General features: G+C 38.3%; 3 protein-coding genes, 1 long non-coding RNA gene and 1 pseudogene across 12 annotated transcripts; 2 read left to right on the forward strand and 3 right to left on the reverse strand.

Annotated features, from left to right (window-relative positions):
* The first annotated feature begins 527 nt into the window (after positions 1 to 527).
* HPS3 (HPS3 biogenesis of lysosomal organelles complex 2 subunit 1) lies at positions 528 to 38,949 on the forward strand. 3 transcript variants are annotated; one of them, XM_045539440.1, is made up of 17 exons: positions 531 to 880; positions 9,412 to 9,903; positions 10,432 to 10,603; positions 10,702 to 10,787; positions 12,793 to 12,979; positions 17,222 to 17,303; positions 19,666 to 19,820; positions 21,201 to 21,309; positions 23,404 to 23,585; positions 24,446 to 24,626; positions 25,734 to 25,967; positions 27,532 to 27,717; positions 28,047 to 28,235; positions 29,209 to 29,316; positions 32,841 to 33,047; positions 33,698 to 33,788; positions 38,256 to 38,949. In XM_045539440.1, the coding sequence occupies exons 1-17, from the start codon at positions 664 to 666 to the stop codon at positions 38,381 to 38,383; spliced, it is 3,006 nt and encodes a 1,001-aa protein (XP_045395396.1). In that variant the 5' UTR covers positions 531 to 663; the 3' UTR covers positions 38,384 to 38,949. The 3 variants fall into 3 exon arrangements, with proteins under 3 accessions (XP_045395397.1, XP_045395398.1, XP_045395396.1); XM_045539441.1 differs by lacking the exon at positions 38,256 to 38,949 and having other exon boundaries at positions 528 to 880; positions 33,694 to 33,788; XM_045539442.1 differs by lacking the exons at positions 33,698 to 33,788; positions 38,256 to 38,949 and having other exon boundaries at positions 528 to 880; positions 32,872 to 33,041.
* Positions 27,806 to 83,273, reverse strand: LOC123630156 (ceruloplasmin). Of its 5 annotated transcripts, none has more exons than XM_045539434.1 (20): positions 82,862 to 83,034; positions 74,571 to 74,818; positions 72,570 to 72,782; positions 71,629 to 71,802; positions 69,768 to 70,022; positions 68,590 to 68,761; positions 65,442 to 65,581; positions 64,014 to 64,166; positions 62,673 to 62,887; positions 54,413 to 54,563; positions 52,889 to 53,101; positions 51,576 to 51,783; positions 50,095 to 50,234; positions 48,833 to 48,961; positions 45,895 to 46,001; positions 44,676 to 44,892; positions 44,118 to 44,257; positions 42,505 to 42,667; positions 31,779 to 31,883; positions 27,806 to 28,232 (listed from the first exon to the last, which is right to left on the reverse strand). In XM_045539434.1, exons 1-19 carry the CDS (start codon positions 83,005 to 83,007, stop codon positions 31,780 to 31,782), a joined length of 3,288 nt encoding a protein of 1,095 aa, XP_045395390.1. In that variant the 5' UTR covers positions 83,008 to 83,034; the 3' UTR covers positions 27,806 to 28,232; position 31,779. The 5 variants fall into 5 exon arrangements, with proteins under 5 accessions (XP_045395390.1, XP_045395391.1, XP_045395392.1 ...); XM_045539435.1 differs by lacking the exon at positions 27,806 to 28,232 and adding an exon at positions 30,721 to 31,321 and having other exon boundaries at positions 82,862 to 83,273; XM_045539436.1 differs by lacking the exon at positions 27,806 to 28,232 and adding an exon at positions 30,721 to 31,273.
* Positions 83,274 to 89,584: 6,311 nt separating this feature from the next.
* LOC123630158 (ceruloplasmin-like) lies at positions 89,585 to 126,547 on the reverse strand. The gene is made up of 19 exons (XM_045539443.1): positions 126,393 to 126,547; positions 125,313 to 125,563; positions 123,351 to 123,563; positions 119,036 to 119,206; positions 117,770 to 118,012; positions 115,373 to 115,535; positions 110,313 to 110,443; positions 109,809 to 109,949; positions 109,332 to 109,543; positions 107,632 to 107,782; positions 106,678 to 106,890; positions 104,251 to 104,458; positions 103,320 to 103,459; positions 101,380 to 101,508; positions 99,720 to 99,826; positions 98,551 to 98,752; positions 95,849 to 95,988; positions 91,633 to 91,795; positions 89,585 to 89,706 (listed from the first exon to the last, which is right to left on the reverse strand). Exons 1-19 carry the CDS (start codon positions 126,545 to 126,547, stop codon positions 89,702 to 89,704), a joined length of 3,138 nt encoding a protein of 1,045 aa, XP_045395399.1. The 3' UTR covers positions 89,585 to 89,701.
* On the forward strand, positions 92,865 to 118,040 carry LOC123630159. 2 transcript variants are annotated; one of them, XR_006732606.1, is made up of 3 exons: positions 92,865 to 93,258; positions 109,285 to 109,461; positions 117,784 to 118,040. It is a non-coding gene; the product is annotated as an uncharacterized LOC123630159 (long non-coding RNA). The 2 variants fall into 2 exon arrangements; XR_006732605.1 differs by lacking the exon at positions 109,285 to 109,461.
* A 2,926-nt stretch (positions 126,548 to 129,473) lies between the features above and the next one.
* LOC123630160 lies at positions 129,474 to 130,876 on the reverse strand (annotated as a pseudogene). The gene has a single exon (XR_006732607.1). The product of XR_006732607.1 is annotated as an elongation factor 1-alpha 1-like (transcript).
* Positions 130,877 to 144,179: the final 13,303 nt, after the last annotated feature.

Below are 144,179 nucleotides of genomic sequence, written 5' to 3' on the forward strand. Positions count from 1 at the left end.
AAATGCCTACTAGATGATGTCCACTGATTCTTTCATTCAACAAGTATCTTTTTGTCAAGCACGTTCAAGATGTTGCTCTTTACAACTAAACCATTCTAGAATTGCCAGTACTTCTGAGCAACTCTTCGGCGTGTTTAGCCCGGAGTTGAGCCGTGTGCACCCCATTTCGGTTTCTGCAGCCCCATCCTCCAGAAGCTCACAGGCTACTGGGAAGACATGAGTAATGCCCCTGAAGCAAGTACGAAATGGTGCAGTACAGCAGATGAACAAATGTTAAAACGTGCTCAGGACCAAAACATCCTGCCGGGCCCGAAGCAGTAAGTAACGTGGAACGACAAATGGAAAGACGCAGGGCTCGGTGCACCCGCCGCCGCGCGCTGAGCGGGGAGCCCGGGGAGCTCGGAGGGGCGGGGCCGAGGCGCGGGGACCCGGGGCGGGCGAGGCGCGGGCGGGGCGGGGCGGACACTCCCCCAGCGCCCACCACGCCCCGCGGCGGCCTCTTTAAGAAGTGGAGCCGCCAGCGGGGCCGGCTGGCGTTCACGTGACCGGGCGCCGCCGCACGCTCGCTCGCGGAAGTCCTCCGCGAAAGGCGCTGGGACCCCCGGATGCCCTGCGGCACGGGCAGGCAGGCTCGGCCGAGCCGGACCGCAGCCGGCCGCCGGGATGGTGCAGCTGTACAACCTGCACCCGTTTGGGTCGCAGCAGGTGGTGCCCTGCAAGCTGGAGCCCGAGCGGTTCTGCGGCGGGGGGCGCGACGCGCTGTTCGTGGCGGCGGGCTGCAAGGTGGAGGCGTTCGCCGTGGCGGGCCAGGAGCTGTGCCAGCCGAGGTGCGCCTTCTCCACGCTGGGCCGGGTGCTGCGCCTGGCCTACAGCGAGGCGGGTGAGTCTGCGGGCGGGCCAAGGGGCACTGGGCCCCGGCTGGGGCCTCCTCCCTAGCCGACCGAGTGTGCTGGCGGCCGCTCTAGGTGGGGAAGGGACTTTGTGCCTCCCGGAACTTGCCGAATGGTCTCGGACGGTCTAGCTGGGTCTGGCCGCTGGTTGCTTGAAGGTGCGCTGAGCTGCGCGGTTGTCCGGGGCAACCAAAGGTGTGAGCCCGCTTCTGGTGGGGCGGGGTGCCGACAGCTCCTTCTCCTCTTGGTCCTTGCCGGAAAGGCCTGTGCCTGGGTTCCACTTTTCCACTCATCCCACACACTTAAACAAAAACCCAAACATAACTCTTTTAGTGTAGAAACTATCAAACACATGTAAAAGTAGCAGTAGGGAGAATAGTACTGTATCCTGAGCCCCAAGCTACTCGCAGCTTTAACAACTCAGTGGCATTTTTTTTTTTTTTTTGTAAGTCAAGATCTTCCTAGAATGCAGTGGCGTTATCGTAGCTCACTGCAACCTCAAATTCTTGTGCTCAAGCGATCAGCCTGCCTCAGCCTCCCAGCGAATGGCTGGGACTCTAGGCTCCTGCGACTACGCTGGCTTGGTTTTTCTCTTTGTGGTAGAGACGGAGTCTCACTGTGTTGCTCAGACTGATCTCGAACTCCTGGCCTCAAAGGATCCTTCTGCCTTTGCCTCCCAAAGTGTTAGGATTACAGGTGTGAACCACCACATCCAGCATAACCAGTCCTTTTACATCTATACCTCCATCTACTTTTAGTTAGTTTTTGAAAGCTCAGATTATATGCTGAATTTTAAATCTACATAATTGGAACTCAGGTCTCAGACCTCCCTCCTCTTCCTCCCTAAACAGCTGTAGGAGCAGCCACTACTCTCTTCCACCAGAAATGTGAAGCAGCGCCAACGGGGCACTGTGTGGACGTATGTACCTATATTTTAGAAAAAGCCAACATTTAAAAATAAATGCTTTTTCAGATTATGGGAGAATTCACCATAGGATTCTTTTAACTGCCTAAAACACTTAATTTTGACTCATACTTTATAAGGGGTATTTATGGTGGAAAAGCTGGTGGCTGTGGTACAACAAAGTGGAGAGCTTGAACCTGGAGGATTTGAGATCTGCCTCTAATCCCTACTCTGCAACTGATTCACTGTAAGTTTATAGAAACCTTTGGGTCTCAGTTTCTGTTTAAAAAAAAAAAAAGTAAGTTGAATTATTATAAGAGATCAGGGATTTCCAGACATTGGGATTTTGTGAATCAGTTAAAAACTATGAGGCTACCATCCATAGTATCTGACTGGTCATTTTGTCAGGTAAAGATATATGTTGGCATACCTTGTTCTATTGTGCTTTACTTTATTGCACTTCGCAAGTAAATTGTGTCCTTTTACATATTGAAGATTTGTGGCAACCTTGTGTTGAGTGAGTCTATCAGGGCCATTTTTCTCACATTTGCTCACTTCATGTCTCTGTCACATTTTGGTAATTCTTGCAATATTTCAAACTTTTCATTATTATTATATCTGTTATGGTGATCTGTGATCAATGATCTTTGATGTTAGTATTGTTTTGGGGCACCACGAACCACATCCATGTAAGACCAGGAACTTAATCATTAAAATGTTGTGTATGTTCTGATTGCTCCGCTGATCAGTGGTTTCTCATCTCTCTCTCTCCCCCACCCACCCCCCTCTCTCTCTCTCCTTGGGCCTCCCCATGCCCTGAGACAAAAAAATATTGAAATTAGGCCAGTTAATAACCCTACTACAGTGACCTCTTAATGTTCAAGTGAAAGGAAGAGTTACAGGTCTCTCACTTTAAATCTCAAAAGCTGGAAATGATTAAGCTTAGTGAGGAAGGCATATTGAAAGCTGAAACAGGCTGAATAAAGCTAATTCTCTTACACCAAACACTTAGCCTAGTTTTAAGTGCGAAGGAAAATTTCTTGAAGTTAAAAGTACTACTCCAGTGAAGACATGAATGATAAAGTAAAACAGCCTTATTACAGAGATGGAAAAAGTTTTAGTGGTCCAGATAGAAGATTAAACCAGGCACAACATTCCCCTAAGCCAGAGTCTAATCCAGAGCCAGGCCCTGACTCTGTTCAGTTCTGTGAAGGCTGAGAGAGGGGAGGAAGCTGCAGAAGAAAAGTTTGAAGCTAGGAGAGCTGGTTCATGAGGATTAAGGAAAGAAGTGGTCTCCATAACATTAAAGCACAAGACGAATCAGCAACAAGTAGAAATTGCAACAAGTTATCCAGAAGATCTAGCTAAAATTGATGAAAGTGGCTACACAAAACAATAGATTTTCAATTTAGCCCAAATAGCCTTCTATTGGAAGAAGATGCCATCTAGGACTTCCCTAGCTAGGGAGAAGTCAATGCGTGGCTTCAAAGGACAGACTGACTCTCTTGTTAGGGGCTAATGCAGCTGGTGACTTTAATTTGAAGCCAAAGCTCATTTACCATTGTAAAAATTCTAGGGCTTTTAAAAATTATGCTAAATCTACTTTGCATGTGCTCTCTAAATGGAACAGCAAAGCCTGGATGATAGCACACCTCTTTACAGCATGGTTTACTGAATATTTTAGGCCCATTGTTGAGACTTACTGCCCAGAAAAAAAAGATTCCTTTCAAAAGATTACTGCTCATGACAATGTACCTGGTCACCAAGAGCTCCAATGGAGATGTACAAGGAGATGAATTTTTTTTTTTTTTTGGAGACAGGGTTTCCTCTGTTGCCCTGGATAGAGTGCAGTGGTGCCATAGCTCACAGCAACCTCAAATTCCTGGGCTCAAATGATCCTCCTGCCTCAGCCTCCCCAGTAGCTGGGACTACAGGTGCACACCACCATGCCCGGCTAGTCTATTTTTTTGTAAAGACGGGGTCTTGCTATTGTGCAACCTGGTCTCCAACTCCTGGCCACAAGCAGTCTGCCCTCCTTGGCCTCCCAAAGTGCTAGGATTACAGGAGTGAGCCATCATGCCCAGCCTAAATCGACTTTTGACTACAGAGCTCTTTAAAAAAAAATCCTTTTAAATCTCTTGTTATCAGATTTTAGCCAGGATAAACAGCCAGTATTTCTGGATTTTGAAATTTTTTTTTAACCGATGTTATCCTCCTCAGTGAAACTAATAAACCTTCATCAAGGTTATGACCTAATTAAGGACACAAAGGCATCTCTGAAGGAAGAGGTGCAAAGCAGTCCTCACAAGATCTGGACCCACCCCCAAAGACAGTCCAAAGAAAACAAAGTTTTGCTAGCCACAGATGGGGTACAACACACATTTTTGTCTGGCCATATTTTCTAGGGTCTCAGTTTCTCAGCTGGCCATCTATACACAAAGGCCGGAAAGCCTCATGTGACTCCTACAGATGGAAGAAGACAGGAAATCAAAGCTGTCCATAGAAGGGAAAAGGATAAATATCAAATGGGTACTCCAGAAAGTCAAAAGTCATACAATTATCAAACCAAGAGGGACTGGTTCCTTTTTTTGTTTGTTGTTTGTTTTTTTTTTGTTTTGTTTTTTTTTTGAGACAGAGTCTCACTCTGGTGCCCGGACTAGAGTGCCGTGGCATCAGCCTAGCTCACAGCAACCTCAAACTCCTGGGCTCAAGCAATCCTGCCTCAGCCTCCCGAGTAGCTGGGACTACAGGCATGTGCCACGATGCCCGGCTAATTTTTTCTATATATATTTTTAGCTGTCCATATTATAATTTCTTTCTATTTTTAGTAGAGACGGGGTCTTGCTCTTGCTCAGGCTGGTCTTGAACTCTTGAGCTCAAACAATCCACTCGCCTCAGCCTCCCAGAGTGCTAGGATTACAGGCGTGAGCCACCTCACCCGGCCTTGGGACTGGTTCCTTGACCAGGGATGGGACATAGGCTGCAATAGACTACAAGGTGGGGGCAGCATCATGAATGTTGTTTTTATGCTTGCTAACCCAACATCCATTCTATAGCCCATGGATCAAGGAGTTAATTCTGACTTTCAAGTCTTACTACATAAGAAATACATTTTATAAGGCTATAGCTGCCACAGATAGTGATTCCTCTGATGGATCTGGGCACAATAAATTGCAAACCTTCTGGAAAGGATTCAGCATTCTAGATGCCATTAAGAACATTTGTGATTCATGAGAGGAGGTCAGAATATCAACATGAACAGTTTGGAAGAAGTTGATTCCAACCCTCATGAGTGACTTTGAGGGGTTCCAGATGTCGGTGGAGGAAGTAACTGCAGATGTGGTGGAAATAGCAAGAGAACTAGAATTAGAAGTGGAGCCTGAAGATGTGATTGAATTACTGTAATCTCATGATAAAACTTGAATGGATGTGGACTCACATCTTATGGATGAGCAAAGAAAGTGATTTCTTGAGATTGACTCTATACCTGGTGAAAGATGCTCTGAACATTGTTGAAATACAACAAAGAATTTAGAATATTCCATAAATTTAGTTGATATAAGAAGTGGCAGGGTTGGAGAGGATTGACTTCAATTTTGAAAGAAATTCTATTATGGGTAAAATGCTATCAATAATATTGCATGCTACTGAGAAATCTTTTGTGAAAGGAGTCACTTAATGCAGTGAACTTCATTGTTGTCTTATTTTAAAAAGTTACCACAACCACCCCAACCTTCAGCAACCACCACCCTTATCAGTCAGCATCCTTCAACAAGGCAAGACCCTCCACTGGCAAAAGGACTATGACTCACTGAAGGATCAGATGATTGTTAGCATTTTTTTAGCAATGAAGTATTTTTTAATTAAGCTATGTACATTGTTTTTTTAGACATTATGCTACTACACACTTAATAGACTACAGTGTAATGTAAACATAACTTTTGTATGCTCTGGGAAACCAAAAAATGTGACTCTTTTTTATTGCAATATTTGCTTTATTGCAGTCATCCAGAACCAAACCTGCAATATCTCCAAGGTATGCCTATGTTTAAAAAAAAAAAAAAATCCTACCATTTACTGTCACCATTATTTATAAAAGGAAAAAAAAAAAACACTCAGCACCAAACATTGGATACCTTTAGCTTTCTGAGCAACTTACTGTATTGTCATTGTTTTTCCTTTCTGCCTAATGACATCAGCAGGGGACTGCACTGGTTCACAGACCTGTTTGAAAACTACTCATTAGCTCTGGAAATTCCTTTTCATCAGGAAGATTCTGATTTTGGTATTTCTTATGAAATCCATCTTTAATGGTCATACCTTTTACAATATTGGTAGATTTCCCCGTCCCACCCCCTTTTAGGCATAGGCAATAGACATAGGAACCTTCAAGTTCTGTTGGGTGTCAAATTCACCATTTTCAACTTGTGTGTGTGTGAGTGAGAGAGAGAGAGAGAGAAAGAGAGAGAAATAAAATATGTTTACATGATTTGCCCATTCTTCCAAATGGACATTTATTCTAGAATGTGAAGGGGCAGGCATTGTGTAAAACTCTAGCTTTCTTGCCTGTCAGTGGTGATGATTCCTGGGATCCAGAGATGGCCACTGCCTGTGCATAAGAATGACCTGGGAAGCTTTAAAAAATCCCCATGCTTTGGGCTCACACCTTCAGAGATATAGTATGTTTCCTTGGGTTGAGGACAGCATTGGGAGGAGTTAAATGTTTAGCCAGGATTGAGAACCACTGGTCTGGAGCCACAGTGGCTGCAGGAGACATGGTAACCTCAATGAGGCCTAGCAGGACAAAGAAGTTTTTGTAATCAACTTGGTTGCCTTAAAGAAAGCTCAGGAGTCATGTGGGATGGCATTAGATCATGGATCATATAGCTCAAGGGTAACTTTCCGTTCAAGATTTGAACTTCAGCCCCTGGGTACAGCTCCTTTAATATCCACACGTAATTGAACACAAAACAGGGCTGACTCACACATAATTGAACACAAAATAGAGCTGACTCCTGGCTATGCTGCATATTCAGATAAATTGTTTTCCGCTCCTCAGCTTTTCCCTTTTGGCCCCTTCCTCCCATTCACAGTAACTGGAACATGGGGATTCCTGCTCTCAGTGCCCAGTGTCCTCCTCTGTAGCAAATCTTCCCCTGTCAAAAATGAATCTTAAATCAGCCGTTTATATTAACTATAAACACTTTGCAAACAAAAAACCAGATACCACATGCTCTCACTTGTAAGTGTGAGCTAAGCAATGGGTATGCATGGTCATACAGAGTGATATAATGGACATTGGAGACTGAAAGTGCAGGGTGAAAAATTATCAGGTACAATGTACACTATTCAGGTGATGGGTACACTAAGAGCCTAGACTTCTCCACCATACAATTAATCCACATAACAAAAAACCATTTGTACCCCCTAAATCTATTAAAATTTAAGAAAGTATTTTGTAAAGGAAAAAAAATGTTTTGTAGGTCTTTTACCCAAGCAGAAAATATTTCAGGGTTTTTTGTTGTTGTCATTGTTGTTAAATCTCTCATTAGCTGAAAACTCTTCTTTTATACAATTTGGGGTTGTTAGGAAAAAAGTAGGCAGAAATTTTGAAGGATGGGGGCTCATATCATCATCAGTAAAGGAAAATTTAGGCTTTTTATGTGAAGGGAAGAAGAGGGAGACCTGAGAACTCTCCACTCTTGAGAGAGAAAGTCCTACTGTTTGGGCAGCAGAGTGCTTATAGGAAGCTCTGGTGACGGACACTGTTCATGGGGTGTGTGGGGACGGTGGGGCAAGGAGGACAAGACCGCATGGCTCTTATTGCCTGTCCTTTAGCACAAAGTGTGCTAAACCAGCCTATCTACCCTCCCCTCCAAGCCCTGTCTTCCCTTAACTTTTCTGAAGTCTTAAAACATATTTGATGCTTCATGTGTCTGTCCTCTGATGTCAGTTTTGTCAAAGGGAATGCAATCTCTTCCATAATCTGATATTACTGTTGACCAGGTTTGTGATCCTGCTACATGAAAAGGAAAGTTTACTTACTTTAAAAGTAAGTCTGTGGTAGGGCTCCACAACCATGGATTCAACCCCCTACAGATTTTGTAAGAAGGACAAGATTATATATCTGACTACATAAAAATTGTATGGTAAAAGATGCCATAAGCAAAGTCAAAATCAAACAATGGACTACCAAAACCTGTTTATTATGCAGGGCCAACAGTGTTAATATCCCTTTTACCTACAAAGCTGTGATTCCTTGATTAGAAAAACAAATCAACAACCTAATAAAAAATGGACAACTTGCAGAAGAGAAACTATCATGGCTGTTAAATGTGGAAAAAGATGGCCAGCTTCGTAAGTGGTCTGGGAAATGTAAATTGTAATAGCCATGGGAGTCCATGTTTTCCTGATCAGATAGAGTCAGTGCCAGTAAGGATATGAGGAAACAGTTTTGTTCAAACAGTGCCACTGGCAACACAAATTGCTGTTATCTAATTATGGTAGTAATCTGGCAACACTCATTAAACTTTAAAATGCGCCTGACCTTTGGCCCAACATTCTCTCTTTTGGGAATCTTTGCCATTAAAACAAACACCCCAGTAGGTATAGACCTGTTTATTACAGTGTGAAATGTAGTGGCAAAAAAACTAGAAATACTTGAGTGTATATCAATTGGGGAATTGTTGAATAAATTATGGCACATGTATATATGGGATATTTCACAGATATTGAAAAGGATGTTAGATGTCCATATATCAACTTGGAGGGAAAGATTTATTGTTAATTTTTAAAAAGTAGATTGTTAAATATATTTAGTGTGATTCCATTTTGGTTAAAAAAAAAAAGAGCAAAAAAACTAGAACACCACTCTGTGATCCATGTTGATAGGAGAGAAGGGGGTTGAAGGGTACACACCGGGCAGTGTCAACATTGGGTCCTCAGGGCTAGGACTGCAAGGGGGAGATCATTAATGCTTCCCATTTTGCTTCTCTTTACCACTTTACCATTTTGACTTCTCACAACTAATATATGTTGCTTTTATAAGTTAAGGAAGCTTATACAATAACCCTCCTGCCCCCCCAAAAAAACAAAAAAAAAGTTCATACAATCAACAATTAAGAGAAAATTAACTTGGATTTATATTTTATTTACTATTTCCAGCTTTATCCTGTTTCTCAGAATTGTGACTTTTGTGGGAAGGAGAGGGGTTAGAGTCCAAGTTCAGCTAACCTCAGAGTTCCTTAATTTATACCTAATTTTAAGGTCACACTAATACCACTGAACTCTTTGTCAGTAGAGCTTTGTTGGGGCTGTAGATTTAGAGCTATAGTAATCACTTAGAGTTAATATACGAAATAAAATGTAAACTTTCTACATTACATAGATAATTAAGACACTAAAATGGAGAGATGGGGAGAGATTGTATTTCAGAATCTCAATGCCTAAGGTCAGTTAAAAATACAACTAAGATTTTGTTACTTAGGGTTTTGTTCTATTCAGTCTTTAATTCAACCATTTGTGTTGGGATTCATTAATAGTTCTGTTTCATGGCAGTAAGGTAAGTGGTTGTGTTTCTAATTACAAATTCTAAGCATAATCTTATTTCCATCTCAGGAGACTACTTGGTAGCAATTGAAGAGAAAAACAAAGCTACATTTCTGCGTGCTTATGTGAACTGGAGAAGTAAAAGGACTGAGAACTCTCGAGTGTGTATTCGAATGGTTGGGCACAATGTGGAGACACCCTTCAGCGAAAACCTCAGAGATCAGATGTCTATTATTGAAATGCCACTTTCTGAGGCCCCCTTGTGCATTTCCTGTTGCCCTGTGAAAGGAGATATTCTTGTTGGCTGCACAAATATGTTAGTCTTATTTAGTTTGAAATATCAGATCATCAATGAGGAATTCTCAATATTGGACTTTGAACGTTCTTTAATTATACACGTAGATAATATCACTCCTGTTGAAATTTCTTTTTGTGTTGGATATGTTGGTGTCATGTCAGACTTAGAAGTCTTAATCCTAAAACTGGAGTCAGACCCTAAAAATGGAGAGAGAGTTAACCACCATCCACGTAAGACCAGCAATCCAATGAAACAGACAGAAGGTAAATGATGAATTTAACTTGCTTTCTTGTTTTAGGTATGGAGAAAACCTTTACCTTTGGCAGTTTCTGAAGGGCTCTATTATATATGGTGTTAAGCCACATTATTTATAGATTTAGTTATTCCTATTATATGGGATTTGAGTTTGTGATCTGGCTGTCCGGATCTTATGCTGTACCTTGTAATTGTATTTCTGTGTATATTTGTCAACAGAAGTAATGGAACAGTTACAGATAGATGAGGCATTTCTAGTCCCTTAAGTTAGTAACACCATCTCTGCGTTTCAGTTTCCTCATGTGTAAATGGGGATGATAATACCTATCTTGTGGTACTTTATCAGTTGTAGTGGGGAGTAAATGAGCAAGTGGTGAGGATTTTCAAAACCACAATGCTTTCTAAATCTATGAAATGTGTGTATGTAAATAAATTACTATATATCTAATTGGTGGGAGAATATTGTGAAATCCAATTTTCATTTCAGCAGATAGGAGTACTTAAAGTTGTCAAACTCTTAAATTTTATTTTTTAAGGTGTCAGTAATGAAATTTCACAGCTTGAGTCAGATGATTTTGTTATCTGCCAAAAGCCCATGGAACTTCTTGGTAAAAAAAGTGAACAGTCTGGATTATCTGTTACACTGGAATCTACAGGATTAGCTGATGAAAAACTAAAGTATTTCCACATCCAGCACCTGCTCTATAGGTATTAGAGAGCTTTTTATTTACCAGCACTTAATATATATGTACCTGCTTAAAGTACAGGGAAATTAGGTTTCTTCTTCTGTCTTTTTCAACTCACAGACGTTTTGCTCCTGATATTTCATCCTATGTCTTGCCTGATGACATCAAGTTGCATTCCCTCCAGCTGTTACCCATTTACCAGACAGGTAAGTATGACAGTGCAGGAGTGTCACAAAGCAGCGAGGTACAAAGGCTCTGGATGGGGAGAGGAGACCAACGTGGGTGATAGGTTTGGTTCTTCCACTGAGTCTCCCTGTGGCCCTGGACAAGGTCCTTAGCAAGTCCCTGTGAGCGCTAGAAAGGGAAGTCATGCCTGCCAGGAGAAGTCATGGAGACGGTGTGATAGACAGAATGCATTTCCCTTTTTGAAATGGTCTCTAGGTCCAAAAAGGGGAAATCAGAGCCCTGTGAGAGCTGAAGTATATCTGTGTTCTAGCTTGGTATCTGGCAGAGCTTCTTACAGTGGCCTTGTGAGCAAGGTGGGAAAATGTGGACTGAATGGAAATTCATTTAAAGTAGTGGTTTTCAACCCTGCTGCACATCAGGCTTACCTGGATACTGTTAAAAATACTGATGCTCAGGCTCTACATGCTGGATATTCTGACTTAATTGGTCAATTAGGGGGCCTAGGCATCAGTATTTTTCAAAAGTTCCCTGGGAGTCTAACGGGCACCAAGATTGAGAATCACTAATAGGCTCTGCACTCACTCCTGGCCTGCTTCACATCTTTAGATGTTGTCTGGAAAAAGATATAAATATTATTCCAATTAAATGTCTTTATTACCTTCATTTATTTTTTTCTTTACTGAATATTTATTGAGTATGTACTATGTTGAGTATTATGCCAAATCCTGGGGAGCCAACAGTGAGCAAAGTGCCTATACTTGCGGAGCTAATTGGCGGGGGAAGGCAGACTTTAATCGAATAATCACAAAGTCACAATTTTACCCTGAAATGAGTGCTCTGTGGGAAAGGAACCCCGGTGTGAGAGCCTGTAGCAAAAGACCCTGACCTCAGACCTCATCTTGAGGTCAGGGAAGGCTTCTTGAGGAAGAGGATGTGAAGAGTGAATTGGGCTGACTTGGGAATAGTGGTTGGTACAGGGGAGGGGAAGAGGAGGAAGAGAGCCTTCCAGGCAGAGGAAGCAGCAAAAGTTGCTGCTGAGGGAAAATCATGTTTGAGGAACTGAGAGGAGCCAGACTGGGGCAAGTGGAGCAAGGGAGGGGAGGTGTGAGACAGGGCTGGAGGCCAGACAGGGCCCCTGGCCATGTTAGAGAGTCAGCTCTTCATCCAGTGAGCGTCCCATAGCATTTGGAATAAAAATCCCAAATCCATTCCATGTCCTACGTGACCCTAACTCTGAGCTCATCTCGTCCGACTGTCACCCTGCTTACTGTTCTCCATCCATAGTGACCTTTCTCTCTTGCTCAGGTATGCTGAGTGCACTCTTACGTAAGACATGTTATTTGTTCTTCCTGTGCTGAGAAATGTGTTTCCTCAGATCTTGTGTGACAGGTGCATTCAGGTCATTCAACTCACAGCTGAAATGTAACCTTACCACAGAGGACTTCCCTGACCTCTTAATGTAAAATCTCCTTTATGCACATACTGTGGAGTTTACTTGTTCATTCTTCATTGCAATCCCTATCACTAGAATGAAGGCTCTGTGAAAGCACTTACCTTGTCTTATACACTGTTGTATCCCTAGAACTGAGAATAGCAGCACTTAGTAGGTACCTGATGAATATTTACTAAATAGACAAATGGTGATGTGTGTTTGAGCTGGGCCCTAATGGATGAGTAGAATTTTTAGAAGATAGAGATTTTGGTAAGATAGTACATAAGAGGAACTAACATGTGCAAAGTGTAAAATTAAGTGTGTTTGGAAATTAGTGAGCAATTCTGTTTGGCTAGAGCACAGATGTGGGAAGAAAAGAAGAGGGAGAAAAAAATGAGCATTTGGCTTTGGGCAAAATGTGGAGGGTGCAGAATTGGACTTCTGATATTAATGGGTGTCCTTGAAGAGTGTCAATCAGAAGAGTACTTTAAAAAAATATTGGTTATAAAAAATTTCAAAACAGAATGTAGTATTGATTCTTTCTCTTTATTTATTGGTTTCCTGGTATTTATTTCTTTCATTTTTGCATGCAGGTTCTTCTGATGGAAAAAATTCGTCTCAGGAAAAAGAGTTGCTGAGTCTCTTTTGTTTTTTCTCCTTACCTCATGTGGGATATCTCTACATGGTTGTCAAATCTGTTGAATTAATGTCAGTCTACCACTATCCAGAGAAGTCTCAGCAGGCGGTGCTCACACCACAATTCTTGCACGTCATTACAAGGTACTGTAACAGTGTCACTTGCTGACCTTCAAGGCACTTATTTTTCTGTAAATTTTTAAGGTGCTGCCTAAATCTTTAACTGAGAATTGTGTGAACTCGTATAAAGCACTATAATGAGTTACATTTGTCTTTTCAAAGCTGTTTTTTTGATGTCCTATACCTGCCTTTGCAATGCCAAAGATTTAGACTCTGGTTTTGTCTTTGTTTTGTTTCCTTAGACTAGATGGGGATCCTTGTAAGGAAGTATAAGGTTCTTCATGAAGGAAGATTTTTATAGGGAATTCTAATGAAAAGTCACTGGGGCCAGAGAGGGCATCTCTTCAAATTTCTTTTTATATTTCCTAAATCTTTTTTCACTACTACCATATTTTTTCAGTATGAATCAAATTATTTCATAATAGTTTAGAACTGTGAAGAGACCAGAAAGATGATTTGATTCTACTCCCTAATTAGTATAGACAGGGAAATAGAGAGAGGTTGGAATTGGCCAAAGTCATGTGCTAATTAGTAGCAGATGTCTTCTGAGTCACCTCACCCTGGTATGCTGGCATGGAGACTGGATTCCCGAGCAGGAGTTTGATCTTACTTCCTTTTATCTCAGCAGTAAGTGATGCTTTTGGTTCTGTTTCCTGTTTTATGAGCTTACGTTGTGTTCAAGGCATTGCCTTGTGCCCTCTGACTAAGCAACCGTGAATAAGGTACACCAGGTGCTGCTTTCTAAAGCAATATAAGAAAAGGTTAGGGATATGATACATACAAGGGCCACAAACACTAGGAGATTTATGGAAAATGTCTTAAGACTTCATGAGCGTGCTATAGGCACTGGGAGGAGGGAAATTCTGGCTGAGTCATGTGGAGAAGTTGTAGATTAGGTGGTTGTGTTTGAAGTGAGTCCTGAAAGCTAGCTGGAATTGTGATGGCTGAAGATTGGAAGAGATGGGCGTTATAGATAGAGGAAGACCACAAACAAAGGCTATATCCAGTTTTTTAGGAACATCTAATAATTAACTGCATAAGACAGTGATTTTATTCCCCCCAGCTGAGTGGTAGTGTCAGACTCTCCAGCAGGTGTTAGAGTATGTTTCTAACTGTGGAGAACTCACCTGGAGATTCTGATACCCACCCTTAGTGGTTGTGTTCCCCTTTCCTTCTGATTTCTGGTGTAAGGAAAAATGCTGCTGATGGGAGTGTGTTTCTTAAGTGAACAACGTGGAGGTAGCTAGTCTTCCCAATTTCCAAAGTGTTATGTAGTGATGTTCTTCAAATATGAAGAAGCTGAAAAGTACAGAAGTGGTGAAAATAATGCTTGAGAGAGAACTCAAAGCTTTGAAAATTAAGCTAAAGAGTTTTTTAAGGTTTTGACCAGAGAAAAGTGATGTGATCACAACATTGCTTTAGGAAAATTAGTGGTGGCTCTTGTGAAGGAAGGATTGAACATAGATAAATAAGCTATTGAAATGGTTCAGGCAGTGATATTAAGGAGCTGCACTTGGTAGCAGGAAAGAAGGATGGATAGGAGAATCTTCATCAGGAGAGGTATAAACTTGGTGTCTGATGGAATAACGGGGATGGAAGAGGCATGAAAAACCCCACCAGGGTTTTGAGCCTGCTTTTATGAAAGAATGGAGGCTGGTGTAATGTGGGGTGAAAGAAGTTAGGTTTAGACATTTGAGTTTGAGATGTTTATGGACTGTTGAGAGGGAATGCTAAGTAGGCTTTTGGATACGTAGAGCTGTATATTAGGTTAGAGAAGAAAGCTTAGAAGTTTTGTTATCATCAAAAAAGAGCTGATTATCAAAGTAGTGAGCATGGCCCCAAGAGTGTTTAGACAGGGAAAAGTTGTTGGAGAATTAAACTCTGATGAAGGTCTTGTTTAATAAGCAAGAGGAGAAAGAGAAAGATCTTTAAGGATGCAGAAGAACTAGGAAACAATAGCATTTCAGAAACCAAGGAACAGGAGAGGGAAAAGGAGGAATTAAAAATATTAATTTCTGTCCCAAAATACTGATGCAAAAGACTATCCATCTTTTCTCCTTCTAATTATATACATGTACAGGACACTGAGAATTTCATGAGTGAACCCACTCAATTTATTGCCCATGTCTCTTATGTATAGGTCAAGGACTGATTTGGTATGTAGAGTGCTGAAAACATAGTATTCTGAGGGTTTGAAAGGACTTATAATTTGTGGATTTTTCACTGCCTCCAGGCAGAAAAATTTTGGGAGTTTTCTTAATATTAGCATCAAAGATACTCTGATATCATTAACTTGACCGTGGAACCATTAGACATTAGAATAGCAGTTATATGTAAATTTGGATTCTTAATAAGGTCTCCCACTCCTATATTTAAAATTCTATAGTGTTGAACTCACTTATACATATTTTTTATTTTACCCAATAGATAAATGTTTTGGAAAAATCTTGTCCCAGGTACTATGAACACTATTTGGGTGATGGCCATACGTATAGCTAGGACTCAAGCATTACAAAAACGATCCATGTAACCTAAACATTTGTACCCCTTTAATGTTTTGAAATAAATTTTTTAAAAAGTTAAAGAAAGAAAAATCTTGTCTCAATAAGGTTATTTTGAGAAGTTTCTTGAAGATTGGTATGTTTACATACCTAAAAAAAGCATATTGCAAAAATTTTTTTTTAAGAATCACGGAACAAAATAAAATCATGTAAAATGCCAACCTTATAGAAATATGTAAGTAGGAAAGCCCGGCATGAACTCCTACTCCCTAGAGTCAACCATATATACAATTGGTATATATTCATCCAATTTTTTTCTTTAAAGTACGTATATTACTATGCCTTATTTTTTGTAGATGTGGATGATACTGAGTACAGTGTTCAGTAACTTGCTGTTTTGTTTAGCAGTAGAGTATATCTTGGATGTCTTTCCATGCCGGCACATTTCTGTTTATCTTCTCTCATACCTATGCTTAGTATTCTAACAATAGCCAACAAGCTGGGTTCCTATAGGTGGAGGTGAGTCAGAGGACTGTGCCTTTTTATCTCTAGAACATAAATGTCATTTATCTTTGTGGTCATATGAATTCTCAACTGTCATTCTGGCCCTACTGCAGGTGCTTTTTTTTGCTCCCCACCCTCTCAGTTTACTTCCAAGACTGCTAACTGCTCCAGGTTTGCAAGTGGTGGTGCTACTGTCCCAGTGATTATCAGGACTCCAGAGGTCATTTCCTAGAACTTTGTGGAAATAGACAGAGGTGGCCATGGGCTGAGGCTGAAGTGGAAGCACCAACAGGTGGAGAGTGGCCTGAATATCTCTTCCCTACATTGTGCGAAGTCTCCCGACTGAAAATGTCAGAATGCCTTTCTTGTTGAAGTATTTCTTTTGCTTGAATATAACTGTTAGGTTTGCTTTAGTCCCTTTTTTTTTTTCCTAAAGAGTTCATTTTTACTTCTCTCGCTTTCTAGTTTATTTTTAAAAATCATTCTTATGAATCCACAACAGATAATTGAGTATCTGTTGTGCACTTACTGTGGGGTCCCTAGGTTCTTTTACTGTGCAGAAGCAGCCTGCAGCTGTGGAAAGAGGTAAAGGAGTGTAAGGAGTCAGGAGACCTGGGATATAATTGGCTCTACTCTCCAGAGAGGCCTTGGACCAGTCATGAACCTTCCATGCTCTGATCTTTAAAATAAGCTCCTGGTATAGGTAATTCTGAAGGATCCCTCAGACGGTCTTTCATTTTCAGTTCTACCACTGAATTTGTGGTTTGCATAGTCTAAGTGTGTTGTCCAGTGTAATTCAGGATGAATTTCATCCTGAGATGGGTAAGGTAGAATAGTCAGGAGACAGGTTCTGATCTTGGTTTTGATAGTAAGCCATCGTATCTTGGGCAGATACTGGGGGTATCATTTTATTTGTAAAATGAGGACATTGACCCAGATCCTTGGTTCTTAACTAGGGGTGTACATCAGAGTTACACATGGAGCTTCATCCAAATTTACATGCTAGATTCAGCCCCTGGAGATTCTGATTAAGTAGGGGCCAGGAGAAGGTTAGTTACATGTTCTTTAAAGCACACTCCAGGGATTCTGAGGGCACTCTCTTGTTGAGAAACAGTTTAATTCATCAACATTTGACAAATACTTGAGTCTTCTTCAACCTCCTGCCATTGCTCTGTTTGCCTGGGAACATCCCCCCACCCCACTGTAGGCATGTTGGTTATTGGCCTCCACTTTGCTCAGCGGCCTCTCTCCTCTTCCTCAGCAATAACCTGCAGTGTTTCACAGTGCGGTGCAGTGCAGCAGCAGCTCGTGAGGAGGACCCGTACATGGACACCACCCTGAAGGTTAGGACTGGCTTGTGAAGACAGTGAAACCTTAAGATCAAAAAGGAACACATGAATGCTTACAAATTTGCTCTTAGGCCTAAGCTTGGTGAGGAGTAAAGGTCTTAATGTTGTCTTATATATTGAATTAGAACTTTTGGATGTAAAATAGTAAAAGTATTTTGTGATTCATGGTTTAGTTGACAATTTTTAAGATTCCTTTGAAAACATTTCACTCAGAATTGGTTCAGTGCATAGTTTTTAAAGTTTGGAAAAGCATATGTATAGTGTAAATTTAGAGAGAGCCTTTCACAACTATAATATATTTCTTTAACAGAAATATTGGTGGCAGTTGTACAGAGCTATTAACCAAACAAGAGCACAAAATTGAATAAAATGCATTAAAATGATTTATTTATACTATTATAAAGAGTATAACACACTCAGACATTAGATATGCCTATAATTCTTTTGTCATTTTACAAGCCTCCTGTACTTAATCTGAGTTAATGGATATGCTACATCAATAACCTCATTTTTAGTGAGAAGTAATGTGCTTAGTCTCTGAAAAGCTCTTATCCACAAAATAAACGCAGGCATTTTTATGATGAAACTCTACGTTTTCTGACCTTGAACTTTTTTTCTCAGAAATACACTGATCATTTACATTATATTCATCTATGCTATTTCACCTCTGCAGCTATTTGAATGGCTAATTGTTATGAATATACATACTGCAAGAAACCCCCAAATCATGATGGCCTGCATTTCAAAAGTTGGTTTATGTCTACTTGGAACCTGGAATACCTTTTTCTGTAAAAGTAAGCCTTCAGTAATGATGGCTATATTAACAAGCCGGCCCCTGTGGAGTGCCTGATGTGTCCGAGGCACTCTCCCAGTCCCTGTCGCCCACGTTGCGTTTCTTAAGTTTTCAGTGACTCTTTTTTTGGCCATGGCCTGCCTGTAGTTTTCTGTTGCTGACCAGGCTAACTGCCTGCCTTCAGCCTCTTGGGAAACCAGATTTTCTGCACTTTTGTATGAATACATACATAGCCTTTTCAAGAGATTATTTTTAAAAGGGGTTATTTTCCTAGTAAAAATGGAAAGGTGACTAAGATTACAAAAAGCTTCCATTCTTTTGTTTCTCTCTGTTCCCCCACCTTGCCTTGTTAAACCTCAGAAAGACACAGGCCTACATAGGGGTGATGGTACACTTCAGGGTATGTAATGGATTGAAGCAGGATCAATCTGCATTTGAAAATCATAATTCACATCTTTTCAGAGTCTCAAAATCAGAGCGAAGGCACAAAGAAGAGACCAAGGGGAGGGAGCAGGAGAGATGGGCACCTGGTGGCACATGCTGCCCTTGAGTCCCGAGGAGAAGGAAGAGGGAAGGACAGCGATGGGCACACCTTATTTTCCCCCTTCCCTGCAGCCCACCAGTTCTGAAGTCCTAGATGCCACCTGAACGAGCACACAGTTAGCATGCTTGCTGACTCAGGCATTGAGAACTGTGATGTCTGAAAGAGGTTTCACAACCTCAGAGTCTGGTGGAAAGAGCATGTGGTCTTTATCTCCCTTTCCTTTGAAATTCTGGCCCCTTAGCTCTAGCCAAGGCCACTTGAACTATTTTTAGAAATGAAAATATAGACGAAGGTATTTCCCCTATCACTTTGTACAAGGGGACAGTGAAGATGATCTCAGGATCAAAACAGCGTCAATGAATGAGAGAGCTCCCAGGAAGCTCTTTCAGTATCTTTCTTACCCATTCTTCTAGAATTAATGGTCCCTTACAGGAGCAGGAGCTGGCTCTTCCAGTTTATTTGACATGCCCTGGCCTGTCAGCCATTTCAGGCACGGTTCACACCTAACGGGCTAACAGGGGCATCCAAACAAACACACAAGCATTTCTTACACACACCCATCCGCAAAGAAACCATTTTATGTACCTGTGTGCAGTAGAATGTCCCTTTATAGTGTCTGATTTTGCCTAGAAACTCCATTTGGGCATACTCCCGAGCCAGCCCACTATTGCTGGTGATTTCTGGGGTTGCAACTTACTAGCCCAGGGCTGCTCTCCCCCAGGGGTCTGTGGAGTCACACTGTAGGGCATGTGCTGGAGTTCCTGCAGCTGTGGGACCCTCTTTCTTCTTTTATTCAATCAACAAATGCTGAGTTTATTGACTGAGTAGCTCTGTAAGATAGATGTTGGTTATATAGGTTTAGAGAACCTCTTTACTTGTTAAGAATAGGAATTAGGGGGTTCTTTTGGGGGTTGAGGGGAGAGCAGAAGAGATTTTGTCAAATAAGCAAACTGATTTTGGAAGATTAAAGTTTGCATACTTTTTATTCCTTGGTTAAATTTTGATTTTCTCTTTACTAGGCTTGCCCACCTGTCAGTATGGATGTCTGTGCTTTAAGAATACAGCTTTTCATAGGCTTGAAAGCCATCTGTCACTTTAAAAACCACATTATACTTTTGACTAAGGCAGACGCTGAGGCCATTCCAGAGAGAAGAGAGTCACCCAAGAGGCTTCTGTAAGCATCTCCTCCCCCCCAGGCACTCCTGCTAAAGTTTCTGGAGTGAATTGTAACTGGTATATTTTGTGTGTGTCTTAGTTTATCTTTTTGAAAATTAAAGCTTGGAACAACCAAACGGCTTTTCTATAGTGTTCTTTTTCCAGAGAAAGAAAAGAAAGTTCTAATGATCTCTCTATAGTATCCTTTATAGTTGACCTTGGAGCTTTTAGAAGAAAATGAATTGTAAAATAGTTTCAGTAAAAATGAGTGGTATTTTAGATAAGAAGTTAAAGGGTATGCGTTTCTCTGTAATGAATAGAAAAGACAGGGCCTGTAATGCCAGTCCAAACTATAAGACTTTTTACTGTTTTTGTCTTTTGATCTTTCCATAGTTACATTTTTATTCAAAGATTATTTTCTGGTATTTCAAAAGAAATTAATAATGCATTTTCTTGCCTTAAAGCACGTTCTTGATCTATAGATAATGTGCTGATCTACCTTAAAATAAAATTGCTTTTTGATGATGTTAATTTCTGGTCAAGTCTTAGGGTTTCTGCTTTCACATTGTTTAGAATAGAATGCTAAATTCCAGACTAGTTATGTTTTTATTTGATGTTTTCTCTACTGTGAACCTAGTGGTGGAGAATGCAATCTAATTTGAACATTCCTCTAAGGAAAATTTAATCAATAAATAAATCTGTTTGGGGGAAAGAAGCATATAGTGTGTTCATATTTCAAGTCCAACATGGGTTTTTAATTTTAATATAAGTTTTTATTTTTTCAAATTGCTTGCACTTGTGCTTTGTTCTACTGACAGGAATCAGAGGTTGACTGGTCACATAGAGCATATGCAGAGCGGTCTGAGACCAACTGATCCTAAAAACTTTCTGATGAGACAAAAAGCAATTTGACATTTGACATTCTAAAAGTACCTTATTTTTTAAGTGATTTTAAACATTCTAATTTATTTGAAAATTTATTTGATCAAAATATTTGCAAATATTATATACTAAAGAAAATGTATCACACAGTGAAAGCAAGAGATAAGATAGTGCTTTAAGCAGACTTACAGTTTTTTGTGTCTTCTACCATGGGCACAGGGACTTTTCCTTTCAATGGGCCTTGCCTGTTCTTTGAAGTTATTGCTCATTTAAAAATACTTGTGGAGTGAATTGGAACCAATTGGTTTATCAATGCATAACAGTTATAGAATATTAAATGCTGTAGGCCTAAGTCGTATTGTCAACTAATAGTCTATAAAAGTAAATAGCTAATCACTGAAGAAAATACCTAATAAAAATGGTTTCACAGTTTTGTTTTATAGTATCCAATATTTACTATTTAAAACTGTCATTTGTTAACATGTCTTAAATTTCTTGTTCTTTGTTTTGCTTTTAGTTCTAGAAAAGATACCAATGTTAAGATCAAAATACCTCCTGTAGCTGAGGCTGGGTGGAATTTGTATATTGTGAATACAGTCTCACCAGTGCAACTATACAAAGAGATGGTACTTTTTTTAAACTTCTGATTCTTATAATTTAGAGTGAAATTGATAATCAGAAATTGATTCTAATTATCATACATTCAGGATGGCACAGCAAACCAGCTTCCAGGCTCTGACTGTGTAGATCTTTCTACAGCCTCTTGCTTTCGTAGCTTCTGACATTTGAGGAACGAGTAGGAATTCCCTTCACTAAAGTAAGACTCCCTTATTCATACCCACCCTCCTAAGAGGATCAATTAGCCAGTCTAAACATAAATAGCCTTTGACCTTGTCTTTGAATCCTAGCAAAGAGAACCGTGAAATTGAGCTAAAAGAAATCGAAGCTCATTTATCCCTGTCTCACTCTTCTTCCTTGAAATATTAGCAGATTGTCTTAGGGCTGCAGCAACTGCAGCATTGTCCTGTGGGGAGGGGCCTAGAGTGGGCATCTTTATTCCTATTCTAAGAGTAATAGCTCCCTACTCATCCTTGGCAATTATTTTAATTCTGTAGTTTGAAACATTTCAAACAAAGAAAAACTACAAGAATAACAATAGTATAAAGAAAACTTTTTATTCCTCACACAGATTCACTCACAGTCAATATTTTACTCCCCATTTGTTTCTGTTTTTTTGTTTCTGGCACCTTGGGTTTTCTAAGACACACACACACACAACACACACACACTTTTTTTCTGATCCATTGGAAGGTAAATTGTATGCATCAGAGCCTTTTGCCCCTACGTACTTCAGTGTGTATTTTCTAAGAGTCAGGATAGTCTGTTGCATAACCACAGTACAGTCACATGCTTCAGTAAACTTGATATTGACACAATACTTAATCTAGTCTATGCTTCCTATTCCAGTTTTGTCAGGTGACCCAGTAATGACTTAGTAGCATTTCTACCCCTCCTCCTCTAGTCCAGGATCCAGTCTAGGGTTAGATTGTGTATTTAATTATCATGTCTCTTTAGCCTCCTTGAATTTGGAATATTTCTACAGCTTTTCTTTGTATTTTATGATGTTGACATTTTTAAAAAATATAATTTTCCCCTCCACTTTTTTTTTTTTTTTCTGAGACAAGATGTCACTCTGTTCTCTGTTGCCCTGGCTGGAGTACATTGGCATCATCATAGCTCACGGCAACCTCAAACTCCTGGGCTCACGTGAACCTCCTACCGCAGCCTCCTGTGTAGCTGGGACTACAGGCACTCGCCACCACCCCCAGCTAATTTTTTTCTATTTTTGGTAGAGATGGGATCTCACTCTTGCTCAAGCTTGCTTCTTTTTTATTTTTGACAGTGTTCTTCATTTAGGGCTTTTTTTTTTTAATCATTAGATTCAGGCTATGCATTCTCAGTCAGAATATTATATAGACAATGTGGGGTTTTTTTAGGTTATCACATCTGGAGGCACATGATGTTCACCCACCCCTCGTTGGTGACATAAATTTTGATCATTAGATCAAGGTGTTGCCTGATTTGGACCTGACATTTTGATGCTGATAATTATATCAGCTTTGCCCTATCTTTTTAGTCTTGCTTAATTGAAAGTCTTAGACTTCATTTAGGTGATTTGACTTGAGGAATCTGAATATACTGATTGAGTCAGATTAGTTAGTTATAATTTTTGTGAGGCCACTATGAGTTATGGAAATAGATGTAGTAGAGCCTAAACTCACCAATTGAAATTAAAATAAAGGAGGGATACTCAGTCTGTATTTGGGAAAGAGTTAAATCAAGGAGCTTTTTTTTTAAAAAAAAAAAAAAAAAGTCAACCATTTCAAATACGTTCACTAGTCTGATCCAATTCAGGTCAATATATTGCTAACTTAATGGTGGTATTAGTATTACAGTGTTGTTTGGGCCTTCTCTAATGATTAAAGCTATTTAACAAGGTAGTATTTACAATTACGTGTGTATTAAACTGGCTCATAGATGGTGGGGAAAACACTTCAGCCAAGGCCCTGTCAAAATAGTAAATAATCATTTACTTAGTTTTAGGATTTAATATGTCCAAATATTAACTTTACTAACAAAATGTATAGATGTTCTTAAGAACTGGGAAGCTTTTGGGAGTTTTTCTTCAGCAACCTTAGCATTTGTCTTTTTTGTTTTAGGTAGACTATAGTAATACCTACAAGACTGCCAGAACCCAGAGCTGCATTCATCTTCTCAGTGAGGCTCATCTGTTAGTGAGAGCTGCCCTGATGGATGCCAGTCAGCTGGAACCCGGGGAGAAAGCAGAGCTTTTGGAAGCATTTAAGGAAAGCTGTGGGCACCTTGGGGACTGTTACAGCAGGTTGGTGACATCTCTTGGAACCACATTACAGAAGCCATCTTGAAGTTTCGGTGTACTGATTAGCATTTCCATCTCTGGTAGTTACCTGATAAATGATATAATACATGAGGGAAGGTGGTTTGTTTATTCACTTCTTCCACAAGCATTTATTGAGCACATACTGTGTGCTAGGTACTGTGCCAAGCTTAGAGATACAAAGATGAATGTGACTCATTTGCTGCCTTCAAAGAGTTGCAGTTTATTAGATGAGCAGTAAGTTTCAGGTTCATGAGTCTCCCACAACTTAATTTAAGAATTTAAAGTTTTTTTCAGGCCTTGAGGTGCCTATGACCAGTGAAAATCCCTGAAACAGCTGTATTACTGGTTTATTGTCTGTTAGCTTAAGAGAGAGATGCCAGCTGCACAGTCTGTGATTTTAATCTTAGCAGTCAGTGCTTTTACTGATGTCGGAAAGGAACACTAGGATGAATAGTGCTTTCATTTTTGAGATGATGTTTACAAATTTTTTTGTATATGATTGTTTTAGGGACTTGATTGACCCATATGAATGATTATAAATTAATACAACAGACTTTTCCTACCTATAAACACCATTATTTTAGAGCCACATCGTGAATATTAAAATTCGCCTACTGAATTATTGTTTTTATATTTTTGTTACGAGCAAGCAAAAAGAAGCTGCATTAATTGGAATAACTTTGTAAAATAAAACTTAGGAATTTGTTCCCATTACTAATGGCAGTAGAAAAGTATTTTGAGATCTGTGTCCTCTGAAAAGTGTGATCTGATATTATTGAATGTGTTAGCTATTGAGGCTTTAAAATTACAAATTTGAGTTTTTCTCATTTCCTTCCCTTTAGGCTTGACACCCAGCATTCTCACCTCACCTTGCCGTACTATAAGATGTCTGGTTTGTCTTTGGCCCAAGTTTTGTCCCGCATGGACTGGACAGTAGAGGATGCATCACATAAATATGAGAGGGGATTAATCTTTTATATTAATCATTCACTTTATGAAAACCTGGATGAAGAATTAAGTGAAGTGAATATGGTTTTTTATTTGTTATATTTAATATTTTTAACTTAATTTTAGTAATTTTATTTAATACCATTTAGAAGTTAAGTTCCAAATATTTTTATTCTTTGATATTCTTCTTTTTCTAAAAAAGCAGTGTGGTTTTTTCTTCATTAACGATCATAGAATTATAGCTTGGAAAAGAACTGTGGGTCATTGTCTCATGGTTTCTCATTATGTAGACAGGGAGATGTGATCTTTCGTGGTTGAATGACCTGCCCAGGGCAGCAGCATGTCTTTAGAAGAGTGACTCAGAATGTGGGCCTTGCCTGCCGTCTTCTCATCTGTAGTCCTTCCCACAACCTTAGTTGTCTGTTTCTCCAAGTGTCCAAAACTTCACTTAGAGAACCTTGGCCTAGTGACCTTGAGACATTATTATCTATCCCTCTGTGTATTTTTTGAGGCAAGGTCTTGCCATATCACCCAGGCTAGAGTGCAGTGGCCTCAACACAGTTCATTGTAACCTCAATCTCCTGGCCTCAAGCAATCCTCTTGCCTTGGCCTCCCAAAGTGTTAGGATTATGAGCGTGAGCTACTGCGCCCGGCCTTAAGACATTATTAATGATTATTTTTAGTCTCTCATGTATATGAGTGGAGATATTCCAAGTTGGAAATTGTGGCACCTAAATGTTTTAAGATTTTGAGAGAAATGAAACTTTTTCATATAAATTACTTCATTAGGTATATTTTGAACTAAATTGTTTTTACAATGAACTTTTAAGTGTAACTTAATCAAATATTTATTTTCTTCTTCCTAATGCCTGTTAAAGTTAGAAATGCTCGTCACAACCTGGTACATATTTTCATGGCTTTTTCTTCATTATAACAGCAAAGAGATCATTTGGGGTCATCTCAGATCTTCCGTATATCAGCATCAACTCTGTCTTTTTAAATCAAAACATAATACTATAATTTTATCTTAATTGCAATGTTTGTATCTTGGCTTTGAGAGAGAGAGTGTGTGTGTGTGTGTGTGTGTGTGTGTGTGTGTGTGTGTATGGTTTTTTTTTTGGTGATTTTGTTGCTTTCCTTTTGTTCACTGACCTTTTACTCTTTGTTTCATGTTCAACAAAGGAATTAGCAGCAAGAGTGGTTCAGATGTTTCATGTAGCTGAGCCGAAGCAACTGCCTCATATTCTTTGTAGTCCTTCTATGAAGAATATTAATCCTTCAACTGCCATGAGCTATCTGAGGAAGCTGGATGCTTCTGGGTTGTCATCGATCTTACTGACATTGACTAAGGCAGCAATGGCTCTGAAAATGGGAGATCTTGACATGCACAAAAATGAAATGAAAAGCCATCCAGAGGTATGATGCCCTACCTGGTATTCACAGGAAGCTGATATAGAGCTTTCTTCTATCTTCTTTCAAGCTCATATTTTCTTAGTTGTCATAGAAAACAGACTTAGTATTAGAAGGGAAGTGGGTCAAGTGGGATTTTGGATTTCACAAATGAAAAAGAAATAAGACTAACAAGTGGCAGCAGTGGTATTCAAAGACCTTTCAGCTTAGTGACAGGTATGTTCAGAGCACTGAGTTTGGTGCTGAAGAACAGGTTCTGCCCTGAGTAGACAGATCTAGCATGAGGGATATGGCCTGTGCACTAAAAAAGAACAGCATGATGCGTATTTAAGTACAGCAAGGGGGATATAAACCATGAGCCTTAGGAGTCTGGTAGTTGCAGAAAGCCTCCACTTGGGAAAAATCAGAGATGACTTTATGGAGGATTGGACATTTGAATGGTCTATCAAAGAAAGACCATTCAAGGTCTTTCCCTTGGAAGAGGTCTTTTAGGGACATGAGCCAAAGATGTTAATCATTCAGGGGAAGAAAATAAGACGTAAATGTGAATTGAGCACTTACTATGTCCCAGGCCTATTCTAACCCCCTTGCATATGTTATCTCATTGAATTCCTACAGTAATACTATGTGGTAAGTGCTATTATAGTTGTTAAACACATGAGGAATCTAAGACACGGAGAGGTGAAGCTCACACAGCTGGTGAGTGGTGGAACTCGAATTGAACCAGGTGGCCTGACTTCAGACTCTGTGCTTCTTTACAGTTATTTTTGTTGTTGGATTGTGGTCAAATGACCATAGTGTGACTTTTAGTTTCTTAAAACTAGAAAAGCAGAAGTGCTGTATCACTGTACAAATGACATGTTTTGTTATGATGAGGAGAGCAGGTCAACATTGGGGTATCTTCTGTTTTGAAGGGTAGAATTCTAGAAAAATGAATTTTCTTTCCATAATTTTGAAATGACTTAAGATATATTACAGTTGTCCCTTGGTATCTGTGGGGGATTGGTTCCAGGACCTCCTACAGATACCAAAATCCATGGAAGCTCAAGTCCCTGTTATAAAATGGTATAGTATTTGCGTATAACCTACGCACATCCTCCTGTGTACTCTAAATCATCTCCAGATTACTTATAATACCTAGTACAATATAAATGCTGTGTAAACAGTTGTTACTCTATTGCTTATGGAATAATGGTAAGAAAAAAGTCTGTACATGTTCAGTATAGAAGCAATTTTTTTCTGAATATTTTTGATCTGTGGTTGGTTGAATTCATGGAGGTAGAAGCTGCAGATACAGAAGGCTGACTATTTTCAAATCAAATAGATCTAAATATAAAGGTCTCTACAAAAATAGGACACATTGATGCTTAGTTAAATATTAGTAACTTCTGTAAGACAGTGATGTCCTTAGTAAGAGCTAGTCTTTATACTTAAAGAAAAAATTGTGATTCAAGTAAATTATTAATAGCTTAGCCATGAATCATGAATGCACTAGCATGTACAGTATTTCCAAGATGGACAACCTGAATAAAACACATATTTTGTTCCTAAATTTCTTTTTTATCTGAAGATGAAGTTGGTATGTGGCTTCATTCTGGAACCTCGACTATTGATTCAACAGAGGAAGGGACAGATTGTTCCAACAGAACTTGCAATTCACTTGAAGGAGACTCAGCCTGCATTACTTGTGGCTTCAGTCCTGGGCTTGCAGAAGAACAACAAAATTGGAATTGAAGAAGCAGATTCCTTTTTTAAGGTTTGTCACTTTGAAAATGTGATTTTTCTAGATGGTCTGATAAAATCAGTAGAGAGTAGGGAGCAGAATAAGAGAAGTAAGTTTTCCATTTGTTTATTGGAAAAACAGACATACATAATTTATAAAAGTACATATCAAAAGAATATATCTGGAGAATATTCATGCAACCTGGAGTCTGTTTCCTGTTAAATATGTCTAAATTTGCCACGAATGCTAATGGTAAATTATTAATTGCATGGTCCACATGATGGTGTGATGTTCAGCCCAGCTATATCTTGCTCAATGCTATATTTATCTGGGATCTAAGGGCTTGTTTTATTGTTTTCAAGGTGCTTTGTGGCAAGGATGAAGATACGATTCCTCAGCTCTTGGTAGACTTTTGGGAAGCTCAGCTAGTGGCATGTCTCCCAGATGTGGTACTTCAGGAACTCTTTTTTAAGCTCACATCACAGTATATCTGGAGGTTGTCTAAGAGGCAGCCTCCTGACACCACACCGTTGCGAACATCAGAAGAGCTGGTAAGAAAATGGAATAATACCTTAAACTCAACTCATACTTTGCACTTTACAGTAATGTACCTTCTTATTTTTAATGACTTAAAATCGAGCTAGTTTTCTATTACCAGATATCCTATTTAAGCAGGAGTTAAAAATATACTTGAAATTTGTCTGTGACTGAAGTTGCCCACATTTTAAATAATTTTATATTCTAAAGAATGTCCCCTGCTTATTATTGTCCCTCCCTCACTTGCCGTGGCACCTCAGTAGCCAAAGCACAGGGGAAGGGGCTTTCCCCAGAATATCATCACGTCTGTCCTTCCTCAGCCGAGGACTGTTAATTAGAACATGAGGGAAGAGACATCTGCAGGCCATCCTGGTGGGAGAGGAACTGCAGAAACCTTGTGGGAGGGAGACTTCCTTACTCGGCTCCCCATTTCCTATCAGCTGTACACACAGAGCTGTTCTGTAGCACTTGAAGCAGCCATAACAACTCTCTCTACTGTTTCAGCTCCCTTCTTTCCTACCCATTTGCCACTCCTGTATGTCATGGCTAATGTGGGTTAACTAGAAAAGTCACCAGCTTCTTGAATAATGGTGGCTGCTTCAGAATTATCTTGAGAACTTATGAAAGATGTTTCGCCTCCCAAAGAAAGTAGTTATAAATAAAAATTATTTCCAGTATTAATTCTTTTTAAGTATAATTAGCTTAAAAATAGTATTGCTCTTTTTGCTAGAAAGTTCCTCTTTGTAATATTTAAATTTTAAAATATAAGGAAATATTTAGTGCAGATTACATACTGCAGAAACAGCAAGGCTGGAACATTTTCCAGGGCAATACATTCTAAAAACTTCCCTTCCTGTTCCCAGAAAACTGTATACCTAATTCTGTGACATAGCAGGGTATTAATGATTACTTGGTCTTTGTGGAATGGATAAAGAAAGTTTTTTATGTTGTTATATTTTGTCTACAATAAATTTTTTTATGTTTTAGATAAATGCCTGTGGTCATTATGGCTTAATCTATCCATGGGTTCACATTTTAATATCATCTGACTTCTTAGCTCATGAAAATTACACAGAAGATCTTTTAAAATTGCAGGTAAATAAAAATGCCTCTTCTTATGAATATGTGTATTATAATACAGTGTAAGATTTAAATTTGGTAAGACCTCAGGTGTCCTGTTAATCTAGAATGTATAATTTATGGGGACGAAATCCATAGTGAGGCATACTCAGGAGCTTTAGAGAGAATTCCTGCCCCTGCCTGAAACTGCTGGTGTGTGAGACATCTGTGCCAAGAGGCTGCTTTCATGCAGACAGATGGGCGAGCTTCCGCAGGCCTCCTGACTGCCTTCCTCATTTTCAGAATGTGCTTGAAAACACTTCGTGAAATGAATGTGCAGCAAATGGTTAGTGGTATTTTTATGGATGTAATTAATTTTTTTTAGTATTGGCTTACACCTATAACCCAAGCCAACCACTACTATCTATCTTATAAGAAACTGGTCAAAATGGTGTATACAGCTCCTGAAAAGGATTTTTAAAAAACAAGAGGGGCATGATTAGAGAATGTAGGTCATCCTGTAAGAATTCTGACTATGAAAGTGTTTTAACTGACAATGAGAAATACAGTCGGCATTTGACTTGGTGTGGATCAAGCTGGGCTAGATGTGTATGTGGTTTTATTTAACGTATAGTTCAGTGGCCCAAGGACTGAGTAGAATCCCCACATCTGTTTTGTTTGGTCTTTCCAGTGTAGCTGCCAGCATATAAAAATTAAGATATATTAAGAATTCTGAGTTTCAAGTTACTCTTGAAAAACATCAGAAGAACTGGGAACCCCTGCGACCTGAGGGTTGGGGCTGACCCGTGGCTCCCCGCCGTGGGCAGAGCTCACGCTGGCATCTCGGCACAGTTACCATATTCACGACGTCCTGATCCAGATGCCAAGTGTCTCGTGTCCATTTTCCTTATCCCAGCTGCCTTCATGCATCTTCATTATCTGTTTGACCCCTTTAGATTTTTGAGTTTGCAATCTCTGATATACATTGTGGGAACTGGTATAATTTATTCTTGGTATTTATTTATTGCTTAAAAAACCAAAACATCAAATGGGAATGGGGGTTAGGGAGGGAGGCTCAAGAGGCTATATTGCTTAGACTCAGCCTCCAGACAGGACTGTGTTGTCCCCAGATATGGAGCTATTTATGTGCTTCTTAAAAAGTCACCAAAGAAGGTTCTTGTTGCCTCTGGTCTCCAGTTCCCTTGTGATACAGAGGCTTCTGAGGGACTAGCCTCAGGTTTGTTCATTTCAGGAATGTTGCTTGAGCCTGTGCTGCAGATGTGGACAGCATCAGACAAGACAGGCAGGGCCTTGCCCTCCCAGAACACACACTAAGTACATATTTAAAATTGTAATTGTAACAAGTCCTATTAAATTTCCCCTGGTAAAGCTTGAAAGCATATTTATAATCACTGCTTGAAAAAGTATAATTTACTGATCTTTTAAAATTTATTTTAAAATATTTTAAAACAGTACATTCTTTGCTATTAAAGGAGAGAAACATAGTGTCCCTAAATTTTTCTAAGTCTTTTTCCTAATTATAGCTCTTTCTAAATTATCTATAGGTCAATTAATCTAAGTTATTAAGAAACAAAAAAACCATTGAGAAATGAAAAGATCTTACTGGTTCTCACCTAGAGGAATGGGGAGGCTCAGAGTCACCTAGAGAGCTTTTTGAAAATGGTACGACTCTCCCTGTACCCACCCACAACATAGATGATTCTTTCTCTGTTGTCCTCAATCACTGTAATAGTATATTTGTGCAATAACTAAAATGAAAACAATCCATAAATCATCCACATGTCCAAAAGCTACTGTTTGGAATGACACAATGAATAGTAAAAATCTTGCCCTTTGCCACAATTGTCATGGTTCCCCTTCTCTCACGTTGCCGACACCTTTCCTTAGAGCCACAGTCATGATTGTCTAGGGGAGGAAGATGAGAAGCCAGTGGATTCCGGTCCTGTAGTGTCAGGGCTGAGGGTGTTGGATTCTTGATCAAAGGGAACAAGTAGTGCACGTGTTGAGGGTGGAGACGAGTCTATTTCCAATATTGGAAAAAAAAAAAAAAAGGAGAACGGAGCTCTCTGTTAAGCAGCAGACAACATTAACAGTGTTTTAAAGGGTAAGAATAACTTTTGGACCATGTTTTAAATACAGTAACATATATGCTCTTTAGTGTTTCTTAACTAATTTAGTTATTTTTAAACTTCTTGATAATATGGATAAAACTAAGTAAAAGTTCTTGGGTAATCTATTTTGTACCAAGTTTTGACTAGTTTCATTTTAACCATAGTTTGGCACCTGTGCCGTACTCATTCCTGCCTCACCCATTATCCTGATTAATCAAGAGTTAAATATGGAAATAATCTGTTTCTTCCATGTTGGGAGATCTGACGAATGAGAGATTATCAACTTATTTCATCTTTGCCCAGTTATTGTCAGGAAATTATTGAAATGAGTAATTTATTAAACTTGAAGAAAGAAAAGGGACCGACCTTATTCCCGTAGCCATTCCTTGGTAGATATTTGGAATAAAATAATGATGCTGACTGTGAATGGATAGATCACATTCCATATCCTCCTGTGAGTCTGAGAAGATGCTGTAGCAAAAAGGACACAGGGACAAGAAAATCAGGACATGACCATCTCATCTTTATCCTGGAGAAAGGGAAAGCAGAGATTATTTTGGTGGTAGAATCAAGAGTAGTATATATAGTTTAAGTGCTTAAAAAGTAAAATATTGGTAAAGTTCTAAATACTGAAATAATACCTGCCCCCTGTCATTCAGCTTGTGGCAAGTGTTATTGGCATAAATGATTAGGTTCTAAGGTTCTAAACAATCACTTTAGTTTTCTTAAACATTAAATTTTATTTTGGGTTATATATGTAGTACATGCTTATTATAGAAAATTTGGAAAATGCAGGGAAGTATGGAAAGAAAACAAAAAGTGGGCTTTGTCCTCTCATCCAAAATTGCGATAGTCTCCCAAAGGTATTTCTATATGTGCATGTAGATTTTACAAAATTAATCATGCTCTGAATGTAAATTTGCATTGAGATTTTTACTCAGCATTTTATCATAAGCATGTTCTCATTAACTAGCCTTTGACAACATAGTTTTGATGGCTGCATAGTATTCCATCATATGAATATACCATAATTCATTTACTCATCCCTTATCATTGAACATTTAGATTACTTCTAATTTTTCCATAGTATCAATACTCTTGCAGTGAACAACATTGGACATAAATCTTTGAGCACAATGTTGATTATTTCCTTAGGATAGAATCCTAAGGAATTCCCATTAATTTCAATTTGTAGTCCATGTAAAGCAAAATCATATTATTCTTTAAACTAGAGGTGGTTTCAAGATTAATACTTCATTCCACTTAGATTTATTAAATAAAGACCATATACATATGCTGTAAATTGTAGTCATCTTTTTCTTTTTTTGGCAAGTGAGGTTTAGTCTTTCTTAAAAAGTTGAATTCTATATTTTGTGTTTTAGTATTTTGGGTGCCTCATTCCATAATATTTCACTTTTCTGTTCATAGTCTCTTATGTGTGGTCCTTCATTTGACATAGCTTCCATTATTCCGTTCTTGGAGCCACTCTCAGAAGACACTATTGCTGGCCTCAGCGTGCATGTTCTGTGTCGTACGCGCTTGAAACAGTATGAACAGTGCATAGACACACTCTTAGAGAGATGCCCGGAGGCTGTCATCCCGTATGCTAATCACGAACTGAAAGAAGAGAACCGGGTATGCTTTTCAGATTATGTCTTTAGGTTTGATCAGCGATAGTTGTATTTGATAACCTTGTTGGTTTTCCTGAAAAATGGGAACAGCATATGCTAGTCCAACGTCATAGGATTGTGTGAGCCCAATGAGCATGTATGTTTAATATGTGTTTTGAGTACTATTAAATGCTGCTAAAATATATAGTGATGGTATGTTACCACCACTAAAAATCTCTTGTTTGGAAATGAAGTAGGTGATTACCTGAAGATTTGGGAAACATAATACCTTATGGGAAAATATTTTCTATGCTATTTGGTCTTTTGTTTAGAAATTAGAAGAGTTTTAGACTTTAGTACTTTTTTTTTCTTCCTTCTTTTCTGTCTTCTTGCTCCCTAAGAGATAACAGGACATGCTGTTTCTTCTTGAAAATAATCAGGGACATATGTACAATGTATGTATTGCTGGATTTTCAAATCACAAACCTGACTTTTATGTTACAGTTTAAGCAGAAGACTGGCTGCTGATACAACCTCTGTTACAGCACAGTTTGGTACCTTAACCAAAATAATGTATTTTTGCCCTGTGCTTTCCTGCACAGTGTTCTTCTTCTCATTGAAACTCTGAGTATAAAATACAGCAAACTAAAATTTGTGCATTTTTTCCTAAGATAGACTCTGTGGTGGAAAAAACTGCTGCCTGAACTTTGTCAGAGAATAAAATGTGGTGGAGACAAATATCAATTTTACCTGTCATCATTAAAAGGTAAAATGATCTTTTTTGCTTGATTATAACCTTAAGAGTCTCCGTTTTAAATTTGCTGAAGCCTTGCTTTATCCAGTTTTTTCATGTGATTACCAAGTGAGGTGAAGAGGGCCTTGCAGAACCGTCTGGAGAGCTTACTTTTACCATCCCCCATCACACTTCATATTCATTTATCTCTTCTAGTCACAGAGCTGATGTTCTTTTAAGTTAATCTTTTCAAACACTAACAAATTATCAAAGTCATAGAAATTGACAACTTCAATATTTTAAAACTTTGAGTAATGATTAGGGCAATCACATCTTTTATTCTTGATCTAAGTGGTTAAATTACTTCCTATAGGAAGTTAAGATCATTATGATTAAGCATAATTGTAAGCAAGTATTGACAAACGGCATATTCTCAAGGATTTAAAAGTAGACTGTCTAAATTGTACAGTATTTTACAGTGTAGGTAGTTATTGTTTGAATTCTCAAGACTCATAAATAGTCATTTATAAATCTTTTTTTTCTGGGGGGCAGATGGGGAGGCAGGATCTCTCTGTGTCACCCAGGCTGGAGTGGTACAGTGGCATTATCATAGCTCACTGCAACCTCACACTCCTGGGATCAAGTGATCCTCCTGCCTCAGCCTCCCAAGTAGCTGGGACTACAGGCATGCACCACCACACCCAGCTAATTTTTCTATTATTTTGTAGAGATGGGGTCTCACTCTTGCTCAGACTAGTCTTGAACTGCTGACCTCAAGCGATCCTCCACCTCAGCCTCCCAAAGTGTTAGGATTATAAGTGTGAGCCACTGTGCCCAGCCCATTAGTTTCTTTACTGTTGTGTGTTAATGTCACTAGGTATTTGTTGGCCTGATGACAAAAAAGTATAGTTATGTCAATTGCAATGCACATAAAATATTAGAAACGGACAGTGTTGGAATCATATTTTCCAGTCAAGATAATTGATTTTTTAAATGTTAGGCAAAGCCAGTGGCCATTACAGGTTGTTTTTCTGAAGATTCTCATTTAATTAAAGCTGTATATTTCTGATTGGGAGGGGGGATTTTATACGCTGTTTTACCCATCTCCTGAGTGCTTTTGGTATTTAGAAGGTAGAAATGTCAGGTGTGTGTTTGCTTTGCCCCACTTACATCAAATTGTTTACATAATTTATCACTATTTGTGTTGGTACATCACTCTCCAGCACAAATGTGCCGCATCTTCAGACCTCATCAACGTCCTTATCTTAGTCAAAAGACTCTTTCTTTATCCTTTTCTGATCAACATCCACACGCTCTCTATCCCTAACTTACGCATAATCATTTCTCCAAATGTTACATTGTTCTATATCTTCAAAATATATTTGTGTGCACACAAGTGTGCATATGTGTGTATGTATGTGGCTAATGGGACTAAGTGCTGTGTGTGATTTACCTTTATTATACTGTAATGCATTAAGAGCAGGCATAGTATTTTACTCATTTTTCATGTTGTACCCCTCTCACTAGCAATGTGCCTGTCCCAGGGGAAGCATTCTGTAACTGTTTATTGATTGGAAGGGAAGACACCTGAAGAACTTCAGGTCCATTTCATGGGAGATCTTTTTCTTGGCAGCTGTCGTACTCTGGGAAGAGCCCAGGATTGGGGTCTGCAGAATTGGAACTGAGTTCTAGGTCTGCCACTTACTCAGTAACGTGGAACAAGCCAAATCTTTTAATATCCTGGGACTAATGAGAAGTTTAGGATTGACTCTGGAGTTCAATGTTATGCAATATGGCAAGAGAGTAAGATTGGAATTGGAATTCAGCCTTGACACTATTGACAATTTGGACTGGATAACTGTCCGTGTGCATGGGGGTTTCCCCTGTGCATTTCAGTATGTTAAACAGCATCCCTAGCATCTACTCACTAGATGCCACCCTAGTTATGATGGACAAAAATGTCTCCAGACTTTGCCAAATGATCCCTGTGCACAAAATTGTCCTGGTTGAGAACCACCGCACTAATATAGAACCATTGAAACTGGGGTTAATAGATGGCTTGTTTTTTGTTTTTTGTTTTTGTTTTTGTTTTTGTTTTTATTTGAGACAGAGTCTTGCTCTGTTGCCTGGGCTAGAGTGCCATGGCGTCAGCCTAGCTCATAGCAACCTCAAACTCCCGGGCTCAAGTATCCTCCTGCCTCAGCCTCCCAAGTAGCTGGGACTACAGGTATGCGCCACCATGCCCGGCTAATTTTTTTTTCTATTTTTAGTTGCCTGGCTAATTTCTTTCTATTTTTGATAGAGATAGGGTCTCGCTCTTGCTGAGGCTGGTCTTGAACTGCTGAACTCAAGCAATCCTCCCGCCTCGCCCTCCCAGAGGGCTAGGATTACAGGTGTGAGGCACTGCGCCTGGCCCTGGCTTGTTTGTTTTAAGGAAATATTTATTACTGTTTTTGGAATAATGAACTGTGCTTATTTTTAAAAATTGTGGTACTGTAGTAATTACAAAAGTAAAGTTTAAAAAGTCATTTAAAATCCAACCAGCCAGAAACAACTATTTTCAGCATTTGACAAATGTTTTCTAGACATGCAGGAGGATTTTCAGTGTGCAGGTTTACATTTAGGTAGGTCATTTCTGTAGAACTTGTAGATTTGGGTGGCTGGTGAGTGCAGTAGAGCAAGGTATTTTAATCTTTTCTTAGTTTCAATTTTCCCAACTCTAAATCAGGCCTAATACCCACTAGCATATCCTGTTTGGAATGGGGCTTGGATTAAATAAATAAAAACTTCAAAGGATTCTAGAAGGAATTAAATGAGAAGCTGTATTATATAGAAAGAACTGTGTCAACTTTTAAAGTACCCTATCGATTTAAGGTTTCAACCTTGCTCTTAGAGTTACAACCTGTATTAGCCTCTCCCTGGTTGGGAGAAAATTAGAATTGGGCAGTGGCAAGATTTTTGTTGGCTCTAACAACTCTGCACTAGCCCTTCAACTCGATTTTTTGTATCTAAGATAGTACCAGAGGCTCCACGTTTGGTTAAATATACTGGGTTGATAGGAAAACATCAATAATTGATGTTTTTCACATGGGTTTTATAAACTAGTTAGTAGTTGCTATTTATTAAGGCCGTAGTTTATGTTAGACATGTATCACTGAATTTTAATTTAATTCTCACAGGAACTCTGGAAGCTAGCAGATGGTACCACTGTATTATACATGAGGAACCTTGGACTTGGGAGTTTAAATGACTTTCTTAATGTCACTCAGCGAGTAGGCAGAAGAGTCTGGATCCCTTGTTAAGTCTTATTTATTTCAGGCTGAGCATGGTGGCTCATGTCTGTAATCCCAGCACCTTGGGAGGCTGCGGTGGGAGGGTCTCTCTCTCGGGACTAGGAGCTTGCTACCAGCCGGGGCAACATAGCAAGGCCTCATTTCTACAAAAAAAAATGTTTTAAAACATTAAACTACTGTAGTCCTAGCTACTCAGAAGTCTGAGGTGGGAGGATTGCTTGAGCCCAGGAGTTTGAAGTTGCAATGAGCTATGATTGTGCCACTGCATTCTAGCCTGGACAACAGGGTGAGACTTGGTCTCTCAAAAAATTAAGTCTGTCTGATTTCAGAGCTAGGAATCTTTTCCATAAGCCACTGCTATTCCATTCCTTAACTCTTAAGCAATAAGAGCAGTTGTTCCTTTGTGTAAAGGATGATTTAGGTTGCTGAATACTGGACAGATGACTTTAGATGGATTTTATATTTCATTTACTCTGTAAATAGAGTAAATGGTGGGCATGAGAGAATCACAAAGGGAATGGTGCTGAAGTGTGGATAGAGTTATAAGACCAAATGTACGTATATTGGGAACATTGTTCTTAAGTGTCATCCTTCTCTTCCTAGGAGAGGGCAGCATGTGTCTATTAAGAAGCCAATAGAATCATAGTGTTGCATAAGTTACCTTTACAAAATGTATGATGAATTTTTTAATATTGAAAATGTTCATTATAGCACCTTTGCAGTTTTGGAAAAAAGGGTAAATTGTCATGAAAATAGATCTGTGCTTATTAATAACATGACAGTTTTATAATAGGAACTGATTTAGGAAAATATTGTCCTTGTCCAACAATTAATGATATTTCCTGTCCTAGCACACAGTTTTTATAAATTAGCTTCAGTATAGTCCTAGCATTAAAAACAATATTCAAATGATTGTATTTTCTTTAGAAGATTGTAGAAATCCATTGAAAAATAAGGTAGTAATTCAGCAATGAAATAATCCAAATTGCATGGGGCTAATATAAAATAAACTTCAGAGGATTCAAGAGGGATAAATAAGTTGTTAAAACCATAAAGTAGTCTATAGAGTTAAGAGACTGATGTTTTTTTCTTTGTAGTTAAAACATCTTGTTTCTTGAATGGCTTCTGATTGGTTGGTTAAGTAAGAGGAGAACTGGATGAAAGACAGACTTTCAGTTCTAACTCAGATGTTCTTTCCTGCAAACAGAAACATTGTCAATTGTTGCTGTGGAACTGGAACTAAAGGATTTCTTGAATGTTCTCCCAGAAGATGGCACTGCAGCATTTTTCTTGCCTTATCTTCTTTACTGCAGTCGAAAGAAATCATTGACTTGAAGGTACCATTTGAAAAACACCATAATGGCATTTGAGACTGAATTTCTGAAAGTTGAATGCCAGGTAAAAATACAAGTAAAGGATTTTTTGTATATATATAAAATATATAAATAAATGCTTTAAGGCTGCTTACTTTACCATGTAGTGGTAACTATGACCTGAATCCATTTAATTGTTCAGAATGTAAATGAATCTTCAAGGCAAGAATTCCTTAAAGAAGCCAAGTATTTTAAACTGACTTTTATTCCAAGGAATAACATCAATTCACTGTTGTTGGAGACACAACTTTGAAAATGATGTTAATGTTTTGCTACAGTACAAAACTTTAAGCCTTATTTTTTTGTTGTTGTTGTTACTTTTGTTACTTTAAGAAAACTCATGCTCTGTTTTTTCCTTAATTCAAATGAAGTAGAAGTTTACAAAGCTAACTTTCTTCTTGTCTGGCTATTAACATGATTTGTTTTGAATCCATGTTAGTTTCAACCAAAGCCTTGTTTCCATTTTTTGTTGATATGTACTCTTGTTTTAGCTAGAGTGTATGTGAAAATAAATATATTATTGTATTCTGTGTCTTCTTTTTTAATCTCTTGTTAAAAAAAATTTTGAGTCCAATCAGCTCATTGATAGTGTCCTTTGAATTTAGGCAAATTTCCACTTAGTGGAAAATTTCCACAAGTGTATTTTGAAGCTTTTCTCCTGATGGCCGTGCTTATCCTTACCAGGATTTAATCTGTAGAATTTTCTCAGCTCTGCCCTTTTCTAGTTTCAGATAACGTCCTTTGACTGTCTATTCAAGGGTTCACAGAACTGTAGTCTGGCATCATTTTATTTTATTTATTTTTATTTCCTTCCTCCAAACCTTGCCACCCCCATGCCCACTGGATGTTAGGAATTATGTCAGCAGCATGTTAGATGCATCAGTGGGAAGGCAATGATCAGAAACATTTCAATGAACCTTAATAATAATCCTTTTAAGACCACCCAGGAGAACATCTGGTCATAGATATTTCTTTTAAAACACGGTTTTGTAAAGCCCTAATAGCGGTGGTATGAGTGGCCTGTATGAATCAGTTCTGTTACCTAGTGTACAAGTGTCAGTCATGTTTCATACAGTGTGTTGATCCTCCCATCTGCAGCTAGGCAACACAGTTTCCCTCACAAATGCACAAAGTTGTCAGTTTCCAGGGTTTTTTTTAAATTATTTAATGTTTATAGTCATGCCAAAGTAAACATTCAACACTTTCACATACATTGTTATGAATCATTGGTTTTTCTTTTTTTTTTCTCCACTTATCACCAATTTATTTCTTTCAGCCAAACTTGATCTCTATAGAAAAAGAAATTTTAAGACCATTATTAAAAATAGTATATATTATATGGTTAAAGAATTATTAGATGGTGCTTTAAATGTATTCTAATTTTAAAATGTTAGTTACTTTGTTTAATCATTCTTGATTTATTTGTTTTTCTACTTTTCATATGTTTAAAAATCTCTCATTCCTGTACTGCTTTCTTTTAAAAAATTTTTCTTTCTTCCTTACAAGATCCTTATTAATTACAAGAAAAATAATAACTTTATAATGGAAAAACCTGGCAGACAACACCTTAACCAAATGCTCAGAGTTAACATAACCTAATGGAACAAATCAGTATCTTGTACCTCCTGACTCAGTGTACTAAAAAAAAACATGACATCATTCTGTAATAGCCTTGCCCAAAATGCATAACCTGAATCTAATCATGAGGAAACATTAGACAAACCTAAACTAAAGGACATTCTACAAAGTGACTGCCCTGTATTCTTCAAAAGTGTTAAAGTTATGAAAGACAAAGACTAAAGGAGACTTAAAAGACTTGCCAACAATGCAGTGCATGATTCAGGCTTTTCTTTTCCTGTGAAGAACATGATTGGGATAACTGACGAAATTTGAAAAAGATCCATAGTTTTTAATCATTTCTGATTTTGGTAATTTTTATTATGGTCATATAAAAGAATATTCTTGTTTTTAAGAAATATGGGTATATGTATTTACACGTGTCTGTGTGTGTATATGTGGAGAGAGAGGGAGGGGAGATAGGAGAGAGAATGAGAAAGCTACTGTGGCTGTGCAAAGTGTTAGCATTTGGGGAATCTAGATGTGTATATGGGAATCTCACATTATTTCCAAAAAAAGTTTTCAAAATTCCTCTTCATTGCATTGATATGTTATTAGATATTCACCAAGCACAGTATTATATTGGATTTGGCTACTTAGCCAGAAATACAGAATATACAGTCTCTGGCTATAAGAAACTTAAAACTAAGCAAGATTTTTTACTACAAACTATCCAAAAGCTTATCTGACTGTCATAGAAATGTCACAGTTTAAAAATAGTATTATACCTTTTACAGTTACACAGGAGGTCTTTGTATGCCTCATATGGTAGGGGAAATGAAGCATTATACTAAAAGTATGATAGGTTATCCGCCATTCTGTTCTAATGATTTTTTTTTCTTTGTTGAGACAGTTGTCTCCTGGTACATAATATTGAAAAATTCCATCTAAACTCATGTGCTCTCTTTTCTGTCTCATGGTAGACAGAAATTTTTCTAAGACTTACAATGTAAACTTGCCCAAAGCTTTGTCAAACTTTTAATTAAAGATAACTCAAACTGATGAAACCATGGCTCCCCATTTTTCCGTGTATAGTTCAAACTATCCTTTTTATTCATTACTGCCTCTTTCAGTCCCATACATTACCTTTTCTCTTTGTAAAAGCCAAATTTCTCTTGAGTCTTTTTTCCAGTGTGTTTTCCCTTCTCATTTGCTATCTATTCTACAATTTTCCCTACAGCTTTACAAACACTATCCCCTTCTTAACCAAGCAGTTAGCTCCCTCTTCTGCTTCCAGGGTGGTTGTGCAGGAGGAATCCTCTCTGTCCGTGTGTGCAGGACTAGCCTGTAGGCATCCTCTGCACACCAGGCATTTGCACATATGAATTCCCCAAATGCCTCCATGTTCCCTCACTCTCCCTTATTTTTCTGAGCAGGACCATCCTTTTGTGTGGTTTACTTACAAGCTAGTGTTCTTTAAAGACTAAAGTTTTCTTTCTCATCATGTTTGGCTCTTTTCACCTTGTTCAGGTTAATAGCTGTTGTCAGTAACCACTCCATAATAAAAAGGGCTTTCATGGAAGAAGTTTTTCCTGATGTAAGATGTTTGTGTAAAACCCGGGAGCAGAAATTAAAACTTTTCATTTGCACTAAGGGTAGATCTTTCAGTGATTTTTAATCTCAAAATATATTTCCTTTTATATTTTCTTCAATTTATATGTTCCCTTGTATCCCAGTTTTGAGGAAGAAACACAGAGGGTTGTTCTCTTTATGTAGTTTCCCCTTGTTGGGCTTGCCATTTCCAATTCCAACAATTCTCAACTCAAAAGACCTAGGAGAAACCAAAGCCTGCAACCACAATGCAGGAATTTCTCTCTTTATATGTTTCACTGGTGTGTAGCCACAAGAAGGCTGTTTGTTTTTCTGCATGTCTGTGGGGGGGGTGTGTGTGCACACATGGTTATATGTGGTAAGGGGAGCTGTTGCAGGAGTTGGGGAGCAGGGCATTTGAATTTTATTTCTTTCCTAGATCTTTCATTGTCTCCACTTCCCCTGGAAACACAGAAAGACACTGCTCTGTCTGATTGTTTGAAATTATATTGATTATTTGGGGTTGTCTTGGATTTCTCTTATATACAAGGTACTACTTGGAAAAGAAAGTTAATGTTTTCTGTTAGGAAAGAAATTAAATTCTAAATGTGTTTTTTTTGTAAGTCATGATTTGTTTCTTGGTAAATAGCTAACATGACTATGCCCTATATTAGCTTTACATATAATTACACTGTATCAAATTTGAGTCAATTTGTATTAGCTTAGAAACTACTATTGCAGTTATAAGTACTGGCTCTCAGGCATATGGGCAGTATCCTGTACCATTTAGTAGTAAAAGTCCTGTTAAGAGGTAGAGAAGGAAGAAATCAGGGCAGCAGATTCACAAATGCTTCATATTGGGGGAAGTATTTAGGCAAAGTAGTACATCTTATGTTTGTTATATGTGGCTTCTAGAATTACAAAGTGGATATTCACCTTCATTTGGTAGAACGGTGTAAGTAGTTTCCATTCCAGCGTGAATGTGGTCGGTCACATGGCAGTGAAGTAACCAGATTCCAGGTGTTTTTGGAAACATTTCTAGGGTTTGGTATGTCCCAGGGAAAATGTCAAAGACATCGGAACTATAAATGCCCCTGTGCTTAATTAGAAAAATGACAAATATTATGTAACATATGGGAGCATTCATTCAAATAGTTTTTCTTTGGCCAGTTCAGGAATATTAGCAAAATGGATAAATCTGTTTTTAAAAGGTGCGTCCCTGCCTGTTCCTGTGTTTAGTGCATACAGTAAGATATGTGGTCCTTATATTCCTACAAAGTCCTGCACTGTGGGCCATCAAGGGGTGTAAAGAAAAGATGTGATGAATGAACTCTTCAGTAAGGATCACCTGTGGTCTCCCGCACCACGACCCTGGTTTGCCTGCTTGTCAGAGCACAGAGTTGCACAAAGGAACTTAGCTGTGGCCCCATTTCAGCCCCAACCTTGCTTTTGCCTGCACCTGTCCTAAACTAGATTATCTGTGAAACTTTTGGGCAAGGAAAGTCATGGAGCAAAAAAGGAAGCCAACGGAGAAGCCAAAAACCAGGGACAGTTCAGACAGAGTCTCGGCTGGAAACAGTAGTTGGGCATATTTCTGCAGGGATAGAATTGAAACTCCACTAAGAATATATCTACGTAAAACAAAATGCAGATAATAAAACAGACTTTCTGCAATGTGATTTTTGGTAACTTCTGCATTTTATGCATTAACTCAAAGGTAAGAAAAAAGCATTTCCAGAAAGGCCATTGGCTTCTGCTGAAATCGGGTACTAGGTAAGGAATAGAAGTGCCATTGAGATCGAGGGACCAGGCAGTTGCTTGCCACCTAACCAGTGATCTTGCTTACCTCAGGCCATTTAAGACAGAACTTAGAACAGGCAGGGCAAGGGTTATCATAAAGTCTTGCACAGGTCTCTACCACCCTCTGATCTGTCATTTACATGACCACTCCTACCCCTCTCTGCTAGCAGTTCCACTCAAATGCCTTGGGAACGTGGGAGCAGAACTCCCTGGAAATCCAGCAAAAAGTACAAATCCAAGGAGGAGCCCAAGGTGTAACAAAGGGTGGTATGTTAATTGAAATTGCTGTGTCCTATACAGTCATCTCTTGATATCCATGAGGGATTGGTTCCAGAACCACCTCCCTACCCCAGAATACCAAAATCCACAGATGCTCAAGTCTCAATATAAAATGGTATAGTATTTCCATATAACCTACTCACATTCTCCCATACACTTTAAATCATGTCTAGATTACTTATAATACCTAATACGGTGCCTATACATCACTTTATTTGAGTGGATTCAATGTAGTACTTGGCGTGGCAAATTCAAGTTTTGCTTTTTGGAACTTTGGAATTTTTTTTTTTCCAAATATTTTCAGTCCATGACTGGTTGAATCCATGAATAAGGAAGCTATGGATGTGGAGGGCTGACTGTAGTATTCACAATTTTCAATTTTCCGTAAATCTCTGTGAGGAAATATTTTCTTCATTTGTATGAAAACGTTCTCAAATAGAGCAAGAAGATCTGCCATGAATGGCTCTTACCTTGTATTGGAAGCTGTGGCCGTGAAAATGCACAGTGTGCAGGTCGATTTCATTGCCCATTCCCATCAGATACCAGTTGACTTCATCGCCCACTTGCATTGTGAGACCTTGTAGGTTTCCAAACATTCTTCCATTAATAGCTGGTGAAAGCACATGATTTTATATTACTTCTCAGGATATTTTAAACTTCACAGAAAATATGATTATTAGGTTAATCTAAAGACTTTTTTTGTAATAGGATTTATTTCACTACAAATGAGGAAAATGAATACTTTAAGGTCAATAATATCACATGGTGCTTTTCTAGTCAGTTGTACAAAAGCCTTAATCCTAATTGTGGATATATTTAAAAGGAAATGAGATTTTTAAATTGGGAGAGAAATTAGCAAATGATTTTGAACGTAGTTCCCTTTTTGTTTTGAACAGAATTCTACCTCACATACAAAGTGAAGCAGAAGTGGTTTATTTTAAACTGAAATGAATAGTCTCCAAAGTAATTTTATTTGAAAGAAGAAAAGGGTAAAAAGGGAAAAAATGGTTTTGAATAATGTATCATACCATGCATTTTATTGCTTTCTATGAATTCTTCACTGTCTTTGTTTACTTTCTCAGGATGATCAGAGTATGTCTTGATGTTGTCATCTAAGTACCAAGATTCATTCTCATCAAAAACTAGAAACAAAAGGGAAAATTCCAGTTTCTTTTGGGGATTGAATATTCTCATGTAGTGTGTTCGACAGACAATCAGCGGGCCAATCAATCCACTGTAGAGATCCTGGAAACAAGCAAAAACTCCAGTCACGCTCATGACATAGGTTCCAGAGAACAGGGACCTTATCACCCATGGCCTCAGGAATTTTGGAAGCAATGATTTAAGTAGCAGACTTTGCCCAACATGGCGCTGCCAGTTCAGTAACCTTTCACTTGCAGTAGTTAAGCTGGAACAGTGGTTAGTCATAGCTAGGACATGAGGGCAATGTTGAGGTAGCAGAGTTGCATGGAGGCAAGAACTGGCTCAGCTAATGGGCAGCAGTTTAAAAGACCCCCAAATGAACCATGTTGGCTTGTTTACTCCATATGCTCATCACCTCTTGAGTATGAGCCATGCACTATGGCAGTCACTAAAAATCCAGGGATGAGTGAAATGTAATAAAGAGCACCACAAATACCAGGTCTACTCATTTATTCGAACCAGAACTCTGAAATATCAAATACCTGCTTCCCTCTGGCTCATCCAGGCAATTCACCTACCTACCTGTAATCACTCCAGTTCTTCTCTCCCTCCCCTCGTTGATTCAGGTCCTTGAAATTTGCCTCAAACTACTACAATGTACCCTTGTCTCTTCCCCCTCCAAACCTTCCTTCACTCCACCAGGATAATGGTCTGAAATGTAAACATGCTGCCATTTGCTGTCCGGTTTTTCAGTGGCTGCCTATGACACACAAGACAAAGTCTAAAATTACCTAATATCCTAAAGGGCCTTTGTGCTGTATCATGTTAGGGAATTTTAGACTTGTCTTGCGTTATGACACACAAGACAAAGTCTAAAATTACCTAATATCCTAAAGGGCCTTTGTGCTGTATCATGTTAGGGAATTTTAGACTTGTCTTGCGTATCATAGGTACCAGCATATTTGCTAAAGTAAATCTCAGAGAAGTTTACTTTCCTGGGATTTTAAAATAGAATTGGACCACGGGAAAATGCTAACGTCATCTTCCTTCAATTGTGTGTCTATTTTGGGAATTGTCACAGAACATAAATAATTTAAATTTTACCTTAACTTGATCCACGGTTGAATAGTAAGCCCATGGAATACAAGCGGAATCCTCCATTCCAGCTCCAGATCTTTCCGGGATTTCCCACATGTAAGTGCGAGTTTCACCTAAATTAGTTAAGTGTTAAAATATCTGGTTATATTTAGTTTATATTTGTATATGTATACACACTAAGCCTTGATACCTTGATAACCAGTGACCCAGGAACTGCAAATGTCAGGATAATTGGTTTTAAAAAATAGTGGTACTTGAAATTTTCTTTTCAGGAATTTAGTTTTAAGAAAACTATAAGACAGGCCAGGCATCTTGGCTCACGCCTGTAATCCTAGCACTCTGGGAGGCTGAGGAGGGATGATCACTTGAGCTCAGGAGTTCAAGACCAGCCTGAGCAAAAGTGACACCCTGTCTCTACCAAAAATAGAAAAAATTAGTCAGGTGTGTTGGTGTGCACCTGTAGTTTCAGCTGCTCGGGAAACTGAGGCAGGAGGATCGCTTGAGCCCAGGAGCTTGAGGTTGCCGTGAGCTGTGATGACACCACTGCACTCCACCAGAGGTGACAGAGTGAGACTCTGTCTCAATAAAAAAAAAAAAAAACAACAACAACAACAACAAAAAACTGTAAGGCATACTTTCATGTCATTTTGGGGGTCAATTATGAATTACCTCGCTGTGACGCACGTGCCATACCACAAAGCCAGGAGGTGGCAATTCCAATAACACAATTTGAAGGAACTTTGCAACTCACCTTTTCTTAGCTTGACATATGTTTTCCTGATATGCTTTTTTCTCTTCAAATACCAGGTGATTTTCCTCCTGTGGCTAGCACCTTCCCCATAATCTCTGTGCCTGTGTATCTGGACTATCCTGTGTAATTCCCTCAGCTGCACCACGGCCTGCCCTTCCTCCTCCTTTCTCACCATCATCCTCAGTGAGCTCACGATTCCTGGCAAAGAGTCATTAGACCTCTTAATCTCAGGTCAATGACTTGTTCCGTTTACCTCCTCTCTGGTCTGTCCCGTTCTGTCACACCATGTACTGTTCTGTCACGGATAGGACATAACTATGCCCTGGGCCTTGGAATTTTGCAGACAGCCAGTTGCTCCACCCTTCTACCTTGCCATGTCCCCTGCCCTCCTCCCACGTGCTCCTGGCTCTTGTCAGTCTGATCTACATTTCCAGTCACCTCAGAGCTTCCTGTACCATTGCTCACAATAGCGTGACGTTTGGCCTTGCCCACTCACCAAGCGGGACCACACTCACTGGCCACTCCCTGTCAACCTCGCCATCACACATTCATGTCGTCAGACTTTAACTGGCCAGAGTCCGACAAACCTTTGCCAGGGAATCAAGCACGACGTGAGGGATGGGCTCAGGGAACGTGGTAGACTTTTCCCTTGTCCTCACACCCTCAATCTGAGCTGTTCTTATGTCCTCACTTTTTTATAAGCAGAAAATGTCACTGAAAATATAAAGTGTTGATTTACCACCTGAACACGTTACTGTCTTGTCACCTCTACATTTCCTTATTTTCGTAAGCTGCAGGATAACATTTCCCTCTCTTTTCCACACCCCTTCCCAACTTGCTCTTCTGCCCGTGGTTGATGCCCAAAACCCTGGAGTCTCCCTGGACTCCTCACTCCCTAACTCTCCCTAATGCCCAATTTTCAGCAGGTCCTTTTAGTGTCACCTTAGAAATGGAACCTGAATATGATGATGTCTAACCACTTCAGCTGCTTCTATGCTGTTCCAAATCTTGATCTTTTCTTTACTGAGATGATTGTGATGGCCCCCAACTGACTTGCCTGCTACAGTCGCTTGGCCACACATCAGCCAGAACAGCCCCTTATCAGCCCCTTTTTAAAAAGTGTTCATTAGAGCATCACTCATCAGCTCAAACCCTCATGTGGGTTTTTAGAGTAAAACCTCAAGTGCCGATCATGGCCTCCGAGGTCCTCCCTACTCCACCTGGCCCTGCTCTCCCTGGATGTCATCTGCTCTAGCTCTGGTGACCTTGCTGCTCCGCAGACACACCAAGCACACTCCCATCTTGGGGGCCTAGAATCTCTTCCCACATACTTAGCTGAGCTTGGTTACCTCTCAGCATTTAGGTGTACTCACCAATGTCACCTCCTCAAAGAAGCCCTCCTGATGCCCCTACCTAAAGTAGCACCCTTGCTACTTCCTGCTCAATCGTTTTCATAGCATTCTTTACTACTTGACATTAGGTACAGATGTGTTTATCTCCCTCAGGAGAAAGGGAAGGCCTTCAGGGTAGGGATTTTTATTTCTATTTCCCTAAATCGACAAGAGCAACTCTATAGAGCAATTTAATTTTTCTCACTTGATATATTTGGGAATTACTAAGTTATTGAGACATAGTCTTTTCCTAGAAGCCAATTTTATAACTAATAGAAGAAAAACACAGTTTCTTATTAAAGAAAACACACACCTATGTATATACTGTATTTAAGCTTTTATTCTGTGTTAAAGAAACATTTGATGAGCTCCTAGTACATGCCAGATACTGGACTAGATATGGGGAATTGAAAATTCCAAGTGGCAGCCTCTGGTCTTTAGGGCCTCTTCTGCCAAAGACAGGTCCGTAAGCCTTTAGGCACACGCAGCGTGGGAGATGCCATCTGAGGTGTGTTACAGCTGGGTGTGGAGAGAGGCATCTCTCTGACTGTCCCTAGTATATTGGTAGATGCCTAGTGCCTTCAGATGTCTTCCTTACACCTCTCCTCTGTATTTTTTTTTTTGGTACCAGCATGTACATGTACATGCAGATGCACAGACACCTGCCTCCATCCCCTCTTAACAACCATCTCCCTCTTCACTTCCTCAAGCCACACTCATTCCAAAGGAATACTTTTATAATAATAATCATCCGCGGAAAGGCTGTAGAGTCTGTTAAAATGCATCCCCCCACCATGAGTACCTGGCAATGTTGGAGTGACTGTAGGACTCTCCGTTTTCACCCCATGGGCATGTATTGAGTAGGACCTTGTGGCCATGTTTCTAAAGATAATTTTGACTTTTTCTCCAACATCCGCGTGAAGTTGTGGACCTGGTAAGAGTGAAATGGAAGGGTGGCTTATATACCTATCAAACTGAAAGTTCCAACTTAGTAGTAAAAAGCAAAGATCAGATAGCCTGTTGTTTTCCCCTGCAGCTTCATGCTATAATACTCTTGGCTTTATACCGGGTCCTAGGGGATTCCGGATCAAACTGCTAAAGATGGAGACCACGGTGTATCTCTTGAGTTCCAGGGAGGTTTGGCCTGAAAGTCTCTTGCACGGTACTGGTCTAATCATGGTGCGTTGGACGTCTGGCCAGGAGACATTTTGCAGCCCTTGCTCTCATTTCTCAGCATTTGGACTTGCAGACCTTCCTGAGAATGAATTTAGGGCGGTACTATGTTTGAAAGGGCAGGATACCCCTCCCATTGCTATCCTCTATGCAATCTTAGCTTTTCTGCTGTCTGGTAGAATTCCTGTGATGCAGCAACAATGCTGTTTTCCCTTGTTGTCTTAGTCTAGGGGCTGAGGATAACAAAGTCCCAGGGGGATCTCTGACAGTCTGGAAACAGTGAGATTGGAGGGGCAATTCCCTGCACTTGCTGGTTTTCAAAAAAATTCTCAATAATTGAGAACCAGTGTTGCTCAAGTTCTTAGAAATTCTATCTTAAAATGATTCCTGAAATATTGAAGGCAACTTTTCTCCTGTCTTGTGCATAGTACCACTTTTTCTTTTCTTCTCGTAATTAATTTCCTCTTGTACATTTCTTCTTGTAATTAATCATTTACATGTTAATTTTAAAAGTAAATAACTATAATTTGGGGGGCTAGGGGGGATAATCGGTAGAATTTGCTTAAGAATTTCATTAGCAAGTAGTTTCTTGGAACTTCATTAAAACTATAGGCATCAATTTGATAAACATTAAATATATACAGTTTCATCAGTATGTGGGATAATTCATTGTTTCAGACAGAAATAAGTAATATTTTACTATGCCATATTTACTATGCCTTTAGTAAACATAGGCTTCTTATTTTTATTGAATAACTGATTTTTTAATTTTATTTGAGCAACTTTGATATATGAACCGAGAAGATGAGACCCGTGGACAGGAACTGACTGTTACTGCACATAGCATCACAACATTAGCCCACACCTGATGCACTGGCGTTATTAACATACCTAGAATTCCCAAATGTTCTTCTTCAGCTTTTCTCTCCACTGGAACTCTGAATGTGCTATCCGTATATTGCCGATACACAACTTTCTTGTACTTTGAGCCTATAAAAAACTCTTCCTTATCTAAAAATGCATTTGAAATACTAAAAAAAAAAAAAAAAGACAAACTAAAATTAGTATTTGTCTTAATGAAAGTAGAAGTCAGGTTTTAAATTTTAAATTTTAGATAAAAATACAGTTTTTATTGAAGGCGTTATGGTAGTTTTTAATCATCATTCTCCCATCCCAGTAAGGAAGAATGAAACTTTTAAAATAAGTATGGCAGAAAGCACACCGAGCTTTGGATGGATGGAGCCATCTGGTCCTGGCCTGACTCTGCCAGTAGCTAACACGACCTCCAGCTAGTCACTGCCTGTTGGAGCCTCAGTTTCTTCACCCCTAAAATGAGGTATTTGATCAGATCATCTCTACGGTTTCTTTATAGCGCTAAAATTTTATGAGTCCAATATTTCTAATCTATAGGAACTGAAATGGCCACTTTTTTTCAATCATTCTCCTTTTCTGAAGTTTTCATTGACTCCTAACGGCTCCTGTAGCCTTTTAACCATTTTAACCCCATTTACGAAATAAACTGCTACTCCTTTACACCACAAGCCATACTCAAACATTGCAATCAAACTAACCAGTTAACCACTGCCTGGCTCCAGGTCACCAGTTGTGCTGTGCACTCCGGATCTGAACACCTGCCCATCCCAGTCCCTCAGATCATTTCCATGCAGGGTCCCTGCAGGATGTGAGTGAGACAGTGCAGGGGAAGGCGTGTGGAAAGCATAAAGGGCTAGCTAGAAGTGTCAGGTGACGCTGCGCCACAGTAACGCTTCTGAAGCTCCAATAACCATCCCTTACTTACATTTATTCATACAGAATTTATTTTTTACTTTTGCACAATGCACATGTTATTGGTGGTTTTGAGCCATATTTTCCTGTAAGTTCTTGGGGGGCAGAGATCTTCTATATTGCTCTCAAGCATTTAAAATATTCCATACATGACAATTTTAAGAAAGTGAAATCACTGGTTTTTAGACTAATAATGAAATCTTTGGAGGAAAAATAAGACAAGCAGCAAATGGTTGGTAAAGAAAATAATATTTCAGCTTTGAATTGGCGCATTAATTTTGTTAAGTGTGAAAATAAATGACAAGATGAGGGCACATGAATGTGAGAGGACAACAGTCCATTAGAAAAGAAAGCAAGACGAGTGACTCCAAAAAATCAAAGGTGATAAATGAAAATTTTTCTGTGAGGAAATTGAGAGAATTAGAAATGAATGAATAAATTCCTAAGAAGTGTTTTGTTGATGTTTTTGTTCTTACTGTTTAATGCACCTGTTTGTTTTTCTGAAATTTAGCATAATTCTTACTTTTCTGAAAGAGAAACCTAACATTACAACTGAACAAATTGGGAATTAGAGTCTGGAGAATTACTTTTGCTCTTGTAAGTAATGCAGCTCCTTTTCCCATTCCCTGCGTGGGGAATAATCCCATTCCACCTCCACTGCTGCAATGTAGTAGGTCCTCTCTCCTCGGTACAAGGGGGAATGCTCGAATATCCGCAGGCATTGGTTCACAGTGTATGTCTGCTTCATGCCGCCTGTGTAGTGATCAGTTGTAAGGCACTCAACATCAAACGTCCCTGGAATGATAAATAAGAAAACATGTCACTTCTTTGCTCAGTGCCTTCTGTGGCTCCCACCTCACTCAGGATCAAGACCAAAGTCCTTATTGTGGCCTTAGTTAGATGTTCTGGCTTCACATCCTCTGACCACATCCCCTACTGCTCACTCTGCTCCCACCACATAAACCTCTTTGCTATTCTTAGAACAGTCAAGTGTGTGTCTGCCTCAGAACCTTTGCACTTGCTGTTTCCTCTTTCTGAAACACTTCTCCCCAAAATATCCACATGGCTCATGCCCTCACTTTATTCAGGTCTCTCCTTAATTATCACCTCCTCAGAGAATCTTGACCCCTCCCACTATCAGTCACCATCCCCTGCCCTGTTTTTCTTCCTGTGCCTATAATATAATCATTTGACATATATGTATTAATATACTTATTTGTTGTCTCCCTGCATTAGAATATCAGCACCATGAGATACTTTATCTCTTTTGTGCATTGTCGTTTTACATTTGTTGAAGGAAGGACAAGGTGACACTGGATCTATTTTAAGTTTTAGTGTCACATATGAACCAAATAAAGCCTGAAACAAGTTAGCATATTTTCACATTTTGATTAAAATTCTTTCTTTTTTGTTTCAGCTTGTTTTACTCATTCAGAGCTAGGCCTGTAGGTGCCTCTGGACTAGCATGGCTACAGTTCTAGCATAGAATATTCAATTGCAAGCAACAAACAAGCCAACAGTACACCTAGGCTACAGAGACATGATGAAAAGTTAGGTGCAGAGCCTTTATGGGAGCCGTTCCTCTTCTAGTCTTATTTTCCAGCTGTATTCAAAAGGACGAAATTTAAAAGGGGATTGTCTTGAGGATTCTGTGTGGAAATAGAGGGCATCACAGCCTGCCCTTTCCTTGCTCCCATTCCCCAATAAATAGGAAACAGACTTATGTGGTATATACTCCAGTGGACAGTGGCCCACACTTGCTGTTTCAAGGGGCAGACGAGTACTCAGGAGGCTTGGGGAAGGGATGAGTTTATCACCAACACATTCTGCTACAGAATTTTAAACAAAAACCATGCAAATTGATGCAATAGAAACTTGTCTTGTTTAAAAAGAAACATACCTGCCGTGTCAGGTCGCATGAGCAGCGTAAGACTTGTCTGGGGGAAGAGGTTTGCTGTGTCTCTCCTTTCTCCTCTTGACAGATATGTGTTTCCTGCAAAGTATATTCCGTGTACATCAGCCTCATTTCCAGCACTGAATAAGTACCAGACGACTGAGTCTCCTTGGCACATATTGAGACCAGGCAGATTCCCATACATGAATCCATTGATGGCTGTAAAAGTTGGGCAAATAACATATTGATAGTTTAAGTCCTGCTACATGACAACCTCCCAGATTTCCAGAGCCAACATTGTTTTGTTTTGTTTTTTAATTTTTAAAAGACCTATTTAGGCCTGCCCACCTTTCATGTGCCAGGAGTGTGTCTGCAACTCCTTGCTGCCCTCAAGCACTTCCAGAGCAACCCTAGTTGAAAGGGACAGAGCTGAATGCATAGATCTTGACATTCTGCATCAGTGTCCCTAGCACCCTGGGAGTCTCTGTGTTCTTGTTCTTCTCAGCTAGAATAGTGAGATTGTAGCTATTATTCCCAGTTCTTTCAATGGTCTTATCTGTGAGCACACAAATGTGTGAATAATAACAGCTTTTCCTGGGCACTGTGTACTGGGAATGCGTTGCTGTCCTAGCTTGGAAGAGTATATGCAGGAAGTTTTCTCTCACTGCTCTTTCCAATGGATAATGTTCTTGACACCTCCAAAATGCAAAAATGCAGAATCAAAAGAAATATTTTAAAGATTGTGGGTAGTGTGACTCAGTCCAGCTTAAAAAAAAAAACAGCAATAGTTTGTAACATAACTTTTTTGTTTGTTTTTTATTGTACTAGCTACAATAATTTTTACTGTTGTCTGTTGCTCTTTTGAACAATGAGCTTACTGTCTCTAAACCCTAACTACTTTTTAGAATGACACTGGGAGCTAAAAAAAAATCTGATGTTAGGATTCAATTAAATAGAAATCTCTGGGGGTTGTCCTGGGCACTGGTAGTTGTTAAGAGCTCCCAGGTGATGCTAATGTGCAGTCAAGGGTGAGAATCATTGAGGGCAGAGATCGTATCTTTCTACACATTGAATAATCAAATGAACCTGTTGTTATTGAGCCACAGATGAAAAACACATTTAATCCAATAGTTCTCAAACTTGAGCATACATCAGAATCTCCTGTAGGGTTTGTTAAACACAGCTTTCTGGGATCTGTCCCCAAAGTTTCTGATTTAGTAGGCAAGGGTTGGGGCCCAAGAATTTGCATTTCTAACAAGTGCCTAAAGTGATGCGGAGGCTGCTGACCCAGGAACCACACTTTAAGGACCATTCATCTAATTGACATGTCTAATTACCCTGAATTAAGTGAAATTATGAGGAATTGACTGACACATCAAAAACCGATATTATCTTCAGAACACTATTGGATTTAATCATTTATTGAAAACTAACAAGTGGGCAAAGCTATTTGCACTTTGGTTTAATTAAAAGCATTACAAACGCAGTACTGAAATAACTTGACAGAATGGTGGGTGATGCAGTACTTACAGTGCATCTTGTTAGATTCCTGAAAGTCTTCATCTTCCTTATCCACCTGATCAGGTGCAGTTGTAAACATTCTAATGTTATCATCCAGGAGTAAACTCTCGTTCTCATCAAATACTGTGGGAAACAAATAGAACTCCTTATCTACACCTTTCTGTGAACAAAAATGAAAACAATGAGGTGAAGACAGAATAAGTAAAGCAGAATTTTCCATTTACACAATATTATTTGTGCACAAACGTGCCTAAAGGAAGGAATCAGGAGTTTCTATTCCTCTTTGTAAACTAGGGCTCAGGAAATATTCCACTTGCCCACCGAAGTTTTCATTGGTTTCATTTATGGTTCAGTATGGTAATCTGAGCCTCTCCCTGCATCTAAAAGTTCTAGCTTTTTTCCCCTACCTTCTTGTCCATACCAATTGAAGCCACTAAAAATAATTGTTAAAATAGGGGAGACCATGGATCTGTGCTGGAAATCCGGGAAGATCTCATCCACATTTATGAAAACTGGAAGGATTCCTGTAAGACAGAGCACGGAGGAAGCAGATTGAGGAAGAAATTATCTTGAGTGAAGAAATAACCTGCTAATGAATTGGAGTGGAGAGTCACACAATCTCCAGACACCTGGACAAACATTCTCACCTCCTATCCCCTACCCCCTGTCAAAAATAGGAAGCAAAAATGCTGTCTGGTCTATGAAATGATTCAGTCGTTCAGAAGAAGGTAATGAGTCTAAGAAATCAAAGCAAATAAGCCCCTGAGAGTAAGTTACCCCCTCAAAGGAGAGAACACTTTAGAGATTATGGCATGTCTTTCCTTTACTATCATTCTTTCAGACGAAAAACATGATAATTAAATTGAAAAAAAGTCCAAGTAAGGCAGAGACCTGAAGTTTAGATTCTGCATGGAACTGAATCAGTGATGAAAGTGATCTAAAGAAAGCTTCCATAAATCATAGGAAATGATTCAAAGATGAAAAATGTACACATAGTAATAATTTTAGAAAGAGAAGTTACAAAAAGGAAAGACGCAATCATAAAACGTACGTAGTAGTGGAAATGTTCACCACAAAGGGAAATTTACTAGAGTATTCTGATTCAAAAGCTTCACTGAAAACAAGACAAAATAGAGACCTATACCGAAAATGTCCAGATCAAAATTTTTGAATTTCCAAGATAGAATTTCTATAATAATCCATTTTAATAATGTTATCATGAAAGTAAAAACTCAGGTTGATATTGGAGTTATCTAGTACAATAAATGTCAGAAGAAGATGAAGTAGCATTTATCTTTTTGAGAAGAAAAAATTATGACACAAAAATTCAACACCAGGTGAAGAAGAACAAAAGACATTTTCAGATATATAAGGATTCCAACAGGGACTGCTATAATTATTTCCATACTAATCTACAGAGAAAACTTCAATGAAAAGTTTGCACGTCATGTTTTCTAATCATAATACAACAAAACTAAAAATCACTAGTAAAGGACAAAAATTAAAAAAAAATAAGAATACTATATTTGATTCAAATAACTCTTTAGGAGGAAATAAACATGAATTATTAAGGATTTAATAGGTAATATCCATGAGAACACAAGTCAGAATGTACGGAATAAAATGAAAAATATACACTAAAGTCTGAAAAGCCTTTTATTTTAAGAAAAACAAAAGAAAAATAAATGTAATGAAAATTTTGGAAAATTAAATGAAGAGGAAAGAAATTAATAAAGACAAAAGCAAAAATTAATAAATTAAAATACAGATAAAATAGCTAAGCCTAAAAATGTATTCTTTGAAAGCAACAAAATACATAAAACTCTGGCAAGTCTAATAAAAAAAAAATTGAGAGAACCAAGAAATATCACATTAGGAATGAGAAAGGAATATAACCATACATATGGCGGAGAAAAAGTAAAACCATTATACTCAGTAAGTGTGATCTTAGAAAGGCTTAGAAAGAGTTGCCTGAATAGACCAATACCCACGGGTGAAAATAAAATGAATCCTGTGCCTGGCATGGTCAGGCTTAGAAAGAGTTGCCTGAATAGACCAATACCCACGGGTGAAAATAAAATGAATCCTGTGCCTGGCATGGTCTATTTTTTTGAGAAGCTCAAGTGATTTATTTCTAATAGAAAAACACTAACAGTAAACTACAAATAGAATAAAGCACAACTAATAGTTCATACTTAATGGTAAAATAATACAGATGTTCTCACTAAGATCCTACACAAAATGAGGCCACTGACTATTACCACTATTGTTTAATATTATTTTTAATATTCTACTCAACACAATAAGGCAAGGAAACAGCACAAAGTTGAAATATTGGCAAAAAGAAAATAATTAGCATTATTTGGAGATAATATAGAACCTATATGAATCAGCTGGAAATTATTTGAATTAAGAAATGACATATTTAAGATGTCCAGTTACAAAACAAATATTAAACAATAAACAGCATTTCTATAATGATAGTAAGCAATTAGAAAATACCATGTAATGCATTATATTAAAAAAACAGGAACTCAATAAAAATATGCAGAGCTAGCATTTAAAAAGCTATAAAAATTTACTGAATAGCTTGAAATAAAGGGTTGCTAAATGAAAGTCTAAATATAGTTAAGAGATTAAACGCTCTTCAATGAAAGCTGTCCACTTAATGAAATTCCAATAAAAAATACCATTGGCAGTTTTTTAGCTTGACAAAATTATTTTAAAATTGATCTGGAAGAATTGTGAAAGTAGCTAAGAATAATTCAAAAGAGAATAATAACTCTTCTCTTTGGAGAATAATAACTCTTTGCAGTAATGGGTGAATATGTTCTATCATATTTTAAAAACATTACAAAGGTACAACAATAAAAACAATGTGGTACTGGTACAGACAGAACATGTGGTAAACTAGTAAACCTAGAGAAATGATCCAAATATATATAAAATTTATTATATGATAAAGGTGACACTTCAAATCAGTGGACAAAGAATAGATTGATTAATATGTAATGCTCAGGTAACATGAAAAAATAAACTTAGAGCTCTACTTCTCACCAAACTCAAAATTAGTTACAGGTAGCACCTCTAAGGTACTTATTAAAATGTAGATTAATATTTGTGTACCCTTATAATAGAAAATAACTTTTTAACCATGATACATAAAGATAGGGATTGATAATTTGGCTATGTAAAATTGAAAATAGTTATAACATCACAGGCAAACAAACAAAAACAAAAAGAAAAAACACCTGACCATAAGCAATGATGGAATATTAGAAAACACCAGAGGCAAACAGGGAAAAAAAAGGCAAACGTACCTTTTATATGGAGTGTATATACATACATACATATATATATACACATTATATATATACATATATACATTATACATATATACATATATACATTATATATATATTATATGGCTTAATATATAGATAATTTATGGATTAATAAAGAAATAAACAATTGAAAATGGATAACTGCCATCATTAGGAAATTGAAAAAAGAAGTACAAATGGTCAATAAATCTCATTATTAACTAAATTACACATTTAAGTGAGAATGAAGTGCTGCATTTCACCTATGAACTTTGTAAAAATTAAAAACTAAGGCCGGGCGCTGTGGCTCATGCCTATAATCCTCACACTCTGGGAGGCCGAGGCGGGTGGATCGCTTGAGGTCAGGAGTTCGAGACCAGCCTAAGCAAGAGCAAGGACCTGTCTCTACTAAAAAAATAGAAAGAAATTAGACAAACAACTAAAAACATATAGAGAAAAAATTAGCCGGGCATAGTGGCGCATGCCTGTAGTCCCAGCTACTCGGGAGGCTGAGGCAGAAGGATTGCTTGAGCCCAGGAGTTTGAGGTTGCTGTGAGCTAGGCTGACATCATGGCACTCTGGCCTGGGCAACAGAGCCAGATTCTGTCTCAAAAAAAAAAAAAAAAAACCTATACTCAGGGACGGGCATGGTGGCTCTTGCTTGTAATCTCCATGCTTTGGGAAGCCAAGGTGGGAGGATCGCTTGAGGCCAGGAGTGTAAGACCAGCCTGGGCAACATAGTGAGACTCTGTCCCTACAAAAAAATAAAAATTTAACTAGATGTGACGGCATACACCTGTAGTTTCAGCTATTTGGGAGGCTGAGGCAGGAGGATCACTTGAGCCCAGGAGATGGAGGCTGCAGTGAGCTATGATCATGCCATAGCACTCCAATCAGGGTGACAGACTCTGTTTCTAAAAAAATTTTTTTAAATTTTTAAATAAAAAGTAAAAAATAAAAACTATGCTCAGTATTGGTAAAGGGGTGGAGAACATCCTTTCTCATGGACTTTGTGGCAGTGATTTTCAAACTTTTCAATTGCAACCACATACAAAGTATATTTCACACTGGGACCCTATACACACACTCACACACACACACTCACCAGAAAAGAAATTTCATTAAACTCAACTTGTTCTTGCTGCATGTGGTATACTCTGATATTGTCTCTTCTTTCCTACTTGATATTCCAAAAAATTCTAGTCACTAGTTACAACAGACTAAAGGGGTCATGATCTGCAGCTTGGAAATAACTACTTTATGGAGAGCAGTTTGACAAGCACACAAAATGCTGAAAATTGTGCCTAGCCTATTACTTAGAAATTCAAGTCCCAGGATTTGTTCCAATGAAATGAAATTAATGGACATGTCTGAGGGTTTAGTTAAAACAAAAAACAGTATGTTAAATACAAGAGTGTTCATAATAGTAAAAAATTGGAAACCATCTAAATGTTTAACAACAGGGAATTGGATAAATAATTTATGATACATTCATATCTTGAAGTACTTTGCAGTCATTCAAAATAAGACTATAGAAGATTTTTTTAATGATATGGAAGGATATTCATAATATTGTTATGACAAATTACACGCGATATATACAGTGTGATCTCTTTTTTGTGATGGGAATACTTTATTGTCTTTTACTTCTATATGTTTTCTTAATTTTCAGAATGTTCATGAAATGCTTTCATATTAAAATGATATTTTAAAAAAATAGTTGTAGAGGTCAGGAACTTGCTTTAGAAGTTGAAACCTACCTAACAGGTACAATGAACACTATTCAGATGATGGACACAATTACAGCCCTGACTAAAGCATTATAAAAGCTATCCATGTAGCAAAACATTTGACCCCTTAATATTTTGAAATTAAAAAATAATAATAGTAATGATGCTGATTGGTCTCACCCTGTGTTGTATGCAATTAGACAGTAAACCCTTTTTGTTGGCTCAGTATGTCATAGCTTACCCAGGGTCTTTACCTATATTCATTTCATTTGTTTCTTTCAACAAGAAAAAATCCAGACCATCAAGATAGGTCAGCAGGGCAGGTATTGCCTCCATTTTACTGATGATTCAGAGGGGCAAGAGAAATACCAAATAATCAATCTGAAGTCACATGGCTAGTAACAAAGCCAGGATGAGGACTTCTAATGCCTCCATAGAACTTTTTGTGTTGTGGCTTTTTCATTTGCAAAATGAAGATGATGAAATATGTAGAGGCTAAAACTCATTTTAAATATCAACTCATTGAGCATCCGTTCCTTGCCCACAAAAATTGGGATTACAATATTTGGCCTCTTGGTTTGCTGTAAAGGTTAAATGAAGTAATATCTGTGAAAGTACCTGGAAGGAGTTTAATAAACATTCGTCTCCTTTTATCGATATTTCTTCCCAAGGTAAGCACAAGATCAAAGAATAGGAATTCAAACCATCTTTTTTTTTCCAGCTACATGTTTTAAAATGGAAGAATAAACTATAAAGTAAAACAAAAGTTACCTATAGTGAGGAAGCAGGGAATAGGTGAGAGGAGAGGGAGGATAAAAAGCTAGACTTCTCTGAGTATACTTCTTTTTTGCAGATTTGGTGTTGGAGCCATATAAATGTTTTACATAATTATAATATTGCAATTTTGAAAGTAATTTCTGAAAAAGAGAAGTAAAATAAATAAATTTGTATATCCAGTGGGTGGCAAAACTATGTAGAGAACTTTTTTTTATTTCAGAATTTTATGGGGTACGCACATTTTGGTTATATAATTTGCTTTTGTACAGTTTGAGTCAAAGTTGTAAGTGTACCCGTTCGGTGTGAATTTACTCATCCCCTCCTCCCTCCCACCTACTTGGATTTCCCTTGAGTTTTACTTTAGTATTGAGTACATGTGGTTTTTCTTTTTCCATTCCTGCGACACTTCACTAAGAAGAATGGCAGAGAATAACTATTCCAAGTGATTTTAAATTTGTAAGTGACAGAAAATCCCTAGTGGGATTTACTCTAAGGACAAAAGGAGTGGCAAACAAATTTTAAACTGTTTTCAGTAATTGTACTGTTGGTTGTAGTTGTGCTTCTGAGACTGTTGTGTGTATATTATGGGATAAATCAAGTGAATATTTATGTTAGTGTCATTAAAAACTAAAATTTTTCAGTGCAGTTGAAAGCCAATACAGATGTAAGATTAATAAGCAACAATTTAATAACAAACAAAAAATATGTAGACTCAAATTTGAATAGAAAGTATCAGTAGGGAATCATGATGAATTTATCTTAAATTTTTTCCCCCATTTCTGTCCACTGAAAATGCCCAGAAACAATGATTAACTCAACAGCAATGAGCACCTCTCCTGCCCAGATTGTGGTTCTAAAAACAACTTTTCACCATAAAGAACCAAGGCTTTTGGGAACAAATGGCTGATTCTAGGTCTGGCTCAGAAAATGTGCAAGATGAGCCTGAAATATCTTATTGTACTAGGAAGTAAAGAAGCTTCAAAGACTACTAAGTCATGTAAAAATGATGGAGTCAACTTGACTAAACAAGTCCCCTAAAGGCAAAAAGGATACTTTGAACATCAATAGGGATAATAGCAATCAATTGAGACACACCAACTATGCCTAAGTCCATATGAGTTCAAAATACTACCTAAAAAGAAAAGAAATTATTGAGAAGCTTTAAAGTATGCTAAAGAAAAGTGATTAGTTTGAAAACTTGTAAATATGGGGAAAGAATCAAGTATCTGTTGTTTTGTCTCTGTAGAATATGTACCTCAGGATAACCAAGCAATTCATTAAGGGAATTTTCTCTTTACAGATGTATGCTAGCTAATAAACAAAGAAAGAATGATGGAATTAGAATATTACTTTTTTTTTTGAGACATGGTCGTGCCTTTTTGCCCAGGCTAGATACGGTGGCATCACCATAGCTCACTGTAACCTCAAACTCTTGGCCTCAAGCCATCCTCCCATCTCGGCCTCCAAAGTGCTATGATTACAGGTATAAACCACCATGCCTGGCATAGAGTATTATGCAACTCCTGATTAGTTTATGAATCTAGGAACCGGTCACCAGTGGCTGATAACATCCCCAATTGAGAGACAATTAAAAGTTATGTACACCTTCATAGAAGTACCCAGTACCACATTTGAAGTAGTCTTGCAAGAAAAAAAAATCTAAACTGAATCTGATCAAACCTTTAGATCTAGCCACTGGTTTATAGGGAATAGAGGGGGGGAGAAAGAAACATGTTAAATGACACCACCGGGATGCAATAAGTAAAATACAGACATGGGAAACTTCTACAGGATCAATAACTCTTGCAACAGAAAAACTCCACAAAAATAGTCTTAAGAAACATATCAATTGATTGTAGTATGTATAATTATCTGGATACTGATTCAAACAACAAACTGAACACAATTATAAGGCAATTGGGGAAATGTGAATATTGATTGGATATTTGATAATATTAAGAAGTTATTACGATATGTGTGATTATTATTTTAAGGTATGATTGTATTGTGGGAATTTTTAAAAGCATTCTTATCTTTTAAAGGTATATACTAAAGTATTTATTTTGGAGATAAAAACAGTGATGAGGCTAGGTATTTCTATGCCAACGAGTCATTTCTCATTTCTAAAAAATGTTTTAAGCAATGTTTTCCTTAGTAAATGTTGACTGAATCATTATCATTAAGAGGTGATATTTAAATGTGTGCATAAAGTCTAGTTGTATCATAAAGGACCTTAAGTCCCATGGAAAATCTCCTTTCCAACCCAACAATCATGTTAGCCAGAAAATCTCTGCACAATAGAGATCATAAAAGCCTGAGAAAAATTTATAAGAAATAGTATGTGTAGAATCCTCTCTGCTTCAAAACCCCAAATTTTCCTTATGATTGTAATTTAGAGAAATCGAAAAATCATTTTCCTTTTTCCCTGACTGGACTTACCTGTCTTCCGTTTGCATGTAAACTTCCTTTCTTGCATATTTTCATTGGCCCAATAAGCCCAGTGAATATATCTTTGGTGAGATCCACAGCAGAATAATACATCTTAGATAGGCACACAGGATCTGCATAAGTAGGTCCTACTTCTTCGGGAACAGTCCATTCGTATGTGAACGTTGCTTTGGGTGCCACATGGGAGGCTGAAGAAGGAGATGCACCTGTTGGAAAGGTCACATTAGAGAGGTTAAGTGTGCTTTCTAGAGCAGTCATTTGAGCCACAAAGTAGGCTGGGTTTAGTCTAGGATGACCCACTTCTGAGTTCTTTGTTCTGAATTAGAATGACATCCTACTTGTGCTGCTGTGTCAGATGACAGATCAGTGTGATTTCCTCCAGAAGGACTCCTTTAAACCTCTGTCTAGGATTGGTGTCTTCCTGGTGCTCACACATCTCTTGAAAAATGTCCCTAGCACCTTTTATGTTATGTTGTATGTATTTCTCTCTCAAATGGAACTTAGTCTTCTTTAAGGCAAGCACTGTCTTTATATTTCTATCAACTAGAACAATGCCTGGCAATCGGGAGTAATCAGTGCATTTTCTATTGAATAAAATAGAACTGAAAATAATTATAGAACTGAAAGGAATTTTGCAGATGATCCTGTTTAAGTCTTCCAAATTTACACTTGAGGAAACTGAGGCCAGAATGACCAAATAACCTGCCCACAGTCACCCTGTAAGTGCTGGCAAAGTCACTAGTCTTCATTGGTCAAACTTGATCAAACATGTAAAAATAGGCAAAAACATCTACATGATGGAATATTTCATATCATTAAAATTATAAAATGCTCATAATGCTAAGAAAACCAACTCTGGGTACAAAATTATAATAGTAAGTATATTTATATGCTATGATTCAACCATATTTAAAATATATATTATATGTACACAGATGAAAGTAGGATTATATAAAAATATATTATAATAGTGGTTGTCTATAGAACTATAGATCATTAATATTTTTGGCTATATTTTTCCATATTTTTCAAATATTATGAAATAAGCATCTAACCTTCTTGTAATTATAAGAATATTTTTTAATTAAAAATCACCCAAAGAGTACTACCGAAATGTATAATTGATACAACCCAACTAAATTACTATCAGCATTGCCAATAGTCATCCAATTAAGGCAGGACGAAGAGGTTTATTTGCTTCCTGGCATGCTGCCTAAAAATAATACATGAGCAGGTTCCTTGGGAGTTCCTGCCTTCGGTTTTTGCAGGACACTGCAAGTGACCAAAGGTGGGTTATTAAACATTGCTGATTGTTTAGAGTGCTGTACTCACTTCCATGTGGGGAGTTGGAATGTAGGGCATAGTATGTACCCTCGTTGTTCTTGCTGAATCTCACCCCAGTTGGCTCAATACTGAGGGGATGTGCTCCTTTGTTATGGAAGGTGACTCTGATGGTGTCTCCCACCTCTGCCCAAATGACAGGACCTAGGGACAAACAGAATTATTATCCTTCCTTGGTATATAATGTACAGAATGCATAAAACAGTTATTTTCTTTGGCTGTATCCTCTGGCAAGAACCAGTAGGAGCAACATGCTTATTTATGGTGAATGGAAAACTTGGTTTTTGAAAAGTCCATTATCAATCTGACTTGGTGAGGTTGGAAAGAGATGAGAAGGGCTTTTTGATCCACCTTTAGATTAATGAAATTGTTTATCATTTTTGTCCAAATCAGTTAATAAGCTTTATATACCTACAAAAACTATTCGGTGTCCAGACTCTCCTTACCTTAATCTCCTGTTGGCTGGATGTGTGCCATTTGTACCAGGAGCCAGAGGGTGCTATAAATTTTTTTTTTGTTTTTTTGAGACAGAGTCTCACTCTGTTGCCCGGGCTAGAGTGAGTGCCGTGGCGTCAGCCTAGCTCACAGCAACCTCAAACTCCTGGGCTTAAGCAATCCTACTGCCTCAGCCTCCCGGGTGCTATAAACTTTAACCACCCAACGCAAGTATGGTAAATTGTCTCAGATGTGAAGGATAACACTGTTTTGGATTTTCTATCATCAAAATTAATATTATTACCAATTATATTATAGAATAAAAAGTAGATATATAGTACATAAACACTGTATGTAGTATACAAAATGACATTTATCCAGAGCTTCCTATCTGTTCTTCTGAGTGTTTATGTGTATTAATTCATTTGATCCTTATAACAACTTTAGGAGGTAGGAACTATTATCGTTCTCATTGTACAGAAGGGGAGCAGGCACAGAAAGTTGAGTCACTTTCAAATATCACACAGCTAAGAGGTGAAGAGTGAGGACAGTCTGAATCCGGACTCTGTTCCCCACTATACCACGTTGACCAGTGCCTGGGCGAGAACAGGTCTCTGGGCTGTGCCTGAGGGCAGCCTGCAGATGCAGCCTGTCTCATTAGTAGCCTGGATTTTATTTCTAAGGGAATGTACCTTTAGCTAAAAGCAGAGATTAACAATTTAGTTATCTAGTTAGACCAAGTCACAAAAGCACACAATTCCCCTTACCTCTTTAAAGAAAAAGAAATCATCTGAAGTCAGCATGGCTTTTAATGATGAAGACTGACTTTTGGTAATTTACATTGGGAAACGTAAAAGTATTTAGCTGCTGCATTTTATGGATGTTTGATCCGCCACATGCCTACTTTATATATAGAAATCATGCTGTAGGTCCTGAAGTTTCTGTTCTTTCTGAGGTTGGTGTGGTCCAGGGGAAGAGACTCACCCAGGATGCCAAGGTGTTCCTCTTCAGGGCCTCTCTGCTTTCGATTTGTGAAGGAGGCGTCTGTGTACTCACGATAAACCAGCTTTTTATAAGAGCCTCCAATTCTTGTAGCACCTTGTTCAAAAAATACCTCTGAGTCACTGCCAGAAGAAAAAGTGTTTAATGCTGTGGTTGAAGTGGAACAGAAAGCAGGTATTCACATAGGGTACTAACTGAAGAGAAAAATCATGGTCAGTGCTTAGAGATGAATATTACCCAAGATTTACAGCAATCCATGCCAGTAACTCAAACAGAAGCAGACGGTTCTAGGCCACTCATGGATGTTCAGTTAAGAAATACAAAATCATGGAGAGGTTCACTTTTTCAGATGAAGTGAAAACATTTCAAGAAGGTCCATGCCAACCCCTGACAGTTAATTGTTCTACAATAGAATCTTTTTATCAAATTGTAAAATGTTTAACAATACAATAGCTACTCTTTATGGTGCATTGACACCATCCAGGTGCTCTGGAGCTTTTATTTATTAGCTGAATTTCACAAGACGATGCAAGAAAGTTGGTATTATCGTCTCCATTTTACAAATGAAGAAATTAAATTTCAGAAAGGTATTTGACTTGCACATACACTCCATTCATCTATTCCTTCACTTGACAAATATATTGAACACCTGCTCTTTGCCGGGAACTGTGTTACATGTTGATGACGCAACCGTAGGCAACCTGGACTTGTCCCTGTCCGCATGGACCTTATGTCTGTCAGAGGAGACAGACTATGAACCGATCAAAATAATAAAATGTAATAAGCACAGGGTATTATGGGGCATTTCTCCTGAGGTTAGGAAAAGTGGTGGGGAGAGGCCACAAAGGCTTTCCAGAGAAAGTGATTATTTAAAACTATCTAGAGGAGAAGTAGAGTTAGCAAGATGAAGTGTGTGTGATGGGGAGAATAGGGAAGGTAAAACAGCTTGTGGGAGGGCTCAGGCGAGTGAGCATGACATGTTCTAGAAAATATGGCAGAAGCATAGCATGGAGGGCAGGGCAGAGGGGCAAAGAATGAGGCATGGGGACTTGGGGGGTGAGTAGCAGGACCTAGTTAAGGTTTCAGGATTCCATCCCAGGGCAGCAAGAAGCCTCTGAAAGACTTAAGTCTTCAGAATTAGTGTTTCAGGAGGATCCCTCAGGCAACTGCCTGGAAAATTTGTTGAAAACACAAGACTGCAGTAGGGAGACCAGTCAGGAGCCTGCTTTTATAATCTCATTGAGCAGCAGGGTGACTCCAGAAGTTCTGGCAAAGAAGATGGAGAGAAGCAAACAGCTTTCAGAGATATTTAGGATATAATGAGGCAGCACTTGAAGAGAGAAAGAGGGATGGTGCTCAGCTTTTAGACTTGGGCACTTGGATAGATACACGGATAAATGGCAGCACTATTCGCTGAGACAGGAGGAAACTCAGATTTGCAGAGGAGACAATGGATCAAGGTTTCAACATGTTGACTTGGAGAGGGCTTATTCAAGTGGAAGTGTCACTAAGAAGTTTGAAATGTAAATCTGAAATTCACAAAAGCCTTCTGGGTTGGGGAGGCAGCTTTTGGGAGTCATCACATTTAGATACCAATGTAGCCTGGGACTTAAATTTATGGTTCAGGAGTCACAGGCTTGTGTGGAGCCAGGTCCAGCTGTCGACTTGTGTGTGACATTGGGTGAATTACTTAACCTTTCCAAGCAGGGAATTTTTAAGATGGGTGTCAAAGAGAGTTTCTCTGAGGAGATGATGTACAAACAAAGACTTGGAGCAGGGGAGTAGCATAAGCCCATTGACATTTTTGAAAGATCACCTTGGCTGCTTTGTGGAAAATGGATAGACTGAGACAGGAAGAATGGTGGGGAGGCTATGGAAGTCATCCAGACAGGTACAAAGAGTACCATGTGTGCACCAAGGAACACTATCAAGAGAGTGAAAGACAACCTACAGAATGACAGAAGTATTTGCAAATATCTGATAAGGAATTACTATCCTGAATCTATAAAGAGTTCCTACAAGTCAACAACAAAAAATAACCCAATAAAAATGGGCAAAGGACTTGAATAGACAGTTCTCTGAATAAGGTACACAAATGATGAACAAGTACATGAAAGGGTGCTCAACATCACTAGTCATTAAAATAATGCAAATCAAAACCACTATGAGACATCACTTCACACTCAAGATGGCTATTATAAAAAAAAAACAGAAAATAACAAATGTTGGGTGATAATGTGGAGAAATTGGAACCCCTAACATTGCTGGTGAGGCTGTAAAATGGTGCATCCGCTGTGGTGGTTCCTCAAAAATTTTAACGTAGAATTACCACATGATCCAGCAATTCCATTGCTAGGTAGATATGCAAAGAATTAAAAGTACAGACTTGAACAGATATGAGCACCAATTGTTCATACCAAAATTATTCACAATAGCCAAAAGGTGGAAACAACCCAAACGTTCATCAACAGATGAATGAATAAACAAAATGTGGTATGTATATACAATGGACTATTATGCAGCCTCAAAGAAGAATGAAATTGTGAGACATGCTACAACATGGACAAACCTTGAAAATGTCGTGCTAAGTGAAATAAATTAGTCACAAAAAGACAAATATTGTATGATTTCACCTGTATGAGTTGCCTAAAATAGACGGATTCATAGAGACAGAAAGTAGAATAGAGGTTGTCAGGGGGTGGAGGAAGGGTAGAATGGGGAGGTTATTGTTTATTGGATACATTTCCATTTGGGATGATAAAAAAGTTCTGGAAATGGATAGTGGTGATGGTTGCACAACACTGGAAATGTACTTAATGCTGCCAAATTGTACAGTGCTATGCTTTCAGAAATGGAAAACAAATTAATTGATTTATCTAATTGTATTCAGTGTTTTCTTAGGACTTTGTCAAGCATTTGATAACTTTTGAACTCATCTTTTTTTTCATGAACACAAAAGTTATAATTCTCAAACTTGGACTCTTACTCCAAACATCTTAACAAATATTTACCAGTCTAGTTACTTAATTTCAGATACCAGAGAACATTTTAATTGCAGAATCAGCCTTTTATGGTTCTTTTGGGTCTGGGAAGATCGTATTTTGAAATAGTAGTCTTTTTTGAGAATTACCTTCCAGGTGCTGTTAAGTTTTCTTTTGTGAAGATGTCTGTACCAGAGGGAGCATAGTTCCAGATGATTTCCTCAGCAGCAATGTAGTAGTGTCTAATCTGTTTCTCGGGGATACCAACCTTTGATGGAGATTTGTTACAGTCCTGGACCTGGAAAAAGGCCTGCAAACCAGCTGAAATGAAACAGAAGGAGGCATTAGCTAATGGAGCCAATGTTTCTCTGTCATATTGCCCTGTAAACACTGCTAGTGAGAAGACAGATGGAAACTGAAGAAATAGACAGGTAGAAACAATACTGTAAACTAGGGTAAACAGCTGTAAATAAATTACTGATGGAAAATTCAAGTTTTTAAAAAGACATACATCTTTTTATGTACATATAGCATAGAGATATTAAGCACACTTGTTTTCAAAATATGGCACCAGTTTCTGTGGGGTTTCACTTGGTGATACTTTCGATGAGAGAAAAAGGACAAATTTATAGATAAGCAAAGAAGAGCGGCTTTGACATATTTTAAGGGGTAGTGTTGGGTGGAGGAGGAAGAACAGGATAAGCATGTATTACAAAACAGCTGGGCACCAGCTGTGCACCAGCTGTGCTGGGCCGTCTGTGGCCTGGGGCATATTTGACAAAAACAATTGTTTGCAGGTCAAAGTAACATATCCAAACACCTAAATTTAACTTAATTTCTTAATTAGACCAATAGTGTAAACTGATATTTTTCAAGAACAAGGAATGTTTTTATTGCCCAAATTAAAGAGATAGAGGAAGGATTTATCAAGTTAAATCAAGGAATAACCAGACTCAAATTAGGAACAAAGTTGGTTACACTTGATAAAATAAGTAATAAAAAAAAGGCTACTTTCCAGCACAATATGCAAATCTTCTGGTTTTTCCAATATTGTATATTTTACAAAGATGAGAAACCATATACAGTACTATACTTTCAGGGCCAATTGCTCTTTTCCCAAAATTAATATATTTTCAGATCTCATTACTTTATAATATTCCAGTCCTTCAGTTATTTTTATTACATTATGATAGATTCCATCATAAGAATAAAACTGAGATAGCAGTTCAAAGCTCAGATTATTCCAAAGATATTTAGCTTTTAGATTCTAATTCCCAGTAATCACTTTTTCTTAGCTAGTGGCTAACTTTAGGTGAAGATGCCCTACCTTTCAGATGGTTTAGATTCTGACAGCTAAGCATCCATTCTCCAGGGCTCTGGGCCACCATCAAAGCATCAAAAAGGGTAGCAGGAAAGAGATTGATTGTATCAATACGGTAATTCTTGTTAGTCAATGTTTGTCCATGGAAGAAAGCTGCATGCACATCAACTTCATTACCCATCCCAAAAAGATACCATTTCACTCTGTCTTCTGCACACATGGAGAGTCCTGGGAGACTTCCAAAAGTGTATCCATTCACAGCTGTAAGTCAAGAGCAGAGTTTGTGACTACTAGACATTGGTGCTAGAGATAGTGTAGTTACCTCTACAGAAATAGAATCAATTTGAGATGGAAAATATCTGGCACACATGCTGGTATTCCTCTCTACCATACCCATGTCAGACATTGCAAATCAATCACATAACTCATTTTGGACCTGAATTCACCCTGAGGATTCTTGTCAACACCGTATTACAGATGAACACAATAGCAGAGATGAAACCTATTTGCTTTCTTTGTTATAAACTATACACATTGGTTGTATGTGTGTTTTGCTAAATACAGATGTGTGCGTATATACATAACATACACACATATAGTGAATAGAAAATAGATTGAAGGTTATTTAGTAATCAATCAATTATTAATCATGTTGGTTGTGATAGTATGGATGTTTTATATTTTTTCTTTTTGCTTATCGTGACTTTTTAAATTTTCTACTACAAATTTCTTTTGTAATAATAGCATAAGGAAAGCATTTTTTTTTTTTTTGGATATTAGAAGACAAAATTGGAAGCAATATGAAACAGGAAAAGAAAGGCAGGGGAGGGACAGGAAAGACCAGCACCACAAAGACCTGAAAGTTCAAAAGCAGGGTGGCCTGAGACCCTTGGAAGAAACTTAGGGTAATTGTTCAGACTGGGTGGTTCTAGAAATTTTCTGAGTGGGAATTAGTTCTGGGAAGAAGCACGGATGCACCAGAAGCGACAGTGGCACCAAAACAAACACATCCAGAGAAGTTTGAGTATCTTCTTCTATTGTCTATTTTTGTTAGTACATACCAGAGACAGGATTAAAGTACAGAAATGGGACCCTCCAGCTAGATATAAGCAAAAGTTGGAAATAAAAATCTGTACTTTGTTCATTAGTTTATCCTTCTACTTTGGTAGTCCAGTTACTTTTATGTTCTCACTTTTTGAGTAAAGGTTATTTTGAAGAAGCTAAACACAAACAAATAAACAAAAATCTATACTTATTGGTCTAATTGGTGTTAAGGGATTTGATTTCTCATGAAAATTCTGAGGGATAGATAATCATTATTTTGTGCCTGAGAACTAAGAGAAAGCCCAGTCTATAGAGAAAACATTTCTAGAAAAAGTAAAGTGAACTAAAATATAGAAAAGAAAGATGAACCATCAAAGTTGCAGTGAGGACAACATAGCATGTAAAATGAATACCTTTTAGAACAAGTGGTTTGAACTATTTTCTTAAATATAGTTAAATGCTTTATAATATAAGTATAATTTTAAGCACTTATTAGTTTAATAATTTCACGCTGCCTCAAATAATTTTTAGAATGAGTTTGGAGGATAAATAAATACATTAATGTAACATACATATTGCATTAAACCATAATTGATGTTTTATCCTTATCACTTTGGGAATAAATTTGGTCTATCTGGCTTTACCTGGCTTGGAGTTTTGATTTTGACCTATTTAGCTGGATATCAAGTTGTAAGTCCAATATGCTTTGTTATCAGGGCCACAGATTAAAAACATACTCCTTATTCATGTGAGAGAAGAAGCTTAGCATAAGTAACAGATCAAGAAAAAAAAAGTAATGTTAACATGTCTTCTGCAATCTTACAATACATCCTGTTACTCTCCTGGAAGTCTTCATTGTCTCTTTCAACTTTCTCTGGCTCAGTGCAGTAGGTTTTAATGTTGTCTTCTAGGTACCAGCTGAGATTTTCATCCACCACAGAAAACATCACCACAAATTCTCGGTCAATATTTTTTTCTTTTTCATCATCCAGAGAATCTGAAGTAAAAGTTACTATTTTAGTAGAACTAAATATTTAGCATGTATTTTGGTTTATGTTTTCAGGTGATTTATAGTTTTTTTTTTAATTTTAGTATTTATTTCCCTAACTAACCACAAATCTGGACCAGATACAGACACAGATGTGGAAACAATCAGGGAATTTCACGTTTGTATCCAGGGCTTGAGAGACATTCATGTATCTGGGTATCCACTGACCATAGAACTATGAAATGCTTTTTGGCAAATGAGAAGGTTGGAATTCAAAGTTACGTGTATATCTTCTCACACATATAGCCACAGGCTGAGACAAGTCTCTGCAGGTAACTATTGTTCAAGCAAGAATTACATTTCAAGCTCTTGAGCTATGTTGTCTTTTTCATGATGGCAGCAATAAATTTTATGATATTATGTTTACCAATGTAATACAGATAACTACAGATCTATCACCACATAGTGCCACTAAAGGAGTCATATTTCTCTTCAACAGCACTCTTGGAAGTTAAATATAGCAAACCTATCTCCACGGAGAACATATTTCTTGCAGCTTAGCTTCATCGGTGTTTTCCCTATACAAATGCTTATTCTACTTATCCCTTCTTCTCCTAGTCCTGACCTGCTCTTCTTTGCCATTTTTTGTAGACTCACCACCTCTCTACCTCACCTACTCAATCTCAATACAGAAGACTTCACTTACATTTAAAAAACAAACTGTCTTGTCCCTTGTCTTCTGGTCACATATTGGGAGCCATAGTGAGGAAATGTACCTTTTTTACAGAGTATTAATGGTCCGATGAGTCCTGAGGCAATGTCTTTCGGAGCATCAATGTGGGAATGGTAAATCCTAGTCACACAATTGCTGTCTCCCTCACCAGGACTTTGTTCATCACTGGCATGCAACACGTATGTATACAGCTGTCCTGGATACACCTTGTCATCTACCTTTTGAAAATCTGTGGTGTTATCAGGATAAATGGCCCCTAGGAAGCAACATGGAATGAAGTTACAAAGTGAATGTGTTTGAACTTAAATGAAAGAATACATAGTCCATTAATTCATTCAGCAAACATTTACTCAACCTCAAACTCTAATATATGCTCTTTGCAGATGCAATGTTGTCCTATTTGTACACAGATAAATGAGAGGCTACTGGCTACGGGGTCTGAAAGCTTCACAAAAAATTTTGGTATCTTTTATACTTGACTGAGTGTTTGGGAAGCAGTAATAGATATGTCAGGAGAATGGTGAGGTTGGGTTTGCAATGTAAAGAACAACTTTTGCCCTGGGGTCGTCATGGTATGGAAGTCTGAGCAAATGGCACTCTCTTCTATAATTTGAAACTTTTTATATGTCATCAGATTTTGCCCATGAAGTAAATATGGGATTTAAAATTTTTTTACTCTGAATTTTGGAAATTTCCAAATATATGTAAAAGTTGAGAAAATAATATACACTTTTATGTACCCATCAACCCAGCTTAACTGAAGGTCAGTCATGTTTCATCTATACCCCCCCACTCTAAGCCCAGCACCATCAAATTTGTTTAAAGCAAATCCCAGACATCAGAGTCCATTCATGAATACTTGAGTGTATATCTCTAAAAGATAATTCTTTTTTCTTTTAATAAAACCACAATACCATTACATACCTTTCTAATGAATGCTAATTCCCTAACATACCATGAAATTATCAAAAAGAAATAAGATGACAGTCATCCATTTATGCCATTCATGTAATTGTTTGGTTCAAAAAACCAAAAAAAAACAAAAAAGAGACAGTCAAAACATTCACCTTCTACAATAATACCTCTTTAAAAAAGAAGACTAATAATGAATCAAATCTAATTTTAAATTCATTTCAAGACTTGATCATTATAATTTCAATGACCTGTGGCATGACCTCAGCATTTCTGTTTATGATAATAGCTGACTTTTATTGAGCTATTATTATGTATTATCATTGTCCCTATTTAATAGATGAGGAAACTGAAGCTCAGAGAATTTAAGTAACTTGCCCAAAGTCACTCAGCCAGTAAAAGGCAAGGCTGGGACTCGAATCTTGGTTATTAATTTCAAAGCCCTTTCTCTTCACCACAATAAAATACCACCTCTTTTCATCATCATCAAGTACTAAGAATGAGATCACAGGCACCAAACCTTATTTTTGTTTTTCATGTACCATTTTTAAGGCTTCCAAGTCCTACCTTCAAATGATCCATTTGGTTAATTAATTCTATTTCAGATACGACCCTGGGGTCATCCAGCCACATGTACCATTTGACAGATGTGTGAGACTACTCATGCCACCTTAGTGGGGACAGACTTTATCCAAAGTTAGGAGGGGAGGTGACAACAGCCACAGCATGTTCACATGTAGGAAATTCAGAGATAAGACAGTCCCCATTTTGAGTCCTTCTTTCTCTTACTTCTGGATTTTTGCCTCTTCTAGGCTTTAATGCACATTTCTCTTATTCCAACTGTTTGGCCAGAAAGGACTGGGCAATGAATGGGAAGGAAGCTCAAGCTCTTACTGATTCACACTATCTGAGTCTACCTAGAAAGCCTATCACATTCGCACTTTACACAAACAAGCACAACCAAGAGAAACACAGCACTATTATGAGGAAACAAATACTTATTAATAAAATAGTTTAAAACTAAATAGAACAGTTATAAGTCTTATCCAGGAGGGAAGTCCAATTTTAGAAGTGAAAAAGTGCTACTGACAAATTGAGAGGATGTTCCAGCTACAACATGAGCTGAACTTACCCTCATGTTCCTTATAGTAAGTTAGTCCATGCGCATGAAAAGTGTAGGGCCGAGAGGCAAAGTTTTTTAAGTGTACGTAAACTTTCTGTCCAATTTCAGCTTTGATAATAGGGCCTAAAAACCCTAGCCAGACTGGTTTTTCTACAAGCGTCCTGAAGGTTTCATCTGTGTATTGAAGATAAAGAGCCTTCTTGTATATCCTCCCAATTCTATCTGGGCCATTTTGAAGGTAGACGTTGGACTGTTCCCTGCAAAGGAAAAGAAGACAACTCTATCAGAAGCCATCATTTCTGGGGATAATAGTATAATAAAGGAGAAATTAAGGACCATATCACATTAAACATTTGCCTGTTGTAGGGATGCCTCCAAAACTGAAGTGGAGAGCCGGAAGTTAACCTTGTTATTCTAATTGCAGGAGACATTCCACATCAGGAGGATGGCAGAGAACCATCTGTGAAGGTATTGTAAAAATATGGTGGATCCTATTGCAATATCTTCTCCAAGGTTTTTATATTAAAACACAGAGGCATTATGGAATAGAATACAAAATTAAACTGAAATATTAAGATGAGGCTGTTAACTAAGACATTTCTCATGTATAGTGTACCTCTGTTACCTACTAGAAAATTTGCCTTTATAGGCAATGAATCTGGATATTTGAGACTTCAAAGTATGTGTGTGTATATATATTTATATATACATTTTTCTTAAAGTAAAACTAATGAAGCTAAGCTAATTCTGTCATTTCTATTTCTTTTAGCAGCACTAAATTAAGGCTAGAGTTGATGCATGCAATGTGTGTGTGTTTTAAAATTACCTTTGAATTTAAATTACCTGTTTTTTAATCCCTCACTACTGCAGAGACTTAACATTGAATGTTTACATTCTAGTTAGTGTCAGGTAGTAGTTGCTTAAAACTTTCCTAAAAATATCAGCAAAGTAAATATGAATCAGAAAAGAAAGTGAATTAGTGTTCAAACTTTTGAACTGATTCTTATGTTATTAACTTTAACGAAAGGTCTGGAGAGCTATTTATGGGCAATGTCATGCAGCCATTTGGAGGGATCACAAATCCTAAGCTTTGACAAGCCTCCCCCACAACTAAGTCTTTTCCAAAAAACTACTCATCATTTGGGTTTGTATTTGTTCTTGTGTGTGTGTGTGTGTGTGTGTGTGTGTGTGTGTGTGTGTGTGTTTTGCCTGCTTTCCTCTTAGTGATTTTTGACATTTTACCATTTTCCACTCAACCGTTGTGGGGCTGGATAACCTGACTGAGGAATAAACTTTGTCTTGTTTCCTCAGCTGTAAGCTCCTTGGAAAGAGTGAGATATACTTTTCCCTCCCTTCCTCAAGACAAGAAGAGGGTTTGTCCTGGAGCTCTGGACTTTCATTGCTGCACAGTTTAAAGACCTAGCTTTTCAAAAGTCTAGGGCTCAGGCTAGTGCAGCGGCTCACGCTTGTAATCCCAGCACTGTGGGCTGAGGCAGGAGGATCATTTGAGCCCAGGAGTTTAAGGCTTCAGTGAGCTGTGATCATATCACTGCACTCTAGCCTAGGTGACGAATCTGTCAAGACAAACAAACAAACAAAACGTCTAGGGCTCCAGCCTAATGTTTCTTAAGTTTTGATGTGCATAGTAATCTACTGAGGAACTTGGGGAAATGCAAATTCTTGGGGCCCAGCTCTGTGGATTCTGTTTCTGTGGCTCAGGGGCGCCTGCAGCTCACACATCTGCGTTTACTAACCACCCTGCTGGTGTGTCCTGATGAGGCAGGCTGCTCTGGGCTCACAGCTAACCGGAGTGGGGGAGGCCAACTGCTGAAGGTGAAGACAGCTGCCCAATCCCCGGGGCATGAGATGCCATGAGACAGAACGGTGGACAGTTTTGTTTCTAGGCCATACCTGGTGGTTAGACCTCTCCTGGCAGTAGCAGCATAGATTAAGCCTGAGTGCTGGGGACAGGGAGTATGGGTGTTTGGCAGAGGTCCTGGTAACTGAGTTTGGACAGAGGGAGCAGGTGTTAGAAATAACAGAGCCACCATCTTCTGGAGTGACCAAGGGGCTTTGATGATGAGCATCTCATAGTTGCTACCATATACTTAGGACCCCAATTTTCCTGGATTGTATAAACCCTAGGATTCCCAAAGGAGGCAAAACTGTCCACTAAAAAATAACTGAGATGATGTTTCCCTACCACACCCCCATCCTGGCAGGAGGCTAAGCGGGACGTTATTACAGAAAAATTAAGTGACATTTTTTGCTCCCAGCGTGGAGCAGCAAAACCATGGGTATGCCCTCATTTCTCCTATTTGTTTTCACTTTCTGATTGTTTGTTGCAGTTTCTCATTTTGTCAGATCAAAATAGAAAAAAAAATTGGGGAAGGCTGAGAGAGACTTCAAAGACACAGAAATGCATGGAAAAAACCAGGACACACGTGTGAACTCTGCCCCCAACCCACAGCATCAGTGTGGACAGGAGGAATCTTAATAAATATATGCTTTAAATTAACAACAGCAAAACTGTGAGACACTGAAGACCACTGCGGTGAAAAGCAGAGATTCATCCGGTACACACTGGTGAGAGGAGGGCGATGAGAGTACCATTTCGGTCAGGTACACAGCTGCAGCTGCAAAGTCTGCAGTGCAAAGAGGTGATTCCTCTCTGATCCCACCAGAACTCAGGGCCAATCAATCTCACACAGGCTTGTCTAAGCCTCAGGATAAATTGTCTTGAAGATCTGGACACACTTTTATTTCTAACAGACTGACCTGATAATATTTAGATAGAGATTCTAATCTGTGCTCTACCATGTCCTGTTTATACACATCTTACATAGCCCAAAGTTAAAAAATAGTCCTCAAATTCTTAAGGCTTCATTTAAATAAAGTGTGTATTTATATTTTCTGAGTGTGACTCTATAGGGCTTAGGAATAAATCACATCCCATTTCAATAAACTGTAGCAGGCTTTGTCAAAATGCTTTCATTGCATTGAAATTCTCCTGTATTAATCATTTCCTAAAATAGGAGGAGCATTGCCTAAGCTTTGTGACTCATTTTTTCTACACGAAGATTTTTTTACAGGGAGAAAATTTACTTTTAAAATAATTGAGCTGAAGCTCTAATATATCTAGGTTTTTTAACATTTGAAATTCCTTTTATATATATTGCAATATGCAAACTGTATTTTCATCTTGTCTTTTATTGTGAAAAAATAGGCTTCACCAAATTAGGAAATATTTCACATCATGTGATACAATTGCTCACGATCTTTCTCCAGAGGAACATCAAAAGGTCATTAGGGGATGTCTATTTAATCTCAACAGTACAGCTTGGGTACAAAGGGTCAGTTACTGAAAGCTTGCAGGAAGTTTGTCAGGCAGATATTCAGCCACAAGAATCTATTATAGTTGTTCTTTAACCAAACAAATAATTCACATTTAATTGTAGCTCTTCCTGTTGACGACTGTAATATGCTCCTTTCTACTCATTACAATAGCTATGTCCCCCTCTCAGTAATCACATTCCTTCTTTTTAGCTCCTCATTTCTAAAAAAGCCAACTCCTATCATTTCTGGTAGACTCAGACCCAGAAGTGAGTTTTTAATGGTAGGGGAATTACATATTTAAATATTACCTTAGTTAGATAATAATGCTATTTCCTCCCATGAATTCAGAACTAACTCGAGTGGTCTTGGTTTATGTTTAGACATGGTTACCAAAACTTGGGTATTATAGGCGAAAAGTTTCTGGATTTTTGGCTTCATTAATTGAGTCATAATATATTAGTTTTCTATTACTGCATAACAAATGATCACACAGCAATTTAAAACTCATACACATTTGTAATCTCACAGTTCTGTGGGTCAGCACGCTGACATGCATGGCTGGCTTCTCTGCTTGGGCGTTTCTTCCCCAGGCTGAAATCAAGAGGTGGCCAGACTGAGTACTTGCCTGAGGCTCTGTGGAGAAGTCCGCTTCCTACGCATTCGGGTTATTGGCAGAATTCAGTTCAACAGGACTGTAGGATTAAAATTCCTGTTTGCTTGCGGGCTGTCAGGCAGTTCTTTAGGAGCACCTGTCTGCCTTCTCAAGTGACCTCTTCCACCTTCAGGTCAACAGCAATGTGTGGAATATTCCTCAAATCTCTTTGAATCTCTCTGACTTCCTTTTCTGCCACTACAAGACTTGCTGCTTTTAGATAAGGCCCATCCAGATCATCTCCCTTAGGTCAACTGTGCCGCTTGCTAAAACATAAATCATGGGAGTGATGTCTCACCCTATTCACAGGCACTGGAGATTCAGGGTAGGACATCTTTTGGGGGACATTTTGCTTGCCACATACAGGAATTATAAAGAAAACAGTCAAAAATTAACTGGTGCAAGAAGTTGGCAGAGATTCAACCTAGGTGTACATAGCACAAATTTAAGTGAATTACAGGTCCTGACTAGCCTTGCTTCCCTGGCCCAGCATGAATACTGTACCTAATGGTCTAGCTTCTTTTGGTTCTGTTCTTAGAAGAAATAGAAACAATGATCCTTAATTGCAGAGCTTGCAAAGTGTGAAATGTTTTAATCACTTAATTATCCCCTTCACACAAGATGTCTTATCTGAAGTGTTTGTACCACACTAGCTATTGCTTGCTATTTTTTTATTTGGCAACCTCAGAGAATGAGTCATAATAAGCTGATTTTCCAGAGAATTTTAGCTAATAATTGTGCATATTTGAGAATCGTTTAAAAATTTTAAAATAATTTTTGAAGGGGGTGTTAATTAATTGGGAGGCCATTAGGCTGAGAGAGCTCCAGTGCCTTGGGTTCCTACATAAGCAGACAGAAACCTGGTTCAATGTAAACATTAAAATGAAACTTAAGCTTAACCAATCTGAAACCACCAACTAAGCTCTAACTAGGGACTTTCCACTTTAACCAATCAAATACATTTTCTCAATCTTTCTTCTGAGAACAACTTATAAAAGTTTCCTCACTTGTACAATCCCCCCCTCCCGCCTCCACCTAGTGGAGGGCTGAACTGTCTGTGGTCTTGTGCTGCCCGACTGATGAATGGCTGAATGCTCAAATGCGCTTGTTAAAACTGTAATGTGCCTAATTCATCTTTTAACAAGAGTAAAATGAGGGCCTTCAGTGCAAGTTTTTTCTTTAAAAATATTTGCTTCCCTATTTTTTTAAAAAGGGGGATATATTGGGAAAAGTCAACTTTTTGGATAATAGTGAAAGTGAATATTTATGGAATACTTGTACGCTGATCACTCAAGATCATAATTATAATAATTATGATTATATCATAGAGTAGAATGTTCTTTGATGTCTATTTCTTTGGTTAGGATTTGAGCTGTTATATCTTCTTGGTCATTGGGTTTACTTAGAGTAACATCTTCACTGTACAATTTGTTTTTTGAAACCTACAATGGAATGAAAAACTAGGTAACAAAGTTTGTAGGAACTGTATATCAAGAAAGTCACGAAGCCTGAGAACCTATGAAGTCAAGTGTAAAAGGGTTTTGCATCGGCTGTTCTTGTGCTTAAAGAATTTTTCACTTATTTCCAGCTTCCTAGAGGTCTCCAGGGAAAAAAAGTAACCTGAAGATAGCAGAAGTATTATTTTTTGCTATTATATAGTCAATTAATTCAGGAAATAATTAATTAATGCCTACTATGAGCCCAGAACACACTATTGTGTTTATTAATTGTTTTTATATATATGTATTTTATTCTTATTTAAATAGAAATAACTTAGGATGAAGACTATATCTTACAGAATCTTTAACTATTTATTGATTTGTTGAAGTGACAGATAAGGCACTGATACAAGTAAATGGCAGTATGAGTGTAAGGAAATTATTTCCCACTTCACCCTCTTAGAAATAAATATTACTGGCAATAAGACCGGAGAGGTAAACTCCAGTTTCCTAGGCACCCCTCCCCCCACAAAAAAACCTATACACTTTTCTCTTTTAATATCTGTCAGTCTTTTCAGTTCTACTAAGCCTGCTTATAATCCCTTTAACTGATTTTCTATTTTGTTCTATTGCCTGATTTATTCTATAGCATTAATCTGTCCATACGAGGAGCAAGGAAAAGTTTTTACAACAATGGGCTATAATTTCTTCTAGTTTCCTATACATCTTTGATTCGTTCATTTCTATTTATTCACAAATATTTATGCTGTGTCTCCTATATTCTAGGTACTAGTGACAAGCAGTGATCTTAACAGATGGAGTTCCTGCCATCTCAGTACATATTTTCCTCTTCATCATCCCAGACCTACAAGGTCAACATCCACCTTAAATCCAATTCTCTACCTAACACTCATCTTGCACTCTTTTATACCTTATTGTTCAGCCAGTTTATTTCCACTCCCTCTTAGCCAACCAAGTCTTATGATACCCCATTATCCTTCCCTGGCTAGGCTGAACATTTTGCAAATCTGGGACAAAGAAAGGAGCAAAACGTTGCTATCTACACTCATCTATACAAAAAGCTTAGCACAGTGTTGGCAAAATTGCTGAAGCTCTATTCAAAACTCACTTTTCAGACATATAGGGGAAAAGAAATCACAGACCAAGTGAGCAATCCCATCTACAGTTTGCACAATTCTAGCTACAGAAGAGTATCGGGGCAATGACAAAAAGAGAGCTGAACTTAACAACTGGAAGATGCTCCGCTTTCCTTTTAAAGTATCCCTTTTAAGAACAATGGAGTAAACAAGTTTATACTCATTGGATAGCCTCCCTGGCATAGACAGACAGGAGTATTTTTTAAAAATTAATTCCCTCTGCCCTTCCCCCAAATGCTTAACAAGCTCTTTCACTCTTCTATTCCCTAGTTTCTAGAATTAGAGGCTTCTTTATTGAAGCATAGACGAGGCAATGTCTTACACTTAGTTTATTCCCAGTGAAGGTGATTTGATTTTTTATCATGAAGAGGGCTTGTGGGTTGAGGCATGGGGCAGGACAGTATTTTTATTTTTTTAAGTGTCTGACTTTTCCTTGGAAATAAAAGTCACGTATAATTTACATTATATTTAATCAGTAAATACTGAATCCATAAGGAATAATGCCTCTGGTGAAGCTGTAAAAATATGTCATATTCCTAAGAAGAGAATACTATCTCAAAACCAAGTTTTAAAAAAGAAATAATTGCAAGATGTATTAGTTTTATTTACAACCAGTTATCTTTAAGTCAAAAACTTTCCTTACTGCATATTACTAAATTAATAATTTAATAATTAGATATTATCAGCTATGCATTTATTTTTATGGTGAAAAATTTCAACCTTACATAAAATTAAATAGAATAGTATATACCCACCAAGAAGAGTCAATAATTATGACATTTGGCATACTTATTTATCTCTTTTTCAAAGATAAAATCTTAGCAGCTGATGGTCGTTGGGCTTATTTGTGTTCTATCACCATTAAAATACATTTTTAATATAGTGGATATTGGTTTTAAATGCCAAATTTCTACTTGGTGATAAATGTTTAATTAGTATTGTTAAAAATGATGACCTCAGTATAGATAAACTTCCATAACAGAAACCTTCAAAGAGAACTATATTTTTGGTTTTTCTGCATAGTAAATATTGCTTTAAATAAGGGGATTTTCAACAGAAGCATGAAGACATTTAAGTTACATGAAGTTTGAGGGCCATGATAAAAAATGTCTAATGTGTTTTGGGGGCACATATGACATGCCAAGCACTGTAGTAAGAGCATTGCGTGCATTCACTCTTTGAACAACCTTACCAGATATGCTTATTATCCCATTGTACAAATCATGACTCTGAAGCTGTGAAGGATAAACCCAATTAACTATTCAGAGTCACCCAGCAAATATTAGGCAGAATCATATTTGATATAGTTGTATTTTGTTTCTATATGTGATGTTTTGAGAGATTAAAAAATATTTTATCCTTACAATTAATAATTATTAAAAGGTATAATAAACATAACATTTTGTACAGTCATTATTTAAATGAGAACTTCTGCATAAACAGACAAAAAGACAGAATCCTGAGGGGAGATGCGGTAATGACCAGGGGAGGGGATAAGAGGCCAACACGGTTCCCCAGGGCCAAGGGGAGCAGGGCAGCCTCTCAGAAAATATCCAGGAATAGAAAAGAGGTTGATTAAAATGTCCTGCATTTCAAGTCCACATTTGCAGTTTCTATATATAACAAATTAAAAAAGTATTTCATCTTATTGGCTTTTATTTTTTTAAATTGATAATTTATAAATTTGGTCCACAAACAATAAAAGTAGTGACTTACGTATCAACTGACATAAGTTTCTTTTCCCCATTGTCAGAGGCATAGTTCCAGGTTGTTTCAATAATTCCAATGTAATAATGCTTTTCTTTCGCCCAGGCTTGGGTACTATAAAAAAACAGAAAAATACCAAGCATCAAAATCTTCATTTTTTTTCCTCCTCTTGGAGCCTGAGAAGCAATGAAGTGAAGTCAGAAGTAGGCAGTTTTATAAATAAGGCTTTCTTCCTTTATTTGCTTGATTGACATATTTAATGTTGCACAAGAGTAAATTGTTTCATTAAAACAAATATTTTCCAATTCAGTTCAGTTCTCGTAAACCCCGAGAAAAACTAGTTTTCGGTTGCCAGGCTTCTCTGACTACAAAATAAAAAGTCAACAGTTATTGTTGGAGGCATTAGTGAGCGCATAACTCTGTGCCTTTTTCCATTCAGAGTATAAATTCCAGGACGGCAGAAAACATCTCTAAACGCTCTCTTTGTTTCTCCAACAATATGCCACAGTACAGTGCCCTGCATGCAGGGCACTTTTAATAAATCAGGACAAGGATTATGTAAAATGAATCAAAACATGTAGCTCTTTACTATCGTCATCCCTTAATCACAGGGATACATTCAGAGAAAAGCATCATTAGGCAATTTTGTTGTTGTATGAATACCGTAAACTATACTTACACGAACCTAGATTATATAGCCTGCTACACACCTAGACCATGGTATTGTATAGCCTAATGCTCCTAGGAGAGCAAACCTGTATTGCACGTTACTGTACTGAATACTTTAGGCAATTGTGACACGATGGTAAGTATCTGTGTATCTAAACATATCTAAACATAGAAAAGGTACAGCAAAAGTATGATATCACAATTTTATGGGACCACCATCATACATGTGATTGGTCATTGACTGAAATGTTGTTAGACAGTGAATGACTATATTTCTAAAAGTCTAACAAAAACTTAATTGCAGCTTTAAGATAGGAAACATGATGTTTAGCATGGCAAATTTAAGTAACCAAAAATAAAAATTTCATTTTAAAGAATTTATCTATTCTTTGAGCTTGGAACACATCTACATAGAAACTTTACCAGGTCATTCTGTATTGCTATATGAAAATAACTAGCAGAGCATAACAAAGGTTGATAATTTTGTTTTAATAATCAATCAACCATAAATAAGCCTGCCTTCAAAGGCAAAGATTAGTCTTAGTAAATAGAAAGTATCCTGGTTTATTATTAGTGTGAGATTTCTCCCTTTGAAGTGGACATCAATTTTAGGGTGGAAGACTTTTTATTAAAACCCTGTCTTTAGTCATGAAGTATGTGTCTAAAAGTAAAAAGTGGCTTTTTTTTAGCTGAAGAAAATCCTGATAACACTTGACATTTTGTGTGAATATAATTTTTTCTCTCACATACCTCAAAGCATTGTGTAAATATTTGCCAAAGACTGTCTTTTGAAATAGATGGTATAAGGAGAAAGCACCTTGGTGTTTGAACATTTCATTCATTTAGCAAATACTATTGAATGAGCCTCATTTGTGCCAGGCTCTGTTCTAGGCACTGGGGATACAGCAGTGAATAAAGCACCTACCCTCATGGAACTTACATTCTACATGGGGGAAACTGACAATATACAAATGAAAAATTAAATACACAATGGGTGTGGTGGCTCATGCCTATAATCCCAGTACTTTGGGCAGTCAAGATGAGAGGCCAGGAGTTTGAGAGCAGCCTGGGCACCATAGCAAGACTCTGTTTCTACTAAATTAACAAATAAATTAATTAATAAAATAAACTAAAAATTAGCCAGGCGTGGTGGTGCATGTTTGTAGCCTTAGCTACTGTGGAGGCTTAGGCAGGATGATCACTTGAGTCCAGGAGTTTGAGTTTACAGTGAGCTATAACTGCACAATAGCACTCCAGGGGGTGATGGGGCAAGAATCTGTCTCATAAAAAAAAAAAGAATGAAAGAAATACACAATATTAGTGGTAAGTGCTACAGAGCAAAGTAAATCAGGGAAGGAACATAATTAGTGCTGGGGAAAACAGCAGGATAAAGATCAAAATCTGATGCTACCATGTGACCTCAAGGAAGATAACCTCAGCTTCAGTGTCCTCATCCGTAAAATCTCAGATTCACTGAAATGACCCATGTTAAGGAAGACAGTGGAAGACAGCTGCCTCCCACCAGCTGGCAATAATCTAAACTAAATGGCCTGATACAGAAAACAGGTTATAGCCCAGGATGACTCAGGACCTCCTTCTAGAGCTGCCTTGAATGATTGTGCCCTCACGTCTACTAAGAGGACTGGAGAGGGGCGAAAATCTTGCCTGGACTCCACTGGCCAAACCCTGTGCCTTGCAAGAAGCTATTTTTCCTCCAATGGTCCACACAGAGGGTGACATCATTTAGTAGTTTATTCTCCCTGGTTGAGGGGAGGACTTTTTTCTAATTAGCGTGAAGCCACCATATGAGCCAGCAGCTGTCCCAGCCACTTCCTTCTCACTTTCTACTCAGTACTCAAACTCAGTGCCACAGTAACCACCCCTAAAGTCACTTCCTTTAGCAAATTATACCAACCAACCATCCAACAAACCAGCCTGCTCAAATGGGTACTGAGGACTCCAGAATTTATACTTCTTGCGCCTTTCGTATTGGTGGTAAAATGAAATGATTAAATAGCAACACCCTGACTGATGACAGTAAACATTTTCCGGCAAAATGCAGGAAGGGTCCTTAAGTCCATATTTCTGTCCCGTTTTATGGCAGTTACTCTTCCAGTCAAAAGGCATAGAGCTAGTGTGTGGCAGGAAGTGGGAATAATTTTCTGAGGTTAGGATTTTTTAAATTAGAAGGAGAAGCCACTGTGGGTTACTAAGCAACCAGCCGTTGGCAGAGTCATTTAACACCACAAACCTCATGATAGTGACTCCAGAGGTGGAACTTAAAACTGAGCTTTGGATAATGTTGCAATTGAGAATTTTCTGCACACAAGAAATGCACCACGACAGCATAGACTGGGGTGAGACGGGAAGGGACAGGAGGCACCCGAAGAAGCTTGGCAGACTTATGTGCATTACAAGAAAGAAAAGAGAAGAATCTAGACTGCCAAACAGCCTGTTAGCTGTGCCTGTCAAGAGTTTTTAACCTCAGAATTCCAGGGTATACCTTGGTAGTCTGTTATAAACAATTACTGGATGTGTAAGTGAGCTGCTTAGTAACCTGAGTAAAGTAACATAGCACAAGTTTTAATTATTTTCCACACTTCGTTTTTCGTTGTCTGAAAGATTTCTGGCCTGGATGAGTCTTATCTGCAGTTAGCAACCAAGATTCTGAGACTAAGAATGGCTAAAATTAAGGAAGCAGTCTCCTTTATGGAATATCACTTCTGTTTATTTGTCTGGCAGTTTGCAATACTCCTTTACCTCCAATGTTCCTGCTTATACTTTCCAGTTTCATTTCTCATTGGCCCATGAGAACTGGCTCTTAACCTCTATTCCATGCCGGCAGAATTATTAGGAAACAAACCAAGGATAGTCCTTCACCTCATGACAGCAGGAGACTCAGTATGAAATAACAGGTCATTCTTTCATTGCCAGTTAGACCAATTTACAGGAAATTGTGTAACTCGGGAATTTTAGCAGTAAGTGTGGTCACGTAGGTCAGGTAGAGAACTTTAATAATGAGTACACAGACTTGTCCTAGAGTTGAACGAGAATTACTGATCCTTCTCCTCTACCAGTTTGTTCAGGACTATTTAGGAGGTGATCTCTCAGACAGGTCTTTGGTCACACCGTCCGCCTTTGGCTGCCCGTTAGTGGGTCATGGCCTTGCTCATCAGCTCCTGGCACGTAAAGTGGTCAGAGGCAAAGGAAGAGAGAAAGGCAAGATGCTAATCTACTAAAAGCCTTGATGATGTCAAAGTCCATAATACTATGGGAAAGGAGCTTTTTTGTTTTTAATGGTGTAAAGATTTCATTTAAACCTTCATTCTTGTTCTCTCACTACCTTGAATGATATAGAAATCAAAGCATGTGATTTATCATCAGTAAAAGAGAACCACAAGAATAGAATTAGTTTTTTAAAAGATTAAAGCATAATTTATTCCTTAGACTTGATTACATAGAAATTTAATGAGTGACTTTTTTAAAATGCCCTCCTCCCTTGACATCCATGACCTATTTTTCTCGGGCTTCTACACCATTTGGGGGTTATGTATGCCGCATAACTCTTAACACTTTGATTTGTGCCTGAGTTTTAATTTATAAAAGGTGATTGGGTGACTATACGGAGAGGCCAAGGCTATTAAAAGAAGAGCTTAATGCTACTCACAGTTCCCTTAGAAATGAGAGGCATGACATGCCATGCAGGGCCACGTGGGAGAGCACCGGAGTAGCTCCAGACTGAGCTTCCTAGTCTCTCTGCACTTTGGAGGGATTTTGTCCGGGGTCTGGTTGTCATTTGGCAGATTCAGAACCCTCATTTTGTCAGTTTACTTAAAGACGACTAGGTTTAGAGGGACTGATAGATTGTAAAGAGCTTGAAGGATAAATCAACATGATAATTTATTCATTTAAAAGTAAAGGAAGATGAGTATAATTCATATTATTGATCTTTTTAAAATTTAGAGGCACCGCCTCCTTGTTTATAAAGTCATGTTTGTTTAGAAAATCGTATTACGGAATACTTTTCCTGGTAAGTATAGAGTATGAGCAAAAGAGTAGATAGGTCTTAACGCATATTCCTTCTGTTTTCTTCTTTAATTTTTGTTACTAATGTTATTTCCGTTTTAATACTGGGTGCTCATCCTTAAACTAAGAGCACCTTCCAGCAGTCGTCCAGGCGACACATCCCACTGAGTCTTCCCCCTGTAGAGAATGCACGATGAGGTTTGGATGCGGGGGCCCCTCCAAATCCCAAGTAGAAATTGGATCCCAAGTGTTGGAGGTGGGGCCTGATGGGAGGCGTTTGGGTCACGGAGGGCAGATCCCTCATGAATGCCTTGGTGCCCTCCCGTGATAATGAGTCTAGTTCTCGCTTTATTAGTTCATGGAGAGCTGGTTATTTAAAACAGCCCGAAGCCCGGCACCATCTCCTGCCTCTCTTGCTCCTTCTCTTGCCATGTGACACACCTGCTTCTCCTTCGCCTTCCACCTTGACTGGAAGTTCCCTGAAGCCCTCACTAGAAGCAGATACTGGAGCCATGCTTCTCGTATAGCCAAGTAACCTCTTTTCTTTATAAATTACCCAGTCTCAGATATTTCCTTTATAGCAATGCAAAATGGTCTAATATGCTACCTTTCCATTCAACTCCATTTACCAAATTGCACTTCACACATTTGTTAAGTAAAAGTTTGGAACTGTGTGCTTAATAAATAAATGAGTTAATGAGTTAAACATTATTCTTGGTGAGATTTGGACAACACATTGTGGTTTCTGAAAGAACATTCTTGTTTTATCAACAACACTTTTAAAAAACATCCACGGATGTTTTTATGGAGGGGCTAGTTGCAACCATGTTTTATAGATTCTTATTAGTTTCAATATCAAAGGATGAAATATTATGCATAATTTTGTCCAATGTTATGATAATATTATTATTATATTAATTTTAAAGGTTCTCTGCTGGAGACACATATTGGAGTATTTTGGGGTGAAATGATATGATGTCAGGAATTTGCTTGACAATACTCTAGGTATTCATGTATTACTTACACAGCTAAGAAGTTAGAAAGTAAAAAGAATGAAAAGTCTAACTTCGGTTCCAATTCTCATGTTGAACCCTTTTATTTAACCAATCCCTGCTTTCAAATATTCTTATTGTCTACAGCAGAGGCTGTTTTTTGAGCCAACCCACAAGACATTTCTAACCCCTTCTCCCTTGTTACTTCCACTATGAAGGATAGAAAAGTTTTGTTTTGTTTTGTTTTGTTTTTCCTAGTCTCCCTTGCAGTTAGGAGTAGCCAGATAACATGGTTTTGACAAATGAGACATAGGCAGAAATTGGTTGAGGGGTCCTCAGAAGACTTTTTACTCTACTAGTAAAAGGGGAAGATGTGATTGGTGCTACCCCTTTTTCTATCTTCTCTGCCTTCAATATTGATGTAATATTTGGAGCTGCAGCAACCATCTTGTGACCATGAGGCAACAGTCATGAGGGAAAGGCCCAGGGAATTAGAGACACTGGTCCTCATATCATCAAGTTGTTGAACCAACCCTAGCAGCCACCTACCTCCAAACTTTTCTTGTTATGTGAGACAAACAGCATTGATAATTCTCTCTTAGCTGGGTTTTCTGTTACTTAGAACACATTGTAACTGTTAGTATTGCCAGATACAAGGTCAGAGCATGAGTTCCTATTTTTGGTTCTGGAAAAATGGCAATTCTGTCACCTGCAGTCTGCCAATCCTAAAACACAGTATAATTATGGATTTACATTTCAAAGATGAATTTAAATGTTTACCCATGCTATCAGAAATTTGTTTTTTTAAATGTTTACAAATGTTGCAGCTTAGGGTAAAGTCTTGGATTGTGTACTCTTGATTTGTTTTTTCTAATTGGGCAAGACTTCTATTTGCTCTTGCTCTCTTTGTCCCTCTTGCCTGACCCCACTGCCATTTGTTAAAGCCTTGTTATACCACTACAGGGACAGTACAGACATCACTAGGAAGCAGCTCACACACAAAACTTACTAGGAAAACTTTTATTTCAAGTTAGTTTTCCTGGTACATTGTTGTAGAAGTCTTTAGCTGATCCCTCCCGGACTCCTTCATTCCTGGAGTTTTCTTTCTTTGGTAGCTTTATCTCTGCTTGTGGGTTTGTCAATATTCATATAAGGGAGATATTTATTCTGTAGAAAAGAAAGTTTCAAAAGTTAATTTGATATTAAATAATAGCATGCAGTTCTAAGTTAGAATTTGAAACTAAAATGATTACATACATTTAAGAAATAAGTACAAAATTTATATGTCTTAAGAACATCCTTAAAATGACTACCATCACTTTTGACACAAAAATTTTACATATTAAGTTAACAGCAACATCACTTTCACCCTTTTATGGGTACAACAGATGACCTGTTTAGCTTTATATTATTTGAAAAGCTGGATCTAGTTTCCCAAAGAAACAATGTTATATGTGGGGAATCTATTTCCTAGAAAGCACACCAAAATCTTTTTTACTAGGAATGTGCATGAACAATGATCGGAATAAAAACAATGATTATTATAACTGTATTAATAATGATATTATTATTGGTATTAATAGGATGTTATGGGTAAAAATCATATTTGGGGCTAAACAGTTTGTGATTTTATGAGGAACATAGTTCTTATCTCCAGAGAAGATTCTGAGGAACTGTTCACACTGACTGTCCTCTCCTCTGTTTCAGTCGCTTCATTCCATCAACCCCACAAATAGTCCCATGGAGAAAATACCTACATAACTCAATAACTGCATAGCATATTTTAAATAGTTTATGATACATATGTTCAATAGTTTCCCTAATTTTATAAGAAATTTAAACTTGACAGAAACCTTGGAAGAAACAGAAAACCATAAAAATAAAATAGACCTCATTCATAATTTCACTGCCTAGAGAAAGTCACCATTAATATTTCAGTAAATTTCTATTCAGTCCATATACATATTTCAGATACTATAATATTTTGTAGGCTGCTTTTTTTAATCACTCAATATGGTATTATAGGCCGGGCATGGTGGTTCACACCTGTAATCCTAGCACTCTGAGAGGCTGAAGCGGGAGGATCGCTTGAGGTCAGGAGTTTGAGACCAGCCTGAGCAAGAGCGAGACCCCGTCTCTACTGAAAATAGAAAACAATTAGCCGGACAACTAAATATATATATAGAAAAAATTAGCCAGGCATGGTGGTACATGCCTGTAGTCCCAGCTACTCGGGAGGCTGAGGCAGAAGGATTGCTTGAGCCCAGGAGTTTGAGGGTGCTGTGAGCTAGGCTGACGCCATAGCACTCTAGCCCAGGCAACAGAGTGAGACTCTCTCTCAAAAAAAAAAAAAAAATGGTATTATAGGCATTTTCCCATTAAAAATTTTAAGGTATGATTTTTAAAGTTGGATAATACTTTAGATGATACATGCAGCAAAATTTATAGTAAATCATTTGCTTGTTTTCAATTTTCCATTAGCGTAAAATAATGTGGTGATAATCTTTTCCTGCATTGTTGGTAATTTTCTAAGATCAGCTGCCAGGTGGAGTTACTGAGTCAAAAATATTAGGATTTATTTAAACTATTTAAATTAAATTAGAATTATTTAAATTCTTTCAAGATCTGTGGAACCAGTTTATATTCCCGCCAAAGGAAACACAATCCACCCAATCTCACCACACTGTTATTGATAATTAATTAATAAAATAAATATTTGCCAAAATATACTAAAAAAGGTATCTTATTGTTGTTTACATGTGGTTTTTTAAGTGAATTGATAATTAGCAAGGTTGGATATTTTTATAGGTTCAAACGACATTTGTATTTCCTCTATGAATTGTCTGTTTAAACCTCTTATGCATATATGCATTTAACTCTAGAGTAACTTTTATCAGATTATAAACAGTTACCTAATTTGTATAAAGAAAATAAAACTAGAGCATCTTGGTCATCTCAAAGGAGTAATCTTTCAATGAATGAGTGGTGCATCACATTATGTAAATGTACAGTGGATCAAATATCTTTATATATATGCTGCATTTATTTAAATATGATCACTTCTAATTAATTTGACTAATAGCTCTTACTTACTTTTTCTTTCAAGTACAGTGTAAGTGCTTTCCATTCCAGCATCAATGTGCTCACCAACATGGCAATGAAATAACCAGGTTCCAACATCTCTTGGATACATCTTTACAGTTCGATAGACCCCAGGAGGAAGGTCATAAACATCAGATCGATACAGTCCCTGATCCTTAACAAGGAGATAAAGTACCATGAAATGGCTTATAAAAAATATCAGTCATTCACACATCTTACCATATGCTATAACTCCCCAATTCTAATATACTTTGTTAGGTGATAGAAAGCATTAGGTGCCATTACACAGATCCAATCACTGAGGTTATTTTTTTCTCTCCTCTGAGTACAATTGAGGGTTTGGAGAAGAAGTAAGTCTCAGAACATTCGAATGTTAGGATGCAAAGAAAATGTTTCACTTGCACCAGAACCTCTGGCCAGTATTGGTGTTAGATATCTTGCCAGCATCTCATACAGCAGAGTGCTCTAGATTTCAGAGGACCTATAGTCTCACAAATTCCAAAGGTTCTAACAGAGATATTTCTAACTAGGGATGTTGTTGATGTGAAGGATGATCATTTCTTGAGATGCAGCTAACCAGGAAAACTCAGGATTACAGGAAAGAGAGGAGGAGAGGGAGGAGAAGGGGAGGAGGAGCTTCCCTGGCACCTGCAGTCAAGTCTACCTTCTGGGGCTTAGGGCCGAGGGCTGAGGGCACGTAATAGCTAATTTCTCTCCTAAGCAGAGAACCCAATGTTTAGGAAACTACCTCTGTAGGCTACTGTGAGTTGGAGAGATGAAGTCTCAGGCCCTGGTCCTCATGGATTAGGAGGAGAGTAAGAGGGAGATGAATTGCTTGACAAAATAAAATGGGAGGTATTTGAAGGATGAGGGTGGGGGTGGGTTGGGGACTAAAACTCAAGAGTTCAGAATAATTTGAGAATAGAAGAGATGTCCAAAGAGTTTGGAAAGGAAGAATATGGAGAAATGAGTCCTGAGGGTGAGAGTAAAAGGTAGAGGCCAGAGGCTATCAGTGATGCAAGGTGAAAGGGCAATTGGGGACGAGGCATTAATGCCAAATGGTAAGTGCTTTCATTATGCAGTATTGAAAAAAATCCTTATTTACCTCCGAACTTTCACTAAAAGTCTGTGACTCAGAACGGCCTTGATTTTGTGGTTGCTCAAGAGTATCAAGGGAAACGGGGTGGTTTCTGTTTTGGGAATTGCAGAGAGAGATGGAAAAACACTAGCCACAGGAGGTGAGAGACAGGGAGATGAGCAGAAGCAGGAAATTAGAGCTGGAGTGACTAGAAGAAGTTTAGGCTCTCAAGACTCCCTGAAGATACTGGAAGGCAATAGGAGGAAGGGCTGAGCTGTTTCCTATGGGATGCAGGTGGCAGCTCAAGCCATTGTTATTCAGGAAGATCAATTTTGCGACTAAGGTGAAATAATACAGGTGACACAGGATACGTTCCTTAAATGTCAGAAAATGTAGAAAACAATATGAAAAATTTTAACTACACGTTGACAATATCCAAAGCACCAGTAAATGTGCAAAATATACCCGGAGCCCTGGCATCCAAGGAGACCACAGCTTTAGGGAACAAGCTGTGACTGACTGGCTTGTCCCAGGACCAGGTGAGTAACCACAAACGGCTGCTCTGCTGCCCCCAGAAGTTGCAGGGAGTAAAGCCCAGTGGCTGCATCCATGCTGGGGTGACTAATTTCTGCCTCAGCCTGGGGAGACTAGATGAGATCACCTGCAAGGCGTTTAGAGTGAGTGGCTGGAGTTGAGAGCTGGCAAACTAGGCTCCGTGGTATAAATGGGGTCATACTAAAGGGAGGCTGTTTTGTGAAGTAGTAGAGTTTGGACTCTGGAGTGAGAGCCAGGGTTTAAATCCAACTTCCACCATTTCCTGATCGTAGCAAAGTTCTTTATCTTATTCATTCTTTATTTCATTCCCCTACAATCACCCCTGAAAAATGAGTCTTTGATCTCTCTTCAGCTCCACCCAACTCTTAGCATGGTTCTAGGCATATTAGAGGTATTTGCTAAGCTGAACTATCTATTGTATTTGACAATGTCAAATAGACTGTATAACACTATAACTAGATTTCAAATATCTCTTTTGCCCCAATTTTAAAGTCTTTAACATAACTAGTTGTGAACTTAATAACAATCCTAATATATAGGCTTTTCCTTAAATAATATGGGGAGCATAGATATTAGTATACTGGGGTTATGGTGGTTGTAGCTGGGTCGTGGGTAGGGGAAGTTTGTTATATTATTCTGTCTACTTTATTATATAAAATCCTCCGTAACAAAAAGAGTTTTTTATGCCAAAAAACAAAGCTTAAGAAGAACAAATTTGTCCATTAGAGGATGGGGGGGGGAGGGAAGCAGCATACAAATAAAGCTTTGTGCAAACCAAGTCATGCAAGCTCATTTACTTTACTTCTACAGTAGACACTGTGCATTAAAGAAGCTATAAACATAATACATCTGGAATGCAAGAAAGCCTAATGTGAAACTTTAGTCAATGTAAAGAAGAACTGTACTAATGCCAAGAGGTTGGGTTAAATGTCTGAGGTGTGAAATGCAAAGAATATAATTGGTCTGAAATCAAACACTAATGTTTATGCAAGGGATTAGGATGAAGAAATAAGGAAAATGCTCTTTAATTCAACAAGCATTACTAACTTGGAAATTGAAAGTGGAAGAATAAAATTTTAAATAAATCACAGAAATGATGAGCCAAAAAGTGGTCATGAAAAACAAATGTAAAGAAGTATGACTGGTGGGGTGAGAGAAAACAATTCAGACAGAAGATACAGAGACTGACTAAAAATACAAACGCCCTATGTGTCTCTTCATCTGGTGTTCACTGGTATCCTTTGTAAAATCCTTCATAATAAACCGGTAAACGTGTTTCCCTGAGTTTTCTGGCACTCCAGCAAATTAATTGAACCCAAGGAGGGGGTCATGGGAACCCCAATTTACAGCCGGCTGGTCAGAAGCACAGGTAAAACAACCTGGAGCTTGTGACTGACATTGCAAGTAGGGGACAGTCTTGGGGACCGAGCCCTCAGCCTGTGGGATCTGATGCTATATCCAGGTAGATAGTGCGGAAATTGAATTGGAGGACACCCAGCTGGTGTCTTCTGCAGAACTGATTAATTGGTTGCTAATGGAGAGAAATCCCCACACATTTCTTGGTGACCAGGGATCAAATAAGTCTTCTGTGTTGATGGTTGTGAGTGAGAGAATGGGAAAAGCACTCCGGTTTGGTTTTTTATTCCTATATTCTCATAATCACCTTCATCAAGTTATCAAACCTAGCCTCACCAATATTAGGACTTATTGCCATCATGTGTCTCTTGATGTGATGCTTTGGCAGTACACATCACCTGTATGGCGATCTTGCCAAATTTGTGTAACATGGATCCAATCATGAGGAAACTACCAGACCAATACAGAATAGGAACATTCTGTAAAACAACTGGCCTAGACCCTTCAAAAATGACATGTAATAAGGGAGTAATTTACAAAACAAAAGGCAGGGGGTCTCTTCAGATTTTAGGAAAGCTGTGACAATGGCATCCAAATCCTATGTATGAATCTTAATTAGACCCTGCATTTAAAAATGTTATAAAGAGCATCTAGGGGACAACTTGTGATATTTGAATGGACTGTATATTAGATGATATTATTGAATTAACATTAATTTGGGGAGTGTGATAATGTTATTGCAATTGGGGCAGAGATTGTCCTTGTTCTCAGGATGCTTCAACATTTAGGGGGAAAAAGTCATGATGTTTGTAATTTACTTTTAATTGGGTTCAGAAAAAAATATAGGCGAGAAAGAAAACATGGCAAAATACATATGAACATTCAGCATATTTTTCTTTATGTTACTAAACTGTTTGAAATTTTTAAGCAAGTTGAGACAGAAGGGTGGAGCTAGAGATGATTGCAAAAGCCTTATTTACCTATTGAGTAACAACAGATTAGAGTGAGAAATGCACTTCATTCTTCCACCTGCATTTACCAAGGGATATAAGGAGCTGAATGTATAGTTATTTACTTGCATCTGATATTTTATAGATTGCATGTATTGACCTTCTGACTTGATAATTTCCTTTCCAGTCCTGTTATCTTGCCATGCTACTCCAATAACTGGTTTATAACGTACCACAGTAATTAAATGGAGCTTCCAAAGGCTCTTACCATGAATTCAAAGCTGTGGCCGTGAAAGTGAACAGTGTGCAGGTCCAATTCGCCCCCCATGCCAATCAGATACCAATTCACCTCATCCCCAACGTGCAGTGTCAGGCCTTGGTTATTTCCAAATAGTCTTCCATTAATTGCTGTGAAGGGAGGGGAGAGGTACAGTTTATTATGTTCAACAAGAATTGAGAATAATATGTGTGTGTGTGTTTTAACAATTTATAGAAATTATCATAGATGTTTTCACAGGCTGTGAGTATTTCAAAGCCAGCCTGAGGAAGCTGTTAAACACGACCAAGCCATCCAGTCATGAATGTATCTAATTCTAGAGAGCTTTTCTTGCCTGAGGAAATGAGGCACTGATTTAGCATTAACATAATTGGGTTAGACTTGACTATTTCACAACTAAGGAAACTTAAATTGGTGGATACTTAAATATGCCTATATATTTAAAGTATTGTATATTTAAAATTATCACAAGAGTCTTAGAATATTAGGAGCATGTGTTCCCATTTAGTTGCCCTAAATCAGAGCTTTGTGACCTGTCACTTGTACATCTAGCATGGCCATTTGCCTGAGGTCCAGACCCCCTCTAATCCTATATGGATGTGGTCTCCAAAGGGTAATAGGAATAAAATATTAAGATTTAAATCGTATATATACACCTCCTCTTTATACTTTTCTATTTTGTGTGCATCCTTAAAGATGTGTAGAATGCACTGATGCAGTAGTGCAAGTATATAATATACAGCTATATATCTATGGCAGTTGGACTCTGATACTTTTAGCTGATGAAGGGGTATAATAGAAAAACCTAGGAGACACTGCTCTAGACTATTGCTTCTCAAATGTGCATATGGCCTGGAGATCTTGTTAAAATTCTGATTCTGATTCAGTAGATCTGTGGAGCCTGAAATTCTGCATTTCTAAAAAGTCTCCAAGTGTTGCTGATGCTGCCAATTCATGGATCACACCTGGAGTACAAGTGCCTAGGCCAATGTTGCTCTTAAAATATACATTTATCCCCATGATGCCCCAGCTCAGTGTACTTGGTGCTTTTAGCACAGTGGTTCTCCACAGGAGGAAATTTTTGTCCCCCAGGGGACAGTTGGCAATGCCTAAAGATATTTTTGGTTGTCACAACTTGTGAGGAGGTGCTACTGGCATCTAGTAGGTACAGGGTATGAACGTGGCTAAACATCTACAATAGACAGCTCCCTAACAAAGAGTTATCCAACCTGAAATGGCAGGAGGTTGAGAAAGCTGGTTTAGATCAAGTCTGAGTTCTTAACAGAGTATGAGAGGGCTTCCACAATCCTGTTGGCTCTTTCTTCCCAAGTGCCCAAGTGCTGTGAGACTTAGCTCACATCCTTCCATCTACCTGGAATGTCATTTCCCTCTTTTTATGTGAGACAGACTTCTATGTATCTTGAAATACTCAACTCAAATGTCTCTTTCCCATCATGAAACCTTTTCAAACCTTCCAAATAAGAATTTAAAACTCATCCCTGTGTTTAAATTTCCATTACAGCATGCCCCTAGTCTTCCTTGAATTGTATTAATACCAACGCACAGGTCTGCAGCCACTTTGGCTATAAACAACTTGGAAGATGCCCCATCTTATGGGGCCTTTGTATCTCTTTAGGGCCTAGTGAGGTGTTTCTGCCTTCCTATGGTGCTTATTAAAAAACTATGGATAGAATGGATATAGCTTTTGAATTAATTTTAAATTTATATATATTTTTATAATAGAAAAAAAACTAACAAGTTGAAAATTATCATATTTGAATTTGCCTTAGTTAAGGATCCTTACCTAGTTGTATCCCTGAGCTTCCTCATCTGAGAGGATTGGGACCAGAAATTTGACTAGGTGTGAAGGTGATTAATTGAGATTGTTTATGTGCTTTTTCTTTGTATAATTATCTTATGACTGTGATTCTAGATTGGGGGGAGGGTCATCTGATGTGCCTAGTCACAATCAACCTATAAAAGAATTTTGGATGATGAGCATGGAGTTTCAGAAGTTCTGCCAGTGCAGGTAACATGATGGGGAAAGTGGGTGGGGCCATGTTCTCTCTGATTTGCCTCAAGCCCCACCTCTCCCTGTGTTGATTCAGGTAAATCCTCAGAAAAGTATGCAGTAACGCCCTCCAGAAATGATGGCTGATGTTCCTGGCTTTCCATTGCCCACATGGCTCTAGAAAGCATGAAAATTTGCTGTGCTGCATAGTCAGTGACCTATGGCCTGTGGGCAAGATCCAGTCCACTGCACATTTTTCTATGGCCCATGAGCTAAGAATTGTTTTAAAATTTTTAAATAATTGGGGAAAAAACGTTAAAGAATATTATTTCTTGACATGTGAAAATTATGTGAAAGACAAATTTTAGTGTCCATAAGTGAAGTTGTATTGGCTCTCAGCGGCTTCCATGTGTTGTGCTAGTGTCTGTGACTGCTTTTGCTTTACCATGGCAGAGAGGAGTATGGCTTATGACAGAGGTCACACAGCCTGCAAGTCTAAATTCTTCAGTATCTGGCCCTTTACAAAAAAAAATTACCAATCCCTAGTCTATATAATCTACGCTATGCTCTATGTGATCATGGTATAAACTGTGCCGAGCTTGGCAAATATGAACCTTGATTTATTCTGTTTGTGTGGAACAACTTGTGGGCTACATTTTGTGAGTCGGTTAGTGGACATTACCGTGCATTAGGTTGCTGAAGACAAAATCATCATCGTTTCTATTTATGTTATTTGGCTCTGAAGAATAGGTATGGATGTTTTCTTCTAAGTACCAAGATTTGTTCTCATCAAAAATCATGAAGTGGAGAACACGGTGTACCAGGCTGGATTTGGCATTTTTGCGACATACGATCAAAGGGCCTACTAGTCCGCTGTTAAGATCCTGAAGAGGCAAAGATTATTAACTGTGCCCACAACCCAAATATTCCCCCAAACAATAAAAGGAGTAGAACCAAGTTTTGATTTAAGTGAGGTCAGATCTCAAGTTTCTAATTATTAGTATTTTAAGTCTGAGTGTGAGGAACAAAATGTTTGACATGCTCAATCCTTGATTGAAGAAAAATTGTAACTTGGTTCATTAGAGCTGAAGTCTAAAGAGAACAACAAACTTCACAAAGGGGTTCTGGATGCATTCTTCAGTGGATTTAGCTCTAGTTTTGAAATTTTAATTAAAAAACAAAACTTTGGTTTTAATTAGAATTCCCTGGCATTGGAGCTGGCTGGCAGGGAAGTGGAAAGGACTTGGTCCCTTTACCGTTACAGCTTTGCCCCTGCTGCAGCTTTTAGTTGAGAGTCTTGGTTTGTTTATCTTCGTTTTGGTTTTGGATTAAATCTCTGTGTAGATTCTTATTCCAAGCAAGGTGGGCCAAGATAAATAAGAGTTCAAAAAGAGCATTTGCTCTGGTTTTTTTTTTTTTTTGAATGCAAGTAAACTTGAATTCCAGAATTGAGAGTTTTAAATATACATATCTATATTTCTACATAGTATGTATAGATTTATTTCTCATTATTTATAGAATTTTTAAACTCTCTACAGTACCTTGTTTTCTGTAATCCAAATCCCATTCAATGGAATAAAGTATAGTAGTACATTATTGTACAATTAGGTATATTTTTTCAACTTATGGTGAGATTTTATAAAGTATCATAAACCCAAGTAATCATAATGCAATAATTTATTTTGCTCTTGAAAAATGCAAGCCTATGTAGGAATAAAAGCTGAGCAATATTTAGTTTACTTAATAGAAATTTTACATAGAACTAAGATTTTTAAAAACAATGGTAAACACCTTCTTCTTTTCATTATAATTTCTAGGAGGAGATAGGATAAAAACTTTGGTGTGATTTACCTTAACCACAGACACAGTCGAATAGTAAAACCAAGGTATGCACTCAAAGTTTTTTGAGGTAGGACCAGTTCTTTCAGGGATCTCCCAGATATATGTTTGAATCTCTCCTAAAATAGGCAGATTAAGTGTATTTAAATAGAGCCCTTTAAATCAGACTTCTCTAAGGATAACCAGATAATGAGTAAAAAACTATAAAAATATTACACATCATAGTCCTAGCTTTCACTTCTAGTTTGACTTTTGCTTTGTGATCTTAGTCAATGTGGCAATTACTCAGTGTCACAAAGCCTTGAATCCTAGCTCTGAACCTTCCAATTTGTGGATCACATATATTTCCTCCCTGCCTCCAGGGCTGTTTGCCTTAGTCCTTTGAATCTTAATTGTATATTCTCCCAGTAAAGTTTTTTTGTTCCCCTCCCCCCCAATAATCCTACATCTCCCAAGGCTTGGGTTAATTTTCCCAAGCTCCTGTGACATAGTCTTTCTCCTCCACTAACTAACCCCAGCCTCCTCAACTTCCAAATCTTTAACAATCTACTTGGTACTAACCCTTACCTTTCAACACACCACACAGTGCCTGGCATATAGCAGATACTGTACTCAGAAGTGTTTGTGGAATGCATATAATATGATTCTTTCCTGGCTAATCAGAAAAGAGGACTGACTTGCAAACTCCCTTGATAGGAGATTCATGTTGATACCATCATAGGACTGTTTTCAAAAATAAAAAGGAATATTTCACCCACCACCAAAGTTAATCTCCAGTCCTGCTGTTTCACAAATCTTTCTTTTCTGAATTTGGCTCTCATTGATACTCTTAATTTACAGAGCTACTTGTTTTGGTGGGCAGCTATGTGGACATTCTGATGCCCTCCTTGGGTCACTCTTCAAGAACAGAGGACTTGTGGCTCCAGCAGGAGTCAGCGTCCTCAGAGACAGCCTTGGCTAACGAGAGCTACCTCGCTCAAGCCTGCATCCCATGACTGGTGAGGGGACATAAAGGCCCAGCTCGCTCACCTCAGCTTGGGACAGCCGAGGCTCACCCTATCTTTAGGACTTCTCGTAGGGTTGGCTGTAACATCTGTTGAGGCTGCATCTCCACTCAACCATGCCCCCTGCCCAAACCTACTTATTTTTCTTTCCATAATTATTGATCCCACTAGTACTACCTGCACATAAATCTTCATTTCAGAGTCTGCTTACTGGGTGTTTTTATTAAAAAGTATTCATTTTCTTCTGAGTCGAGTATGCTGAATGGCATGCCGTAGAGTGGTGATGCTGTAGAAATGTTACCATGTGGGGTTCATCACTTCCTCTTACTCCCTCCTTGAGTATCTTGTACTCAACTCCCACTGCAGCATTTGAGTTGAGGAGGAGACAACATAGTACAGAGGTAGCAGGGAGGATGACCCTAGAGGAGAAACTGTATACACTAGGGACACGGGCCCTGAAGACCAAATGCTCACTTCACAGTTCTGCCCATGGTGCCCCAACTTGCAAAAGGGACCCCTGTCCCAAACGCTTTCTCCAGGCCCCTTCTCATGAGTCCACTGGTCTCTCTCATCTGGAACTGCACCTATATAATTAAGAAAGTACAAAAGCCCCATAGACCTGCAAAAAAGCTTTGGAGATTTTTTTTTTTCCCTCCCAAAGTAGTTACCTGGCTGAGTTGGAACAACAGTGGAATTGTTTGTTTTCACTCCATGAGCATGAATAGAATATAGTCTTGAGGCTTTATTTTTAAAAATAATTCGAAGTTTTTGACCAGGGTTGAGAAATATTAATGGACCTAGGGAGTATAAAAAGGAAAATTCATTAGTAATTGTTATTTATTTTAAACTATGAGTCTTCTGTCCTCTTAAGTATTTATACAGTGACTTATTCTTATCCTTTTACTTATTAATAACGTGCAACCAAATAAAACAAAAACATTTAGCAAGTAGATCATTGCTGATTTTTGAAACATGATTTTTGCCTGAAAAACTTAAATCATCTAAAATTTTTATAAGTTCCTTCTCTAGAAAACGTGCTTTAATGAGCATCAATTAATGCTTAGGAAACTAAACAATTTTAAAATGGAACCCTTTGTTTTCTTTCTTGAGCAACCTCGTCTTTTAAGCATTTTATTCTCTTGCCCCTTTACCCTAATGGAGGATAGTGAGGAGCTGCGAGGCCTTTTATGGACCCAGGGTGATTTTCTCTCCCACAGGCTGAAGACCACTTCATTTTACTCTCCATCCTAGGCCAAGAACTGCAGATATAAAATTTATTTTAAATCTTCTTTCTGTTTGGAAGCAGATGAACACATTGAGTGCCATGTGAGTTGTATTTAACACAGGCTAGTTTTGAGCCCGGGGCCTCATGAAACAAAACCCTGAAGTTGGTTTATGAAAATCTCACTCATTGATGTTCTTATTGTTACAATTAATATTGACAATTTAATTCTAAAAATGTGGATTGCATTGTATGTAACTCACGACGCACAGAAAACAATTAACAAATAACAAATTAGAAGGCATTGTTTTGTTTTAATAAAACACTGTGGCCTCAGGGGAAAAAATTTTTTTTCTAGCGTGGCAATGTGTTAAATTGGTGTCCCTAAAAGTTCTGAAATAGAGTTGAGATGAAATAAGCCCCAAGAACTCTCCTCAAACTTGTGCTATAGTTACTAAATCAGAGCCCTGAAGATGCCCGGTGGATGCCAGATGCCAGTGAAAGATAGGGCTTCTTTGCCTCCCATGACAATTCCACCTTCCCAAACAATACGCTTGTTTTTCCTTTTCCATAAAGTGTTTTCCTTTCTGCATAAATAATAATAGACGCTAGAGGGTCATGTTGTGTTATTTATCTTAGTGCATTCAGCCTGAATCCTGGAGAAAACAAACACCCTGCGGTTACTAAAGACAGGGCCCCACTCAAAAGCAGCGGGAACTGCACAGCGCAGACTTCCCTGCAGGGCTCACACAGGGACAAGCTCCAGACACTGATGAGGAGCCAAGAAGAGTGAAAGTTCCTCTTCTTACATGTAAATCCATCTTCTCGGGGTCCCACACCAGCAAATGACCTCTAATATACACATAGAGATCAGTACTCAGATAGGAGTTGGGCATGTGAAAATGTCACATGTGTGTACCTGGGTGTGACTCAGGTTTCCTAGCTGATTTGTCTATCAGGGGTGAAAGAAAGGGTTGTAACTTCCCTCACCTGTGGTTGGAAGATGAGGGAAGATGCTTAAATTTAAACAAAGTTCCTCTCCTCGCTGTACTAATGTTCCCTGGCTTTTGCTTTAAATTTATTGAAGTTATCTTTAAATGCTACTTCTGAAGTCCGTTCTGGATCTAGAATTCTTGAATTCTGAAGGCCAGAAGCCAGATAATCTGAAACTGAGCACATTAATTTTCTATAGTCTCTATTTTGGAGGAAATAATACCTGAACCAATTTTTCCCCCAGTAAAAATGCCTATTAACAAACAAATTAGAATTATAGGCACTTTCCTCTGTCAAGGTGGAAGGTGACAATGTCCTTCATATATACAACAATATGTACTAGCTGAGGACAAGAAGAAAAACCAAAAAACTAATCTTATGGTATATCAATACCTAGTATATCCAGATGTTTTTCGTCTTCATTTCTTTTTGTTTTAGTTGTGAATGTGTTATCATCATATTGACGATATACAACTTTTTTGTATTTGGACCCAAGATGTGTTCCATTTCTATCTACATATATGTTTTCTTTACTTTAGGAAAATAAAAACAAAAACAAAAAAACCACAAAGTTAGTTAATTTAATCATTAAATTAGACAAAGAATTCATATGGAAGAACTTCTTATACCTAGAAGCTGTTTTACCCAGGAAAGTAGATCTTCTTTTTTAAAAAATATATTAATTCTAACAAGATAGTTGGATATTCACTCTGTATTTTAAGACATATTTCAGGATAAAATTTTAGTTTGATAAATGAATAAATAGTAAGAAAGAAAACCAGAGAAATAAATAGAATTTTACAAAAAGAGAAAAATTAATGTCTTCAATTTGAAGTTCCCAGAAAAATAGAGATAGAAACAAATGAAGAAGACAAACATCTGACCAATTACAAATGTTGAATGTAGTTGAAGTTGTGTTGCTATTCCTATGGCGAAATCAGACAGTAACACACGTACAGAAAGGAAGAATACAAGAAAGGAGAAGAAGAAGAAATAAATCCTGGACCAAAGTTATGTAGATATTTAGAGAGACATAAAGCCCTTTGCAATTGAAAATGTACACACACAAATTTTGAAGCAATTTATAATTGAACATATCCTAAACACACACACCACACCCACAAACCCATGACATACACTCCATACCAAATAGAAATAAATACCACACAGGCACACACACTCACACACACATTGAACACACAAGTTTTGAGGTAATTTATCATTGGATGTATCCTATTCCCTTGATGCCCCACGAGACTGAGAGGAAAGGGAGGAAGACTCAGAACCAACACTTTCCATTTAGAGACTCGAGCTATCACCGTACTTCTCTCTTTGTAACCGGCGCAGTTCTTTCTCCCACTTTCTGCTAGGAGAATAATCCCATACGATTTCCTCAGCTGCAATGTAAATAGTTTTCTCCTCCCGGTATTGAGTTTGATCAGGGTTTGGCTTCGAACACTGATTCACTTGGTATTTGTGTTTCATGCCTCCTAGATAGTGCTCTGACGTCATACAAAACACATCAAAAACTCCTAGGGGTGAATAAGAAAGGAAAGCTTAAAGCTTTGCATGCAGATGTCTTTCCTCTGTAAAGCCATTCATCAGATACAGCCCCCAAAAGAAATATAGTAAGTTCATTCATTCATTCTTTCATTAATTCAACAAATATTTCTAGGCACTTGGTAAATATCATAGGAAAAAATAGTTAAAAATTCTTGCTCTCAGAGTTTACATTGCACAGTGTTGTGAAGATAGGCAGTAAACATATTAAGTAACTTTCATGTTCGTTGAAAGATGGTAAGAGCTATGGGTTAAAGAAAAATGTAGAGCAGTGTAAAGGAGGACTGAGAATTCTGAATGTGTGTTGACAGGCTCAAGGGAGCAAATAGCAATATTTTATAGGGTGATCAGGGTAGGCCTTGATGGGAGGGTGACATTTGGGCAAAGACTGTATAAGGGGTGAGGTAGATATGGAAGAAAGGCAATCCCGGCAGAGGAAACAGAAGCCAAAGGCCCCAAACCAGGGGCCTGTTTGGTGTGTTTGAAGACCACCCAATGTCTGGATGGAGTGGAAGACCAGGTTACAGGGCCACTGAGTAGACTGTAGCTTTTACTGAGTGAAATGGAAAGCCATGGTGGATGTTAAGTCAATGAAGGATATGAGGACACTCTAGCAGCTGTGCTGAAAATAAACTGGAGTGCGCAAGGGTAGAAGAATGGAGACCCTTGGAAGTCTATTAAAATAATCAATAAGTGATGTTGGTGGCTTGGAGCAGAGTGGTAGGTAGCAGTGGCGGTAGTGAAAGAAAGTTGAAGGGAATCAGTCTAATTTGTTAAAAATCCAAAACGATGGCTGCAACAAAAACATTCCAGCCTGGTTCACACCAGTACATTCCACATGAATTCCAATTTTCTTTCCTTTACTTTGTTAATTTTAGGCCCACCATGTTCTGATGCTATATCTTAATGTTACCTTTGTCTGCACTAATACTCTCTTTCAACTCTATACATGTTTCTGTTGTCTCTGCTACTTTCTGTGGAGGGTAAGATTCAAGAAGATTGACGAGGAAGCAAACCTTCAGACTCAGAGGGTTTGGGGAAAATGAAATAATCCCTGTAGAGGCTCTAGCACAGTGCTTGACACATGCTGTAGATGTCACCACGTGTTTGATACAGCTGATACCACTTAGGAAAGAGAATGAGAAAAGGCAATTTTTCACTCCAGGGAAACACCTATAGGAGAAAGGAAAGGAGGACGTTGGGCAGGGACAGGCAATCACTTGCTGCTGAGTGAGCGTGAGTACAAGCTCTAACAGCAAGAGAAGAGAGAGAGTATAAGAGAAATCACTTTCTTTTCCTCTTCAGAGCAATTGCTCTGAATCACAGCTTTTGTTTGAAAAGTAAACTTTGAAATGTAGAAAATGTAGTCAAATGAATCTTTGGCATCACAATGAGTCAAGATACCAATTCATGGTATTTATAGAGTAGCTGGTTTATTGCACAGTTTTTCATTGGTGTCAGTAGTTTTTGACCAAGACAGATGAATTTTCGGGGTAGAGGGGGATGAGGGTTGATTTGCAGGATTAAAGAAGGATATAACATTTATGGACTATCTAACATACACCAGGCACTATACTACATTTATCTCATTTGATCATTGTCTATTCCTTTTGTGTATTATAAGTTATTAAAATCCCTATTTTATAAATAAAGAAACTAGATTCAGAGGGAAAGCTGGTTCCCTCTGATCCCCACACAATTCTCTGATACGGGATGACTTCTTTCAAAAATGTTGCTGGCAAGGATCAACCTCATTGAAGCTAAAACATTTACATAGAGAGCAAAGCTAGTAAGGAGAAGGATAGAGAGAGGAAGGCAGAAGGGAGTAGGGTAAGGTTGAAGCAGGAGGAAGGCCTGGGAAATGAATGGACAGAAGAGTAAGAAATGCAGAAGGTAATAGAGTGAAAACAAGTTAAATAGTTTCAAAACGTCTTCATCCGTTTTGAAGAGTATGGGATGATTTAAAGCCTGGAGGCCCAGGAAGAGGACCAGAAGAGGCTGAGGGGATTTATATATACAGGAAAATGAGCTACTGTGGCTCCCATAAATTAAATGGAGCAGGGCAAAGGTTCCCAGGCATCATTTGTATGAATTCCATTTTTTGTGTGTGTGCAGAATATTCAATGCATATAAAGACAGTGCTTCTGCATATTTTGGTGTTTCAGACTAAATGAGAACATCCACTACTCACCTGTAGAATCAGGTGTCATAAAAAGCGTCTCAGAGGTATGGGGAAACACAGTTACAGTGTCCTTCCTTGCTCCTAAGGAAGTGAAGGTATTTCCTGAAAAATATATCCCGTGTATATCTTCCTCTGAGCCCACACTAAGAATATGCCATGAAACTTTGTCTCCCATGCACATTTCCGGTCTGGGCAGATTTCCATACATGTATCCATTTATGGCTGCAACACATTTGCAATAAAGAAAAGAGTATTTAATTTACTGGTACTTGATATCTTTTGAAACTCAACAAAGCACTAGTCATGAAGCAGTTCATTCATGTGAGAATAGCAAGGTGATAATTTACAACCTTTCTCTCCTCCATTGTTATTTAATACTTCATAGGAGGCTAAAATGACATAGAATTAGAGAATGACAGAACTACATGATGCTTCTACTGGGTCAACTCAGTCAACTTCTTCCTTTTAGAATTGAGGAAACCAAGGCAAGAGAGGCAGTTACTTGTCCAGTGTCATTCAACCAATGAATAGAACTGTTAAGACCAGAGTCCAAGTCTCCAGATTGCAGACTAACCCTCTTCCCACTACACTGTACAGTCTTCCAAAACCAACAACCAACCAACCAACCATCCACCCACCCACCCAACCAGCTCAACAAACACCCCATCTCACCCACTCTACAAATTTAGCAATAGAGAAATATATGACTTTTCTGTTTCACATTTAGCTGTAGGTAAAACAATGTATTGCACCAAAAAGATGTTGGTATCTGGCTAATTAAATTTAAGATAATCACCCTAGTAGACAATATTCTTATTGTGAAATTATATTTAAAGGAAACATAAAATGTATTAGCCAACCATCATGGGGAAAATGTAAGTCTCTCAATTTGCAATTCTTTAGGCAAAATGACATTAAATACATGTTTAATGCATCTATCTTGTAAGGCAAACTTTCCCTTACAGTACATCTTGTTAGACTCTTGGAAGTCTGGATCCTCTTTATCCACATTTTCAGGCTGTGTAATAAATGTTCTAATATTTTCATCCAAGAGAAGACTTTTATTTTCATCAAATATTGTGGCAAGCAGGTAAAACTCTTTGTCTACTCCTTTCTGTGGATGAGAATGGAAAAAGGAATAGACATGAAATATAGATGGTCCATATTCAAAAACTAGTCAGATGGATGATCTGCATACAGGATTTCCCACACAAGGGGATTGATACTTGTGGAAAATGTGATCAATTAATTTTCTGACTGTGGACATTTCACAGAAAGGCATGAATCCCAGCAAATGGATTATCATATTAAATATAACTAAGAAGTTAAGAGAAATCTCTATGGATTTTTTCATATGAGGATTTTACTCTAGAGATCACTACATCTAAACTCCATAAACTAAGCCATTTAATCACAGATATTTACAGTAGCTTTTAACATAGGATGCTCTGTGGAAAGCAAGTTAAATCAAGAGTTTTTAATTCTACAAAGTCTGCATTTTTAGGATTTTTAAATAAATTAAATATATATACATATGTGTATACAAAATATAAAAATGACATGCACTATAATAATTATGGGACTACTAATATGAATTTATCATATAGATGAATATAAATATATATTCACAGTTTTGAGTAGAGTATACATTCAATTATACACATATTTATGGATTTATAAGGGTTTACTACATATGAATTTTTCATATAGATGCAGAAAAGAACTTGGATGTTAGTTCACTTGTGACTGAGGAAAAAAGGAAACTCATTCATCAAGCATTTATTGAGCACCTACTACATGCCAGAGAGGGGCTGTGGTTGTTACAAAAAATTTAAAAAAACCTTCTGCATGCTTTCTAGAAACTTACAGTCTACTGGCAGACACAGGCCAGTAAAAATAGTTGCGTGGATAAATGCTCTAATAGAAGCATACACAAGGAACTATGGCAACTTGTAGGAGCCTCAATTAACTTTAGTCAGGGGATATTGTCCAAAGGGGCCCTCAGGCTGAGTTTTAAAAATGTCTCTCCTTTTTGGCAGATAAAACAGTGAGGACAGGCCATTCCAGAGGGAGAGAAGAGGGCAAAGTCGGAGATGTGAGATACTCTTCCTTACTTGGGGCCTAAAGAGCTAATTCTGCCATACTGCAATTCTAATTTGCCAATTAGAAGAAGCTAATTCTTCAGTACAAGGGTGGACTAGCTACACTGAAGCAGGATGAGAGTGAGGACAAAAGTTAGGAAGTTAAAGGAATTCAGAAAGAGATGACAGTGCCTAAAATAAGGCAGTGGTGTTGGAGACTTAGTGATTAATGTGCAAGTGAGAAAGAAGGAGCTGTTGATGAGAGTCCAAGGTTTGTTGACATCATTAACTAAGAGGCAGAATAGAGAAGAGGAGGCTGGCAGAGGAGGGAGGGGCAGTAAGTGGCTGTTCAGAAGGAAATTAAGGGTTATAATAGTTTTGAGATGTCTGTAGGACATGCCAGGGTGTAGGTGCTCATTGGGCTGAGGAAGATACAGGTCTGGAGTTGAGGAAAGAGTAGAACTGGGAGACATCAGCACACAAAAGTTGAAGCTGCTGATTACTGTGGCCCTGAGACATTGCCATTCCTTTGCAGTGGCATCTCTCACCAAGGCATGCCCAGACATAGGCCTCACGACTCACCTGTTTGCCATTCTTTCCAAGACTTCCACTTCTGCACACCAGAAGAGGCCCTACAAGACCACTGTTAGTGTCTTTTGTCCCATTTACTGCGGAGTAGTAGAACCAGGTCAAGCAGCTGGGATCCGTGGAGGTAGGACCTACATCTTTTGGAACTTCCCATGTATAGACAAATGTTGTGCCAGGATTTACATGTGCGGAGGGTGGAGGGGTACCTAGCAAGAAATAAACCTTTATAAAATAAAACCTAAGACCATAAGTACCCTCATCTAGACTGTGAGATCTTTGAGAGCAAGGACTATATCTTGCTCACCTTGTAGCACCTTGGAGACAGTTGAAAAGGGACTAAAAAACTAACTGCCACAAAAAAGTACACAGAGCTGTTTCAATGTGACAGGTAGGCTGCACAACAATTTTACAAGGAGTTTTATTTTCTTGCTGACATTATATGAAAGTGTGGCTCACGTGAGCACTACTTACTTCTGCCAGGTGTTTTGTAGAATGAGCCCTCATTGCTCTTGTTGTAACGCAGTCCATGAGGCTGCATGCTGAGTGGCAAGGAAGCATTGTTATAGAAAGTGACCTTGATGATCTGTCCCACCTCTGCCTTAATGACAGGGCCTAGAAACCAAGAGTCATAAAGGGAATTGTCAGGTTGTGTTACGTATTAGATAAGGTTCTAGTAGGGAGAAATTAAAAGGATGACACCATGAACCCAGAAATGGGTCCAACTGCAAGAGTTCTAGATGATTCAGGGTCTTATAAAGTCACTTTGGAGAACATGAAGATATTCATCTCATTGGATTTATAGGGATGGAAGAATGTAGTTAAAATCATTGGGTGAATCAATATATTGATTTCATAGGGTTATAAGACTGTATCTAAAATATCTGTAACTGTGAGTTGGTAAATACTGTTTTGAGTGCACAGAATATGTGTAATATAAATGGTTGATAACACCACAAGCTATGAATAGAATTTTACCAAGAATTCCAAGGTGTTCTTCTCTTGCCTTCCGTATTTGGAAGGAAGCATTTGTATATTCACAGTAAACTAGTTTTTTGTAAGTTCCTCCAATTCTGGTTGGGCTTTGTTCAAAATATGGCTGGGATTCACTGTGCAGAGAAAGCAGATACACAAAGAACTTCTATTTTACAGTGATCATGTGAAAAGAAAGCAAGAATCCAAACACATCTGTTTTAGAATACTTGTAATTTATTTCTGATTATAAAAGTAATGCATGCTCATTGTATAAAATTTGGAAAAGAAGGAAAGACACAGCAAAGAAAATTAAAATTTCCATAATCCTACCATTTACATATAACCACCATCAATATTTTCTCTAGATGTACCTACAGTCTTTTGCTTATGCATGTGTATATAATTACATGTGTGCATCCACTTAGTCATTTGTTTGCAAGTTTTCTTTTGGAATAAAGATTAAAAAGACATTATGTCTGATTATTTTTAGGCAGATAATAACAAATATTGCTATTAAAACAACTATTTGCAGAGATGCTATAATATTAAGAAGAGAGGTATCATTGTTATTTTTAAAATTATGATTTAAAAAGGAGCCCCCTATGAAAAAGTATTCCCTAACAGTGAAGTGGTAACTTGCTGTGCTAAGACATCATAGAATTTCATAGCCAAGAGAATTAAGCAAAATGAATGAATTTATTAATTCATATATATTTTAGTCAATATAAAATGAGTAGGACCTAACTCTAAATCTAATTTTTACTCTAAGCCCAGTTATCCCCCTGACAATTCATACAAAATTTCCATTACACAGATTGAATATTTATTGGTGAACTTAAAGTGTAAGAAGAGGACTAAAGGCACCTGGCACTCACATTCATAAACACTGAGGAGATAATCATATGCCAAATAAAACATCTAAGAGAGAACTCCGAAATTCAGCACAGAAGTGACAAGGAACATGTAGGGCACGCAAGGAGAGGGAAACAAGCCAGCTGGCCTGGCTGAGATCAGCTGCAAGCAAGGAGAAGCTCCCCAGTGTGGGCAAAGGGTAAGTGAGAGATCCCAAAAGGTCCATATTCCTACTGCAGACTCCTGCAATCCTAGCCACAGAGAGTCTTGCAGCTCTAGTGAGCCCTGACACTAGTATACCAGAGTCTGTACAATGGCACTGCTCCAGAGAGGGAGTTTGTGCTGGGTCCCACACACCCCTAGAGACCCAGGCAGCTACAGCATGATGCCATTTTGCAAGCCCAGCCCTCACCACACTATATCCTGCCCTGAAGCCCAACAGCCCCTGCATCTCGACTTCCCTGGAGCCCCATTGACATCCCTCTATGTCCACTCAGAGGGATGCAGCATTGTGATACTAGCTGGACCCAGGAGTGTGGCCAGGTCCCCAGCACTCTAGCCCATGCACTATTATACACTCTGGGGAACAAGCTATGCAGTCACCAGAGAGCTTGCCCCTGGGAGGGAAGGAGTCAAGCACATGCTCTCCAGAACCTGACAGCCACCTGCCTATGGCTGTTGCCACAGACAACAACCCTGCCTCACCCCTGCCCAGCAGGAGGGTTTATTGCACATCTGCATTGCGCCTTTAGTGGACCTGCAATCAGCCGGTCCAGATGTTGTTTTGGGGCCTGAGGACTGGCCTAGCTGCCCACCACTGCTGCCACCCAACTGCACCATTTGAGGGCTGGAGGACTGACATGCCTTTCCTGCCACAGCTGGTGCTCATGTGCACCATCAGGGGGCCTGAGGACAAGCCTATCCTGTCCACCACCCAGTGCCTGTACATGCCACCCGGGGGCCTGAGGATGGATCCCCCCAGCCTGTTGGTGACCACACACACCATCTGGGGGCCTGGGGATTGACCAACCCCACCCACCACAACCTGTGCCTGTGGGTACCATTGGGGACCTGAGAACAGACCTGCTATGCCCGGTGCCAACCCCACTGGTGACAGCATGTGCTACCCAAGGGCCTGGGGACTGATCTACCTTGCCTGATACACTTGGGACCCACACACTTCTCCCAGAGGCCAGAGAATGGGCCTGCCTACCCTGCCAGCACCTGCACATATTGTCTGGGGGCCCAGAGACTGACCTGCCTTACCCATCACTGCAAGCATTTGCACACTACTCCCAGGGACCTGAAGACAGGGCTGTGCAGCCTGCCACCACCACCACTGCCAGCACCCACCTGCATGCACCACCTGGGGGCCTGGAGACTGGCCTTCTCAGGCCACTGCTTTTACACTGACACCTGTGCCTGTCACCTGGGGGCCTGAGGGTTGACCCACTACCACTACTACCCTCACTGATGTCACACATGCTGCCCAGGGTCCCAAGGACCCACCCATTCACCTGGCCCATTACCGTCACTGCTGACACCTGAGCAAGCCACTTGGAGGCCCAAGGATTAGCCCCTCTGGACCCACAGGTGCCTATGCATGCTGCCCTGGGGTCCATGGATGGGTATGCTAGGCCCATTGCCACTACCACTAGGGCCCAAGGATTGGTCTGCCTAGCATCCCTGTCATAAGCAAAGCCTTATCACAGCCTCCATTAACAACCATAACATAAGTCACTGAAGCACTCACAGACACCACAGATACTTATTACAGCTGAAGAAATTATATGGAGACTCCATTACTACATGCACCCTGAAGCAAGGCTAAAGCACCCAACACAATCAACACTGTAGATACATCTATAGGAAAAAGTCTCCCTGTGAAAGCCAATAGCCAATCCAAGAAATTGGAAGAACTGGCTGTTCATCAGATGCACAGATATCAATGTAAAGACACAAGAAGCATGAAAAAGGAAATATGACACTTCCAAAGGAAAATGATAATTCTTCCGCAACATATTCTAACAAAAACAGTCTATGAAATTTCTGAAAAAATAGGGGAAATGCTTCAGGACATTGGTCTAGGCAAAGATTTTATGGCTAATACCTAAGTTCCTAATACCTAAGTCACAAAACCAAAAATAGACAAATGGGACTATATTAAACTAAAATGCTTCTGTACAGCAAAGGAAACAAGCAACAGGGTGAAAAGACAACCTGTCTAATCAGAGAAAATATTTGCAAACTATGCATCTGACAAGGGACTAATATATAAATATATAAGGAACTCAACTCAACAGCAAAAAACCCAAATAATCCCATTAAAAAGTGAGCAAGTGTCTGAATATACATTTCTCAAAAGAGACATACAAATGGCCAAAAAGTTTATGAAAAAATGCTTGATATCACAAATCATCAGGGAAATGAAAATCAAAACGACAAGGAGGTATCATCTTATCCTGGTTAAAATAGCTACCATCAAAAAGACAAAAAAATAAATGCTCACAAAGATGTGGAGAAAAGGGAAATCTTACACACTGTTTGTGGGAATGTAAATTAGTACAGCCATTATGGAAAACAGTGTGGAGTTTCATCAAAAAACTAAAAATAGAACTACCATTCTATTTAGCAATGCCACTAATGGGTATTTATCCAAGGAAAGAAATCAGTATATCAAAGGGACATCTGCACCCTCATGTTTATTGCAGCACTCTTCACAATAGCCAAGATACGGAATCAACCTAAGTTTCTATGAATGGACAAATGGATAAAGAAAATGTGATACATACACACAATGGAAAATTATTGAGCCATGAAAAGAATGAAATCCTGTCATTTGTAGCAACAAGATGGAACCGAAGGTCATTATATTAAGTAAATTAAGCCAGGCACAGAAAGACTAATACTGCATATTCTTGCCCATATGTGAGAGGTAGACAAGTTAATCTAATGGAGATAGAGAGGGGTGGGGAACCTGTGGCCTTCTAGGTCCTTCAGTGTGGCCTTTTGACTAAATCCAAATTTTACAGTAACAAATCTTTTTATTAAAAGGGATGCAGCAGAGAAAGATGAAGCTTTTCTTGCTTCCTTTGGTGCTTAAAAAAGAACAATCTTGAAATCAGAAGGCAGTAGGTTCCCCACAGTTAATGGATACAAACATACAGTTAGATAGAAGAAATAAGTTCTAGTGCTTGATAGTACAGCAGGGTGACTATAGTTAACAACAATATATAGTATATATTTCAAAATAGCTAGAAGAGAAAGTTTGAAATGTTACCATCACAAAGAAATGATAGATGTTTGAGGCAGTGGATATCTTAAATGCCCTGATTTAGTCATTGTACATTGTATGTATTTATCAAAATATCACATGTATCCCATAAATATGTATAAACATTATATATCAACAAAAATAATAAAAAAGAAGAGAAAATATTCACTTAACATTGTTAGCTATCTCAAATTTCTATGAGTAAATTAGAGAAAAAAAAATCTCATGGGAAATATTACTTTCTGATAGTTTTAGAACCTGATCTTTTTCTGACATGCGACTTTAATTCAGTAGACCAGAAGGATTAAAACTCTTGTTGTCTTCAAATTGGTAAATATACTTAGCATCTTAACTATCAGAAAAACCTTTTGCCCACTTTTAAATGCTGATGCCATAGTCATACATTTTTAATCTTAGTTTTTGGTCATTAAAATCGCAATTGCTAATATAATATATTCTTAGGTGTTACTAGGTAATTCATATTTAATAAATTAAATTAATACTTAATATCCTTACTATTATTTAAGCATATCACATAAAACAATTTAATTATGCCTTCAGATTTTAGCAGTATATAAGTTAAATATGAAGACTTTTTAAATTTTTGTAAAATTGCAATTGATGATATTGTTCACTATGTTCTGAAATGTTTTGTAAGTATAAAATAAATTCATTTAAAAATTTAGTAATAGAAAAAGGATGAGCAGTACATTTTCCTTTACATTGGCTGCCAAGCCCTTTAAGAGAAGAATTTTGTGTAGCAATTATCCTTAGCTTCAATATTTTCCAATTTTTATACAATTATTTTTTCATATTTATTTTATCAGTAAACTTTAATTATAAGATGACTAAATCATTTTTAGAAGTAACTGGGTTATGAAAAATTTCAATTATCTTTATTATTTAACCATAAATATTTCAACCAGTGAATCATTACCTTCCAGCTGCTGTTAAATTTTTTTTAGTGAAGAAATCTACACCAGATGGAGCATATTGCCAAAGAATTTCCTCAGCAGCAATATAGTAATGTACATGTGTCCCAGCAACATCTGTTGAAAGTTTCTGGCAATTTTTTACATTGAAAAATGCCTGCATACTCTCTGGAAAACAGTAAACAAGAAGAGAATGTTATTAAAACATTAATAAAATTTTCTTGGTCCACCTATATTTTTAATTTTAGCCAACAATACTTAAACTTTCCCTTTCTTTCAGAAATGTGATATATGAAATCTATGTAACGACTTAAAATGTATGAAACACGTACTAAAACTTGGATGCAAAGATGAATATTAAAGGGACATACATTACTAGAGAATAACAACGAGCTTTGGACCAACTCCTAGATGAAGATAGCACCGCATAATGAGAAGAATTTGAGAGTCTATTTGACCAAGAATGTCTTCCTTCATGAGTATGAAATTGCTACTACTAGTCACTAATGAGTCAGATGATTTGTTAGATTAACTAGTTGGCAGGCAGGAAGAAAATCAAGGCAAGTATGTTTCTATGACATCAGCCTGCATTTTGCTTTCAGAGTACTGTTGGTGGGAGTGTAAATTAGTAGAAGTCTTTCTTGGAAGGCAATTTGGCAACATTCGTTAAAATTAAAAGCCCTTCCATCACATAGTTTTACTTGATAGTTAGCCACGAGAAATATTTGCACATACATGAAAAGACATATAAAAAGGTATTAACATTGTTAACAAACCAAAACAGTAGAAGCAACTTAAATGTCTATCAGTAGACAAATGGACAAATAAATTATAGTACATCCAAAATATGGAAAACAATGCAACCATTAAAAAGAGTAAGATGTATAGGGCATGTCATGGAAAGAAACTTCAAGACTTCAATATGGTGAGTGATGAAAGCAAGCAACAGAATATTATATGCAGTGTGATCTACTTAACATAAAACAAAACATAAAACATGGCCATGTATTTTAATTGTTACATGTACATTTTACATACACAGTGAAGAGGTTTGCAAGTACTGGCTTCACATTCATTACAGCGGTTACCTCTGGGGAGGAAACTGGGATGGTAGTGGGGTGGAGTTGGACTAATGGTGTGTCTTTAAAATAGCTTTCACAAAATATGATTTGTGTGCCAATTTTTTGTGGTGTAAACACTCCCACTGTGACCAATTTGAAGCTACCAACAGTTTACCGGTTTGATTATTTAACTATCAGCTCTCTTGAGACGTATGAACTGGCTCCCGTATACACCTTAGATTCTTTCCCTTTTTCTGCCTGCCTCCCTCCACCAAATGTTCTTCCTCCCTGCCTCCCTCCCTCTCTGTCCCTCCTTGCCTCTCTCCCTCTGTCCCTCCCTCTCTCTTTCCTCCTTCTTTCTTTGCTTGCTTTCTTCCTATCTTTCTTTCTAGCAAAGATCGATTTATATAATCTTATAATTACTACAAATTTAAAAAGACTGGAAATAAATTAAAAAACAAAAAAGCTATAGAAAAACACAGGAAGAGGGGGAAAAAAACCACAGGAGAAAAAATGATGGGCGCCATTAGCTAAGTAGGCTTTGAGGAGCTACCTTACTTGTGCCAAGGGCTGACCCTCTGCAGAGCTAAGGCGGAAAGACCTGGCTTGAGGAGTGGATGGGGCTGAATGTACATTTTAACCTGAAATTGATATTCCATTCTAAGCCACAATCTTTTTATCACTAAATTCCATTCTTAAGTTGTAATAGCTATGAGTGATTCTTCTTTTTCTCATATCCCTGGGAGGTACACAGCATGTAGGGAATCCTTATAAATACTGTCATTTAGTTGTTTTAATGATTAATTGAAACATGATACTAAACAAAGTTTAGGACTTACAAAAAGAAAGGTTTTGTAAACTCCATTTTTGGACCAAAAAAATAAAGTTATATTCTTCAATTCTAATGATATTACATTTTCTGATTGCAAACAGGTTTACTGAGTAATGAATTATAATTATTTGGTTCTGCATAATTCCTCGCTCTGCTTCTTATAAGATTTTGAGCAAGTGTTTTAATCTCTTGAAACTTGTTTCTTCAGTTTAAAAAAAAACTGTAATAATGCCTGCTCTGTCTAATACTCAGTGTTCTTGTGAGGCTCACAGGCTAATGAATGTAAAAGTTTTTTGTAAAAGCAACAAAATCCTATACACTTAACAGGGCTTATTGTTATAGAGTGAAAAGTTGTCAAGGACCTGGATTCCATCACTGATTGTTTCCCAAAGAAATTGTATCATCTTCCTGGATATCAATTTCTTCATTTGTAATATGAGGCATTTGTAATGGGTTGTAACCTTGGAAGTTCTTTGACTTTGTATTATGCAAAAGTAATAAATCTCTACCATGTATATGGCAGCCCAGTGTCCACTCTCCGGGGCCCTTGGCCACCATGAAGGCATCTTCCAACGAGGCCGGGAAGACCATGATGGTGTCCTTTCTGTGATTCCGAGAGATCAGAGTTTGGCCGTGGAGATAGATGGAGTGATCATTAGCTGCACCACCTATGCCAACGAAGTGCCACTTGATCCTGTCTTCTGCACACATGGTGAGGGGGGGCAGATTTCCATATATGTACCCATTTATGGCTGAGAATAAATGTATATTTATGGTAAATCAGTGCCACATGGTAAAAGTTGTATGCATTCCTCATTATAGAAACCTCACAGTGTCAACGTTGTTCTCACACGTAATCTACAATATTTGATTTGTGTTTTGTGAAGAAGGAGGCCATCTCATACACATTATGTATGATTAGAAGTGAGGGGAGCACAAAGGTTTAGACGCAAGAGGAGAAAAAATAAGCAGAAAGGCAAGAAGCAGTGAAAAGGGGAAAAGACTAGAAGGAAAATTTCGTAAGAGAGCAAGGATACAGGTGATTGAAACTATGAGAACATCATTTCTGAAAAATTCTATGTTGGATAAAAACACATTTCCATAAAATATTTGGTCAGTTATGTCTTTGTCTTACATAGTATTTCATTACCTTAAAATTACATCTGTCCTATGATTTTAACCATCTATTTTCTTTTTTTTTTTTTTTGAGACAGAGTCTCACTCTGTTGCCCTGGCTAGAGTGAGTGCTGTGGCATCAGCCTAGCTCACAGCAACCTCAAACTCCTGGGCTTAAGCGATCCTACTGCCTCAGCCTCCCGAGTAGCTGGGACTACAGGCATGCGCCACGATGCCCAGCTAATTTTTTCTATATATATTTTAGTTGGCCAGATAATTTCTTTCTATTTTTAGTAGAGACGGGGTCTCACTCTTGCTCAGGCTGGTCTCGAACTCCTGACCTCGAGCGATCCACCCGCCTCGGCCTCCCAGAGTGCTAGGATTATAGGCGTGAGCCACCGCGCCCGGCCTAACCATCTATTTTTAATCAATATCAGACTTTGGAAAACTAAATGTGTTTATCAAACATTATTTGCTATGAAACTTAGGAAATAAGCCAGATTTACTAGTTGACTGGCACTTCAACCAGTATACCTGAGTGAAACACTGAAACATATCAACTCAACTAAACAAACTTGAGCAAAGGAAAATTACTAAATAGGATCATAGAAGTTAGAATTATAAGATATTATGAATGAGAAAGTTCTTTTGAATCTTACAGTACATGCTATTGCTCTCCTTGAAGCCAGGATCACTTGTATTAACTTTGCCAGATTCAGTAAATGTATGAATATTTTCATCAATATACCAGCTATTGCTTTCATCAACTATAAAAAACACCAGAAAATAAGACTTATCGATATTTTTTTCAGTGTCTTCATTCAGCGTTCCTGAAACAAAAAGAACAAATTTCTTATTTTTCGTAATAGACAATAATCAGAGCCATTTTATACATGCAGCTATTTTTGTGATCTACAGTTATGTTGTTAGGGCATATGAAAAAACTAAATGTTTGTGATGTGGGATTACACAAAACTTTAAAAGGTACATTACATATATGAAGCCAAACTTAAAGAATCCATACTCATCTTTATTTCAACTCAATAACTTTCTAGAGTCTCCATATCTGATAACCATTATCATATGAGATGTACAAAGTCTCAAAATTTGTGCTTCCTTCAACCAAGCACAACTCTAGTTCATAGTAATTAATTTATTCATTTATGCTATATTCAACAAATATTTATTGAGCATTTGTAATGTGTTAGGTACCATAGTGAATGGTGGGTTCATAAAAGTGAACAAGACGGGTTTCTACCTTTGCAGAATTTATAATCAAGAGTGAAGTAATCAATAAATAATACAATATAGAGTGTAAAGTTCTATAGTAGGGAAGAGTGGGGTGCTGGGGAGCTGGCTCACTGAATCTTGGGTCTGGAAAAGGTCCCGAAGGCAATGACACTTCAGCTGATATCTAAAGGACGAGTAGGAGTTTGCTGGGGTATGTCTGGAGAGAAAATTCCAGGCATTAATTAAGAGAAAAGGTTTGGACTTTATCGCCAGAACAATCAGCAGCCATTGAAGGATTTTAAGCAAAGGAGTGACAGGATCAGCTTGCCCCCTCAGAACCATCCTCCCCACTTCAACCCCCAGACAGAAAGCCAAGTGGAGATGAATTGAAACGGGAAACACTTAGAGCCTGACAGGACAGAGGCTGTTGCAGGCACCCTGGCAAAAGTGTGGCAGTGGCCTGAACTAGGTTACAGTCCATGTGGAGCTAGAGAGAAGTGAGCTGATCTGGGGATGTGTAGGAAGCAGAGCTGGTGGGACTTGACTGATGTGGTATGTTTAGTAGGGGATGAGGAAGAGGGAGGTATCAAGAATGATACCTAGGTTCTGTCTCCAGGGACTAGATGGAGGATGCTAAGGCCATTCCCCAAGGCAGGGAACACAGAAAGAAGGGAGGAATTCAGGGAAGGAGCAGATGATAAGTTTTGGAATACGATGAGATTTAGGCACCAGTGGAATACCCAAGTGGAGAAGTCAAGTTGCCAGGCCTGACCATCAGTAGAGGAGTTTGGACCAAAGTTATAGATTTCAGACTCATTAGCCTGCAGATGGAAACAAATGACTCAAAATGGAGAAGATTACTCTGTGAGCTTGGATTGAACAAAAGAAAAAAGCACCTAAGACAGTAGGAATAAAATTATTATGAAATAAATAAATACAATATATCTAATAAATAAAAATATAATAATATAAAATTATTACCAGCCCCAAATATTTTATATAAGCCTTGTATTTGAAACCATAGGGCATAAGTCAGAATCATTGTAAATGAGAACTGTTGATAGCAGTTCACATACCTGCCTTTGAGAATGCAAAGCCTTAAGTCACTTTTATTGTTTAAAAAGAAAAAGGAAAAAGTTTGGAAATATTCAGACTAGGTATCTAAAAGTTTAATATACAGTTATTCTTTATCTTGTCTTCATGTAACTGACTTCCCTGCAAGTTTGAGGACAAAGTGCTCTTAAAAAGTTGGTTTATAAATTATCTCCCAAGGAACATAATCTATAACCTTGAGACTATGTATTTGTTACAGGAAACTGCCATTGTTAAAATACTTATTGTGGAGAACTATTTGTTCACTTAAAGTTTTAAACTTTGATTGTCTTAGGAAGAATGACACTAACTTCTCATTAACTTCATAATTAACATAGTACTGTCATCTCATTATCTTGTTATAATAAAAACTCTATGTGGTGTATGTTAGAAACATATCTGTAAACTTCTTTCTTGCAAGAATTATTTTGCTATAAAATAAACTGGTAACTGGATATCCATTTGCAGAAGATTTAAACTAGAGCCCCACCTCTCATCCTATACAAAAATCAACTCAAAATGCATCAAAGACCTAATGTAAGAGCCAAAATGATACAACTACCAGAAGAAAACATAGGCAAAATGCTTCAGGATGTTGGTCTGGGAAAAGACTTTATGAACAAGACCTCAGAAGCACAGGCAACAAAATAAAAAATAAATAAATGGAATTATATCAAACTAAAAAGCTTCTGCACAGCAAAGAAAACAATCAACAAAGTGAAGAGACAACCTGTGGAATGGGAGAAAATATCTACAGAATGGGAGAAAATATTTGTAACTACTTATCCAACAGGGGATTAATATCCAGAATACATAAGGAACCCAAACATCTCAACAGCAACAACAACAAAAAAAAAAGCCAAACAACCTGATTAAAAAATGAGCAAATGATCTTAACAGACATTTATCAAAAGAAGACATACAAAAGGCCACTAAATATATAAAAAATGCTCAACATCACTAATCATCAGAAATGTAGATCAAAATCACAATGAACCATCATTTCACCTCAGTTAGGATGGGTACTATCAAAAAGACAAAAAAAAAAAATACTGTTGAGGATGTGGAGAAAAGGAAACTCCTATACATGTTGGTGGAAATGTAAACTAGTACAGCCACTACAGAGAATAATATGAAGGTTCCTCAAAAAACTACAAACAAAACTACCATATGATCTAGCAATCCCACTACTGGGAATTTATCCAAAGGAAAAGAAATCAGTATATTGAAGAGACATGTAGACACCTGCACCCTGCACCCCCTTGTTTTTTTGTTTTTTGTTTTTTTCTGAGACAGAGTGTCGCTTTGTTGCCCTGGCTAGAGTGAGTGCCGTGGCGTCAGCCTAGCTCACAGCAACCTCAAACTCCTGAGCTTAAGTGATCCTACTGCCTCAGCCTCCTGAATAGCTGGGACTACAGGCATGCGCCACCATGCCCGGCTAATTTTTTCTATATATATTTTAGTTGGCCAGATAATTTCTTTCTATTTTTAGTAGAGACGGGGTCTAGCTCTTGCTCAGGCTGGTCTCGAACTCCTGACCTCGAGCAATCCACCCGCCTCGGCCTCCCAGAGTGCTAGGATTACAGGCGTGAGCCACCACGCCCGGCCTGCACCCCCTTGTTTATTGCAGCACTATTCACAATAGCCAAAATATAAAATCAAACTAGGTGTTCAACAACACATGAATGGATAAAGAAAATGTGGTACAAATACACAATGGAATTTATTCAGCCACAAAGAAGAATGAAATCCTGTCATTCACAGCAACATGGATGGAACTGGAGGATATTATGTTATATGAAATAAGCCAGCAACAGAAAGTTACTGCACTGCATTTCCTTATTCATATGTGGAAGCTAAAAAAAGTGTTGATCTCATTGAAAAGTACAACAGAGGATATTAGAGGTTAGGAAGGGTAAGAAGAAGGGAAGGATTGACAGAGATTTGTTGAAGGATACAAGATTACAGCTAGACAGGAGAAGTAAGTTCTAGTGTTCTATAGCACTGTAGGATGACTATTGCTAACAATAATGTATTATATAATTTCAAATAGCTAGAAGGAGGATACTGAATGTTTCTAACACGAAGAAATGATAAACATTTGAGATGATAGATATGCTAATTATATTATATGTACCACTATATATTTTATATGTATCAAAACATCACTATGTACTCCATGAATATGTGTGATTATTATTTGTCAATGTAAAAAATAAAATAAAAATAAGCTGGCAATTCACTGATTCACATTAAAACATAAACATAAAAGTAAAATTTTGCACTTCACAGACAACAGTTCTAAGTAACGCTGCCTGTAAGAAACAGGCAGATGTCTGTTATCTTCCTGTTATATCTCCTCCCATCCCTCTCTGTGGGAGGGGACAAAGTGGCAGTTATTTTGTGTGCAGGTGGCTGGATGAGGTCTACTGGGTTTGACTACCGTCTAGTGCCCAACCTGCATTATTGGTTGAACTGAAGGCTGGACTTGTTTGTGATCGCCATCTAGTGCTCAGAGTCCAAGATGGTGAGTTTCAAGGTCAAGGTAGGAAAATACAGAGCCTTTCATAGCAAATTTCCTCTAGGAGAGCAGGGGAAAGCCCAAACATTCTGCTTGACTCTGTTATTACAATGATATTTTAAAAATGTTACCTTTTTTACAAGTCAGAATGGGTCCAATAAGTCCTGAAGTCACATCTTTTACGGTGTCTACATGGGAGTGGTAAATCCTTGTCACACAGTTACTGTCACTGGGGCCAGGCCCCTGCTTTTCCTCTACAAACCACTTGTAAGTATACTGTTTCCCTGGCTCCAGGTAGTCATCTTCCTTTTGCGGGCCCGTAGTATTATCAGGATAGAGAGCACCTAGAAAACGTAGTCTGCACTGAGGTTACGGCAATCACTGGACGATACTATTTTGAATGTGACTCCAGCTTTCTCCATTAAGCCATGAATGTATGTTAATTTGTATTTCTAGAACAAAGTATGCATTTCTCTTTGCCTCCCGTGTCCCTGAGTCCTCCTTAATTGGCTTCCACCTAAATGCTCCGTTTGGCCGCAGTTTCTAGACCAAATTGGAATGGAGCAGGCAGTATATTAATAGACTATCACCATGTGCTTAGATCTCAGATACAGAGGTGACCTCTGGACTTTTGAGTTGCCCTCTGTATTTTCCTCATTGCCAGTCAGACTTGGGACCCAGGGCATCAGGAGGTACCCATGTTACCTACACGGAGCCCATTGCAGGGGTGGCCCTCTGTATAGCTTACATTACTCCGAGCTATTACCTAAGTTCTGAATTTGGAAACTGGCTCTCTTTTCTTTGTTCTTTTCAGGCTAGAATTTTGCCTCTGATCCCCACCCCTTGCATATGGCATCCTCCTAACTATGGATAAAGGTCCTTTATTTAATAAAGGACTTTGAAGCATGAGCAACCTTCCATTGTCTATCTCTCGGTACCCACCAGCTCCACATTAAACGAGAAGAGATTTACTGACTCGTGACTGACTAACTTCTGTACTTTCTTCCTGCCCAGTTCCCCATCTGGACTTGGTCCAGTTTCCTCTGAGTCTGTCTCAGTCCAGAGGATTAATTCAGGGCCTGTTTCTAGCTTCTTCCTCATGCTTCCCTGAGGGAATCCTCAAACCTCAAAGTTTTGTGTGCTGATTTAAAAAAACACAAAAATATGTATTGCTTGTTTTTCCAGATGAAATAAAAATAAATAAATAAATAAAAATTTAAAATACAAAAGTAAAAACAGACTGTTTTTAACATTTATCCCATTATTTGTCTATCATTTAAGGGGCATTAATCAGTACAAGATGGTCGTGTAACATGGCAAAATAATTATGACAGATGAATGGAATGGCATATAGGATTTCCATTGTCCAGTATTTTCATAGAGCCTGGGCTGGAAGGAGCGCCCATTCTATAGGTGACACTCTTATCAAGTTGGACTAAAGTTCTAATTTTCTAAAGATTATGCCAGACTTTTATAAAAACATGTTTCAAATACTGAGGGAAAAATATCTATGTACCACCAGAGACAAGCCCAAGCTCTCTTTTCCTAGCTTTCCTTGTTGTCTTCTGAAACCTCACAAAACCCTATTGTTGGCTTTCTCTTTCTTTCCGTTTTTCAATGCCATCATGCAGCTGTGACTACAGATGTGTAGGAGAGAAGATTCTGTCTGAAACGCAGGAATTTCTCTTGATATTGATGGAAGCTAAAAAAAATGTTGATCTCATGCAAGTAAAAAGTCCAAGAGGGTGATCCTCACCTACGAAGGAATGGAAATGAGATGGGGGCAGAATGGGATTTCTGCCAACCTAACATTTAGCTCACGAGTATCTCCTCTCTTGGTAAGTGAGGGAAAAGGGCATTTTCTTCCCTAGCAATTGCACAAGGGCTGTTACTCATTGAAGATGAGAAATTGAGAAAGAACTGGCTGGGGCATAAACATTAAAGACAGGAGAAGCAGGAGTCTGAGTCCACCCCAGACTCCCCCTAGCTCATACTGCTGACCAGTGCATGATCACCTCACTTTTCCTGAGGTATTGTGCTCATACTCTCCATGAGCAAAAGCTCAAAAATGTAAGGAAAGGGGATCCACTTACCTTCATTTTCTTTAGTGTAGGTGAGCCCATGAGGATGGAAACTAAAGGCTCTTGAAGCATTATTTTTTACATGGATGTGAATGAAGTCTCCAGTCTCTGCCTTAATTATTGGACCTAAAAATCCCAACCAGGATGGTTTATCAATGATTGTTTGAAATGTATTATTAGTAAATTGAAAATACAAAGCCTTTTTATAAGTAAATTTCTTCCTATCTTGACCTCCTTGTTGATAGGTTTGGGATTGAAAGTCTCTACAAAAAATAAACAAACAAAAAAGAGAGAACTTTAACCAATTTTGACTGAAAAGAAAAAAGTGTTAAATAAACTAAAACTACAAGTCAGAAGCTACACAGCCCAATTTTGATAGACAAAACTTAGATGCTGGAGAAAATGTGAAGGAAGAGAAAAAAGATGTTATAGGTAAGGGGAAGGTTGGAGTACCTGGGAAGGATGAAGAGTTCAGATACAAATGTAGCAAGCAATGTATGTGGTATTTTAGTTTAAAGACATAACAAATTATTTACACTGAACTGCATATAGATTTGTAACCCTGCTTTAATTTTACTTTAGCGTCTAAACATTAGATTGATTGCCATGACTTACGATTGTTCATACATTTAAATGGATTTGTGGACTTGTTGGTAGCATTGGGGTGTTTTGCCCAAAAACCACGGCACATCAGAACCCCCCGTTATAACCTCTAGATTTTCCCCTTCCAATTATCTGAAGGAAAAAAAAAAGAAAAGAAGACAGCTACACTAATATCAGAAGGAAAAGTGTTTTATACCTTGAGTACCATGCAAACAAAATTGGTGATAATCACAGAATTAGATATGACCCATGAAATAATGTGTCAGGAGGGCAAGACTGGCAATAATCCCAGGAAAGAGTAATTTTTTTATTTATATTAATATCTCTTTTCCATACTATGCTTACACTAAATGAACAAAATAGTTCTAATGGCACATGTGCTCTGAAAGCGTCAATTACGAGAAATTCTTTACCATCATTTTATCAATGAGTAACAATTTCCGACTTTCGCTTCTGATAGAAATTTTTCAAGGGATAGATATTACTTACTGATCTTCGGAAAAAGGTTTTCCAGTGAGCATATTTTTACCAGAAGGAGCATAGTTCCAAATGGTTTCTTTAATGCCTATGTAGTAGTGTCTAACTTTTGCCCGACCTAGAGAACTAATAAAAAACAGAAAGGTCAGTGGTAAAAGGGCCTTCATTTTTAAATCCTGTGCTGGGAGAAGCTAGGCTTCCACACCTTTTATAATCCAGGCTTTCTTCTTCTATTTGTCTATTTCTGTCACATAAATCAGAGTTGCATAAGAGCTCATCATCTGTCTTCATCTACATTTATGTCATTTGCATTATAAATGCATTTGTTTTTTTTCTTTTTTTTTGCATTCAGTTTTCATTGTCAGGCCAGGTGAAGTGTTGCACAACATACTGGCTAGATGGGTTGCCCGGATCATCCATCATCCTCTGACAACTATTACCTTTTGTGAACTATATCTATTCCTAAATGATAGGAATAGTCTCCTGTCTTGTCTCCAGCCTCCATTTTCTTACTGTTTTAGTTCATCTTACACAATTGCGAGAATATTCTTCATTAAATGTTACTTTTATCAAGTTATTCCTCTAGATTATAATTTTTCATTTAAGACTTTCTTTAAATTATTCTCAAATTTCTTGACATTTAAGACTATCCATAATCTAGGTCCCAATCTGATATCCCAAGTTTGTCTCCAAAATTCACTTACAGAATCCTTTCTCTCTGGAGAGCTGTCTTTTCAGGGACGTGGTGCGAGGTGAGGGAGAATGCTTGCACTCTGGCATCGGACAGCTCTGGGTGTCACTCTTAGCTCACCCACTTATCAGCTGTGTGTAATTGTGTAACTCAATTTCTTCATTTATAAAATTATAATGTTACTCGCCCAATTAGGAAGTTGTGAAAATTAAAATGAGACAACACATGCTGTAGAACCTGGGGACACACATAATAAGCCTGGTACATAGTCAACATTTAATAAGTGTCATTTATAGTACTTCCCTTTACCCCATCGTAATGTGCTTTCTGAACTCATCTGATTCTTTTTTTTTTCTTTGAAACAGAGTCTCACTTTGTTGCCCAGGCTGGAATGAGTGCTATGGCATCAGCCTAGCTCATGGCAACGTAAAACTCCTGGGCTCAAGTGATCCTCTTGCCTCAGCCTCCCGAGTAGTTGGGACTACAGGCAAGAGCCACCATGTCCAGCTAATTTTTTGTTTCTATTTTTAGTTGACTAGCTAATTTTTTTTTTTTCTATTTTTAGTAGAGACAGGGTCTCACTCTTGCTCAGGCTGGTCTCGAACTCCTGACCTCAAGTGATCTTCCTGCCTCGGCCTCCCAGAGTGCCAGGATTACAGGTGTGAGCCACTGCACCCATCCTGAACTCATCTGATTCTATTCACCCATTTCCTAGCCTGATATCCCCTCCTTTGGCCTCTCTTTTTCTTGGCTAATACCAATTTTTCCCATTCTTCAAGGCTCAACTGAAACCTTCATTTCTCAGTGAAGCCTTCCCTGACGATCTCAGCTTACAGACAACCCCCACCCCTTTCTGAATTCACCGGCTGTATCACAGTCTGGCAATTAACCACACGCTGCTTCATATTGTTGCTTAAATGTTCATGTTGTATTTTCTCTACTTCAATAGATTATAAATCCTATAGATTAGGGGGGTACTTATTCTTTATATCTCCTAGAGATATCAAGAAATAAATGTTAATTTTTTAACAAATAAATAGAGTGCCTTGGCTGTGTACAATAAGTAAGAGAAGGAGAAGTTTTTATAAGCCATTGGTCTGATCTGTGCATCAAGCATGCACTGAAATATCTATTACTATTAGGTATTTTTTGAGATTTTTAAAATTTTCAACAGTTAGATTGGTACTCTGATTTTACAATTTTCAACAGTTAGATTGGTACTCTGATTTAAGTTTAGAAACCCAGAATTAGAAATATTAAGGCATCACAATCATATGGTATATATAATTCTGTAGTTTGCTTTTATTCCTCAACTACATGTCTTAGAGACCTTTATATGTCAGTACCTAGAAGTCTACTTCTTTCGTTTTAACTGCACCATAGTTTTTCCTATTATAAATGTACTATAGTTTATTTTTTAAAACACACAAAATCAAAGTATATTTTTCCTATGTGTACATACAGATGTCTGTATATACTTAAGAAAATGCCAAATACTCCAAATTCCAATACTCCAAAAAATGTTGAAGAACTGGATAAAGAGAACAAATACAAATGTCACAAGCAATATATGTGGCATTTTGGTTGAAAGGACATACCAAATTCTTTGAGCTGAACCACATATATTATAGTTTCTAGCCCCACTTTAAGGGATACTTTAGCTTTCATGCATTAGATCAATTCCTATGACTTAGAATTGTTTACATACTTAATTGGGTCAACAGCCAATCTGCTCTGGCAGATTTTAAGGTCACCAGCAGATGTTGGAAGGAATTCAGAAAAGCTAGGCCTGGAGGGACCTTGGCATGAGAAGAAATAGCCTATAGGGGAACCAAGAGGAAGGGATCAATATCCTGTACCTTTTGGGAAACAGCTGAAAGGGTTGGCAACAACATGTCACGGGAGAGACAGATTAGGCTCTCTGCCTCAAGGAGGAGACACAATCGGGTTAGAATAGTTGGAAGCTCTAGGCTCATAGATTTAACTCTAAATAGGGAAGAACCTTGAAACCTTCCCTGTTGCAGTGGACTGGACCAGCAGCTGTAGAAGGACTCACTCACCAGGTGGGTGGGGGCGGGATCCCTTAAATGGGCTTTCTTTTTTTTTTTTTTTTTCTCATTAAACTTTGTTTTAATGGGTCTCAAAATTCTGTGACAGATTTTTGGTCAAGTTGTTTCCATTAAAAAGTACTGATTTTAAAAACTAATAACTTAAAACTGCCACACAAAAAGAAACAAAAGTGGTCCACAAAACTTTCTTTTCCTCCTGAAGGTTTTGCGATGCATTGTTATTAACAACCAGTCTTTTACTATTAAACTTAAATGGCCAATTGAAACAAACAGTTCTGAAACTGTTCTTCCACCACTGTTTAAAAGTGGGGTGGCAGGTATTAGGGATAATATTCATTTAGCCTTCTGAGCTTTCTGGGCGGATTTGGTGACCTTGCCAGCTCCAGCAGCTTCTTGTCCACCGCTTTGATGACATCCACAGCAACTGTCTGTCTCATATCACGAACAGCAAAACGACCCAGAGGAGGATAGTCTGAGAAGCTCTCGACACACATGGGCTTGCCAGAAACCATATCGACGATGGCAGCATCACCAGATTTCAAGAATTTAGGGCCATCCTCCAGCTTCTTTCCAGAGCGGTGGTCAATCTTTTCTTTCAGCTGAGCAAACTTGCAGGCAATATGAGCTGTGTGACAATCCAGTACAGGAACATAGCCAGCACTAATTTGGCCTGGATGGTTCAGGATAATCACCTGAGCAGTGAAGCCAGCAGCTTCCATTGGTGGGTCGTTTTTGCTGTCACCAGCAACGTTGCCACGACGAACATCTTTGACAGACACATTCTTGACGTTGAAGCCCACGTTGTCCCCTGGAAGAGCTTCGCTCAAAGCTTCATGGTGCATTTCCACAGACTTTACTTCAGTCGTAACATTGACTGGAGCAAAGGTGACCACCATGCCAGGTTTGAGAACACCAGTCTCCACTCGGCCCACAGGCACAGTACCAAGACCACCAATTTTGTAGACATCCTGGAGAGGCAGACGCAAGGGCTTGTCAGTTGGGCAAGTTGGTGGCAGGATGCAATCCAGAGCTTGAAGCAGTGTGGTTCCACTGGCATTGCCATCTTTACGGGTGACTTTCCATCCCTTGAACCAAGGCATGTTAGCACTTGGCTCCAACATGTTGTCACCATTCCAGCCAGAAATTGGCACAAATACTACTCTGTTAGGGTTATAGCCAATTTTCTTAATGTAAGTGCTGACTTCTTTAACAATTTCTTCGTATCTTTTCTGGCTGTAGGGTGGCTCAGTGGAATCCATTTTGTTAACACCAACAATTAGTTGTTTCACACCTAGTGTGTAAGCCAGAAGGGCATGCTCACGGGTCTGCCCATTCTTTGAGATACCAGCTTCAAATTCACCAACACCAGCAGCAACAATCAGGACAGCACAATCAGCCCGAGATGTGCCTGTAATCATGTTTTTGACAAAGTCTCTGTGTCCCGGGGCATCAATAATAGTCACATAATATTTGCTGGTCTCAAATTTCCACAGGGAGATATCAATGGTGATACCACGCTCACGCTCAGCTTTCAGTTTATCCAAGACCCAGGCATACTTGAAGGAGCCCTTTCCCATTTCAGAGCTCTCCTTCTCAAATTTTTCGATGGTTCTTTAGTCGATCCCACCATATTTGTAGATCAGATGGCCAGTAGTGGTGGACTTGCCCGAATCTACATGTCCGATGACGATGATGTTGATGTGAGTCTTTTCGTTTCCCATTTTGGCTTTTATGGGTGGTTTTCATGGTACCTGTGTTCTGGCGGCAAACCCATTGCGAAAAAGTTAAATGGGCTTTCAAATGCTCCTTCATCCCAAAATTCTATGGCTTCTTCCTTATCCTCATAGGAACATTAATTTTACCCTGGAATGTGTGTAATAAAGGATCTATTCAGCTGGCTATTTTTTTCCACACTAGGTATCCCAACAAGTGCAAAGAAGTCTAGTATATTCAAGTCAAACAGATCTATCTCCAGTTCAGCTCCACCATTTACTACTCGTGTGATTTGGGGTGAGTTACATAATCATTCTTAACCCGAGTCCTTTTATCTGTAATGTAAGCATACCAGTAATTAGGCCAGGCACAGTGGCTTATGCCTCTAATCCTAGCACTCTGGGAGGCCCAGGCAGGTGGATCGTTCAAGGTCATGAGTTCGAGACCAGCCTGAGCAAGAGCGAGACCCCATCTCTACTAAAAATAGAAACAAATTAGCTGGACAACTAAAAATATATATAGAAAAAATTAGCCAGGCATGGTGGCGCATGCCTGTAGTCCCAGCTACTTGGGAGGCTGAGGCAGGAGGATCACTTAAGCCCAGACGTTTGAAGTTGCTGTGAGCTAGGCTGATGTCACGGCACTCTAGCCCAGGCAACAGAGTGAGACTCTGTCTCTAAAAAAAAAAAAAAAAAGAATAACAGTAATTAAAGTTCAGGGCTCCTGTGAGGACCTAGCCTCCAGTCTGTCACAGAGTAGGCACCCAGAGATAGTTAGCTCCCTCCCCCTAGACAATGAAAATGGTACTGGTAAATATTTATTTTTTTGTTTTCTTCCCAAAACAGATGACTAGGAGAATTGGTTTCTATTATTTTTTTCTTGGTCAGGGAGTTTGGGGCTCAAACATTTTTTCTTAAGTAATGTTACATATTTGTTACATATTATGGCTTATCAAAATGGAAATTATTGTTGCAGGCCTATCCATCCATCCCTTCCTACATAGCCCCCAGTAGGTCAGTCTTTTGGTACAAAAGTATTTGAAGTTGGTCATCATCGTTTGGTTATATTCTTGGTTTGTAGCCCAAGAACATAAGGCATTTTACTTAGTTAAACTTTGTTGAATTTAGCCCAAAGGTGTAAGCCCAAACACCTTGGAGGAAAATTTAGATTCCTTCCTAGTTTTTCTGTTCTAAGACTATAAAGAAGTTTAAGAAAGAAATAGAGCACATAAAAATGTGCATAAGAGTCAAATGATAAGAGCATCTTATATTTGTAAAAAGCTTTACCAAATATAAAATATCTCAAAAATGAAAATTAATACCCTATGTAATTTTCCTAACACTCTTTCCCCTACCCCTCTCATTACACCTGTTTTGTAGATAAGGGATCTAAAACTCAGAAGGTCAAGTAATTTGCTGCAGGATATACACTTCCAAGTTACAGTGCCAGTCAGTAGTCAAGTATAGATCATTGGATTCCAAGTCAAACGTTCCTTCCATGCTACCTGTAATAGCATTGGCTTTAACAGTTTGTGTATACATCTATATTATCAACAAATGCTAAACTTTGCTCAGTACATACGGCTCTAATTGTATCTTCCAACAAGGCAGAAAAATGGAATATAAATGATATAAGGGCAAGATGGGAAGTTAAAAAACAATTTGGAAGATGTCAGTAACTGTTACATCAATGTCTATTATTTCTATTACTTCTATCAATAACCACCACCTGTTGAAAGTCAGCTCTTCCTTAGCCACTTTCTAAACATCGGCTCTAATTACATCAGCAACTTTGAAAGGGAAATTTATTAAACTCTTTTTATAGATGAGGAAACTGGAACTTGAGGGTTTTAAACAACTTGCCAAAGCAACTGTTACTGCCAAAATTTAAACATAGGCTTCAAAGCCTGGTGGATGCTCTTACTACTAAACTCCTTGTCTTGTAATGTAGATTACTCTGTGGAAAACTATAAACTAGATTAGAAAAGTTTAAATAAGTAAAGCAGACAGTAGCTAGGACAGATAGGTCCACTTGGGCTGCAGCCCCAGGTCCGTCACAGGTTAAGGCTATGTAAATTACAATCATCCATAATATGGGGTAGACTCCATGAGAAACTGGAGACCTACAAAACAAGGCATAGAAGGGGGCAGTGTGAAAATATTGAGGACCAATAAGAAAGAAAAAAGCAACCCGCAACATCTAGAAGCTGGCCTGACACTCATAGATAGGACCTAGTGTTCTTCTTTTGGGGAAAACAAAACAATACCACTCCAGAATAAGTCTGAATGTACAGGAGAAACATGAACATTGCCCAAAACTCAAAAATAACCATGTATTCCTTAGGTATAACTTACTGCTGCTTCTTAACCAACTATAACATTAGCTTTGCTTCATTCCTCTCGCTCTACAGATTAGGTTTATAAATAAACCCAGTCATAGAATTACCCCCACTTGCTCACTGCATCTAATCCAGAACAAAGCCCTCCTTCCTTAAACACTCCCTCAAATTACCTAATCCAAATCCCAATTCTATAATAAGTCATTTTTAACACCCTTTTTCTAAGAAACCCTAGGGTTCTCCATTGCATGTATTCCCTCTCAATGCAACAGGCAATAAACACAACTTGTTCAACTACAGGTATGTTCCTGTGGTTTAGTTGGAGTGTTTTGATACTAAAGTCTATGATGTGACTCAGGAAATCCGTTTCATGGCTTAAAATACTATCAACATGACAAAAACTAAGAAATGTATATCTCCAGCTTAGAGTTCTCTGCCTAACTCCAGACTCCAGTATATACAATGATCTACTCAATATCTCCACTTAGTTGTTTAATGCAGCACTTCTCAAATATTTATGCATAGACAAATCATCCGGGGATTTTTAAAAATACAAATTTAGATTCTATATGTCTGGGGTTGTAACAGAGGTAAAGTTCTGAAAAGGGGAAACAAAATTTTTTATGAGTTGTCTCTTTAAAACCTCCCACCATTTTTGGGAATTAAAACCTGCATTCCTTCCTGAAGCCAGTAATCAAAGGGACAGAAAAATGTTCCTTGCTGTTTGTTTTCTAGTATCTTAAAAAACAAGAGATAGGTCAACAGAATTGTCCAGACAAGAGTCACTAGAGATAAGGTCAAACTACCAATTATAGTTAAAAACAATAGCCTGAAGCCATGACATGTGACACTGGTCACATAGAACCAAACCCAACCACCCCAAACCCCCCATTAAAAAGCCCTGTTTTTCTGCTTCAAGGTAGGATGGTAATCTTTTGAGATGCTAGCTTGCTGCTCTCCTCATTTGCCTACAAATTAATAAACTTCTCTTTCCTTTTCCTCAAACCATATGTCCTCATTCTTCATTCTCACTTATTTGGCCTCAGGGACAAGTACTGAACTTTCAATAACAAGATGGGATCTGAAATTCTGCATCTCTGCACTGGCTCTCAGGTGATGCCAACGCTGAACTCCTAAGACTTCTAGTTTCAGCTCCAACAGGTGAAGAACTTGGAAGTCATCATTCTTATAAGAGAAACTGGACAAACTGAAAATCAGCAACTTTTCTTGAACCCATCAGAGAGTGGTGTTTATCGGGCTAACCACCATCCCACAATCTGGAAACACAGGCAAATCTAGAGAGTCACAGAAGATATCTGCTTACCTGGAACAGAAACCACTGGAGCCATAAACTGGAAAAACACTTAACTGGTAATTTTAATGAATTGCTGGAGGCTGAGTGTGGACTGGCATGAAAATGAGAAACTCCTGGGGCCCACAGCCTTGAGGAATTGGGGCCCACAGTTTTACAGACTTTATCTCTAAGAACCCCACCACATTCTTCCCATAAGATCCCAAAAGATCCTCTTATGGCTCTGGCAGGGGGAGGAGAAGAGTAAGCCAGGTGAAAGTCTTCCCCCCTGCAGAATTGCCTTTGTTATGAAGGAAAGCTCTGGGTTTTCTTCATAACAAAAGGTTATTCTCCAGGGGGAAGACTTTCTCAGAGGCTTGTTCCAGAGCCATAGGGGATGGGCATTTCTCTCATTTCAGACCCCTGTAGCCTTCCTGTTTCATTGAAAAGAGAAAGAGAGTGCTATGTAAGGAGAAGCACTTGTGAGGGTTACAGGCCAGAAAGATAGGCCTCTGGCACCTATTGCTACAGCAAACATTGAACAAAGCCCCACTCATAGCCAAATGATCATAAATCCTCACACTAAAGGCCTGCTTACCTCAGTTCCTATTACCCAATACAATATCTTATCTTTAAGCAATAAATTATAAGGCATGTCAAAAGGCAAGAAAAAATAGTCTGAAGAGACAAAACAAGTGCAAGAACCAGACTTACATATACACAGATGTTGGAATATCAGACAGGGAATTTAAAATAACTATGATTAACATGTTAAGGGCTCCAATGGAAAAAGTAGACAATACACAAGACCAGATGAACAATGTAAGCAGAGAGACGGACATTCTAAGAAAGTATCAAAAGGAAATGCTAGAAATAAAAACAAAACACTGTGGCAGAAATGAAGAATAATTTTGATGCATCTGTAGACCAGACACAGCCAAGGAAGGAATCAGTAAGCTTGAAGATTAGTCAATACATGAAATTAGGATACCAGAAGAAAAAAATAATGGAGTAAAATAAATATTTGGAGTAATAAGGGCTAAGAACATTCCAAAATTAATGACAGACATCAAACTACAGATCCAGGAAGCTTAGAGAATACCATATACCAAATTAATAAAATAAAAATCCTGCACCTAGGCATATCATATTGAAACTGTAGAAAACCAAAGACAAAGAAAATCTTGAAAGAAACCAGATGGAGTAAAATGCCTTACCTATAAAGAAATAAGGATAACAATCATAAAACTATTGATCTTGCTCACCCCTCAAAGCCACTCCAATCACTGTCTTCCTCATTTCAGTTACTAGCAACTCCAGTCTTCCAGTAGTCCAGTCCAAAATCCTTAGCTTCTCTCTGTCTCACACTTCATATCCTATCTGTCACCTGTTCAAAATCTATCCAAAATCCAGCTATTTCTCACTGTCTCTACTGGTACTTCCTTGGTTCAAGCCACCATCATGCCTCCCTAGAGTACTGCAATAATATCCTAAATAGCTTCCCTGATGCTACTTCCCTTCAGTCTGTTCTTAACAAAGCAGCCTGAGTGGTTCTTTAAAAAATAAATCCAATCAGGTCATTCCTCTGCACATAGCCTTGCATTGGGTCTACCATATTTCATGCAGAGTAAAAGCCATAGTCCTCTCTATGGCTTTCAAAGCTCCTAATGATCTCATTTCTCATTATCTCTTTTTTCTCACTGCTTACTATTCTCTCTTTTGCTTATTCTGCTGCAGCTAGGCTGGCCTTCTTGCTGTTCCTTGAGCATAGCAGTCCTGCTCATACCTCAGAGCCCCTGCACCTACTCTCCCCCTGGCCCAGAATGTTCTTCCTTCAGACATCTTCATAACTCCCTTCTCCTCCTCCAAGTCTTAACTCAAATGTTACCCTCTCAACAAGGTCTATTCTTCTATTCTGATCACTTGATTTTTATATTACCACCTGCTCCACCTCTCACTCAGGGTTCCCAGTACTCAGGATCTCCAATCCCCCTGCTCCTGGTTATTTTTTTGTCCATTGTGCTAATCATCTTCTAATTTACTGAAAATTTCTCTTAGTTATCAGGTTTATAACTTACTGTCTCTCCTTACTAAAATGGAATCTCCACAAGGGCAGAAATCTATGTTGGTTTTGTTTATTGATGTATCCCCAGGGCCTAGAATACTGTTTGGTGCAAAGTAGGTGCCTAATCAATATTTATTGAATCAATGTGTTATAGGATACTCTGAAATTGGCTATATGACCTAGGAAAACAACAGCAGCAATAATTATAAGAATAAATGATACCATTTTGAAGGTGCTTTCTAGGTGATAAGCACTTTGTGAGTTTAATCCATTTAATCCTTACAACCTCAATAGTGAGGCAACTAAAGCAGAAGGAAGGAAGGTAAGACTCCTGCCCAGGGTCGCATAGCTGGTAGAGGCAGAGCCATGCTTTGGTTCCAGAGCCATGTTCTTAACCAATGTACTGTGCAGGGAAAGAGGATTATCCTTTCTGTGCCACAGACATTTCCCTCTTTATTACAAGTTGTTATGCCAAATTATTTTTAAGGATTCTTTTACATCCACAAAATGATGTGTCACTCTGCTTGATTATTTTGCCTACTTTGCTGTTGGATTTCAGACAAAACTACCAGACAATGACTTGAGGGAACTAGGAACTAGTAGTTCTGTGGACACCACACTGTAGATCCTTCATAATATTCCTCTTCCTTGTTTTCAGATGCAAATGACACAACTGTGCATGAGAAAACATTTTCTTTTTTGGCACAACCATAAGATGCTGACTAATTCACCTATTCACATCCTTAGTATACTTAAGGATAAGCAAACAGTGATTTTATAAATCAACATTCTCCAAAGGAAATAGAACTATTTTAAACAGATTAGTCAAAACTAGGCACAGCCCCAACTCCTGCTGTTAGAAATAGATCAGGACTCTTCTGGAAAGAAACTGGAGGAACCTGGCACAACTTACAAATATTTAACCAGCAAAAAATACTGAGATGGAATAAAGTGGCAGGATTGATAAAGAAAATTGTATAGGAAAAAAGCTGGTTTTTACCTTCTTTTTTCCCCCAACTATGAGCCATTCCACCTTCACTGTGAGTGACAGTTCTGAAGAGGGAGTCAGGTCTTCATTCATGTATCTAATATTTAGCAATACTGGAGAGTTCCTATGTGCCTGGCCTTTTGCCAATTCTTAAGGAGGGTCATTAAAAAAAAAAAAAGACAGCATAATGGGCACAGAGGGGCTGTAGTGATGATGCAGCCACAAGTAAAACATGGCCAGACAAGAACACAAACCTCATTTCTTGTTTGTGCCTTCATATATATTGCCCTGCTTGTTTACTTATTTGCTTATTAAAACCAGTCCCATCTTCAGTGGGTGAATATTTGCCACCTTGAAAGACAGTAGAAAGGATCATTGCCACAGAATTTCAGGGCAATTCCAGAGGAGATCCATCAGCCATTAAAACAACAAATGACCTTATTACTAAAATGTCTATATGACCTCCCAGGGCAATGATTTTGAAAAAATCTACATTCACTTGGATATTCAAATTCTGATGTGTTTCTTTTGAAAACATTTACAGTTTGTCATAGTCATAACTCTTCAGCACGCTGTTAGCTAAAAAAAAAGAAAGAAAAAAATAGGACATCATCATTTGGATGTCAGAATGACTTTTCTTCATTAAACAGTGTTGTAAGTGGTTGGTGGATTCCACTTTTGCTATCCCAATGCCATTGTAACCCTAAATGTAGATAAAATATCAAAGATAGTTGCTACTGAAAAATATCCACTTATAATGAATCCATTTGAAACTGGAAATAAAACCAAAATATTGTATCAAGACTTTATCATAGAAATAAAACCAATTTAAAAAATGTCTATACTACCCAAAGTGATTTACAAATTCAATGAAATCCCCATTAAAATACCATCATTTTTTGCAGATCTAGAAAAAATAAGTTTATGCTTCATATGGAACCAGAAAAGACCCCAAATATCAAAAGCAACCTTAAGCAAAAAGAACAAATTGGGAGGAATCATTTTACCAGACTTCAAGCTATACTACAAAGATATAGTAACCAAAACAGCATGGTACTGGCATAAGAACAGAGACCTAGACTAATGGATCACAACAGACAACCCAGATTTAAAACCATCCTCATATTGGTATCTGATCTTGGACAAAGCAGACAAAACCACACACTGGGGAAAAGAATCTCTATTCAATAAATGGTGCTGGGAAAATGGATAGCCTGTCCTGGAGCTGCCTGCCGAAGCCCTGTGAGGTGGACCAAGGGGAAATGAGGAAAGCACTGACAAGTGTCTGTTGCACTCAACTTGGTCACTTGGAAAAGGTGGTATCTGCCAGTTCTCTCCATCATAAAGGTCTCTCTTTTGTAATTAATAATTTATCTCAAAGGTGAGACATTGAGATCAAATTAATATCTTATTCCCCAAACACACTTTCACTCGATGATTTTAGTATTATTCACTCATAACTTCTTGTAACATGAGGGATCATACCTTATTTCTGACCCCTGAGCGCCAAAAACCTATAATTAATAGAGTTTAACCTCACCTGGGCCCCTGATCTCTTTGAGTTTGCATCAGTTTTTCACCTGGCAATCCTCTTAGGTCTTCAGGTTCAAAGGAATTTATCCTTAGGGATTTTCTGGTATAGATTATGACCCAAGATACCAGGAACTGCCTCCAGGATTCTTGCAAGTGTTTTCCTTCAGTCTCCCTGCCTCTACCCCTAGAGCTGGGTCTATCAGCCCCTTTGCCAAAGTAGATGAAAAGGAGAAAACCAGAAATAAGAGGCAGAGCAAAGAATATCCAAAAATACTGAGAGGTTCCTAGGAGTCTTGCTTTCCAGCTCAGAGAAGTAGAAAGACTCCCCCATGACAGACAGTGTCTGTACTTACTAGAGATTACCTCAATGGTAGACCTGGTGGATTCCCTAGAGCTGCACAACTCAGCCCATGTATCCCATCCTGCCCACTGGGGTGGAAGCTCCCATGTTCTGTTCGTTTCCCCAGGGTCCTCATTTCTAGGGTCCTTTTTTCTAGAATCCTTCAGGAGTAGCTTAATCTGGACACCCTGAAGCCAAAAAAGCTAAATGATGTCCATTCAGCAGGGTCATGTGTCCTCGGTCTGCAGAGGAGACCCCAGCTCCCAGCTCAAAGAAGCCTAAACAATCTCCAACTACCAGTGAGTGCTTTCTGTTATATCCCTACTAGGTATAGTGATTCTGGAAGTAGAGAACCAGAATTGCACTAAAGATAAAAGGGATGAGGAAGCTGTACTGAGTTGCTCTGTAAGGCTCTCAGGCTCCTAACTTTGTTTATAGATAGGAATGAGTTTCTTCCAGCATGTTTAGAATCACTCAACTATATTAGCCTTAGTGCCTAGAGTGATAGGTTATGAATTCTACCACAATCAGCGTTCTTAAAGGTACTCAAATATCCAAAGGCAGATGGAGCATGCAGAATCAGATATGGGTTATTCAGAGGTTGCTTACAAATTTGGGGGAATGTGATAAAGGCCCTAAGACCTCAGTATTAATTCCAGTTCCTGGGCTACTATACTTTAGGCTTTTCATGAGTTAGAATTTCTCAAGACTCTTCCAATAAGACCTTTCATATAAAATCTAGAACTGACTGCTAAGGACCCAGAAACAGCTAGGCTGATGCTGGAAGCTATTTTGGTGAACATAGCTCATGCCCTGAAAAGTATACTATTGTCTTCTGTATCATTTATCACCTGTATTTCTAACTCTAAACAATATATTTTTTATTTTTGAATAAAAAAGAACAGCAAGTATAACCTATTTGTGTGAAAAAATGGCAATCGTACCACTGTTAGATTAAGGTCCCTGGAAAAAAATCAGCTAAGCAGTCTTTAAGTCACAGTTTGACTCTAACTATCTGGAGGTTCAAGAGTCTTTCTTGGAAAATCAGGAGTGACTTCTGCTAAACACAGGGCTCACCAGGGTCAGAGCAGCTAACAAGCCTGTGGTATGGACCAGCTACTAGATATCTTGACAAGAGTATGCCAAACAGAGTGAGCTCCTTTTGTCTATTCCACTTTCAAACTCCATGGCCCACCTCTAGCTCTCAGGAGTAGGCAAAGAGAAGCACTTCTGTGGAGTGAAATGAGTGTCCTCAGCTGATCTAAACAGTAGAAAATGGAAGGGGAGAAACAGGAATATCATCAGGACATGGTTAGGTCAAGCCAAGTACAGATAAGACTCTCCCAGGCATACTATCCTGAAGTTAAAAAGAAGGTTCCTTGGCAACAGGACTCTGGTGATGACTGCTCTTGGCATATCTGTCTCTAGGGTCACACCACTCCCATGGGCTTGTTGTTCTATACCTGCTGCATAGCTGTCACCCTGGGGACACCCTTTCCTTTTTCCTAGGGATCCTCCCATCTCCTATTTACTGAATCCCACTTCTTCCTTTTCTTGAAAGAAGAGTTCTCTTATTTTGGTAGAGTGCATTTTCCAGTAGCTTCTTGGGAGAGGGATTTTTTGAGAACTTGCTCATCAGAAAATGTCATGCATCATGAAAATAATTTCCTGCAGAATTTTGTTAATCAGTGCTCCTAAATAAGATTGGAATAAAATTTTTCTTTATTATACTTGTCAACAGAAAAGAAGCCAAACTCCATAAAATAATTTAAAGTGGTTTATTCTGAGCCAAATTTGAAGACTGTGGCCCAGAGCCATGCCCAAGAAACCTTGAGCAAGTGAACTCACTGTGGTTGGGTTACAGTTTGGTTTTATACATTTCAGGGAGACAGGAATTACAGGTAAAATCATAAATCAATACACGGAACGCATACATTGGTTTAGCCCGAAAAGGTCAGACATCTCGAAGTGGTGGTGGTGGTGGTGGTGGTAGGAGGTGGGTTTAGAGGTTATAAGTGGGTTTAAAGACTCTTTGACTTGTATTTAGTTAAAGAAATGAAGCTTTGTCTAAAGGCTTGGAATTTGTTAAGACAAGGAATCTGTCAATCAGAGACAAGCCAGCCATATATTTGTTGTATAAATTGAAGACCTGCAGGTTTGTCTTATATAGCCTTAACCTGTTAATGAGTTACAAAGGATATCTCCAAGAAGGGAGGGGGACATGAGGAGGCATGTCTGACCTCTTTTCTCATGGCTGACAACTCAGCTTTAGGGTATCACTTTGGCCAAGAAGGGGGTCCATTCAGTCAGCTGGTATGGGGGAACCTTAAGATTTTATTTTAGTTCACATGCTTAATATTTGTTTGGTTTTTGTTTTAAGATTATAGTGTTTTCATAGAAGTAATTGGAAAGTAGTCCCTTTTATCAATTTTATGGAAATATTTCAATATGATTTGAATAAAATCTCCATTGTTATTTTGGTATTTAACCGATAATACCATTAGGGCCCTGTGTGTGTGTGTGTGTGTGTGTGTGTGTGTGTGTGTGTATGTATCTGAGAAGGAGAGAGGGACAGACAGAGAAAGAGAGACACAAAGAGGCAACTTCTTAGGGCCAGGTGTGGTGGGTCACACTTGTAATCCTAGCACTCTGGGAGGCTGAGGCGGGAGGATTACTTGAGGTCTGGAGTTCAAGACCAGCCTGAGCAAGAGTGAAACCCCGTCTCTACTAAAAATAGAAAGAAATTATCTGGACAACTAAAAATATACATAGAAAAAATTAGCCAGCCGGGCACAGTGGTACATGCCTGCAGTCCCAGCTACTCAGGAGGCTGAGGCAGGAGGATTGCTTGAGCGCAGGAGTTTGAGGTTGCTGTGAGCTGGGCTGATACCATGGCACTCACTCTAGCCCAAGCAACAAAGCAACACTCTGTCTCAAAAAAAAAAAATCTCTCACTGTCTCTCCCCTTCTCCTTATCTTTCCCAGATTCTGGTATCCTCTGTTGTACTTTTTACTTCTATGAGATCAACTTTTTTTAGCTTCCACATATGGCTGACAACATGCAATGTTTAGCTTTCTGTTGCTGTCTTATTCCATGTAACATAGTGTCCTCTAGTTCCATCCACGTTGCTATGAATGGCAGGATTTCATTCTTCTTTATGGCTGAATAGTATTCCATGGTTTGTATATAAACCACATTTTCTTTATCTACTCATCCGTTGCTGAATACCTAGGTTGATTCCATATCTTGGCTATTGTGAATAGTCCTGCAGTAAACATAGGGGTGCAGATGCTTCTTCAATATGATTTTCTTCCCTTTGGATAAATTCTCAGTAGTGGGATTGTTAAATAGCATGGCAGTTCTATTTGTACTTTTTCCATACTGTTCCACGTAGTGGCTGTACTAGTTTTCATTCCCACTAACAATGTATAAGAGTTCCCTTTTCTCCACATTCTCACCATAATTTGTTATTTTTTGTCTTTTGGATAGTAGCCATCCTGACTGGAATGAGGTGATTCCTTATTATAATTTTGATTTGCATTTCCCCGATGATTAGTGATATTGGGCATTTTTTTCAAATATTTGTTATCCCTTTGTATTTTCTTTTGACAATATCTATTCAGATCATTTGCCAGTTTTTCAATTGGATTTTTTTTCCTATTGAGATGTTTGAGTTCCTTGTATATACTAGATATTAATCCCCTGTTGGAAAAGTAGCTGACAAATATTTTCTCCTGCTCTGTAGGTTGTCTTTTCACTATGTTGATTGTTTTCTTTGCTGTACAGAAACTACGTAGTTTGATATAATCTCATTTGTTTATTTTTTATTTTGTTGCATGTGCTATTCATACAATCTTGTCCCAGACCACTGTCCTGAAACATTTCCCATATGTTTTCTTCTAGTAGTTGTATCCTTTGGCTCTTACATTAGGTCTTTGATTCATTTTGAGTTGGGTGTGTGGGATGAGGTGGCGGTCTAGTTTCATTCTACATATGAATATCCAGTGAACCCAGTATCATTTATTGAAGAGGGTGTCCTTTCCCCAATGAGTGTTCTTGGCACCTGTGTCAATAATCAGATGCCTGTAAATATGTAGATTTATTTCTCGGTTCTCTATTCTGTTCCATTGGTCTACGTGTATGTTTTTATACCAGCATCATGCTGTTTTGGTTACTACTTTGTGGTATGTTTTGTAACTCTGGTAATGTGATATGTTCAGCTTTATCTTTTTGCTCAGGATTACTTTCACTATTCAGGGTCTTTTGTGCTTCCACACAAATTTTATGATTTTTTTTTTCAGTTTCTGTGAAGAATGTCTCTGGTATTTTGATAGAGATTGCATTGAATCTGTAGATTACTTTGGGCAGTATTGTCATTTTAACAATATTAATTTTTCCAATTCTTGAGCATGGAATTTCCATTTGTATCCTATTCAATTTCCTTCATCAGTGTTTTATAGTTTTCCTTGTAGAGGCCTTTCAATTCCTTGGTTAAATTCACTGCTGGGTATATTTTTTATAGTTAGTGTAGTCCAGATTGCCTTCTTGATTTCTTTTTCAGCTTGTTTGTTTGTGTATAGAAATACCATTGATTTTTGTATATTGGTTTTGTAATCCTGCAAGTTTACTGAATTTGTTTATCAGTTCTCAGAAATTTTTAGTAGAGTCTTTAGGTTTTTCTATATGTAAGATCATGTCATCTGCAAACAGGGACAAATCGACTTCTTTCTTTCCAATTTGAATGCCCTTTATTTTTTTTTTCTCTTATCT

This window comes from Lemur catta, chromosome 1 (assembly GCF_020740605.2).
Source record: "Lemur catta isolate mLemCat1 chromosome 1, mLemCat1.pri, whole genome shotgun sequence".
Taxonomy (NCBI): Eukaryota; Metazoa; Chordata; class Mammalia; order Primates; family Lemuridae; genus Lemur; species Lemur catta.

Bases quoted from the DNA above. Each gene is read 5' to 3' on its own strand.
- HPS3 (XM_045539440.1), top strand. From the start codon at position 664: ATGGTGCAGCTGTACAACCTGCACCCGTTTGGGTCGCAGCAGGTGGTG. The intron at 27,718-28,046 runs GTTTGTCACTTT...ATTGTTTTCAAG, and splicing joins AAGCAGATTCCTTTTTTAAG to GTGCTTTGTGGCAAGGATGA. The intron at 33,048-33,697 runs GTATGCTTTTCA...TTCCTAAGATAG, and splicing joins AACTGAAAGAAGAGAACCGG to ACTCTGTGGTGGAAAAAACT.
- LOC123630156 (XM_045539434.1), bottom strand. From the start codon at position 83,007: ATGAAGATTTTGATGCTTGGTATTTTTCTGTTTTTTTATAGTACCCAA. The intron at 62,888-64,013 runs GTGAGTACAGCA...CCTTTCCAACAG, and splicing joins TTCCAACTCCCCACATGGAA to GTGCATCTCCTTCTTCAGCC. The intron at 42,668-44,117 runs GTAAGAGCCATT...TTTCTAATTAAG, and splicing joins GCCACAGCTTCCAATACAAG to CACAGGGGCATTTATAGTTC.
- LOC123630158 (XM_045539443.1), bottom strand. From the start codon at position 126,547: ATGAAGGCCCTTTTACCACTGACCTTTCTGTTTTTTATTAGTTCTCTA. The intron at 125,564-126,392 runs GTAAGTAATATC...TATTTTTTGTAG, and splicing joins AAACCTTTTTCCGAAGATCA to AGACTTTCAATCCCAAACCT. The intron at 107,783-109,331 runs GTGAGTCGTGAG...TCTCATCCACAG, and splicing joins TTGGAAAGAATGGCAAACAG to AAAGGAGTAGACAAAGAGTT.